The sequence below is a fragment of the Polyodon spathula genome, chromosome 5 (genome assembly GCF_017654505.1).
Source record: "Polyodon spathula isolate WHYD16114869_AA chromosome 5, ASM1765450v1, whole genome shotgun sequence".
NCBI lineage: Eukaryota > Metazoa > Chordata > Actinopteri > Acipenseriformes > Polyodontidae > Polyodon > Polyodon spathula.
In genome coordinates this window covers 71540215-71684393 of record NC_054538.1, presented here as the reverse complement: position 1 = coordinate 71684393, position 144179 = coordinate 71540215, and the positions used below count along the sequence as shown (strand labels likewise).

The window sequence follows — 144179 nt, the reverse complement described above, 5'->3', positions numbered from 1 at the left end:
CGTCTGCTTCCAGGAAGTGACTGCCGGAGAGCTTACGAGTGATGTGGTCACAGATCTGTCGCTGACGAGGGGAAGGAGAGAGGGTTGTGTGGAGAGGGACCTACCTCCTTCCAGTGCTTGTGTTATTATTATTATTATTATTATTATTTATTATTATTATTATTATTATTATTATTATTATTTACTATCCACACCACTCTGTGGACAACCCTTGTCTGAACTCTGGCAGCAGTTGAATTTGTGTGGGCATCTGTCAGTTGCTTGATCAGAGCTGATAGCAGCAGAGCAAGAAAAAGTGGCACGGGCATTCATAAAATGCTTTACCGTGTGTCTGAAGCAGAGTGAATAAATGTGCCTGAATAAAACATGCTGATTCATGAGGTTATAAATAAAAACAGGAGAAACTATGACTTTAGAAGCTCTAAATATGGTGCCTTTCAGCTCCATGTTTACAAAAAAAAGAGAGGCTACCCCCATGTCAAAGGGAGGCTACTTATAGTAAAGTAGAAAACAAGGTTTATGGAACAATTTAGATGAGCTGCAAACTCTTGTCAATGGCAAATGGTTTTGAGTTCTATCTGTCTATTGTGATGTGTTTTGTCTTTTCTCCTACTGCAGGCATTAGTCAGGTCAGGTGGTTTTATTGATAGGTGGGTGTTTCTTTTACTTTCAGACAGGATGTTGCTGTAAACAACTGACTTGGCAATTTTGTAATAACTTTAAACCCTATTTGTACCGCAGAGTGAAACGTTCAGCTCACTGGCGCAGTTCCCTTTGGGGACTACTGCTTTAAGATTAGGCTAGGGTTATTTTTGGGCACACACCCACACTTTAGTTTAAACTCCTGATTGGCATACATAGTACCCGTCTTCTCAAAGGGTAGTGAAGGAGTGGGAATCCACGCTGTGCTAGGATCTGATCAGGCTGTGTGCTGAAGAGGCAAGGACAGCAGAGGAAGTAAGGCATTTGGCATCTTTTGTAATAAGAAGCAGGAATGAAGATCCATGCTCTCAACAGTAAACAAGTGGGAGTATTGTGTCCCTTCATCACAGGATATGCTTCCTTGGTCTGCGAAAGGTCAGGTAGAAAGGAAAGGTTGATGGCTCTCTGAAAACATGGAGTGTTTTGGGGATTAATTCATTGGGGGCTCAAGGGAGTGTTTTGTTGAAGCAAACCCGGTAATCCCTCCAATGGTATTTATTTATTTATTTATATATTTATTTAAACAATATTCAAAGGTATAGTTTTTGTGTAGTGTAATTGTATTATTCTTTTATTCTGAAATTGGGGGGATGGAATACAAAATAAAAGTTGTGGAATTGTTTTAATAGAATGAAATAAAAAGCAGTGATTGCATGCCAATTGCAGCTATTGAGAGAGAGAGAGAGAGAGAGAGAGAGAGAGAGAGAGAGAGAGAGAGAGAGAGAGAGAGAGAGAGAGAGAGAAACTACAGCGTGAAAATATTTCACAATGTCGCGCGTTCATCAATTGCTGTGAAAGCAACAGTATCGTTTTCCTGAGGGAGTGGGAATACAGTTTGTAGCTCCTCCCCTTGTAGGCAGGCACTGGCTCAGACACAGGCTCAGGTTCAGAAGTCAGTCAGAACAAGGGAAGGAATAAGACGCACCGCACAGCAGCAGCCCTCCAGTGTTAAGAGAGAGGCATGCAGCACAGCACCTGTCTAGAGAACAGAGTGGTGAACACAAACTATTCAGCTCTATGTGTGGCTCAGCTCAGCGTTTCCCAGTAAGTACCTACTGCTAAAGAAGAGTGTGTTTTAAGTTTAAATTAAGGAACCTTTTAATAAGGTTTGTTTTTGTAATAGGAGGGCTTTTCAGTTTACTTTAAAAAAAAAAAAAAAAAAAAAAAAAAAAAAACTAAAATGTGAAATTAACTTTTATGCCTTTTTAAATTTCTGAGTATTAAATACTGAAATTTAAAGTTGTCCTTGTAACCCTTCTGTGCTTCATATTGGTATGTCTCGGTAGCTTACTAGACCCAGTGTGTTAGGCATGCTGGAGAAAGAACTGTATTCATATATTTCTTTAAACAAATGTACAAGTTTGCCTTTTTTTTTTTTTTTTTTTTTTTTTTTTTAATCTTTGTATTTTCTCATAATTGCTGATCACACTTTTAAATGACCGTTCGAGTTTTTTGTTGTTTTTATTGTAATGATATGTTTTAGTTGTATGTCTTTTCAAATTTTGGGAAAGTCGTCCAAAGTATTAATTTTAAGATTTAAAATAAATAAATAAATAAATGCCGTTTGTTGTTTTTTTTTAAATGTTCGTAAGAGGGTATTTTGGCTTTGAAACGCATTGCTTACATTTGTGTGTGTATATATTTAGAGTTCTTTTAATGATGATTACAAATTGGCCGGAGCTGTGTGAAGGAAGTTTTTGTGATTTACAGACTTTGGAATTGCAGGTTTCCTTCTGAATGTTGGTTGTCATAGTGACGCAGGCAGGAACTGTTGCTGCTGTTGTTGCTGTCCTCGGCCCCATCCACTCTGGAGAGGCCATCGGGCAGGGCACAGGTTGTTTGTGTACCTTGTTTGTGCCTCTAGAGCCGGTGGGGAAGTGTAGGCACCCCCTCCCTTCTCTGGAAAGCATGCCGGTTCCGCATCTGCAGCACGCTGCTTCCAATTTTAGCTCCATTCAGACGTAGACTGTATTTCCTTCCCGTGTTTGTGACGCTACTTTTTTCTTTTTTGAGGCAACTTTTCCACAATCTGAATAGCCCCTCAGTGACCATGACCTGCAGTGCCATTGGTTGTTTTTGAAACGAGACGGGGAAACAAAAAGTTTTGAAAGGTGACAATAGTTCCTGGGACTGGGTTTCAAGCAGTTGGATAATACAGATAATACAAAAAAAAAAAAAAAAAAAAAAAAAAAAAGTTATATAGTAAAATAAAAAACAGCCAAGTTGATAACTGTGGCAGTCTGGAATTTTACTCATGTAAACACCTAGTCTCATGTTTTTTTTTTTTCCTCTGGTCATTCAGTGGGGCTATATAGTTGTGGCAGTCCTCCAGACAAAATTAGGGTAGCTTGGACAACCCTCTTTCTCAGCCTGCAGCTGGTATCAACTGTTCTGCATGCGCCCTGAAGTGCAACAGACTGGCCTATTAGTCACCACGTCTCAGAGGAAAACCACAGGCTGAGGGACAATGCAGATTAAAGCCTTTCTCTTTTTGCTTTTTTTTCAGGCTGCCTCACAGCATAGCTTGGATATTTTAAGCGCTGAGAGATCACTCAACAGGAGAGAGCACCATGAAATTGAACATGGAGGGTGCTGACATGACAAAGTGGACCGAAGCAGAATTTGAGGAGAAGTGTACGTATATTGTCAATGACTATACCTGGGAGCCCAGCACAGACGGTGGAAACTGTGTTAAGGCTGAAGCCTCACTTCCAAGAAACTTGACGTTCAAGCACGCACCGAACTCCAAAGAGGTAGGAATCTTGCATAATGTTTGAGATTGGTCTTTGTGTGTGGTTTTTTTTTTTTTTTTTTTTTTTTTAAGTAGAAGAAACTTGAGCTTAAAGATGAACTACAACCTATTGCTGCCTACAATTGTTTACAATTATTATGCACTGAGTACTGCATTTAAACTTACCACACAAGGGCTGATTTTAAAGTCACATTTCTTCTGTTATTTATGATAAAAAAAATAAAAATAAAGATGAGCAGTGAATTTCTCAGAGTTTAACTAAACAGTTCTGCGCTCTGTGTGGTCAGTAAGTGCATAGTGTCATTAGTCTTTGTCAGGCGTAATGCATTATAATGCAAAACTGATAAAAAAAAATAAATAAATAAAAAAGATAGCAGTGATTTAAAAGCAGTAGGGTTTTGTGACAAGACTATGATTTGACACCTATCTTACATTTTCCTTGTGAGCAAGTTTAAACTAATAACCTATTGTTTCAGGAGCGTGTATGTTGTCATATGACAAATATACAATTAATCTTCTGTATCACTGCTGCTGACAGTGCTTTTAACAAGCTTGCAATAAAATAACAAATATTGAACCTTTTGGCCCTTTTGCAAAAAAATAAATAAATAAACAAACCTTTTCATTAAATACAGAAACTGAAACAATACTGGTAGAATTGAGAAACAGTAGGTTTCATAGAACAGTGTGTGTTGCAACTACAATGCTGTAATTAAACTATTATCAGTTTTAATACTACTACAACTACTACGACTAATAATAATAATAATAATAATAATAATAATAATAATAATAAAACTTCCCATATTATCCTGCTAAAAGATTACGTTTTTTTTTTTTTTTTTTTTTTTTCTGTTTTTTTTCTAATTCTAATGCAGTAACTAAACAGTGAAGGATGCTGTTCGGTGTGAAAAGAACAAAGCAAAATAGAAGTTTGTTAGTTTAACAGCCCTGTTAATAGTGTAGGTTATTTCATGAGTTATTTGGTAATACAGGAGCACAGTTAGCTGCCTAATTTTTTTTTTTCTTTTTTCTGTTCACACCATGTGTCATCTCTTTATATAAACATTATTTTTTTTTTGCACTGTCAAGGTAAAAATAATTAGTTTTATAGAAATTATTTTTCTAAACTATAAAAGAACCCATTGATGGACTTTATAAAAAAAAAAAAAAAAAAAAAAAAAAAAAAACTTTTTGTCTATTTTTCAAAAGATTTAATGTTGTCACTAATTAACGAAAATTATCTTTTAACTGACATGTTCTATTAATTCTTACGGGAAATTCCTCCCCCTGTCCTCCTCTCTTTTAAGCGTGGGTTGAAATGCTAATAGAAAGGACTTTCAGAAGTTCGAAACAGAGCAAAGAAATGATTGCTCAGTCCTCTATTCTGTTTTATCAAGAGAGAGGTGTGTACTTTGAAGAGATTATAGAAATGACAGAAATCGACACTTTTTTAATCATTTTAAATCACAAGCATATGGTTTGTTTATTAGAGACATAGTCTTAATACTGCATCGACTAAATAAAGAGGGAGAAAATAAATGTCCTTATTTGAGCTAGAGTATTAAAACTAAAAACCTGTTCCTGGCTCACCTTGGTTTGTTTAGCATGTGAATTAGCAGTAAACATACTGGAATTCCTATTTAAAATAGCCAGGTTGTGTAACACACACTTTAGTTTGACTGAAGACAGAAATGCACAGGGCAAAGTGGAGTGGGACTCAGGGGTGAGGGAGGGAGTGGTTCTAGATCACTGACAGAGACGGATGTCCCTTGGTGATTAAGAGGCGAGATAACCAGCCTTCTACCTGTGCTCGGGGACTTGTTTCCACTAGAGGGCCAGTAGGGATTCGATAGCTACCTGGTCAGTGAGAGCAGCTCCCTCTTGACTAGCTTGACTTTTAAACAGTCATGGTTAGTGTTATACCTCAGCTCACTTTAAACCACGAGGCAGGGTAAATCCACGATTATAAATACACCAGACCCAGTGGCTACACTTTATACACACACACACACACACACACACACACATAAAAGGTCGTAGGATTTTAAGTAGTTTTAAATATGTTGCATTTAAAAGACCCACATACCAGCCCGGTTAACATTTGCTTTTAAAGTGTTCTTTATGTCTTGGCACAGTTGTGATAGAAGCCTCCCAAAGTTCTGCTATTGTTTTTGTCTTTATTCAGATCCAATTCCAGTACTGAAAGTGCCTTTAAATCTTTAATTAGACACTGCAATTAATGCAGATGAACAAGCTGTTGAAAAATGTATTTGTGTAATAAGGTGTTGCACCCAGTTACAACATCTGCATCTGCAATCCTCTTAGAGCATAATTGGATGTAAATGAAGACTGGGGGGGGGGGGGGGGGGTGTGTCTTTGAAGCACATCTGCCTTTTTCATGTTTGTGACGTAAATAAAACCGAGCATTTTCAGAATAGTTTAAATTTAGAACAATTTCTAGAAAACCTTATCACTTGCATACTACTACATTTTCTCACTTTGTCCACTTTTAAAAGTATATTTTTGTACAACAATGTAAAGTATATTGTACACTATTATATATATATATATATCTATATATATATATTATATATATGATATATATTATATCTTTATATATATATATATATCTATATATATATATATATAGATCTAGATATAACACAATAATGAACATTAAAACTTGTAAGAGCAGATGTGAAATGTGCAAATATATTTGTAAAAAGTAACAGTTAAATCACAAATAGAGAGATGGCAGAAATGTAACAAAATACAATATGTAGCAGAGACAGTTACAGCATTGTATAATGTAGTAGACAATCAACACAAACACAACATGAATGACGTAACATTTGTAGTTTTAGAAAAAATACAATTAGAGAATATACAGTATAGAAAAATAAAGGAAAATAAATGGATAAATAGACTCAATACTCCGATGCCTGAAGGGTTAAATAGACAGGATTATACTATCACACTACATTATTAACTATGTAGTATAATACATGTCTATTTAAGCAATATTAAATGACAAATTTCATTTTGTTAAAAATCTTTTTTTTTTTTTTTTTTTTTTTTTTTAAATCTCATTAGCTGAGAGCCCATCAGGCCTGAATTTAAGCGAAGCGCCGGAGGTATTACTTCCTCTTCACAAACAGCAGATGTCCGTTTATGTCGAATAATAAAAAGTCCCTCTTTACCACAAACTGGTTGGAACACTTGACATGTAGGCTGTTCTTGTGAATATTAATTAATTGTTTCCTGTTTGTGGTTCTTAATAAGATCCCTGCTGTCAGGTAGGAGGAAATTAGAAAGATGTACATCAGAGTTAATTAAAAAAAAAAAAAAGTAAACAAAAGAGACAAAGGGGGAAGTTATTTTTGTTCTTGAGTATAAAACGAGTTGAAATTGATAACAATAGTAATTTTACAGTCACAGTTCTCAGTGATTGGTCCTACATTTGCACTGTTTTGTACAATGCAATGAATTGTATTCAGTTGGATTATTTTTTCTTTTAGGTTATTGGCGTCTTAAGTAGGGAGTACATCCCCAAGGGAACTCGCTTTGGGCCACTGGTAGGAGAGGCCTACACAGCTGACACAGTTCCCAAGAATGCAAACAGAAAGTACTTCTGGCGGGTAAGTAAAAATAAAAGCTCCCTGTTGCTACAGGAACCGATTCTCCAGATGAGTTGATGCTTAGAAAAAAAATGGTCACTTCCTTTTTGAGATCAGTATATATATGGGGTGGAGGTGGGTTCCTGTGTGACACACCACATACAGACTGATGCATGTTCAAAGAAACCACCAGTTCCAGGTTATGAGCTAACATGATAAATTAGCTGAGTAAACGTCTAGTCCTTTTGGGAACTGGCTCACGGTTGTTGTAAAGTGACGAAGGTACAGCAGGGGTTATTCCTGTTCATGTATGTTGCAAACAAGCCTTGAAGCCTCCAAAAAGGAAACTGTCTACTGACTTACTTGCAGGAAGTTTTGGTTTGCTTTTCTGGAAGGAACAGCAGTGATAATTCAGGTTTGTAGTTCCTTGTAAGTGTGCTGATGTAACTCGGCTGTTTTGCATTTTTCTTAAGCAGATATAACCTTAGAAGTCACTGAGGACCTTTTTGCAGGTGTTTTTAGTCTTATTCCTCCTAGCCACAAAAATACAGTTGTGTCATTTCATGACTTAAACAATATCCACAGTCTGATGAAAAACATTACACTCTTTTCCTTTACAGCATCCTAATGACGTAGTGGTTACAATGGGTGCTTTACGATTGCGGGGTTGTAGGTTATCTCCAGTTCAGGTTGACTCAGCATGGAAGTCAATGTAAAATGAGTACTGTGGGGGCTGGCTGGATGCTGCCCAGGTGGTGGAAGAAACTGTGAATAGTAACAGTATATTAATAATGATCAGCATAGTGGGCAGTAGGGAGAGTATATCCCTTTTTGAAGTCACAGCTAGAATTGACCACTGCGGGCTTCCTGAGTGGCGCATCCAGTAAAGGCTCTCCACGTGGACTGCAGGATGCGCCCTTTAGTCTGGACGTCACCCGTGTGGTCTGGCCGGGCGCCTGCAGGCTTGCCTGTAAGCTGCCCAGGGCTGCATTGTCCTCTGACGCTGCACCTCTGAGGTGGCTGCATGGTGAGTCTGCAGTGTGTAAAGAAGCGGGTGTTCTTCGCTTCTCCCAATTCAGCGCAGGGGTGGTAGCGGTGGGCTGAGCTTAAAAATAATTGGACATTACTATATTGGGGAGAAAACAATAAAAATAATTGTCGACCACAAAATTAAAAATAAAAAAATAAAAGAATTGACCACTGCATTTGTTTTCTAATTTCTCAGTATATAATCTTTCCATTTAGTTTGCATGTAAACCATATGTAAGAGGAAATCATGTGTTTACAGGTTGTAATCACAGGTTTTTGATCTTTTAATTTAAATGTAAGTGTGTGTGTGTGACATCATATGTTCCTTCCCACATTATGCTGCGACGTCCAGTAACAGTGGCACACAACAGAAAAGTACAGTAAATGGTACCGTGGAAAGGTAACAGGGGCTTTCTGAGTAACTTTTTAGAGAGCATCTTCCTCTTAGATACAGTCTGCACTGAAATGGAACAGCTGTTCTTGGAAATGCGAGATTCACAGTAAACAAAAAATAATAAAATATGAACAAGCCCCCACCTCCCCAGTCACACTGACTTTTTACTTTTCCATTTTCTCATGACAAAAACATGCGCTGCAGAAGAAAGTCTCACAGTGATCTCTTTTTGAAGCGGCCACATATATTTCCTCCTTCTCGGTTTACAGGAAGTTACCTAAAAAAAATGTAGAAAAGAAAGTAGTTCAGAAATATCTGACCCTTTTGTTAAGTCTAATCAGCACTTCATAAGCTTGATACAGTGGGATTTTTCATATGTCCCAATCCCAAATATTGTATTTATTATTATTATTATTATTATTATTATTATTATTATTATTATTATTATTATTATTATTATTAATATCTCTGGATGAGAAATAATTTTGGGGAATGGGGCCACCTTATTATTAAGATAATTCCACTTACTATTAAGATAATTTTGTCAGGTGAGCTTCTATGTGCCAGATAAAGTTTATTGAGCTCAGTATTCCCAGTATGTAGATGAACAAGTCAGTGCTTACTCTGCACAGAGTTCTTTAGCTTTGCAGAACCCAGGGGGTGCAACAGGAAGCTGCAAGCCAGCAGGCTGCTGGAACAGAAAACGAGCCTAGCTATAACCTCACTGAGTCTTATGACGTCAAGCTAAGGCTTTACGCAGCTGACTCACGGGTTTATAAGTATAATCAGAACTAAAGCAGTAGTAACACCCAGTTTGTCAGTTGGTGTGGAGAGAACAAGGTGCAGAGGAAGCGTTGAAAACAGCACATCTCCGCCCTGTACACACATAGGGTAGGCTTCTCGTCACAATGCAACAGTGAGTTGTAATGATGGAGAAGGTAATAGATCAGTTTGTATGGGTTTCTTTTTTTTTTTTTTTTTTTTTTTTTTTGTGGCATGCCAAAAGGCTTGTAATGCAAAAGCATTGTGCATAATGTATATATTGCAAGAAGATCCTAACTTTTTGTTTTTTTACCTAACTGCATCAGATAATTTTAATAATCTAATTTTTGTTTTAAATTGAAAGCAGGGTTATTTAAAAAATCTAAAAAATGTTTTTTAAATAGGAACAGATAAAAAGGGATGACAAATGAACACATGTTGAAGTATTTTCATCGTACTTTAGCTTAATAATAATAATAGAAGGAATAATGTACACACAACTGTGCATAATAAGGCTGTAATTCTTCCAAGGGTTTCTGTTGACAAATGTCTCAATGTCAGCCAGAAACATTAGAGAATTACAGCTGTATATGTACAGTTTTGATGTAGATTATTTGTTGCAATACATGATGACAAAACAGACAAATTGTAGAATTATCAGCGTATATTAACAGTAGAAAAAGTGTTGAGAAAAACGTTGAAATACAGACCTTAAACAAAAAAAAAAGTTAAAGAAGCTTATTTTTTAACAATTCGTTTTACATTTCATTATTATCAATGTACACTGCCTAACTTCCCATGGTAATTTCCTAATAAATGTTTGTAATGTATTGTTGTTTTAAGAGTACTAGCATTATTCTACTCTTCTACAAATTCCTCCTGTCCTGCAGATTCAACTTTAAATCTGCAGCCCATTGTTGCTTGTTTTGGGCTTGACAGTGTTTTGTTGTATTCATGTACTGGTGGTAGTGTTTGTTTTTTAAAACTGAATATAGCAGTTTTATCACCAGCCTATTATACCGCATGTGTATAATTAATAATAATAATAATAATAATAATAATAATAATAATAATAATAATAATAATGTATTCAATTGCAGATCTATTCCAATGGTGAGTTCCACCACTTCATTGACGGCTTCAACGAGGAGAAGAGTAACTGGATGCGTTACGTGAACCCAGCACACTCGCAGCAAGAGCAGAACCTTGCTGCCTGTCAGAACGGAACAAACATTTACTTCTACACGGTCAAGCCCATCCCAGCCAATCAGGAGCTGCTGGTGTGGTACTGCCCAGAATTCGCCGAACGGCTACACTACCCTCCTTCTGGGGAACTCATGATGATGAAACTCAGTAAGTACTTTCTGCCTTGTAATGACCAAGAATTTGTTTAGTTCTTTGTTTTCTGAGTAGAACTCATTCAGTAACTCAATCTGGATTCCGATAATTTCATCATATTTCCTGTAGTGTATGATGTGGCAGCAAGACGAGAATGTTTATAAGACTTGTTTTTATTAGCCAGATTATAGGAAATTAGGAAACTGCAGACTTCAGTTTCCATCATTTTCCTGTAAACAGTAGCAAACCTCTTAAAGTCCTGAAAAAAATGTAATCATAATAGCCATTTGGGGTGGTTTGGTAATGGTATTTAGTTGCACAGCACGATTTTGTGTAATCCTAAAATCATTGACAGTTAAAATGTTCTGTCCCAAATAGATTACCAAACATTCTTTCTGTTGTTACCTAAGCTGTAATAAATCCCACTTTCAAAGGTTTGTGTGATAGTCAAAGAGATCATTTAGGTGTGGTGTGACTGCCAAACTCCTTGTCATCATCATAGTGTCTGCCAAAATAGCTTTAATTGTTGCATGCTTTGTGATGACTACGTTTCCAAATCGGGCTAAGGAATTTTACTCAACTGTGTTAATCTATATACATGTTCTACAGCTGCCTTTATATCAGTGTGTCAAATCCTAATCACTTGAGGAAGTGTTTTTTTTTTTTTTTTTTTTTTTTTTTTTTTTTTTTTATATATATATATATATATATATAATGTTGGTATGTAAGTAAATCCTTTGAAGAGGTTCTCTCTGCGGGGGTCTTAACACAAAAACCAAGGCGAAAGTCTGTACAAAACTCAGTTATGTCTGTTTCCGCTTTCAGACATGTTTGAGTCAATACAGACATGTACTGGAGGTTATTTTATACGTGAATTGGCAAAAAAAAAAAAAAAAAAAAAGCACAGTCACAGAGGTGTCTCCAGTATAGGGTGAAAATGACTGTCGACTATCTTCTTTCACGATCAAACAAAAAAAAAAAAAAACTATCCCCAAATATGCTAATCAGGCCACAATGTGTTTAGTAAGAGAAGATACAAAAAATAAATTTAATAAGTGATAGAAATTGTGCTACTTTTTTAAAAAACTTTTTTTCTTTTTTACTCTGCACCAAAAGGATATGTACAGAATGATTACAATAAAATAACATATGGTCAGTAACTTACTGTATAGTAAGATATGTTTTAAGCTGTGATAGCTAGACAGCAGCAGAACAGTTAGATCTGATTGCACTGCAGCACTTTCTTAACTAACTAGGAGCGCTGTAGTGCTGCTAAGGTTGCATTGCACCCCCTTAACCACACAAAGGACTTTTTTAGCTCAGTCCCATTCGGCTATCTCCATTGACTCAAACACAACTGTATGAATGTGTGGTGGGAATGACTCGATGGAGGTGGTGTTGATAGTTGTTGGGAACAGCTATCTTTCTTATTTGGTATTTTAAAAGGAAGAAAAAGGTTAATTGATGACGACTTGAACTTCCTGCCTGGCTAGCTGTACTGACAGATGGAAAACTCTCTGATAAGCCCCTGTTTGTTTTGTGTCTAGTTCTCTTAGGAGCTGCAAGCCCACTATCATTCCCCCAATCTCTACCTTCCTGATAGTGGCACTTACTGTGTTTGTTCACTGCTGCTGGCTCAGTGGGAGGCATTGATAGCGAGGCAGGGCCACATGCTGGCTAAGGACTAAGAGTGGGTCTTGCCCCTACATGAACTAGCAAAGTTTTGAAGTGTTAAAATAGTAAAAGGCTCTGAAGATCTATGACGATGCTATTAAAAAGCATGCTTTGTTATGAGAATACTATGTCCTATTCATACAGTATATAGCTTTAGTAGATTTAAAAGAAAAAGGGAAAACAAGGGAGGTAACATGCTTTCAGTAGCAACCAGCCACCAACGTGGAGTATAAAGATTAAAGGTTCCCACACTACTTTGTAGACTTGAAGAGATTTTGAAGTCTAAAAGTATTCAGCAGAGGGAAAGTTGCTGCAATATTTTTTCACTCTTTTGGTTATAATATATTAAGAATTTGAATGGGTGTTTAATGTAAAGAAAGGATTCTAATTCTTTTTCACACTAATGGTAAGATAATCTTTTGGTTATATAAAGTGCGGCACCTTCGTTGAAGGAAATTCCTACATGTTTATCCACTTTTTCGCATACAATTGAAAACTCGAAGTGCAAAGGTTCTGCATTGAGGCTTGTTTGGTTTTTTTTCCCGCCTAGTGCTAAATGCCTGATGGGTATTTATTATTATTATTATTATTATTATTATTATTATTATTATTATTATTATTATTATTACTATTTAATGTCTCTGTAAAGCCTGCCTTCTCATTTAGAGTTCCACAACTTGAAACACTTGTACAGAGGCCTTCTTCCTGAGGTACTGTGACCTGACAGCTATCGAGTGATCCTTCAGCCTGCCAACTGATTTAAAAAAAAAATTTAAAAAAAAAACCTTTTAAAAGTTGGTGACAGGATCAGTTATTGATGAGACTTCGGGTATGACCATAACCTCCAGACAAAAGGTGCCGCAGGATTAGCCGCTGTGTTGCCACTTGGCCTAGGTGTTTATCAAAACAAAATGGAGTGAAGTATGAAAGATAACCTGGTGTTGGAAAAGGCCAATCAAATTGATATTTTTGTGCAGGCCTTTGATTTGATGTTATCTGCCTGCAAACCTAATTTTCTTATTCCTGAGTAAACTGCAAGCCCACCGTTACCTAATACTGTCTTTCCTTTTTGCTCTTTGGTAAAAGCCAACTCTTATTTGTTATAGTGTTTTTTTTTTTTGTTTTTTTTTAATGATTTGTGTAAAATTTACACTAATTAGGCTGGGTAATTGTTTGTTCAGTTCCTAAAGTGATGAAAAAAGGCTAATTTGAACCTGCTGCCTTTTTTACTCTGTTTTAAGTCAGATAAATATTTTAATGTGCCAGTGTCAGGGCATGGGAGGAAGAATCAGGTTTTAAGTCCAGTTGGCAAAAGAATCAGGTTTTAAGTCCAGTTGGCAAAAGAATCAGGTTTTAAGTCCACTTCAGCCACTTACTTGTCAAGTATGCCCTGCAGATCATTACCTTTGCTTCAGTGGAAAAGTGACAAAGAGGGTTACAAGGCTGATGGAGTGCAATTTTCAGCTGGAATATCCAGTGCAAATATTATTGGGGGAAAAAAAACAAAAAAAACAAAACAAACATCTGATGTAGATTTTAATGTAAACAAAAAGATAAAAAAATGTTGCCAAGTCTCTTGTGCAAGAGCCAAGCAGCGTTCACCCATGCTGTGCTCTGCTCCACAGCAGCTGACTTCCCGATCAACACTCCGTCACACTCCACAGCCATCCCTTGTTTTCATTGCTAACTGGTTGAACTGGATGGTGAGCCTCCCACTGTGGTTTGGCATATGCTGGCTCACCATGCCTGTCTCTTCCAGTGAACCCTGTCTAGTGTGTACTTGAGAGTGAAAGTACATTTGATTTTTTTTTTTTTTTTTTTGCAGAGTTTGTGGTTGCTTCCTGATAGTGATGAAATATTGCTCTATCTGGCTGTTTGAACATGTCTTTCTGTATTTCTGTTGATTTTATTGGTCAAGGGGACTTTTAAAACCAATAATAAGCTTTGGTTTGAAGCAAAGAACAGAAACTGGTTAACTTAAAGTAACTTCTATCAGTGTCTCAAAACAGGATAAAATTATAATTCTGTTTTTGATTGGAATATCCAGTAATGTTTTTGCAAACAAAAAATTAAAAAAATAAAAATACAGGAAGATAGTGACTAAAATCTCTTGAAAGGATTACAGAGAAAGGTACAGATTTCCAAACAAAATTGTGTTTATTGCATTTAAGTCTCTTTGACAGCAGTTGGAAGCAAGTGTACTGTGGAGATGTAACTGATACATTATTTTTAAAAGACGATTTTGACTAATTGGTTGCTTATCTTTCTAATGTAGAGCAAAGCTTTATGGATGCAAAGCAGCATGTGACAGAGCCAGACGGAGTCAGTCAGAAAGGCACAGGAAAGAAGGAGCACAGTGTGAGGGAAATCCTCCGGATGACCAGCAAGGAGCCCAGTGAACCCCAAACGACTCCCACAAAGAGTTTGGAAGACTCCCCCAGGAAGCCCAGTCCAGAACGGCTCTTCTTTCCCCGGGTGGTGTACCCGGTCCGCCCCCACATCAACGAAGACTACTTGAAGGCCAATGCCATTTACGGCTTAGACCACCCCAACCACATGACCCGCTCCCCCATCCAGTCTTCAGCCACCCCCAGCCCCTCGGCCCGCAGCAGCTCGGACAACAGCCCTCGCAGCAGCCCAGGAATCATTCACTCCCCTCCCATCCCCTCATCTGAGGAATACAAAGAGGGCTTCCCTTACACAAACGGACTCTACACCAGAGACAGCTACGCAGGATACACCCCACCCAGCCACCTTTCCCCGGCTTTCTTGCCTCCATACAACCCCCATCCTTATTCCAGATTCCTGCTACCTCACTACCCGGTCGGCTGTAGCAGCCTGAATGGGTTGGGTGCTGGTCCTGCTGGTGGCACTGGCGCTGGTGTGAACGGATTGAACAGTTTCAACCGCTTTCCAAGGATGTACCCCCTGTACAACAACCTGCTGGCAGGGGGCAGTCTCTCGCAGCACATGTTGAACCCATCAGCCCTGCCTGGCATGATCCCTTCCGAGGCCGCCCGGCGGCTCTTGCTCTCCTCTGAGCCTCACAGGGACCTTCTCATCCCAGCGCCCAACAGTGCCTTTTCTGCCACCGGCCACCAGGACAAGCTGTCCAGCCCAAGCAGCAGCAGCTCCCCCACCACCAGCACAGCTGTCACCTCCTCGGAACACTGCATGCCCACCAAATCTACCTCGGCCATGCTAGAAAGGAATGAAGAAGCAGCCATGAACCTGAGCAAGATGAAGCGCAACATGACCGGCTACAAGACCCTTCCCTACCCCTTGAAGAAACAGAACGGCAAGATCAAGTACGAGTGCAACGTCTGCAGCAAGACCTTTGGGCAGCTATCAAACCTAAAAGTAAATCTTTTTCAATGGTTTACTTTGGCTTAATTTTTCAAATGATCTTTCAATAAAAATAAAATAGATTGAGACATGGATTAATATGTCGTCTTGCATCTTAACATCCAAAATGGAATTGCTCTCCTGTAGTAAAACTAAGGATTGTCTGCATGTATTAATTGTGATGCTTCAGACCCTGTTGTTAACCGTTGATTTATTTTCCTCAGGTCCACCTTCGAGTACACAGTGGAGAAAGGCCCTTTAAGTGCCAGACCTGCAACAAAGGATTCACACAGTTAGCACATCTACAGAAGCACTACCTGGTCCACACTGGAGAGAAACCACATGAATGTCAGGTAAGAAAACTGAAAAAAAGAAAACAAAGTGTAGCAGCAATAGCAGTTGGGCAACCATTAGGATTTATATGCTAACGTGACTAAGCCCGAATTTTGCTTGACTGTCATAAAAGAGGCATTGTATTCTTATTTAAGTACCACCCCTGCTTGTGCTGGCACAGCAGAGTTTATATGTGAGAGTTGTGAATTAATGTACACTGCTTCTTCTCCGCCAGGTTTGTCACAAGCGTTTCAGCAGCACCAGCAATTTAAAGACACATCTTCGGCTCCACTCTGGAGAGAAGCCTTACCAGTGCAAGCTGTGCCCGGCCAAGTTCACCCAGTTCGTCCACCTGAAGCTGCACAAGCGTCTGCACACCCGTGAGCGCCCCCACAAGTGCTTGCACTGCCACAAGACCTACATCCACCTCTGCAGCCTTCAGGTCCACCTGAAGGGCCACTGTCTGGCCGCTCCCGGCCCCGGCGTGCGATCCCTGGAGGAACTGAACCTTGTCAATGAGGAGATAGACAAGTTCGACCTCAGTGACAATGCAGACCGACTGGAGGAAGTAGAGAGCATGGACGTGGAGAGTGTGGTTGAGAAGCAGATCCTTAACCTGCTCTGGAGGGAGGTGGACATCAAGGCCTCCTTCCACAAGAGCATCGGAAACGGACTGCTCTCATCCAGCAGTGGCCTTTATGAGCCCACTAACAAGACGTCGGTCATAAAGTTGCCTCACAGTAGCCCACAGCCACTTTTACCTGTAAAGGTCAAACGAGAAACGATAGAACCCATGGAACATTAAGACTGACTGAAGAAAATATGAAAGATATTTATAACGTTTATGAGAGTTAAAGTGCCTGTAGCAGTTGTACATAATCTTCTCCCTTGCTGCATAACAGACTTGGCTTACTCTGTCAGTGGACTTCTATTCTCAGGGCTTTGGCACAAACTGTTTATAGTCTCTTTTTCACTTATGTTAAAGACAATCTTGTACACATGATTTATTATTTTTTTGTTTGATTTTTGTATATAAATATATTATCTTCCTTAATTTATTATGCAATTTATCATAAAAAGCAATAATTGGAAATAATGTTTACAATGACTGGATGATTCATTGTAACGGAATATATATATTATATGTTTTATTTTTTACTTTCTTTGTGTCCATTCTTTGTAGATTTCTGCTCTTTGTCACATTACGAAGAACCTAAGACTATTAAATGTATAATAGACAGAGAGAACAGTATTCAGGGTTTTGCAAAAAAAAAAAAAAAAAAAAAAAAAAAATTGTATTGCCAAAGGTGGACATTTGAAGTGTTGAACTATGGGATCATTTCTGTAAACATCGTGTAGTGTTCTGGTTAGCATTTTCCTTGTGACTTTTCTTTCCCTCAGTATTTGTGTAGAGTTGTGGTTAATTTAATTAAAAACAAATGGGCATTTTGTAAAGTTTCAACAACAGTTACCTCATTGTGTGTGTCCAGAGGTGATGGGGAGGGGCTGTAATATTTATTGCTTTGCTGCTTGAAGAGGAAAACCAGATATTCAGAATTCCCACTTTCAGCTTGGCCTAAAGAATGGGAGCAGCCCTTTTTAGATGTAGCAAGTCGGCTGCAAAGCTGGGAAACTATTATTTATTATTTAGAAGCAATGATTGATTCCTTGGAACTAAAGCAATATCAAAATGAGAAAGTTTGAATTCTGGTTTTATTAGGAGTCAAAGCTGGTTACCAAAGTTCACTTTCTTTCATAAACCAAAAAAGAAGGTGGCAGTACTGTTCAGTGTATATAAAGTGTGAGTGAGGTTCTTGGGTGTAACCTGTAGTGTAAAATTGTCATCTTTGTTTTAATTTAAGTTCCCTGTTGCTCGCATGTATAGCGCAGACCAAAACATCACTACTCTATCAATGGACACACTAGATGTTTGTAGTGCTTTCAGCATTTGATATGAATTCACAAAGACTTATTGCAATATCTTTAAGGCAACTGCAGACTACATTTATCAAGAGGACTCAGCACCACTGAGTGGAGCTGCCACAGCATTTAAATGCTTTTCTTGATCTATGACCAAAGTTTCCACCGTCTTGTGCTTAAATAAATTGAGGGGAAAAAAAAAAAACTGTTTCTTATGTTTACATACTGGTTTACATTGTTATTTATGTGCAACTTGTCAAAAAAAAAATGTAAATTATGGTATAAATGTTCATTGCTCTATCAATGCTTTGTCTTGGTGTTTTTTCAATGAGATTCATTCTTCACTTCTATCATGTGTGTTCGTATGAGACATATTTTGTGTTTATAGTATAAAGCCTGAAAAGAAACCATCCACGTTGACATTTTTTTCCTTTTATTAATTATTATAATACAAATATTATAACCCATAAAGTAAATTTCAAAAAGTTCTAATTGTATAGCAGCACAAATATGCTAAATAATCCAAAAAAATAAAATAAAAAAATATATTACATAGCAGAACGCATAAACAACACAAAAATAGAGTAAAGAGACTAAAGACTACCAAACACAGGAAAGAGTGAGATTGAAAAATAAAATCCAGACACCAGAAAAGAGTGAGATTGAAAAATACATTCTGCATTCAGGTTCAACCTTTAACCCATAAAAGCTATAGCCAACTGCACTAATACTGATGCTTTAAGAACATAAGGAAGTTTACAAATGAGAGAAGGCCATTCTAAGCTCATCCAGTTCCTAGTAGCTGATTGATCTCAGAACTTTGTCAAGTTAGGTGTTAAAAGATCCAAGTGATTCTGCCTCAGTAACATGACCAGGTAACACATTCCATACCCCCCCCCCCACACACACACACACTGTGAAGAAGGGTCTTTCCATTTGTCTATCTCAACTTGCAACTGTATCCTCTAGTCCTGGTGTCTGTACTGCATGTAAAGTATTTGTTCAGGTTAGCTGAGCTAAATCAGTCCAGTGTGTTTAATTATGTGATAAAATGGTCAGCCTGAAAAATTCCTCACACAAGACAAAAGGACAGATCAGAAGAGTCACCTTCAACCTGGCAGAAGCAGGATAACTAAAATATTTTAGTAGAAGACAGACATTCTTTTAAAATTGCCTTTTATTAACCATTCTATGACTTTTTTTTTTTTTTACCTTTTCCATCCGTTTTATTCTAATAGATCTAAATACAGTAAATACCACCTCACTTTCATAGCAGAACCTTCAAATAATTACCGTTGCAGCTCTTTTTGTATATCTAATTTGAAAAGGTACAAGCATTGTTTAGTTAAGTAGATATTTTCAGTTTAGTTTTGTCTTTTTTTTTGTATTTCTTGTCCATTATTGTGCTTTGGCCTGAGCATAAATCAACTGCTTCTACTATTATTGCCTTTTTTTATTAAAGGATTTTTTAAATAGTAGATTTTCAATGGCCTAATGGGTCTTCCAATTATTGTGTATATTGTTGTAAATTACTATATGCTTTCTACTATATGCTTTACTATACTGCTTTCACAGACCCTGATTAGTACTCAGCTTGGACTGCCTTACCAGTCCAGTGGTAACATTAGGTAATTAACCCTAATCAGGATCTGTGGAACCAGCCGACTATCTGGTACCAGCTGTCAATGTCTGTTTGAGTATGTTATTTACTTTGTTTCTTTTTAATGGATATTTTTATTTTATGTAATACTTATAAGTCTGGTAGTACTAAATATAAGTTTAATTATAATAATCATAATCTTTTCACAAACCTTGCCCTCTCTCTGTTAGATGGTTGGCAATTTGCTTTGTTCAGATGAAGCCAACACAAATAAATGTAGGGCTCCCAAGTAACAAGTTGAAGTGACTCACTCTTTCAGCCAGGACAAGAACAGACTCTGCGACCTAGAGGTGAAGGCCTTGATATCCCATTGACAGACCTATGATCAAACCCGGTCCCACCAAATGAAATGCTAATTTGATGGTCTTTTAGTTTTGATTGTTTATACGGCATTGTTTGGTGTAGGTCAGATAGCTTGATTCCAGCTTGACCATTGGAGTGAAACTGAGCTATAGCACAGGAAGTGGTCCGCAGTGTGTAAAGCAGCTGTAATTCCTACATCGCAGTCTTTATCTTTTATTCCAAATTAAACAAGGAAATAACTATAAGATCTTCAACAAGAGAAAGGAGAACCAGTAATAATATTGATGATAAGAGGTAACAAATAGTTTTTAGTTATTGACCATTTGTGGTGATGCTAGAATATTCATGCTCATCGTTTGGTACCTCGCTGCTGTAAGGAGTACTGATAAAGAGAATGAAATGTGAAGCCACTAAATAGACTGCAGATTAGTGACGGGAAGAAGAAGGCTTGTGGCTATGGTTTGATCATACTCTTTTATTTGACAACCACATTGAAGCCATCATTAAAAATGTAGATATGAAACTAAATAGGCTGTTTGACGCACGCTAAACTAGTGCAAGAAATGTTGCTTCCAGTAATTGAGTATGGTGATGTGATCTATAGTTACACTATGCTAAACCAATTGGATATACTATACCAGAAATTTATTAGATGTGTTACTCAAGACAATACCTTAACACATCACTCTAAGATTAATTGGTACAAAATTTGACCTATAAGTGTTTGACTGTAAAATCAGTACTTTACAGATAATTCTTCCATATTGAAAATGGTTATGCACACAGACCCAGTGATACACTCATTATTAAATGCGGAAAGATTAAAGGGGATATTGTAATACAAAGGACCATACAAATGGAATTGACTGCCCAGTGACATTAAAGATGTCGCAAGTCTTAATCATTTAAAAAACATAATGAAATATTTCCAACTTGTAACATACAGTAAATATAATATCTATGATGACGTTCATTTAAATGGAAAGATTGTATTTTATTAACCTGACTGTCCCGGCCAAAAACAAAAAAATACCAAAAACAACAAATTGGACCAGGAAGTGGGTTGTCTGGATAACACCTTAACAGTTAAATCAAATGTCTGAATGAACAGAGGCAACGGGGAGTTACAGACTACAAATAACTGAAGGTGTAATTGATGTCCCTTCTCTGAAACTCCTACACAGATCTTAATTTAAGGCCCCCGACATGGTTCCCATTCTGTGAAAACTAATGCAGAGGTTTTTTTTTTTTTTAATTTAGACTATTTTAAATACCCCCATTAACTGCACCTTGAATTGCTGCCACAGTGAAACAGAGCTGACAACTGCAGGCTTACAAGCCAAATATTGTGATCGGAAGCTTTAACAACATAATTGCCATATGGGCCTAGTGATATGACTGTGTGCGTTTCAAAGCTAAGAACGGTAAATGACAAGTCAGTACTTGTACTAAACCCCTTCATTGAAAGCTTGAGGCATTTGGACTAATCTGGTTTTGACAAATACCGTATATGAAGAGCAGTTTTCATTTTACATTTGCAAGGGAGTTCTCTGAAACATCTGTCAGTTCCTTTTAATGTGCAACAGTACAATCTTATATTGACACAACAACAGTTCCACAAGCTTTCGTCACTTTTTAGTTTGCTTTGTGATAACCAAAAACAAGTGGGTGAAAATCTGAGCAAATGGGATAGCCCAGGAGGTACTTCAGTCAAATAAGAACCACGATGAAGGGGCTGTGTCCTACACTTTGATCGCCCTAGACAAACCCAACAACCAGTTTGACACCCACACAAATAAAGACTTTACTGAATCCTAACCTTTCAAATATTTCAGGTAATTAGATGACTATTTTGAGTTCTGCTAATTCTGCCCTCGTCCTACAAGAGGCAATGTAATGTAAATCTGTGTCTTCAGGGCATGGGAGAGTTCTGGGTCTGTACATGGCATCAAAAGGGGGATTTGTCTTCAGAGAGATTTTTAAACGGTTTGGTTTTTAAACAACGTGAAAGATAGTCCAAATGTAATTAACCCTTTGCGGTCCTCTGTTGGACCAGGTCCGACATTACAATTTTCCCTTTCCAGTCCGATTTCGGACCCTGTCTGACATCATCAAAAAGGCAGGTATCTAGTCGTTTTTTTTTCTAGAAAAAACAGAAAACCTTTCAATGGCCTAGTGAGAACGATAGGAGCCGAATGAAGCCAAAAAAAAGGGGCGTATCTGAACAATACACATAGCCCCTGCACCACAGAGATAATACAGACACAAACAAAGAAGATAGCTGTTCTGCATCCAGTGCTCAAAGAATATCACAGACATTTGCAGAGCATTTTGAGATGTTATAGTAATAAAATAATGGCATTATTGAGGAGTTTGGTGATAAAACGTGTGATCAGGAGAAGATTTATCAGTATGCACATCTATAAAGAGGTATGTGAAAAATACAGCGAACAAGGGGTGGGGCTTGGCTGGAGATGCAGTACTGATGTCCTTTTGCCATACACTGCCTTTTAAACCTGTTTTACTCCGAAAAAAAAAAAAGTGTGTGTGAAAATAAATTGGACCTGACCACCTGACAAGCGCTGAATAAATGGACCGCTAAGGGTAAAATATGTTGGGTTCTAGTATATTGCACATGAACAGTTGGAAAACCTGAACTGCCTCTTATTGTAAAGTCTTGCCATTCATCCTAATTACCAAATCACCTTCAATATGTACAAGGCAGTACTGGGACACAGGGTCAGTTTAACAAAAAATGGGCTGAGATGAGTAAGCCTGGGCACAAACAGCTTCATCAACAGCTAAGAAGGAGAGAGAGAGAATCCAGAAATTAGTATAGGGAAAGCGCACAAGCTGCAACAGAATAGAAAGTGTGGCCGGGGGTCCCCTCTGGCCCAACGCAGAATCTCCAGCTCAAAGGGCGTAGTCCAGGGAGGCTGGGGAAAGTGAGCCTCACTAATCCCCCAAAAATGGCCCCCCCGGCCTCCCGCAGAACCACACCTGTGAGGATAGAAAAGACTGCAGCCACTGCACGACATACTTGTGCTAAACATCACTAGTGTTTTCATTCACAGACCCTACAGGAAACAATGACAATGAATGTTATTTCCCAACAAGATCAAAATGTGAAAGATAATTGTTTAAGTTGATAATATATGTTTAGCTGCCTTGGCTAGGGGCTCTTCAGATTGTCACTTAAAGATCTCAGTTGTAGGGAAATTCCTGGTAAGTGAGCAAGACGTTTCTTTCAGTCCCCCGTCCCCAACACCCCCCCACCCCTCCCCTGCTGTGGAGTGGAAAGCAGGTGGGCACACCCTGCCCATGCTCACTGGAAATGGAGCCTTGCATCTCCAGTGATCAAGTGAAACTGTAGAAAACGTATGGTTTGGTCTGTGTTTTAATAACCATTTTCTTTGTCAAATTGCATTACTTAGTGACAACATGTTAGAAAAGGCTATCCTATACAACATTGCTTTGGGTTTCAACAAAAATTGAAAATAAGCTGACCTCTACAAGGAGTCGTCTTAACATTTTTAAAGTGTTCAAATTCCTTGATTTTATTTTGCTCACTAGCACAGTAATACCAGCTGGCTTTGTGCTCTGGTTTCGTGGCATTCCTGTAACAATTATCTAATAATATGACAAATGTAAGCTAAAGCTTAAAAGTTATTTACATTAATATTATTAACACATATTAAAAATAAGATTTTTATAATTGTTGTCTCTGATCGTTTTTTTTTTCCCCTTTCCAATACAGCACTATACATTCCTCACCACGATCCTGTCTTGTACAGTACAATTGATGCTGCATAAATAACTGCTTTCTAAATTTACTGTAGGGTGACACCCAGATACTCTTTTCTGCAGAGTATACAGTAAGCAATAAAATGGAACAGCTATTTCGTGGTTTCAGTGGGATTAAAGTCCCTACTTGTGAAGGGGAGATTCGGCATTTTTGACTGGAGATCACGCCTAGGGAATCCAATCCTGGAGACAGTTTTCAATCCCTGGATTGAATTCCCTAGTCATGCCTCCAATGTTTGTCTTAATGTATTATTGTTATTATTTTTTTTATCTCTCTGCTAACTGTTACATACAGAATTCCATTTACACGATGTAGAGTGGAAACACAAAGTATGCATACTGTACAATAGTTTTTTTTTTTTTTTTTTTTTGCAGGGGTCTATGCAAAACTGGAGCCGCTCACAGAAATACAAGAAACTCATTACTTTTTCCACTGCGGTTTGGAAAAAGTTCTAAAAAATGAATCAGTGCAGCAGTTTAGTGCACCACAGGGCAGGATAACTAAACCCAATGCTGTATTTATTGACTGTCTCCTCAAATCGACTGAGGTAAGGCCATTTATTGCTTACGATTTAGTTACGAATTGTATTACTGAAAAAATATAAAAATTTAGTCAAAAACACCTTAAAGGGGATGATGAGATCCAGGAGTTTGGTGCAATTAGACAATACGCTGAATACAGATTGTTTACATAATCTATGGTCCAAACTTGTGGCCTGTGAGTAAATTGTGGCAGTCCCTGAAAAACTCCCTAAATTAGGTTAGTCCACTACCCAGATACGGTTTTATTGAATGTTTTGTTAAATGCTGTGTTTTAGTTCTAGTTCTGTTAGTGGAAAGGAGAATAATAATCACACATCATACTTGTCCTCACTTTGGAAATGACTGGGAACAGCATCTTCTTCTACTTCCCTCTATAGGGATACTTTATATCATCTATGTAATTAATTTTGTACATGTTTAGTATCTTGTATTTTGCATGATTCTCCATTGTTTCTAGGTATTCAATTTTATTCCAACAAGAACATAACAATAATGGTTTTACACAATCGAATCAAACTATATATGCAAACCTATGTTAAAGTAAGTTACTGAACAAAGACTAAAATTGAAAAGAAAGGCAAATAGTAATTTTGCTTCCAATAAGTTAAATTCTTCAAATCTTTTGGATCCAGAGGTGCCCCTGCTTCTTATTTTAAATAGTAATTGTTGGTCTTTCTACAGAATAGGCATTTGATCAAATCCACAACATCATGGAGTTTTTTACAGTCTGTTCTTGACAAGGCCGGTCAGTTCCACTCCTATTGAGAAATGGAAAGCAAGTGGGATGGACCACCCCATTCACACTGGAAAAGAAGCCTTGCATCATTGTGCTGCTTTACACCAAAGATTTCATAAAGAAAACACATTTATGATGACCGCAAACTCATTGGAACTTTGCTAAAATTGTAGGTTGTGTTTTAATAGCAATGCTATCTGCCAAAGCTCCCAAACGAAATACTGATGAAACGTTTGTTTTCCTTTTAGTTGCACTCAGCATTTCTAGCTTAGTGTCAGCCTCAAGCCTGTATAAAAGTTTAATGTTCAAAAACAACCATTATATTTTTTACTGGTGACTACAGTGTCTGTGAGGGAAAGCCATTTAATAAGACACATTGATAAAAGAGCATGGAGGGGATTCCTTACTAACTGCAAAGAATAATTTCATATACATAGGTTTCTTCTTAGAAGAGAAACACCCCAGTGAATGTTACAATACATGTTCTGATGTTGACGTACATGTTCTCATATTACAAATTCTCTACAAGGTCCCAGCAAAATACTGCTGTTGCTTATTATAAATTACTTCTTACAATGCAAATTCATCTACCATGAATTTCCTATTAGTGTAGATTATTTTGGAGCCCTCCCAGGGAAGACAAATTTGAATAAAACTAAATGCTCTATTTTAGAATGGATATTGGGAAATGTATTTACAGATCCTATGATGCATTTTGAGTTGCCATAGTGCTCAGGCAAAAACTTGCACTGCAGATGAAAGCGAAAGTGTTGAAAGCAATAGATAATGCACCACTGTACAAGAAAGATGTTGCTATGGATTTCAAAACACTACCGCAAACACTCTAAAATACCGGAATACAATAAGGCAGGCTTATGAACAGCAAACTGTGGATGCAAGTCATCAATGTTCCTCATTTGCTCAATACCCTGATGTTGAGGATGCCTTGCTTTTGTGCTTTAAAATGTGATTTGAGTGTTACTGTAACTTCAACAAAAACTGCCAGTATGCACTTGGCTTTAGATTCCTAATAATACGAATTACTGATAGACATTTTTTTTTACTGGCCGCTTGAAATTTGTATTATCAAGAATTGGTTGTATTTTCACCAAGACTAAAAACAAAAATAAAACAAAAATAAAATGCACATCTTCAAAGACCTGCCTTCGGCTCATTACAGAGAGACACACTCAGTGATCTTGGATGCTGACAAATAAATAGTTCAATATCTCTTAGACAAGAGCATCTACCGAAAGACATGTTCATCTAGCAAGTATGCTACCACAGGTCATATTTATGCTATCAAAAAGTTATTATTATTTTTTTTTTTTGTGTGATGTTTCTTTATGATTTGTTTTCTGGATGGCATTGAAACTAATCAGCACATACAGTAAAAGTTTCAAGATTGACAATCTCCAAGATCCTGTACTGTAAAGTCAGCTCTACTCGGAAAATGATTTTAACCTACATGTAGGTCTATGCTTGCTCCCAAGAAAATTGTTTCTTTTTTGTCATCAATTGTCAACGTGAATAAAATCAAGCAAACTATCTCCCTGAGCATAGTTTGCCTTTCTCAACAGGTAGATCCTATCAAAACAGCCGGGTGGTATATACCTGTACAGCATAATTGCTGCAGTTTAATCAGAAAAGGCTGTATTGATTTCCGAGAGTATAATGGTTCTGCATAGCATTAGTTCACCTGTGGTTATCTTCTGTTATTTTTACATTACCTCAATTAACCATTGTTTCTGGTTATAATAATGTGAAATGATTAATATTAAAGCTTGGCTGTGGTTCAGTGAGTGTATGCTATTTACACCTGCAGATCTTACCTGTCTTTGGTTTCATGTGAACCCCTGCCTCCCCACCTCCATCATCACCATGCAACAATCCCCTTTCCATAGGAGGAGAGACTTCCCTTCTTGCAGCCGGTTAAGCTTTGCTTCGGCCGGGAGCTCAGCATTAGGGGGGTAGATCAAATCTCCCAGGAAGAAAGAATCAAGGCCAAAGTGTCTGGGCTAGGCACATTTCAAATCTTAAATCTGACATCCCTATTTTCTCCTTTATATTCTCGATTTCAATTGTTTGACGGTATAGAATAAAAAACATAATCTTTTGCTTTGTCACTGTGCCTCTTTGAGAACAGGCATTCCTAAATTAAATCTTAATAAAATAAAGTTTGTAAAGCTTAAAACATATTGATTGATATCCAGTCTTGGGTTATTAATAGCTAAGCTTGTGATGGGGTGGGAGGTTGGGCTAAAATAGTCTGAAAACATTCTGGAAGTGATAGGAAGAAAACAGAATCAGTAAAGAAAAAAAAGAAAAAACAGAAAAGGAGCAGGAAGGTAGACAAGCTCAAATAGTTTGGTGGAGAAATGGAACAAAAGATAAATGAGGAGAGGAAATCAAAGAAAAGGCAGCGAGGAGGAAACAAAAGAGACATAGGTGAATTAACGTATTACAGATGTCACCATGACACACACTTTCATAAATGTCCAATTTATTTGTTTTTTTGAACTCACATTATGACAGTGACATGAAGGTATTTATTGTTGTAAGTGGCATTAATATAAATGGAATTTGCAAGCTCAGGGCTATGAACCGAGTATCAAACCAGAGAAAACCAGCCAGTGCATATATCATCCTAAATGTCTCTGAGAACATTTTGATTGCAAGCCACTGGAGAGAAATAGTATGTTACCTGTTACTGGCACCAAGCGTTTTGTTAAATTTGTCACTACTGGCAACTGATGGCTAATAAAATTACAAAACACTTAAACATATTATAAATTATGAAAAGCTTACATAAACATATTAAATCTCTGTTTATCCAGTTTCTGCTGTAATTTAAACATTTAAAATTCCTTATCATTGACACTCGAGTGAGAAATCAGGGACATTAAGTGTAATTAATGCTGATAGGTTCCAATGCAGATGTGACTTATACAGTTGCAAACACAGTCATCTCTAAATACATCTTACCCAATCTATGAAACTAAGACTTACACTAAATCCTACTTATGTTTACATGTTTCCCTCATACACCAGAATCCCTTACCTGGTTAGTTTTCCTTCAATCTAAACATCCTCTATATACCATCTATTCTTGCTCTTGCAATATAAGTCCACATTGCACTGTATAGCACTGTATTACAGTACAGTACACTATACACTGTTGTAGCCTGGATTTGTATAGTTTTTTTTTTTTTTTACAGAAGTGATTCACAGTTAACAGGATGACATTTGAATGACACATTGAGAAGCTGGGATGAATGTCTGGATAGGAATGTAAGACAATAGATTGCTCTGCAAATTAAATAAGACATAAATATCTTGATGCTTGAGCCAGAAGACCTGTAAAACTGTACTGAGTAGATTACAAGTATGATGAACACAATTTGTAGATTTTTACTAAATATTAATAAAAAAATACATCATCACAATCAATGATTTGATTGATCACTTGAGCAAAAAAGAAATGATACAAAATACAGCTATGGCCAAAACTTTTGCATCATCCTACTGAGTTAACTCATTTTGCTTCACAAAGCTGAACGAAACCTGCTGAAAACATGTTGAATTACATAACGCTTTGTAGTTTTCCATTTACTTAACGAAAAACTGACAAAAATGTTAAAATGTGAGATTTCTAAATCTAACATGAAATACTGTACAACTATTATGGCTTCTGGTAGACTTCTGCCATATCATTGTGTAGTTTCTTTGATTACAGGATGTTAAATGAAAGATTTAAATTGTGTTCATATTGTTCTTCTTCTTCTTCTTCTTCTTCTTCTTCTTCTTCTTCTTCTTCTTCTTCTTCTTCTTCTTCTTCTTCTTCTTCTTCTTAATAATATTATTTTGTCTCAAACCTAAATTTTGAAGTAATGCTAATCTTTTTGCCTATAGCTGTAGAGGTAAGGATGTTTACAATTCGTTGGTGTTTTTTCAGGTTAGTTTCATTAACACAATCGCAGCTGACAGATCATTAGCAAAAAGAAGGAACGAGAATTATTTTGAAATCCCCATCCGCTGTACACCCACCAACTGTTCTTGTTAACTATAACATACACCCATATATAGTATACACCCACTTTCTAAGAGAAATTGTAACACAAATTGTTTGTTTTACCGAAAGAATGTATACAGTATAACCACATAATTAAATTAGGTGTTTAAAATAGAATATGTTATGGGAAATTGCTGAACTGAAAATAATATTTTACAGTGAATTGGCTACATTGGTGTGAGGTGTTTTTTCAAATCTCTCAATATTCTTAATGTGTTACCACTTACCCCACCACTCTTTACTCTGCCTTGAAATTTCTGGAACAAATGAATGAATGCCCATATATTTTATTATGTGAAACTTCTTGCTATTTATTAAAAGCTGTACTGCCAATTAACCAAACACAAGCACTTTGAACACAAAACTGGTTCTCAGTCAATATTAAATGACAAAAAAAAAGAAATTCGTAAACCTTTTAATTTTAAAAAGTGTTATGTTATTAAATCTGGTCCGTTTGATGAAAATAAATAAATAAATAAAACAGGGCCCTGCCTTGTATTGCAATTAACAAAACATAAAATTAAACTGGCAAACTAGGGTTGTATTCTATAGAGAATTCTATACTGTACTAACCTATGCTTTGCACAACTGTAAGACCAAATAAAGGTTTATTCAAATAAAATAAAATGCGTAGGTAATTTAAGGTGTTAGTTTTCATGTATTGAGGTGTACAGATACACTTAATCTGGTACTGCAGTTTGTGTTCAGCAAAGGAAGTATTTGGATGTTTAATTTTGTTGGTTTCCAATGATTTGACTTTATATATCACTGCTGATTCTGGGTATTGCATTCTGAGTATATGTCATGCACATTATAGATCTGACAACAATAACATTTTGCTTGCTGCTTCTTGAAAATTAGATCTGATGGAAAATTATTTGTTTAAGTCTGGTCTTAAGGTGTCGCTGTATTACAGACTATGTGATGACTATTGTTTGAAGGGTACAAGTGGCTGTAGATGGAAAATAAATACAGTAATGATGGGTTTGTTTTTTTTCCCCTCAGTATTAGTTTGTTATATTTCAGTACATGATATAAAAACTTCAGTCATTGAAGCTTATTAATACAGCTTTAGAAAGGGACATATGTTACTATAGCAGCTGACTGACATATAACAGGACATAAATGTGAGGTGTTAACCCATCTACATTGCAATAAAGGCACATTGATGTCCAGTACAAAAGGACTTTGAGCAAAGTGAGCCCAAGGATTCTATGTGAAAGTGGAATCATGTGTTTATAAAAACATATAATTTCACTCAATTGACATGGCTGTTTTTATTTTTATTTAAAAGCAATGCAACTCAACAGCCCTGTTATTCAGCTGTGCATTTTGCGCTTCAGTGTTCCGCAGCTTTAAGAGCTCCGGGAATGTTTCCAATACCAACACTCCATTGTTCATTGAAATCTCAAATGCAGATTGTTGGGAAATGCAGATTATTATTCAGCTTACCTTCTATATTCAGTGGGGGGTCCTCATTGTGCCCAGCTTTATTGTCGGGTGGGACTGAGAGACAGTAAGGTAAGGCCCCAAGGCCAGGTAAAGCAGCAGCAGCACAGATGCCCAGAGGGAGGTATTCCAGATCAGTATCTACTTCTCCCCACATCTCTGCTCTAACCCTATGGCAACACTAATGCTTTCTATTTTTAAAAGTTCTGACCAAACAACAGCAACCAAGCAAGGGTTTGGTATTGGTATAAGACCCACTCTGTGCCAGCAGCAATGAGTTTATTTTAAAACAGAAAGCACCAGATGCACTACCAGTATCAATTAACATGCTACATCTGTATTCTCCCCCTTTTAACCCCTTAAGGTTCACACAGAATTGAGCGCTTTTTTTTCTTCTTAAAATACATTTGAGTGAGTCCAGCATCATGAGGAAACAGACAATTTGAATGAGCAGAGCCAACCTGTCAGTGCATTTTAAACCCTGTTTCGTGCTCTGAATTGCAATAATAAGAAAGTTATTTTATTGGTTATAAAGTCATTTTATTGGTGGGACACATTTGTGTCCCTTGTACCTTAAAGGTTAACAGTTTCCCATAGTAAAACAATAGGAAAATGTAATAAACCAGAGTAAACAATGGTGAATGCATAGTATATTCATGGGAAAAGCATATTAAAAGTGCAAAAATACCATGGAAAACTTTTATAAGGGTCTGTTCAGATAGCTTGAGTCATGCCAATTGAAGATTACTGCCATAGTTTCAATATTCTGTTTATTAATATTTTGTTGTTTATTAAACATGGCTACAGTAGAAGGAAGTGGCATTTCAGATACAATCTCTTTCTGGTTGTCAATTCTAATTGACATTATTTCATTCAGCTGAAAACGTGTGGTTTTGCCAAAAAACACGACGAACTGCAGATTCATAAAAGAAACGGTTCACTGACCATTCTACCTCATCAGCTTAAAATCAGTCTCAGGCATTGTGCAGTTTCTTTTTCAGAAATGCCCTGAATGAGTTTCCTTTGAGCTATATTAGAGACGTTTTAAGAAGCATAAACAACTTTTTTTCAGAATAAAACTGAAGGCAGTTGTGTGGAACTCTGGCCACACCTCTCTGTGGTATACCAAGAGTCAGAGATACAGGCACCTGTTGAAATCTGTGTTATCCAGGTCCGATTTGACATAAACATGAATAGAAATTGTTATTAACCTGCTAAAAGCTGTGTCTAGTTCTTCTGCCCCATGTCCTTACTATTGTACAGTAACAATGGGGTGTCATTACATAACGTTATTCTGTATTTTTTATTCTTTTTAATAACTATAACCAATTACAGTCTTAGCCCCTTGCAGCCAAACAGGAGCCTCTGTCAAACAATTAGGTCATGCTAGCCTTTCATTCACAGGTAGTGAAACTGATAATCTGTACTATTAGCAAGAATTACCGGTGTGTTACAGTTTCCAGCTGTCTTTCTTGTCAAGTTAAGAGTTGAGGGGGGTGGGAAGGTGGAAAATCATTATGCTAGTTGAATAGGGCAAAGAAGAAAAAAAAAGGCGTGGTGGGAAATAGGTGACCAGTAGAGTGGTATTAGTCATCCTCACCCATGACTGATCACAATACATCTGAAGCCTTCACAACTGAAACTTGCAATTTGTAGCCTTGTCTAATAACAGGTTTAACTTCCCTGGCTGGGTCTCAGGCGCTTTGCACAAATTAGAAGGCACTGCAGGGAAGAGAGAGTTTTGTTGTTCCTTAGACAACAAATTCCAATAATACCAGGTGTACACCGTGTGAAGGTGGAGTTTAGTAAAGGACCGAGTGGAGTAGCCAAGTCTGGCTGCAGGACGCTTTTCAAAGAGAAAGTTACTTGCTTCACGAAAGCTTGTATTACTTCATAGGATTTGTGACATGCAAGGAACAGGCTTTCCACTCTGGCTCTGTAAAAGCTGTATATCTTATTATAACCAATTCTCATTGTGCAATACAATACTATATATATAACACCAACAGTTGGCAGTTTGAAATGTTTTGGGAGGCCTGTGTGTGTGTGTGTGTATATACTTATGTGAAAAAACAGTTGTGTTCTCCATGTAGTGTGACAGAGACAGACTACATTTGAATGAGAACCCAAAGAAAGATAACAGTCCCTTTTTTAATTAAAAGATACTGCATTGTTAAAATAATCATATTTCCTCTTACAGACACATTTCTATTATGTAATTAATACAATTAGTTACCGTACAGAGTATTCACACAGTACACATTATCAGTCTTGCCCATAGTTGTACAGTAAAGCTGAGTGATTCAAGGATGCACTGCCTACAAGTATGCAAGTAATACTACGGAGCACTATGAATTGTAAATAATAAAGCCAGACTTAAAACGTTTTACACAGTTTAACCCCCTTCTTTAGACAGAAACCCCTCTGTGCTTCTCATATTAACACAATCTCATATGTGCAGACTCATATTAAATATTTACAACAATTATGTGGCTGTGAATTAGGAGCATGGGTTCAAGGAAAGAGAAAACATGTCTTCTATTTTGTTGTAAACACAATTCATCTCCCTGGACTGCTTCAAAAGACAAAGACTATAGGTTAATATTCACAAGGCATGCTTGAACCAGGCAATGCAAGACCTTAGCTGCAAGAAGCATGGACTGTAAAACAGTTTAGAGTTCTTTATTTATTCATGTATTATTTGAAAACTCGCCATGACGATACACAAATTCAGTAAACGGTGATGCAAGTATTGTTTATGTTATTTAGTTTTGCATTCAAAAGCCTAGCTAAACATTGGTTACTTACAAAAATGCAGAGTTAAAGTCTGTGTCACCGAGACCTTAACGCTCTTTCAGGTTAAAAATGTACTAAAAAACAAGACCTGGGGATCCCAACAGTGTCCCATGACAAAGATCAAATCTAGCTTTGTTTTCCGGGGCCAGAGAGCCAGACTTTCATTTGATTTATAAGGGAATCACGTAATGGAACTTTTCCATGACAAATCTTTATTTAATTAACTTGTTTCAGAACTCTTGCTTTGATGTGTAGTCTCAGACTGTAGTGTCATCCCTTCTTCTTCCTCTATTTGTTTTCAAGGAACCACCCTCTAGCCACAGTGGCTGGACCAAGCTCTCTGGAAGACGCTTATTGTTTCAAACTGACTGTAACACAATACTGCAATTTTCCAGTCCACCTTACCAGAAGTGAATTTTACATCATCCTACATACTGAGAGAAGGTCTCTTCCCAGCGAGACAATGGGCTGGATATTTTGCTGCACCATCATAATGCTTTGCTAATCGCTTTATTTAGAATAAGCTGCAAGATGACTTCTATAATGGACTAAAGGGCTGTTCTGTGTGTGCATACCGATGATAAACAGCCTGCTCACATATTTTATAATATTTTGCAAGATATTTAATCTCGAATACAAAAATCTCTGGGTATAAATGTATAGTGCAAACAAGCAGAGATTTCTGTTGATTTGTACTATGAATAGGGGGAACAGCAGAGACATTTAAGGGGAGAGAACAAAAAAATCAGAGATTTCTGTTGATTTGTACTATGAATAGGGGGAATAGCAGAGACACTCAAGGGGAGAGAACAACAAAAAGTGCGCCCACACTGGTGCTGTCACAATAAAACCACAAATGATGCGGCAGACAACATACAGTACATATTTATTAGTACAGAGTATATTGCCTGAAGAAGATAATCGATGAGTCTAGCACACATACAAAGATGGAGTTACTTGCTTCCTGAAACTTTGTAACATGACGTGGTTGGCATGTTAAGACTGTGTTCGAGTTTGTCTACTGTGTGGCATGTATGTGTAAAAAGATTACATTTTGAAGCAAATGAAGTATGTAATGATTCAACAAATGCAATAGCTTTCTGCTAATGCATACTGTTGGGAAATGTCTAAATCCTGTACACTTCTGACAAGTGGTTCAGTAATGCTCGATCAGTCCATGAAACATCGCTGACGAGAGTAGGAAGTTATAGTCACCGTTTCCTATAAATAAATGATTCTTGTCAGCTGCTTTTCGTGCATGATTACAGAGTAGTTTGTCTGTTGGGAAACTTTCCAAATCATCTTCTCCGCTAATAAAACCAACCGAATGTTTTCTTTCAAAAGTCACAATTGATATTGGGGTCAGTCAATTAAAGAGCACTGTTTTATAGGTACAATGCTGGTACTACTGTGATGCAAACCCCTAAGAACATCAACACTGTGTTGCTGTTGAGCAAGTCCAAAACCTGCAATAATCTGTAAGGCCAGGAGTTTTCAGATTTAATGTGAAGAATGTACTTATTTTTACACATTTCGTGCCTATATTTTTGGACTACTGCACTATAATAAAAATAATTAAATAAATAATACACAAGCACTGACTGTTTGGCTAATATCTATGCAGGTATCAGATGGAATCCAAACAGCATAAGGGACACCTCTCTATGTACCACAGTGAGAAAGTGGATATCAATAAAGTGTGGTTACAGTACTTTACTGTTAAAGCGTATGACCAAAGTATCAAGAATGAGCCCACAACTCACTTAGATATGCTACATGTTAGTATTATTAATTCTCAGATTGGTATTGAAACATCTGCTGCTGTCTTTATGTGATACATGGGGTAAAACCGTGAAATTAAAAACCTAACAGAAATACTTGGCACCCATCTGACCACACTTTCTCCTAATATACCTTGGCCAGAGAATTACCAAGCAGCTAACAATTCTACAATGACACAAATCCTTACTCAACCTATCCCAGCACTCAAGTTCACTGAGCACATTAACACACAAATGTATGGTCAAAATACAACATTTCTGAGAATAGATAATACAGACAATATATTTTAATTGAACAAAAACAAAACTTCACTCACTTTTATCAAGACTGTAGGTGTATTATAAGTAAAATCAATATAATGTACGGACCATGAAACATGTTGCTTTTCTGTTTGTTAGGAATAAACAGCCTATAGCGAATAGGAGTACAAAGAAAACTGGCGGAAGTACAAAAATGTGAAAACAAAACATGAATGTTTAAACTCTTCTGTCAAGCGATTATACCAAAACATTTATATACAGAACCTCCACCCCCTCCCCTCAAATATGGACTGTTAACTATTACACTAATTATCTGTTGCAGATTAAACAGGGTTCAGAAAAGTAAGAAGACACTTCATGGTCTAATTAAGGGAGCACATACTGGCTTCTTGTAATTTGCTGTAAAGGAAGAAAAGATCTGAGAAGAATCGCCAATAAAAAATCTTTGCTTGCATGTGTTACTGAGAAAAACAGGTTTCCAGAGGCAGCTGTAAGAACTTGGAAAGTGTAAACCTGTCTTTCCACTGGCTAAGTTTTTACAGCTCAACGTGTGGCCACTTTAGGAAATACCCCTATTTGCTTGTTTTCTAATCAGAGGTGCAAATCAAAATGAACCATCTTTCCACTGGCTCGCCGGTCTCAAAAGTTTTTCACCTCTCTCCACTTCTATGTCTCCTCTTTTACCAGAATACAGCCGCAGGGGTCCTGTGAAGTTCTTTGATGTCGCAATTGAGGTTTGATGACGACAGCAGAGAAAGGCAGCGGCAATGCAAAGGCTGACTTTATCTAGTGATGAGATCTCTCATCTCGTTGTCTGGCTTACTGCAGTGAGGTTTTTTTGGTCAGATTGCTTCCGAAAGAATTTGAAAGAAGCAGAGGGCAGGAGAGTTCTGGCAAAGAGTTTGTTCTGGAGGGTGGCAAGCAGTCTCTTATTAATTTTCTTTTTTTAATTTATTTATTTTTATAAAGAACAGCCCAGTTCTTCAGTCTGTTGGCATGGGAATGACACTGATGTGGAGGAAATTGTCTGGGTAGCTGAGATGTTCGCTCAGCCACTGGAGTGGCGTCTCAAGCATTGGCTCAATCCCATGAATCACCACTTGATACTTCTTCTCACCGTCTACAGAAAAGATACACAAAGGGCGATTAGTGACAATATGCATGACAGTAGTTTTACAAAGCCTGTATTGCCACAAATCTTTGGGATAAGTGAATCATATTTTCCTTGAAATACAAACTACTCACATGGAAATTCACCTAAAGTTTTTGACACTACTTGTACAAAACACCAACAACACGCAGATGTTTAGTCTGATGAAACACAAGACTATATGATTTAATACACTTCTATTTGGTTTCCCAGACCCCATAGATTGGCACTAATTAGTAAAATGAATTGAACAGAGCCCCTTGCATTCACAATATACGTCCCTATATCCACTTTAAGACCTGGCAACTTTTAATTTCAAGCTTTCCCTAATTTACAACACATGGCCATGTCTACTGTAACTTGGTGCCATCATAGTAGAATACATACCAGGTTGCATTTTTTGCATTGCCCCAAAGCTATTTAAATAGACAAATATTTAATATTTTACAGACTACCAAAAAAATCTTGTCAAAAAATTTATCTAAAGTACTGTACTGAACATAAAATGATTGATTGTTATAGATGACACCTAAAAAATAACTAATACCAATTACAGGTACAAATAATTGTTTTAAAAAAAAAAAAGAGTGAAAGAGTGAAAGGGACATTTGTTGCATCATATGCAAATGTGCACACACTTTACATTTCATCTACAATACTTTATAGAAAAAACAAACAAAAAATACATTTTAATTGTATCTGTTATACAATGTTTGATGTTTTTAATTGCATTTTAAGAGCAATATATGGGTAAATCATTAGGGGGTTTAGGAACAAAGTTTTTTCTCAATTCAACAATATAGCATAATTTGTTGAAAATGTCATATATATCTCCAGTTACCAGTGACTTATGTATCTTATTTTTCTTGGCAGTGATACACTGTTATCAAACCTTCCATAAGTGTTTCTAAACAGCTTGGATCAGCTGTTAAATCCTAGTTCTCGGGGGGTCTGGAGTAAATTGTAATGTATTTTACTGCCAAACAGCCAACCCTGCAAGAAAATTCCTGGAACAAAATTTTATTATTTTGGTGCTGCTGTACACATCATACAAACAAGCTAATGTTAGAATTGTTAAGCTTTTAATTAATACAAAATAAGCCAATGTTTTAAAATGCTTTTGCACCCTCCCAATTTCTACTATTTTTTGTTGCATTAGCTTAATATGTGTTTGTTTCCTTTCAATGTATCAAGTCCAGTGGTCTTAACCATTAGCACAACTCCCACCCCCCACCCCCAATATTCTCTTACATACAAATTCCAAACTGTTGTAACAAACAGTGTGCTCATTAAAGAAATAGTTGTCATTCAGAAGGCATTTTTATAGCGTGCTTTATAGAACCGCATAAGTCAAATTTGTGGGCTGATTTTAAGCTGCTGTACATTAACTTCAATCCAATACATGTTTCTTTAGTCGGATGTAGATAAGTGCAAAGGATAAATTCATCTTTAATCCTCATTTTTCAACAACCATTTTCAGCGTGACCTGTTTACCTTTTGCTAACTAAACTGAAAAACCAAGACTGCTTTTCAGCAGCACAACAGCTGTATTGTATTTCTACACACACACACACACACACACACACACACACACACACACAAAGGGCCAAATTAAAAGCAGGTTAAATAGTGATGAACTGCTGGACTGACCCGACAGCGTCTGGACAATGCTTGTGCTCAGCATCTGACAAATTCTTTAACCTCTCCGGTGTTGATCAGCAAACATCCACCTAATTGAATCCATGGAAAAGAAAAACCACAGCCTGCCATCTTTGGTACATACATCATGCTGAAGGATTTGTGTCTGTGCTACGGGGGCAAAGCTGGGAGAGGTCAGGTCAGGAGGAGGGTTACGTAGAGTCCAGGATGCTGGCCCGAAGGATCACATCAAAAGTTCATTTTAAAAGGTTGATTACTCTTTTGAAGAAATCATGTTGCCCTATTGCTTCCTGTTGCAGGATATCTCACAATCACGACACATAAAACAAGAGTTACCTAAAGTTCAGAAGAATTCCTCCAGTGAGGACCAACAGAAAGGTATTAATGGTACGAAACATGCACATATGTAAGATTAACCTGCAGAACTCATAAACACATACAGCAGTGGTCAGCAATTACATTTGACGGCGGGCCAAATGACCTGCGGGGAGCTGCAGAGTGGGCGACTTGCAACGCCCCCAGCCCGCCCGCCAGCCAGCCCAGAAAATGTGCTGCACCATGGCACAAGGCATAACGGCTCGTCAATAAAAAAAAAAAAAAAAAAAAAAAAAAAACCAAAATGAAAAAAAGAAGTAACAATTGTGATACTATGTCTTTGTAACCTCCAAATAAATTAGTAACATAATATAGCATATGTGTTGTATCTATTAAGAGAAACATTAGTTTAGTTTAACATTCAGATATGTTGTAAATGAACTCAAAATGACTCCTAACGATGACAGACTTTATTGTACAGCTGAAAGACAATTTTCAGTGCTCACTTTGCATTCCCAGGTACATATCGTTTTGGTCCGAGGGGAATTTCTCATCCCATGCAAAGTAAGTGCTTCCTGCAATTGACGAAGCAGCAACTAGAACTAGTAGTGTATCTACAGGCATCGTCGTTGCTGAAAATTGAATTCTTTAACAAAGCAAATCTGGACTCATTCTGGTCTGCCTATATATGTCCAGGCAACTACCGCTGGCTCTGTTTGTGCTCTCCATGTTTGAATCTACTTACACATGCAAAGTGGCTTATTCCACAATGAATGCAATACTAAAAACAGATGGCTGACACGAGAATCTTTGGAGGACTGCCTATGTATTGCTGTAACGTCTATCACACCTGGTGTTCTAAAGCCGATCGGAGAACAAATGTGTCATTTTACTAACTGAATTTGTCATAACGACATGAAGCATTTAAAAAAAAAAAAAGTATGCTACTTTTGAATTGAGTTTTATGTTATTCTGCATTCCTGTCTATCATATGAGGATTCCAGTACCATAACGAGACATAAGTGAATCATCACAATCAGCAAGTACTGTACTCTGGAATCGATATTGCAAAACACTTCTGCTTACTCGCAAGAAATATATGAAGGTCATACGGGGAATCCTCCATGACAGCCCCCTTTCGGTAATATTAAACTTAAATTGCTTGATGCAGCCCTGCCAGGAAGTATGCGCAGGCTAGGCGACACCATGGGCCAGATTTGGGCTGCAGACTGCCATTTGCCAACCACTGATGTACAGTATTTGACAGCATTATTTAAAATGGAAACATTTACTATATTTTCAGGGGCAGAAAGAGGTATCAGAAAGAGGTCTTGTGCTAGATGATGAACCTTGAGAATCAGCAAAAACACAATAGCATCCACAAGGGTGTTTTAGACTTTGCAACAAATAAATAAATAAATAAATCATTTAACCAGAGACATAAAGAAATGTTTACCAAAGCAGCCTCAGACCAGATCCTCCAAGTACATATTATTGCAATGTTAGTAATAATTATCTTTTTTTTTTTTTTTTACTGTACTGAACTTTTGGGATCAAATCGGCAAGCTCCGATGGGTCAGTGGGTACATTTGCTTGTGTTCTTCTAAAATGTTACCAAGGTGCCACCAAGAACAGTGTCATGAGATAAGCCCCAGTTTCAGTCTCTGACACTCAAACTCTAGGGTTACTGTTTCTAAAACCCCTTGACACTTGTTCATTAAAGCTATACAGAAATTACCTGGAGCTATGTAGGCAAGCTGGGTAATTCAATAGCCCTTCACCTCTCTGGAGACATTGATTTGAATTTGACAACTAGGTATGAACATGGCTCCGGTGAAATGAGTTTGGTGGCCTGAATCACCTTTCATGGGCCAATAAATGCACAAGCACAAAAAATAAAAAGTAGACAGCCAAACAAATAAATTACATATTTATGAAAACCAAAAATAATTTGCCAGCTAATCCTATTTAAAAAAAAAAAAAAAAAAAAAAAAAAAAAAAAAGCTAGCTTTTGTACCTGGGTCGTTTTGTATAAAACTGTATTTTGGAATGCTGATAAAACTGTAATAAAAGTAGGAAACTGGTAGATTTAGTATTCCTACTTAAGTACCAAATAAGACCTATAACCCATTGCTTAGACAAGGCTTTGGAGGTGCACCCAAATGGAAATGAATGATGTAACCAGAGGGATTTGGCTCACCCCTACATAGTTACCACACACAGGGCCCTACTCATAAAAGCATTTGCCAACTGCTGTAATAAAAATAATTGTTTAAAACTAATGAAAGTCGTCCAAATTACTATTCATAAAATGATCTGAGCAAACGGGTGACTGTCGCAAATTATTTTATAAATGGATATACAGTTGTTCAAGAATGTAAATCCTCCTCTTTGATGACATGATCAGCATTATTAATGTTTCCTGGGAGGCACTGGTAGGTGTTGCAAAAAGAAAACCGGAATTCACCGACAGTAGCCTACTACCGAAAGCAGGCAGTCACGTGCAGTTTGCCAAACCTGATTCTGATGCCCCTATCACGTCTGCCAAAATTTCAGGACATGTCATAATTTAGAAAAAAAAAGTATTTTTTGAATAAATACTTTGTATTTTTGCCAACATTTGGCAACGTTGGTAAACACATTTCCACACGCACACATGAGATTTCCATTCTTAACTGCAGGACCCCAAAAGAACTCCCCGGGGTTAAAAAAAACTAAACAAAAAGCACTGTAGGAGGACGTTTGAATAATAATAATAATAATAATAATAATAATAATAATAATAATAATAATAATAATAATAATCATTTTGAAAACTTTAAATGTTAATCTTACAAATTCATTATTATTATTATTTATTATTATTATTATTATTATTATTATTATTAATAATAATAATAATAATAATAATAAATAATAATAATAATAATAATAATAATAATAATAATACTTGTTTAAAGCATGGGATCAATCAAAGGCAAGTTTATGTTTATGAATCAGTGATAGTTTCACACTGCATTGCACATAAAAAAAAAAAAAAAAAAAAAAAAAGAGAGACTTCCTTTGTAATACAAAGCAAGCCCAAATTTCCCACCGGCTGCATCAGCAGCACTGGTATACTGTATATTGTAAAGCTCCATGAAAATAAACAGGCTCACACGGGCAGTGTTCGTCCAAACTGTTTACTGTGAACACAGGTAAAAGAAATAAAAAGAAAAGGACCGCTGTCCGTTGCGGATCACGGCAAAGAAATAATAATAAAATAACTGTCTATTCTCAGTCTCTATTCTCTAATTCTACTCTCAGTTCACTAAGTCTATTCTCAGTCTCTCACTTGCTCTCTGCTTCACAGTGCTGTTTGAAAATGATTTTTTTTTTTTTTCCCCCCCCAAAGTTGGCAGTTTTATCATGGGTATGTCAAACTGTATAACAGAGCAAGTGTGGTAATAAAATGTGTCTTTAAAAAAATAATCTGCCGAGGCTGTCGTTAGTTTAGACTTGACTGTAGAAAGCGTTCAATAGCTCCTGGTTATCGACAGCATTTTGCTGTCGTTCACTCTTATGAATAGCAGGTTGATGCTCAGGACCGATGAAAACTTTATGCTAATGAGGTCATCGTTAACCTTTCTCTCAATTTGTTACAAACATGCCTTCATAGATGAAAATCGTTTAAGCTTAACAATGCATCTGAATGATCTCTTATGAATAGCAACTGCTGTTAAATAGGTGGCTGTGGACAAAATCCGATCATGTACTCGTTTTCTCATTTCGACATGTGTTAACCCTTTATGAATAAACTCCACAGTGCTTTTCTACAACTGTCTGCAAACCTGCAGTTAAGGTATTTAAATCAAGTTTCAAAATGTCACTTTGCATTGTGTTACCAGTGGAAGACTCTTTCCTGGCCGCCTTAATTAGCGATGCATTATTGCAACCCTTCAGACCAGCGTGTTTCCTTTCAAACAGGCCGTTTGTCATGCCGGCAAGCTGTGATTAACATATGGAAGCAGGGAGCCCTTGGACAGGGTCAGGGGAGGGGGACGGGCAGACAGACTTGTCATTTGCTCCTCGGGTAATCTAGATGGCCTGCTAATGAAAAGCATTTTGAAGTCAACTCTTCATCATTTTCTTGTTTATATAGCCCCTATGATGACAAATACTGCAGGATTACAGTGTCATGCCCTTGTACATTACAGGGATAACACTTACCGAGTGCTCCGCCTGCTTTAACTCCACACAAGTGACATTTCTGGCACACGGTGAAAGCCTAGGCTAACTGCATTAAAAGGGGAGATTCTTGAGTGATCTTGTAACTGAAAGTCTAGTTAATTTCAAGCTAACCATTATCAAATTCCACCTAACTTATTCCTGGAGGTGACTTTGTCATTGCATCATCTCAGAGATGGGCACAGCTCCAACTTCCTAGTATTGTTTTTGTTTTAATTAAAACTGGACATTCGCTCTTTGGTCGGTGGTTACCCTTCTGCTTTTTCAAAAATGTGCCTCTTTCTCAGTCACCAGTACGTACTGTATTTAAAGTAAATCTATGTTCCATTTCTCAGTTACCTATCTTTTAAAATAAATGTTCTACTCTACCTTCAGCCAAAAAGAGAGTAAACACTCTTTTTTTTTTAACCACTCAAAGTGACATAACTTATACCTTACATAGGACTCAGTTCAGCTTACTAAATTGGTTTCTGCCTGTGAAGATATTATGAGAATGGCAGCTAAATACACAGTTTACACTACAGTGAAGCCTTTATCAGGAAACACCTGTATTGTAAATCGAACTGGGGGATATGTACATAGAATCTGTGAAGATAAAACCAATTAGTCTAGTTTCCAATTTGTTAGAACCGATTTTGTGACCTGTACTGAAATGTATCCAGCGTTTACTCTGCCTTTCTTCACCATAATGCAATGGGATTTTGACTTGTGCTGTTTTGTGTAAAAACTACACCAGAATACATCACACACAATTGCTTTCTACCACTCCAATCTTCTGATAAGTTCTATGAAAGTAATGATACAATGCTGATATTAGCCAGGGGGTAACCTCATCCAAGAAGTATGTGGTCTCAAAATAATGAATGGGTTTTCTAACCATAAGTAACTGGCATCTTGACACTGTACATCAGTTGCCTGTAAGGTTCAAAGAGTATATATTTGTAATTTTTTTTTTTTAAAGCTCTTTATCCTCCTGAGTTTATGCAAGAGAAATTAACTATATTTACAGAATAGTGCTGAATAGTTTCAATCTCTAATCCTGGCGACACAACAATCTACAGGTAGTCTTTCTCATGGAAGAATGGTGCAGCATTCCTCCTGCAGAATTCCAGAGGCTGGCAGACTCTATGCCACGGCGCATACAGGCCGTACCGGCCGCACATGGTGGCCCAACGCCCTATTAAGTGGCTTTACATTGGTGTTTCCATTGTTTTGTCCACTACCTGTACATGGTAATAATAATATACTTACATTGTAGGTTGCTCAGTTACTACTTTATCAAATGACAGACAGTTGCTGTAGCTTTACATGATACGCTGGTTAAGTCAGAGGTGTCATATTATTCATATACATTTAACAATACAGAGTACTGTATCTTGATTTACATCACTGATTTAAATTTGATAATTAAACGAGAGAATCACCACATAAAGTCAGAATTCTAGATTATGAATTATTAAAGTTTGCAGACAATACTGTAATAACAATTACAGCTATTAGGATCGGTATTAAAAACTCACTGTGATCTACATTCACTGTACATAGATATAAAAATGTGTTTTTGATAGACTCAATAACTTGTGGTAAAGAATGCTGTAACATTTATCACAATTCAATTAGCAGTATACTTGACCTAATTAATAATGTAAACATGAAGACAGACAGACTCTTCGGATATACTTTCACTAACTTTCAAAAAACAACTGATCTTATTTTTAACGCCCCATCACTACCCTGTTCAGGGATTAACTGCACATCATGGCAAATAGTACTTTATATTTGGAAGCAACATGAGGGCATTGTAGCTTTTTAATTATTGGGAATTTCTTCAGTACTTGGGATTCCTGAAGTTATTCAGCTACATTAATGTAAGGGACTAAGTCATAGCCTGAAAACTCCCTGCCTGTCTTTAGACCCTCTGAAATCCTATTTCCTGCTTATTGACTAACCAGCTGATGCTCAGCGACTGGCATACTGTAATTGGGAGACAGTCACTTATAGCCATATTTAAAAGCTGCTGATACTCATTAAAGTTAATGGTTGTTCATATTAAGAACGCACACTTTACATTTCTGAATATTGCTGTGAGGCTTTTCACCACAAGGTGGACAACGTATTAGCCTTTGGAACAGGGGCATGGAGGAAGAAATCAAAGTCTGAAAAGGCTGTCCTCATCTTGATTCTAAATATCATCATGTTGTAAAATCAAAATACATCATGTGTGAATGGCAAGATTTAAAAAAAAAAAACATTATTAGTTTAGCGGTTTTTAACCAGCATCTTTTCTATATATTATATATTTTCTATAAGAGTGTGTTTTTCATGTTCCAACATGAGGAAGGAGAATTACAATCCATCATTACTTCAGCAAGACAGCGTTAGATGAAAAGATGCAATTCTTTTTTGTGTTCAAAACTTGCAGTTTTGAGATGAGAGGGCAAAGTCTTGTGAAAGGCAAGTTTATGCCAACTGAGCCCTTGATGGTTCAGGAAGGAGAGCCTGACTGCCTTAAATAAAAGTATCTTGGTAAACCTCTCACACTTTCAATTTGTGCAAACATAGAATGTCTTGGCTCGCTGCGATGACTAAGAGAAACATTTTTGATCCCCACGTAACAGAAAATAGAAAAAAAAGACTGAAAACAAAAATTAAATATAATGAAACGCCTACCTGCACCAGTATTGTGAAAAAGGTCAACATGTAACTGCATGCATAGATCTGTTGTGTGACCTACTTCGCAGTATGGGCATTGGACTTCCATAGTGTTCATAAACACATTGTTATACGTATTGCCTATTATTTTCCCCTATGGGCAAACCACCCCCCCCCCACTGAAAATACACTGCAACCTGTTAACTGCATTTGCTCAATTTAGTATTGTGAACTTAGTTCTACTGTCCCTAGAACTAGGATCACAATGCTGTTATTTCTGATAATTATATATGATAAAAAACCTTATCATTATCGTTTTAAATATGGTTTTAAAAAAGAAATGCATCTAACAGGTACTTTTTAACTGAAAAAATCCAACTAGCATATATATACATTTTTGAGAAATAGAAACGTATCACTTATATTTGGATAAAATTCACAAGATGTGATCGAAAAATGACAATCTTTGTTTTAGAGCAGGTGCAGTGACTTTTTATTGTGCTTATTAACAACTGACATCACAAAGATGCTGCAAAATGATCTGTCGATCTCAGGCAGGTGGTGTGACTCTTGGTCTCCCAGTTCGTGGCCTGTCATTGACGTAGTGTGTCTGGTTATACCGTCTCGCCAGGTTTGAAATTGCTGGCTGTGAGCGCACAAGATGGTAAGCCACAGTATGCTGCCCCAGTCCAGCCTCCAACGTGCCAAATGCACGAAGACGCTACTCTTGATAGACGTGGCATTTCTTTCCTTTTTTTTTTTTTTTTTTTTTTTTACAGTGATTTTCTTTATTGCTTTTATTCAAGCTTGCAATTTAACAGCTGAAATCACTCCACATCCAGGGTCCAATCAACTGTCTCACTAATTAGGTGATTAAGTGCATATGCTTCAGTCATAGTCAATCAAGCGTGCCATGGTCAAGGATGAATTATCAAGTGATTAAAAAAACCCAAAACATTTCCTCAATGTACATCATTTATATACCTTTTTTTTTTTTTTTAAATAAATGTGTTATAAATAGTGATAAGTTTCTTCTGATGCTCGGTATACAAACAGAAACCCGATAAAACACCATAGCACCACAAAACATAAACTGAATTTTGCAAGCACTAATTATGAAAATGATGAACATCTGCTATGCAAGGGCTTTTGGTTATACCTGCCATAGCATGTGATGACTGTTCTTACTCATCTTTTTGTATTTCTTTTGAACAGCGGCTGTCAATTCCTTGAGTATATATAAAAAAAAGAATTCTAAAATTAAACATGAATGGTAATATTAGAATACACAAATAAAAAACAAAACAACAAACTGAAATATAGAAGTTCAGTGTTCTGTTTTTATATTGTATTGTTTTCTAATGTATAAAAGCTCATACCTTTACTTGTTTTTCCAAAAAGGATTGTGAACATTGGTTAAGCAAGAAGGAATCGACAGAACATTTTGGGATTCAAAAGTGTTTAACCATCCTTTTAAGATTTCCACTTGGAAAGAAGAAACAGGCTTTTTGGATATAACTCCTAAAATCTAATCCCATGAATATAAACAATATTGAATGTGTTATACTGTTTTAAATGATATATGTATTCTCTAGAATTATTTTATTTACTACCTTTACTTTGGGCAGTCCAGAGGCCTGTTTGTACAACACCAAAATAAAATGCCATAATTTGCAAAACCAATTTAAAGCTTTAAGGAAGGAGACACTGTGTGCCTGCAACCAAAACTACCATAGGTGTGTAAACAAGCCAAAGACTAAGAAAAAAAGCAGAGAGCCGAGAAGACAAGCCATTCTTTACTCTGACCTCAAGCTTCAGCCTCCATGAACTGGAACACCCCAATTCCAGCTGATCCCTATACCAATTATCGTATTTACTCAAATTAAATAGACGCTGAAGTCGCATCCCCAAATTGGAAGACCAAATAAATAAATAAATAAATATTGAATGCAAGTCGCATTTAACTTTTTATGAAAAAAATAACCCCCCCAAAAACCAAAAATACACAATAATTAATAGTGAAATGACCTTTTATATTTCTAGGTGCCAGCATGGAACACTGTATTACCGTACATTAAAGCATCAGAGTAAGTTACCAACTCTATTTTTTATTTTACTTATTTGGCCGGTATTATAAATAGGATACGAAAATACAGTACCACCCCATTATAATGCAACCTGTTATAGTGCGGAACCGGTTATAACACAGTGAGGTCGTGGCTCCCGTTTCCCCCATAATGCAATTTGACTCGCAAACGCTGGGTGAATGTTCCAGATACTTCAAGTGATCCTGGCAATGTTATCGTGAGTTATGTTCGGATAAACTGTAATAGAAACAAACAAAAAAGAAAACCTACAACACTGTGATTTTGTATTATTGCTGTTTTTACATTACCGTATTTAAACACATTTCAGTTAAAACTAGGACATATAGTATAAAGCTCCCGTGCTTGCACTGTATTTTTGGTTTTCTTCAAAAATTTAAAACAAACTGTTAATGTTACAAAACAAGTACAAAACTATACAAGTGTGTATAATCGTCTTTGGATTCTGTGTTATTTATTTACAGTTTACAAGAGTCATAATAAAAAAATATACAATTTAAACATGAGTGATGTATACTTTACACTGGTGGAACAGCAGTTTCTATTACACTGTGCATATTGTAACGACCCGGGACTTATACTGTTGCAGGACTGTTCTACCGACCCTGTTTTTTTGTGTGTGTTTTTTAGCAGGGAAATGGTAAGCTTGCCTCAGCCAAGATTGGTGGGTGATGTCCGGGGAGGCAGGGACATGAAAACACATAGGGAATGTGCTGCTGTGAGAGTGCAAGATTGTTTGTTGTTTTTGGTGTTGCCCAGGCTAACAGGGTCTGGGAATAACCATCCCAATAAACCATGGATTCGAGTACCTGCAAACTGTGTGCGTCTCCTTCCTTCAATTTCCACTGTACGCTACAATATTAATTATTCGGCTTGTGGGCATTGTAAATCATTTCAGGAACTAAAAATTCCAATATTTGTTATAAGGCAAAATACAAATAACGCCATCTCCTAATTATGGACCCTGACAACCCTATTATGCAGTTTACGGTAAAAGGGTACGTTTAACTTTATTTCAGTCAGTTTTATTGTTCCCCCTTTGTTTAATTTGGCCAACGTTACTTCACGTTTGCCAGGAAAAATAACCTATCGAATCCATCTTCTGACACATATCTCAGATGCCCCAAATTCACATTTCTTTAGCAAACAAAATTACTTTTCTTTTAAAAGCTGCATCTTAATTGTCCTTAGCCGTTTTTATATGCCAGTACTGTATCAAGAGTAATTGCTGTAGTGGGCATTACAGTGTACAGTAGCTCTTGTTCAAGCACGTCAGAATAATTTACATGCAAATTGACATATAAATTGGTCCCCTAACCGATAAACCCTGAATCCAAGTCGCTCCCGCCAATTTCCTTTTTTTTTTTTTTCAGTTAAAAAAGTGCGGCTTAAATGTGAGTAAATATGGTAAGCTGCAGTGTCCGTCGACAAGGCTCTACCGCACTGTAATTGAAGTAAAGAATTGTGTTTTGGACAGCAGTACAGCACAACCAGACTGAAGCTTACAGTACAATAGTTGCTGCGTTTATTCTATTCAACGATGGTGCTCTGATAACGTTATGCAAAATATAAATTAAACATCCCTTGTGTTCCATTACATCCCCGTTTATTACAGTTTTATTTTAAGCTAGCATTAGTAATAAGGTGTAATTGTTTTGTTGTTATAATGACTTTATGGGTGGATGTGAATCTAGAGATAGACGTATGATTCATTTGCCACACTAACCTAGTGGGAATGGTGGGGGGGGACAAAAAAAACAAAAAACTGGCCTACAGTAAAACATAGTGTTCTGCATTTTCGGTTTTTACCATAACCATAACCGTTTTTACCGTAAATATCAAATAAATAAATGAAATTGGTAAAAATATGTTTCCTACTGAAACATCTGTAAAAACTGAAAAATAAAATTCTCAGTATACCCACTTTAAATGAGGATTATGATGCGAAGCAGTTCTGGTTTCTGATTAAGTTTAATGTCCCTGGGATGTATGATGAGGCAGAATCTGTGCAAATCGTGGCCACATTTTCCTCAAGTTACCTGGTACTTTGTGAACGTTTGGGCAATCGCTGTGCCAACAGAGCTAGAAACTGCAGAAGGTATGAACTTGACATCAGCACAAAACAAGCCAGGTTTATTCGCCTTGAAATCATAAGAAAAGAAAACTGACAGAACTGAACGGTGCATTCCATAGGTTTACCAAGTACCAACTAAAGCATCAAATATTTAGGATTAAGAATGTTGGCGTTAGGCAGTGTTTAGCTGATGGACAGCACTGTCGCACAATGTCATCAACACATACCCCTCCGCAATTGTCCAGCAAAGCAAAGAGGAATGACAAACTCATTAACAGTCATTTTATTAAAGCATGTGTAAAAGCCACAGAAATGGATTGCTTGTCTCTCAGTTCACTTTCTTGTTTTAGTTTAAATGTGTTGCATTCTTTCATGCTCTTTTACTCTGTCAACGCGATGTATCTCAATGCAACAGTAGTTGCAATGCTATGCATCTGCCCACTTCTGTTAACTGGCTTTTTGTATACTTCAAAATATATTCTTTTCTTTTCAATACTCAAAAACTGATTTATGTTTTCTCCCCCATTCCTCATCCAAAATATTATATTTGTGAATTTTAGTTTAGTTTTTGATCAAGCTTGTTACTATGCCCTTGCCACAATAATCGGATTGGCCAACAGAAAGGTGATAATGTGTTTGTGAAGCAACAGAAAAGCAATCACGTTCAGTGTTTGAACGTTATTTGATTTTCTGTCTAAACGTACGTGCTGTATCCGAGGATACAAAGTAGAGCTGCTTATTACAATGTCAAAATAAAACAGCATTTTAATAGAAAATATTGTGGATTTCTTAAAAATAGTAGCAGGAAAATACTGAATAGCACAATAAAATTGGGTATAAACCGAGGTTCAGTTATTTAAAAAAAAAAACAAACAAACAAAAAAAACAACTTCAGAGTAAACCGGAAATGCGGAACACTAAGTAAACAGTATGTTCAAGAAACATGTGGAAGAAGCCCAAATGTATAGCCATAGTTTTCATTTTGTTGACTTGAGGCAATTCTACAAGAAAGGAAGATTACTTTTATTACTAGATGTACAGCTCTGCTTCAGTCATTATCAAGCCTGTGTGATCTTTTGATAAATCTGTTAAAAGGAGAAATTCCAACTAGCAATTTAGCTTGAGTGAATGTAATTTATTCTGCTGCATTTGTATTTCCAACAATGCAGGATTATTATCCATGAATTTTAATAAAAGCGCATGCCATGTCAGTGATCTTGACAGCTAGCTAAAACACAATCCTTGGAAGAGTGGAGAGAAGCCGATATGTCATCCTACACACCCTGACTTTAATACTGGTTTCTACCTCTTTCACTGCAGGTCTGACACATGAGACAGTGGGACGATCGGTAGAGCTCTTGCAAGTCACACATGTGGGCTGCTCCTAGGATTAGTAACAGGTGGGGGATTTTTTGGTTTATTTATTTATTTTAAATTATGTTGTGTTTCTTATAATACTGGAGAGAGTAACTGAAAACTGAACGTTCAAATATCAAATAGAAGACGCCGTCCGAAAATCTTATATGAGCGATTTCATTCTTTACAGATAATTTTTTTTTTTTGCATGAGAAGTAATGTATAGAACATAAAATCCTCGAACTGCCGTCTCTATGAAATTCAAGTGAGTCTAAAGCATTAAGAGCCTGTGGCACCATGAGTTTCAAGCACTGCCAACATTGTACACATACCAACAAAACAAATGCAGTTACACATGCAATAATGTGTTTAAATCCGTATCAGTGGGGATTCACAACATGCCAACACATGACTAAGCAACAGGTGTAGCCTGGACTTGCTTATTGTTTGTTTATAAATGTGTTCACAGGACATTAACAAGTCCCACTTGGTTTAAGCTGGAAATGCCTGTTTATGTAACCGCTCTCCATCAATGCATTCACCGTGAAGGCTCGTATTTCAAACCCAATCTGGATGGGATGAGAGTTTTTATTTTTTTGTCTTTTTAAAACCGACTCAACGTTCTAGGAATTCTTATGCGGCTCATCAGAGTTATTTTCCATGGAAACATACAAGATGTTTTACAACTGCATGGAAAATATCTTCTTTGTTTTGTATCAAGCGCTGTTGGTTTTATCTGACTGAGTTGCCAGGACCTACTGGTAAATTCAATATGTATATAAAAGATTAACTGAATTGAACTTTGTTGTAAAGTGTGCTTTGGAAATTTTCATGTGAAAAATGTGTCACAAATAATAATACAATATATGAACAAATAAAAAAATAAAACAATTTAGGGTAATTGCTTTTCTGCCCTGTACATATGTTTGTAAATATCTTGCACGTTAATTGCTCTTTTGATATAGTTATAGTTGGTATAGTAAGTGAATAGTTATCGTGATATCAATACTGCACTATGAATACTGTTCTGGCGCTAAGTTCCTAAGAACGCAATCTGGTTACGTTTTATAAGCAGACTCAAAATTGAGAAGAATGTAATTCTTGACTTGCTGCAACAACCACATTTAAAATAATGTCATGAGGATTCTATAGTAAGTAAACAGTTTTTCTGAATCAACATCTACATGCATTGTTATACCACACAATAAAAAAAGCCTCACTCTGCTCCACACATTACTGTACTTGTGTTGTGTCACTTTGAGACGGGATGTTTTTCACGATGACAGAATACTAACTTAAATGATCAGTTTTATGGTTGTAGTGATCGTAATCTGTAAAATGTCACAATTGTCACAATTTATATTTAATTTTAAAAAGCAATAATGAGCCTTGGGGAAACAGGGAATACAGATACACACAGTAATAGATGTATTTTGTAAAATGCATTTATTTTTAAGTTACTTTCAAATGATGGCTTTTATTGCACTATGTACTATAAGAATGGACGTCTGATTTTCAGGTGAAATTTTTTCAAAATTGGGGTGAATTTTTTTTTTTTTAAATCCAGTAGAATTATTTAATGAACAAAATCGAGTGAAATCAGGGGATTTTTTTTTAGATATAAAAATCAAGAAAAAAAAGAAAAAAATCGGGTAGAAATTGTGTTTTATTTAGAAAGAACTAAACAAATGCTTAAACACAAAGTGTTGACAACAAAGTTGTCGTAAACACTTTAAATCATATGTATATTTTCACAAATTGGGGTATGCTAACTTTCGATGACATCTATCACTCTCCCCTCTCTCTCTTACTCTCTCACACACACAGAAACACACACACACACACACACACACACACACACACACAAATTGTATATGGAGGCATTTCTCTGTTCCAATCAAGTTTTATTTTGTAGTGGAGTTGCAAGTATAACTGCACACAGAACATACAGGAAAACTAAACAACTTTACTCCATGTTGTTTTACAAAGAGAAATGATCGACTGTTACATCTAAATGCTAGTCTTAAATACACACTCATAAAACAAGTAATTTTTAACATTTTTCTACAGGTAAATCAGCTTACTCTCATCTGCACCAGTTCTGCTCTGTTGCATCTGAATTAGCTGTACATGCGTTTATTCATATATGCCTATTCAGGGAGTTCTCAGGTTTAACCCTAATGCAGAAAAAAATTAGCATTCAAGCGGGAGAAATCGGGTTAAAATTGGGTAAAACCCAAAAATCTGGACACCCTAACTATAAACAAATGAAACTATTTTCAGCAATACATACATTTACATTAGTGCAAATTCAGTTGCCAAAGCTGCTGTCCATGTGCATTAAATTATGATAGCCATGTTCGGATTACAGGTCAATTCGGAATACAAATCTGTATTAGCGAGAGATTACTACAGTAAAAATTCAAAAATGGTTTGGCACTACTTTCTCGCATAAAATACAAATTCCATTTCAATCCCACTACACTTTATTGTCAACAGAGGCCTTGTTATTCCAGCCTTGTGTGGAAGATATGCCCTCTGCAGTGTTGTTCAGAATAACACCTGCATACATTTGTTTTTACAGATACAATGCCAATACCCCAATACATAAAAATCAATATCAATTAAATGCAAACAAATAAACCCTTGTCAACATCTGATAATATATGATTTAAAAAAAAAAATGCAGAACTGCATGCAGTAATGGCGAGCCACAAGTGTCTTTTTGTCCATACAGGTCCTGTAAGATTGGCTTGACTCAAAAGGAAAAGCTGTAGGCTATAAATGAGTTGTTCAACGTGTGCTCATTTGAGTTCCTCTCAAGAACCTACTAATTAAGCCTCTGCTAATAAAACTGTTTTGAAGTCTGCTGAGTCCATTTCCTGTGTCTGGTCATCTTTCTTTCCAGGCTGCAAACATTGCTTGACAGGAAGCCTTGCTGTCTACATCCTCCCCTCTGACACACGTACACACATACAGTTCTGCCATATGACCTGCTGGTCTCTACACGTACATAAACCTCAATCAAATACAACGTTTCCCCAACAACTTTCCTCTACTTTATTGTTGTGTGAATTCCAGGACACTGACACAACACTATGCCATAAAGATGAGCAAAACCAGAGGTGACTTGTTAACTTATTTGTAAATGAGGTGGTTTCTAAAGATACTGGGCATATTTGGTAACAGTAACGAATAAGCTGAACACACACTTCAGAGAAACCAAGGGTTTCTGGTACAATAACAGTGGCATTAAAAGAAAAAACCTTCCCGCACACACACAAGGAATATCATGATCATAAAAGGTTAAAAAAAATAAAATAAATTTGGAAAGCACTAAACAAAGCAGACAACAAAGAGGGGCCTGCTGCCAAGAAGTCAAACAATCTGATATTATTTAGATCTAGCAAGATTTCACCAACAAAAAAAAAAAACATGAGACACAAAGAGACTTTCTCCTTCATCTAGCCAGACAGACAAGGAAAAAAGCCCGCACAAGCAGATCTTCAAAGAGAAATTTGCGATGGAGGCTTTTCCACATTCATGCGGCCGCAGGTTCCCTGTCCGACAGCCTCATTGTTTTCTTCATGAATTTCCCTTGACGAGCCCGACACACTGTTTTGGCTGATTTTTGCAGTGCTACTTATTATCAAGTGTGGCTCTGAAGTTCAGGTGTTTTTTTTTTTTTTTTAAATCGGTTGCTGCTGTTAGTGTTAAAAAAATCCTGTGTAATACGTATATTATATTACAACATGGGTAGAAACATTTGAAAATACACGTAAGGGGCCACCCGAGTGGTTCATACAGTTAAAGCACTGGCGCTGGGAGCGCATAATGAGCAATACAGCTTGAATGTGGCCGGTTCGCGTCCAGGCTGTACAAAGAGGCCGAACTTTGCTGGGGACTCTGAAGGGGGCATCACATTGGCTCAGATGCTCCTGGGGTGGGGGATGGGAAACTGGAAGCAACTTTTTCTCCTCATTGCACAATAGCAAACCCTGCTGGCCAATCACCGAGCATATTCTGAGTGGGTAAAAAGCAGGGCTGATCTCTGTTCTCCATGATTGGTAGCCCGCCCACATCTGCTCTGGATTGCTCTGCATAAAAGTGATTCTGGCTTCAGGCTTGGGAGACCAGAAGATGCTCAGAACATCTGTGCTGTGTAGGGACTCGCTGTGGTGAGGAGAAAAAACATACTTGGACATTCCAAACTGGGCGAAAAATAAATAAAAATAATAATTGGTCACTCTAAAAACAGGTAAAGCCATATGCATTTGCTTGAGTCCAAATGGTTTATGCATATAGTAGGACCTTGCCTTTTGTATCACCAGATAGAAACACTCTTCATGACACTCTCTCTGAAAAGACAATGCAATTTACTTGGCTGTGCACAGGTTTTCCTTTCCAGGTAAAATTGATATTGGTAACTTAACATAATACAACACACTGCATGCACATAGAACATGTGAAGTCTATAGCACAGTATGTCAAACTGCCCACTAAAGTCAGATATGTGCATGTATCAGGGGGAGATCTGTGCTGACTCTGCTGGCGTGTTCACGGTGCTACAGGAAGAGGGCGGCAGTCATCCAACAACCGCCTGTGAGTCATGGCAGTGACACGGGGAGGTGGGAAAGTGGGTGTGTGGACTTTCCCCCTCTCTGAATGGCTGAGAGGCGAGTCTTGGGGAGATTGTTAGCCCTATAAGTTAAAGCTCTGTTGTTTCCTCAGGTCTGCCCATTTAGACGCGCCGAGAGTGCGGAAGCTCTGGTCCAGGACCGAGAACACTGTAACAATTTTTTTTTTTTTTTTTGTTCCTGGGTAGTAAGTGTTATTTCCTAATTGCTTATGCCTCAAAAGTATAGAAAATGGCTATTATTCCCCACAAACTTTGCTTTTGTGACCAGGACAGTGATATTTCAAAATATCACTACTACCAATGGGAAAACGGGTAAATCTGTGTCTTTTCATTCACATAAAGTCAGAAAAAAACAACATATGAATCCAAATTAACATGTATTTATACTAAAGTAATACAAAAATGACTACAAAAGATTTAGAAGCGAGTAGTTTTTTGGGATTTACGATTATACTGTAAATACAGTATACAATACTACTCACTTCTAAATCTTTTAATAATAGCCATTTTAATTAGGAAATAATATTCGCTACCCAGGAACAAAAATTCTGTTACATAGTGGAATCAGCCGGGAGAAAAAATAAACAGTTTCACAGCCAGACAGTGAGAGCGGGGAACCCTTGGGCAGACTCCAGAGTATTGTAACGAAGCAGGCTAGTTAGCCGGCAGTGTAGGGCAGTGATCCGGGTTGCACTGGTAGCGGGCTAAAAGAAAAAGAGCACCCCAAAATCCAGTGTCAGTGAATTACCCACCACCCTTCCACAGTGCAATACATAAAACTGTTTCAGCTTTATATATCAACCTACCATCAGGAGTTACCGCAGCAGGAAACATTTCCTTCAGTAAATCGCCCAGGGTGTGTGCCTGCCCCTCTGCAGTGACTGGTCGAAACAGCTTCTGAATGAAAGGACGGTCGCTCGTCGTCTGTGTGAAGAAAAGAATGAGGGAACGCTAAGAGAGAAGGTAGTTCAACATTTTGGGGGTGATAAAGTAAATACTCCCAACATAGTAGAATTGTTTTAAGGAGCTATTCCTGACAATAAACCAGTTGCACATTTTAGACCTGATATGGTGGGGAGAGATAGAAACCTGATGGCAAGTTGTTGGTAACTTGCAAGTTATTTAAGGCTAAAATCAGAGGCGGATTAAGACTTCTTGGCACTCCCTGGGGCACAACCCCCCCCCCATTAAAACAGCAGCAAAATGCATGAATAGGCCTGTAGAACATTTACCTGCTGCATTAATATAAAGCAAATCATATCAATATAAATATAACAATATATTACGCTTAAATGAAACTGCTTGCTTTTGTCGCATACAAAAAACTAAATAAAATACCTATATCTGCTTTCGGAAAAACATGACCGATTATAAACCCACATTCGTTAGCCCGCTGCCCTATACTACACCGTCCTCCTCACCAAAACATAAATAACAATCATTGCACTTAAAAAATTGTTTCTTTTATCTGCAGAACCATAATACCTCCAAACAACGTATATCATTATTAAAGAAAACAACCTCAGCAACCTCCTTTAATGGAATATTTTACCAGAAAACACTCAACCTGCTGCCGAATAAAAGTTGTTCAAGGGAAAAAAAAGTGATAAAATAAGACACATGTATATAACATGATATAATATATGACCTGTGAAACGATTAAAAAAATTTAACAAAATGTGTAGCTAATTGAAAAATGAACTATAGTTAACTACATTTCAAGTTTTACATTAGGATGTGTTTTGTCTGTAAACTAGTGAATAACACAATGTTCTTTAAATACTGGGACAGCAGCGCTACTGCTTCAGATATTTAAAAAATCCCAGCAGTTTATAGTCAGACTAAATAGTTACATCCATGACTCCATGTACTCAAGTCAAATATCTTAGCAAGTAACTGTATTGTTTAGTGAGTCCACACATCTAACTCGTAGCATCTAACCAATCACACATCACTTATTTGCATATTAGATGCCCGAGGTGCGCATGTGAGCTTGTGTGTGTGTGGAAAACGTGTAATACTGTATTTGATTTGATAGCAGAGAGGTCTTTCAGAGACAACATTCTGATATAACACCCGCCCACACGAGGTTTAATTTGGTCTGTAGCGGGTAAATTTCACATGCTTGTACGCCACAGTGGCGAGTACGTTTTTGTACACTTAACACTTTGAATGCCATCGGCTCTGTGCAAGTGGTGCGAACTTGCGACAGACCTCTGTACCTTTAAACAGAAGCTGTTGGCTAAAACAACAACAAACTTGAAAAAATTATGTCACCCCAACAAGCACCACGACTTCTGCTTTAGATTGGTCTATTATTTAACATATGCTGTCATTCAAGTTGTTTTTAGCAAATCACATGAAAGTGATGTTGCTGACAACCAAACAAAACAGAGATGGAGGTGGTGGCGGTGCTTGTGCTGTGAAGTGTTAGGACTAGTTTTTGTTACAGTCCGTCAGCATCTTTCTCTCGTTTAAGAATTGAGGTTAGTTTCTGATATTTACTTAATTAAATCTAAAATGATTTTTATAACCAGCTTCTGTTAATAAGATAGTATAAATATTATTGTATGTCATTCTTTTACTGCTAAGAATGCTTGCTGCTAAATCATTTGAAGCAATGTTTACATGTTTTTCTAACTGACTTACAATAAAGTCAAATATTATTTTAATATGTGTGGAAAATATTTTGCTGGATAACTGATCAAAAAAATAATTTTGTACGTTTTCAGTGTCTCTGTGTGAAGGGCATAGCAGGCATGTGAGTGCCGCGGGAAACCGACACAAACCCTCTCAAAGACGTCTTGGGCGGTACTGCCATTCTCTCCGCGATTACTTTTTAGAAATAAAAATGCTACCACAGAACAGCAAAAACAGTTCAGAAAAACTTGAAAATGCTGAAAATTGTTTTTGCTGATGAAAATAAGTTCACCCTGGCAGTGCCTTCTATTCATGTCTTGAATTACTCCTCTGGCTTATTTTTTATTTTAGAATGGCAAAAAAAAAAAAAAAAAAAAAAAAAAACTCTACACTGCAGGCTGTTGGTCTTCTATTTGAGGCAGATTGTTTCAGACCCTGTTGAGGCTGCTCATAAATGTTGCTTTTATTTTATTTTCTTTTGTCGTCATCGTCCCCGAGAACGATGTCGGCAGGTAAAATATCTTCGTGTAGGTGGATTTTTCCATCCACTAGCCATGGTCGCTAGTGCGTGGAAAAGTTAATTTCAAGCCCTGTACATATTCATACATTCGAATTTTGATCATACTGGGCAATCAAACATCCCCCACAAGTTGTTTTGTGAAACAACTTTTCATTATTTGAAGCACACACAATTACACCAAAGTAAACATGCAACCAGCAGTGACTAATCCTCAGTTTACCTCATTAAATTCACAGTATGGTTGAGTCGAATAGAAAAAGAGGTTGTAAGGCTGACAGGAATGCATTAAAATTTATCGATGTCTTTTCACCGAAGACCAAATATTATGATACATGGGGGGGGGGGGGATTCTCGGTAACCAGTTTTTACAGAGTTTATTCTCCTTACTTGACAGCATCATATATTTTCCAAATACTTAAAATGCTTACATCAAAATGCTCAGCTATCATTTCCTCTTTCACACTATCGTCTGGTGAGGTTTATTAGATTCCCAGTAAGGCCACATTAGTTAAATACTTTAAGCCACCCCCCACATACCGCTTGACTGTACAGTACATGAGTCACAAAAAGGCTGCTGAATAAACAAAAACAACACTTTTTAAAGCAGGGACTTTGCTTGGTGAGTGTGGCAGAAAGAGTAGGTTACATTATCTAATGCATTTTAACCAATTAGGACACAGAATTCCCCTCCTCAAAGAGGTCAACATATTTCTTAACACAACTTACCAGGCACTAAGGCAATGCAACATGCCCATAATAATCTTTCAAAAACAATTACTCACCGATCAAAGAAAAAGTTACTCACTCATCAACACTGATAGAATTTAACTCAAATAAATGCTTAATTAACAAATGTCTCTTTTGAGCATGTATTTTAAAGTTTAATAAACCTGTGTATTTGTTTTAAATCTGCCAAATTAGAACACTAGAGTTGTATAACTATTTTGAGTCAATAAATGAGATAAATCAAAGTAAAACCTGTTTTTAAATTGGGGATGAGAGATAGACAACCATCTACAATGCTGCTATATTTGATTTTAAAGACTTCATGAAAATAATTTCTACACCACTCACAAGCGAACAATTCACAGGCGTCGAGTACCACTAGTCTTGGACTACTTAAATTAACATTGATTGTTTCATACTGAATGTGCTCAAAGACAAATATTGACGGCTTCATTTTAACCATTTATAAAATGACAATTCTATGATACGACACACAGCGCCATGACAACTAGGGAACTGAGCAATGAGAACAGCTTCAGTGAACGTGGCATGTAGTTCATTCATGTTGCGGTAATTTTTTGTAAAGTGTTGAACTATTGATTAACTTTTTTTATTTCTTATGTTTGATAGGTTATTCTGTATTTTATAAAATGCTGTACCTGCCTCTTACATATTTTATTCTGATACTTTTTTCGAAAAAAAAACATGTCAAACAAGGAAGGTTGATAGTTTTGCATGACGAGTTTCTTGTGACTGAATATCTATTTTCTCCATTTGCAATTTCACTTATTTTTGCAAATATATTTCTACACTTTACATGTGCTCTTTTAGGTTTTAATGCCCTTGAATGTGTCTATGAATGGTTTGTTTACTGTGGACCAAAACGTCAGCTAAATTTCCATCCCTTGTAAAGCCACTACCGGCGATTTTGGGGATATTTTTTTCATAAATTATGAAGTAATGCTTCCAAACTAATTTTGAAATGTTGGGTAATAACTTAGAATATGAATATTAAGGCTGGAGAATAGCATTCTGTTCTGTTTTATTATGCTCAAGTAGTTCATTTCTATTGAGTTTCTCGACTGTTTAATTCTCTCTGAATAATCTGTTCTTTTTAGCAGCATCTTTTAGTTATTTTCAATTCCTTTCCTATTTTACTGTAATTTTCATCTGAACAGATTGATACGATACACTTATTAAATGAATAGGATGCTCATGCATGTTTGAAATTACCACTTTAATCCACTCAAAGAGACACTGTAAAGACCACACAACATATGAGATATCGTAGTTGTAAAAACAATACAGTAATAACCAATGTTGAATGGATACATATGTTTGATTATGTTCCTACTTTTGTTCTATAGTAACCATTAATCTATATACACTCTGTAAGGAGTTATAAGCTAGTTTTACATTTTAACTTAAGGAGAGGTCAAAGATAGTAGGCAAGGTCATTTTTGGATAGAGCACATATGGTTTCCCTATATGTGTTCCATAGTAACCATTAACCTATCTGCACTTTGTAAGGAATTATAAACTAGTTTTACATTTGATCAAAGATTTTGAAAGGTTTTTAAAGAAATACGTCAGGTGGCCATATTGGTTTACCCACAAACATAATTTTTTTAAAAAGTCAGTTGTATTGACACAGGGATAATGCTTGGCAACTTTGGAGTTAATTAAATAAACTTTTTTCACAGAAGCCGTTTTAAATTTAAGAAGAAAATGTAAATCTAGCGGCCATCTTGTTTTACAAAAGAACCACTTTTTTTCCCTATTTGAATTCCACTGTCCCCAGGATGATGTCTACCAAGTTAGTTGTTTAAACGGTTTTAGTGGGTTAAAAGGTTTTTCCAAAAAAATGCGTCAGGCCGTCATCTTTGTTGACGCAGGAGCGCAACATTTTTGCATCTGAACTGTAATCTACACGGGGTTATACCTGCCAAGTTTCATGTTGTTTGGTTACACCATGTCCAAACAAGAGCAGTTTAAAATTTTGGGAAGAAAAACTACAATATAAATAATAATAAAAATAATAATCTTTATAACAACAATAGGCTTCCAAAGCCAACAAAGAAGCCTAATAAAAAGGAGCACTTCATTAATATTTAATTGCTAACATTGCATTTCTAAATGGAAGTCAATGGACACCCTTGATGTAATGGTTATTGACCAGGGACACAGAGAGAACATATCAGCTAGTTGAGGAAACAACTTAAAGGGATGCGGGTGTTTTGTTTGGTAAAGCGAAGCAGTTAATCTTCTCAGAGGTTTCTGCTACTTTCTAAATGACTAAGGACTGTGCTTCTACAGTAGATATTAGATATATAATCCCAAGCAGCGTCCACATCTAACTCTTTAGACAAAAGAAAAAGAAAAATGCAAAAAGCAAAATGGTGATCTCTTTTCTACCCAGTAATTAAATTATCACTACTTAACAGCACATTGTGCTGCAAATTGCTTTACAGATCTCTACGGAAAGATTTGTCTCTTAAATTGATTAAAACTGGGCTTGCAGATAGGAGTTTAAAAATCATTTGATATATTTTTTCAGTATCATGGGAATCTTTACCACAAAGTCAAAGTGAACTTGTGAACTTTAGGAAAGACCTTTAGTACCACTGTCTGTTTAAAATATTATTGTTTAACACATTTCTTGATAATAAAAAAAAAAAAAAATAATTAGTTCTGACAAATATTCGAACGAATATCTTTTGACATGTATTTGGATACAAAAATCAGATGTTCGTATTTGTTACAAATAACAAAAATACCTTGCAAGTATTTAGGATCAACACAGCAGCTCTTGAGCCTCTATTAAACCTTTGGACAGTAAAAAGTAAACAAACCAGATTATGTGTGTGCACTAAATTTGCACTGATGAAACGGAAATGCATAGATGACAGATATGGTTGCATTCTTGTAGAAATACATTTTGACAAGGAATTACATTAGTTCCATTACTTAGTTTAACACAAGGTGGTATCAATAAATACTTTCTGATTTAAATACAGGCCTATTATGTGATAGTTTGGGTTATTCAGTCTATTTAAAACAGTAGGTAGGTGTTAATTTTTAGAATTATTTTTATATATAATTATTAGTTGAATAAACCGCTGCCGAATAAGACCATTTTGCTACGAATAAGACCATTTTGCTACCAACTTTCCAAAAAAATTCACTTCTAGTCCTGATCTTGTATATTTTTTGTTGCGACTTTCTGTTATGTGGAACTGTCGCAAAGACGGTTGTAGTGGGTGACGTCAGACTAGAAACAGGAACCAGGAAATAAACAACAAAGAGGTGGAGTTGGGTGGAGCTGAGCGATTGGTTTCGCTCAGCTTTTAATGAATGAACAGAACAGTAAATAAAAAGGCTGTAACAAACAAAAACACAGGACACAGCACTTTCACCAAATTAAAGAGATAAACAAAACAGACTACACAGACAAACACGGTGAGCTGATAGTGTAACTATTAACTATTATTATTATTATAACCTCAATCTCCAATCCCGTTCTCCAATCACCGAACACACAACCCCGAGATAGTGAAATCATGCTGCTTTTAAGCAGCTGTACCGAGACTCAATTACTAATCAATCATTCAATTGGAGTCGCGGTACAACTGCACGTGAATTAATAAAGTGCAATTCCCCATGCTCACATATTATTACATTTTACTTGCACGTGAAGTGCTGTGCAATCCTCGTGCCTAAATACAAATATACATTTTAAACACAGACCCGTTTATATCCCGTGTACTATACACCAACATTAACACACAACATACAACACAAAATACACACAGGGGCGGGGCACTTTGCCATAGGAACGTAATAAACGAGAAGCAAAACAATGAGTTTCTTACACTTTCACGTTTGTTTTATTTTAAGTGTTTACGTTTAATTTCAGTTTTCGTTTGCTTGTTCAGCTACAAAAAGGCACAAGTAAACCTTGTTATTACTTTATGAAAAACGTGTCTATGGCCACTGTTTGCTGTGAAGAAATGGCAAAGGCAAGGAATGAAAAAAAACAAATACATGCTGTGTCAACTTTATGTACTCTTTATTTTGGGAATAAACAAAACAATGTTTAACTTGAACTTTTATTTGGCATCCTTTGTTTTGCAGTTAATTCACTCGGGTAAAGTAAGTCCTACACAACTTATTCTTTACTCCTGGGATATTTTTCTATTTTAATATGTTACATATTGTAAGGTTTTGCTGTAAAATAAAGGCACACACACAGGGGCCACACCTCGCTGCTCCTGCTGCTATGCTGTCTCTGCCTGCATTCCGAGCAATATAATGGCTCATTTCTTTTTGTAGGAAACAGGACAACTGGTAACTGCATTTTTATAAGCTCCACTAATAAGAAACAACTAATTGAGTCAGAAACAGATCTAGACTGAATTGCTTAATTTTTACCGACATAAAAAAGGGCAATATTTTGTACTGGTGCATTGGAGGAATGTTTAAAAATTCCAGGGTGTTCCAGGGATTCTTGTAAAACCAAAGTACAGTAATGAGGGTGAGTCTCTATGTCCTCGATGACCCTGGGTACAGAGAGAGGGTGCTTACCAGCTTGACAACAGATCGGAGAACAAACAACATCGGGTTACAAGAGAGGCGGTGACTGCTGGCAAAGAGCCCAGTCACTTGTGTAGTATTACATACACAAACTGTCAGACTATCAAAGTGGGATGCAAGGCCCACGTTCAGAGGTGTCAGATGCGTCCAGTGCTACACAATAGAAACTAATCAGGATCTAATGAAAAGGAAGCTAGGTACACACGGTTTTAGATCGCAAGCCTGTAACCAACACTGCCACAGTGAAGGAAGACAAGGTGTTTGTTTTGAGGTACACTAACCTATTGAGTTACCAGAAAAACTGACTCACTGGCAGGATGTAAAGGATTTCACGGAATTAGCTGTAGAGACAGAGGAGAGAGAGAGTGCATTAAGTGACAGCTGCTTCAATGCATTTTTAAAGACTACAATTAATTATTGACTCTGTCACAATACAAAGAGGTCCATTAATCCAGATGAGTTGCATGATACGCTCGGCGTGGACACTTTCTATTCAACTTGGGCCCCGCAAAATAACTGGAAGTCCAGCAAGCTGATCGCATCAGCAAATGAGCAAGAAATCCTGCCTGTCACGGCTCTCTCCTAAGGTAGCAGTCCACTCTTCTGCTTATTTCTGTTTTAGTCCCCCATGTAGACGTGAATGCAATAATCAACCCTATTGTACTTGTTGTAGGAAATGTTTAACTGGTCCATCACACATTCAATTGCAAATGTGAACTGACAAACAAAACAGAGCATAAATAAATAAATAAATAAATACACAACAAAGAAGAAACAAACCAGATGTCCCGCTTAAAAGGAAATCCAACAGTCAAAATGTCAAAATATCTTCAACACAATATGTTGAATTTGTTAAAACACACCTCATGCATGATATATTCATGTACAATGTAAACTTGTGAAATGATTTCCATCAAAATTCACAAGAACAGATATAGCCAATACTTCCACTGGCCAGTGTGGGTGGTGTTCCACACTGGGTGTCACTTGTTGCATGTCTTTTGTGGGGATGGGGGGCACAAATCGAAGCACAAGCACAGATAAAAATAAAACAAATAAAATGTAAACTATGCCCAGTCAAAATGATAAAATTATAAAATACTATCAATGGAACATTTTAGATAGCATTGAATATTTAATTTGTTGTATTCTATTCCCCCCTGAATTTAATTATTTTTCTATAGGTGCATTATTTTCTTTCATATTGGGGGGGTGGTCTATAAATTCAAGGTATTCATCAATATTCATCAAAATATATCCTTAGAACTTAAAAAAGGTGTTTTAAATACAATCATCATCTACAGTATAACTACTAAAGACTCTGTAGTGCTCAACTTAGAAACACTAAAAGAAACTTTATAAAACGGATGGGCTTTGCCTTCTGGGAACAATGTACTGGATTTCTGATAGTAGGCTATAATCCATTAATTATTTCTGAACTGAGACTCATGGTTTAAAAATTCTGTTTGACTACGCCTCATAAAAATTGTTCCTGATTAGCCCAACTTCAATGCTCCACTATGGGGGATAAACAAACTCAGGGAAATAATGGGTGCGTTCACTAAGTGAGCCGCTCAGAACAGCTCAGTGAAAGAACCCACTTAACGATACACTCAGTTCCGCTTCCCCTGAGCAGCTCAGAGCTGCAGAGCAGATTTCATTAGTGATCAGACTGGGTGGAAAATTTTTTGCTCCAAGCCGGTCAGTTACTTAACTCACCCAATTTTGGTTTATATTTTTAGTTTAAAAAAAAAAAAAAGACCTATGATCTTATCACAGAACAAATCCCAAAATAATTTTTGTAATATGTGGCTAACCCTATTTGAAATCTGGATCATGGGGAGAAATGCATTTTACTCAATTCTGGTTCATTGTTATTTTAAACTAATATGTTTTTGTATACTACTACTACTACTACTACTACTACTACTCAACACTATAATATGTAGAATCAGTGTGCTATGAAACAATGGATTATAGGATGAATATGGATTCTGGTACTTAAGTTATAAAATTAATCAAGCACCAAAAACAATGGAAAGAAAAGGTCTGTTTAATACTACTGTATATAAATCCCCCAGCATGTTCAAAAGTGCATCTGAAACTTTAACCCCAGTTCTGAAGATCACGTAGTGGGAGTTTGCAGAGGTTAATTAGTTTTAAACAGTTCTGTACAAAGTACTTTTAGAATGGCATAAAATATATTGGTCTTTGAAGTGTACTTTTTCTTTTTCCTTTTCCTTTTTAAAATCAGCAAACTAAAACCAGATAAGGCAGGACTTCCTATATCATTAAATACCCTCATACCTACAGCGCATTGATTCTACACATGTCTTTTACCTACAGTGCATTGATGCTACGCATGTCTTTTCTTTTTGGGGCTTGTTTAGACCATGTTGTGAACAACTTTCATTACTGTCCTTTGCTACCACTTTATTATCGACTTAGAGAAAATTCCTGGGTTTTACAAAAGTGATTCTGAAGATTCAAATCGCTGCACTTGATACATATACCACCCAAAGACCCAAACTCAACCTGCACTAGCAGACTGGTCTGTGTCCTGCCTATACCCAAGGTAATCCCTGCCAGCTTTTGTTGTTACGCACCGACCACTTGCTCAGTGTGTTATCTTGTGCATTGGGTTTCTAAATATATACAAGCTGCAAATTGTTCAGTACAACTTGTTGGCTTCACAAATTAAAACACTGGAGTCTCAGAAAGCCCTTCCACCACCCTGTAACGAATTATTAGACCTGAGAAGAGCACCGACAGAGTCCCTGACGGAAGTCTGCAACTGGAAAGGGGTCTGTCATTTTGGGTAAATATTATCATTAAGTCAACGTCTGTATCAGATGGTATTATTTACACTAAAGACCACAAATACTTTTTCGGGGGGGGGGGGGGGGGGTTGGGAGGTGCTTTGTGGTTAGAACACATCCTTCAGGATGTTTTATACATCCGGGCTGAGTTTAATTTTTGTTTGTTTGTTTATTTGTTTTTTTTTTTATAGAACTTCACAATACAGCTGTGTCTAGACTGATGATTCCTGATTGCATTTGGTGCACCAGTGGTTAATCATATGTAACCAACAAGTCATGTCCCCAATGTGTCTTTTCTTTCAGTTAATCTCAGAGTTTGTAAAGAAGTATGTTGATGTTACCTGCTGCTACCACATGGAAAAGACAAAGAGTTTGAAGCGGTATGCTATTTATACTTTACGATCTCAGGAAGTCCAAGGAGAAAAGAACTTGCAATGAACCGCAGCTGAGAACGCATCTTGGTCGAGGCAAAATAAGTCAAAATAAACAAGATAAGACTAGTTAAATGAGACAATAGTCCAGTTTCATGATTAATAATCCTTTTCTTTAGTTAGTTTAAAATGTTCTACGTTTCAGGAAATCTTTAGAAAAGAGGAAAAGATTATTTAGGGGCTGACTGAGCAACAAACAGATTTATAAACAGATTCAACAGAAGTATTGCTGCTTGCACAAAATTCTTGGTAAAGATGCTCCGGTGAGCAATTACACATGGATACACTTTGTGTGGTTTTCAAATAAATATGGTACATTCTGCAATCGGTATCATTAAATAGAGACATCGCTTCAAGTGGAGACCATTTACTATTTAAATTGAAAAGATGCTCCTACACAAACATTTCAGCAAAATCTACTGGTAAATAGGTCAGTAATATAACTGTATATAATTGCATAAACATCAACATTTTTAATACAGTTATAAATTAATTAATAAACCACTGTAGTATTTTATCCTAACTTAAACTTAACACATCCTTCTCAAAAAATGTTTATATATTAAATTTCCATTTCAAACCTATTGGAAACATTTGTCATTTAATTTATTAAGTTCCTTTTATTAAAGCTAAAATTTGAGCTTTACACACCACCTTGTATGTATACCCCAAAACAGTTCGTTTGACATAGACAGAAAGATGTATTCACGTACCACCTCCCACCCCCAGACTCAGCTGCACTCTAGATCAAAACATATGCACGCATCACCAACAGGTGATAATACATCTTTCTGAACATGAATCTCCAGGTTTAAAAATAAAGCCAGGTGACCCAGCCAGGTGACCAGACGCATAGCTTTGAAAACATATGTAACGGAAAGACAATGGGAGTACCGTAATCTCCACATTGTTAATCCTCCAAAAAAACCAAAAAAAACAATGAACACAATTCTGGCAGTTACAGTAACATTTGGTTCATTTGAAATCATTCCTTATATCATTATAGAACACAAGGCCCATGCATTATTGCATTATAATTCAGCAGCAATATTCCACAATGTTGAACAGCAGTACACTTTCCAAAACCTCAAGAGTCAGTCTTGAGTTTTTTTTGTCTTAATCATGATCATTTCACAGAAGGGTTCCCTAAACCCTATTTGATTTACCACCCACTAACATAATCACCGACACAATAACCATATTTTATTTTGGTATAATGCAGGTGGAAAGAGCGGCCTAATTGAACAGGAATTAAGTAATTTTCATAAAAAGAAAACAGAGGGTATTTACATCATATCACTGCGCTGTTTCAGTTACCCATAATGCCTTGTGCGCATCAGGTTTCTGTTCTGAAGTACTGTAGTTATGTGCAAAATACAGAAGCTATCATGTTTTTGCAAGGGGTATTTAAGGTGGGTAAAGAAAAGAAAATGCTGAACTTGATTGAAACACACTTCATAAATTTACAGACTGGGATATTAAAATCAGCACTCAATGGGGCAAGCTCTGAGTCTAGAATTTACCTTTGCAGTCCATTATATACATATTATATGCCGTATAATTAAATCTGTTAAAAAGATGAATACTTGTATATAAACCAATACCAAATTTAAGCTTTAAAAAGAAAAAAGTAGCTGTGTGTATGGATTCATTTTATTACGAACCATTATTTGATTGTTTGTTAATAGGATCACCTAACTAGCTAAATAGAATATACTGTATGCACTGAAAAGTTAAGCATGTCTGCAACATTTATTCCCAACCACAATCAGACAGACAGCCTGCCTATATCTACCTCCATAATCTGACAATAAATGCAAAATAATTTCCTTAGCAAGGTTCATCAACATTTGATAATCATATATGTAAAAATGTAAGACAGTCAGACAAACAGGCAGCCTCCACAAACCCACCAGATTAAGGGCTTAAAAAAACAACCTTAGCAAGTTTCATCCCAATTGTATATGTGATTCTCCTACTGTACATGTCTAGTAAATAGAAGTTTAACCATTTTCTTAACATATAAGCCAAAAAAAATTAATAAACTGCTGCACAACAAATGTAACCTGTAACTTACTATTGTATGCAAGAACCAGGAAAAATCTAAACTAGCCACCATACACTATTTAACACTGTGAAAATCCCTTTTTAGCATAAGCAGTACTATAGCACCAACCTACATTAGTTTGTTCTAAATATGTCTCTGTAACTGCGTGGTGAGTACATTATACACAATCTCTGCTTAGCAAAGCTACTGAAAGCCCTTTTTTCTTTTCTACTCATACAAAATCTGTCACTGGACATGGAAGAACTTCAACCCATAACAATACAAGGGACAAGTCAAGAATCCCTGTATTGACCCATTCAGTGTTACAAAATAACCTGTCCCAACATTTCACTGTTTGCCAGTAACCCTAGCAAAGACTGGAGGAGACCTAATCTCGTTGGGCAAGCAGTACCAGTATAGATGGAACACCACATACATGGGAGGAAGCTCGAAGGGATCAGTTGCAGGTTAACAATGTTGGTAGACTGCAATCGAACATTTACTTCTTATTGTGGAACGTTTACTTCTTACTGGGGAAAAAAAAAATGGGGAAACTAATTCACAAGCTTTCTGGAACAAATAGGATGCCTTGATAAGGTGTAAAATGGTCATTAAAAAAAAAAAAAAGTTTCTAGAGAACAGCTGGCTATACTAGATCAAGCTGATTCATAACAAATGTAAAATAAATAGGCCAACACCTCAAAATACGTAATTTTACTGAAATTATACGAGTTTGACAAAAACAGAAAACAGGAAAAAAGCGATCAGCTGTATCAAACCTGACATTTTTTACTTCCAGCAGGTATGACTGCTGTTTGGTTTCTCCTACATACTGTTGTGCCTGTCTAGGTTCCTCTGACACTTTCAAATATGCAGTTGCAAGAGCCAATGCTGTTGATTGTATCAGGTTTAACTTTCAATAAAGTGTTTTGACAAGGCTTTGTCAAAAATTTCACAAGTAAGAAATGTTTGCTAATTTCGCGTTTATTAAAACCGCAAAATGAATGTGCCGTGAAATACATTATTCATACATGTGCCGTACATTAAAAGAAAAAGCAGCGCAAACATTTACTGCAGCAAAAATGAACCGTGAAGGCCATTAGCAAAAAATAATCATGTTTTACAGTAAGCAAATGACTTTGTTGGCAACTGTTTGTACTAACCACCTACCTTCCTGCTACCTAAGCTTTCAAATGTTGTATAAAAATGAACTGAGGTCAATACTTGTTTACGGTTTCAAAACTATGTTTATTTTTTCAAAACCTTTAATTATAACATAATTTGTGCATTATCTAAATGACAGAGGAGTGATTTAGCAAACAGTGTAATTCCAAAGCTAAGCGAATTCTAGCCTGGTGTTTTGGAAAACTATACTTGTTGCTTCTTTCCAAGAAATGAAATACAAGGGTTATTCTCTTGATCAATAGCACCCTCCACTGGACAGTGCAGAACTTGTTTTTTTTCCCATAACTGTCCTTGGGAGATAATTGACCTAAAATACAAAATATCTGGATGTTTTATCAATAGTAGTTTCAAAAGTTTTTTTTTGTTTTTGTTTTTACTATTCCCTTTAGTTTTTGCTTACAATTCTGCTTCAGTGGGACCAGCAGAGTTTTCCCCTTGTTATTCAACTACTACTCTATAGGCTTAGATAATGCCAGGTGGATTCTGATATGAGGAAAATGAATATGATTTTATATTGGAGCAACAGAACTCAGAACTGCTCAGAGTTTTTTAAAGCCACTGTTAAAGCAACTTAATTTTAACTACAAATCATGTATTTGCCAGGGTTTTTTTTTTTTTTTGCCCTCACTTAGGTAACATTATGTTGTACCATCTGTCCAACATTCATAAATAAACATACACCTCACCTCCTGAAACTGTGAACAGTTTCACTTTGACTTCTAGATACCAGATTTATTCTAAAATATGTACTTTCTGTGTTCTCAGATCATTCATTAACCTTCACATCTGGTTTAAAAAAAAAAAAAGTGTTACCACAATAGAAGTCCCTTTACCTTACAGTGACCTTATTCAAAATGTTTGTTGGATGATTTTATACAGAAAAAGTAAAAAAAAAAAATTAAACATTTCACAGGGCAAGACAATGACTCTGTGGTCTGCAGCTAAACTTAAAACATCCCAAGAGTTGCTGATATCCAGATTATAAGAAAGAAAAAGACTTCACTGGTCACTGACAGAATGTTGTCTTTTGTGTACCAGTGATATATGTCTACAATTCACTTCAAGTCATTCCAAGTGAAGATTATTTTTTTTCCCCCATAGTGATCAAGGTATTTCAGAGAGTTGGTATTTAATTAGCTAGTATTTATGTATTTAACAGACATTAAAATGATAAATAAAAGCAATTAAAAGGTGTTCATTACCATACACCTGATTAGATTCAACTGCACAATGGCAAAACCAATTAATTTAAAAGGTCACAGAGTCAAAACTTTTAGAAACATTGTTCATATATGTGCTCTTTCTTTACATGCAAAAAACCTCCATGCATTTACTGTATTTACAGTGCTGTCAAATTACTGTCCCCTAGTGCTTTGGGGAGTGGGTCACATATCATGTGAAATCTGCAGATGCAAGTCCCTTTCATTGAACTCTTCTGTGCATTTTAAATACATAGACTATGTTTCTACATGATCCATTCAAACCAGTCAAGGCAAAGACGCTGCAATATATAACCAAATGGAAAATAAAAACAATCCTTTCTGAGTTGCGTTAAGACACTGTGTTATTGGAAGAGTAGCTAAACAGCTACTGAAAAAAGAAAATTCAGTCAGCGCAGGCCTGATGTGTCATTGCAGACTACAGGGACCAACCCTGTTCATTGAACTGATTTTAATGATTTTACTGATTTTAAAACAGCACCCACACGACTACTGTCATCAGACACGCATCAAAACACACAATAAATGGTATGTACAATTTCAAAGCAACCAGAAAGTACAGTATTACTATACTTTCTCCTTCCACCTTCGTTTTGAACTAACCCAACATGTTTACAGTACTTAACTATTACCATTTGCTAAAGTGTCATTAGCACGGGACAAAAAAAGAAAAAAAAAAAAAAGGATATACTCCGAGATGCTGTATGTGAAAACAATGAGGTGGTGTTTGAACCTAGAAATATATTAGTAATTAAAGTACCTCTTGCTTGTTCTGTACATTTAGGCGGCACACATGCTCACCTAATAAGCCTGGAAAGCCCCAGCTCCCTAAATCCCTGAAATACTTTTTTTTTTAACCAAACGTCCTGTGACACTGACATGGCCTGTCTGGATTGGATTAAATTACCCCAGGATATCAGAGTTTGGAATTTATCAGATGGCTAGCTATAAGAACATAAGAACGTTTACAAACGAGAGGAGGCCATTCGGCCAATCTTGCTCGTTTGGTTGTTAGTAGCTTATTGATCCCAGAATCTCATCAAGCAGCTTCTTGAAGGATCCCAGGGTGTCGGCTTCAACAACATTACTGGGGAATTGGTTCCACACTCCCATAACTTTGTGTAAAAAAAGTGCCACCTATTTTCTGCTCTGAATGCCCCTTTATCTAATCTCCATTTGTGACCCTTAGTCCTTGTTTCCTTTTTCAGGTTGAAAATGTTCCTTGGGTCAACACGGTCAATATCTTTTAGAATTTTGGATGTTTGAATCAGATTTATGCATAATCTTTGTTTAAGATTCAATTATTTTAGCCTGTCTGCAACTGAAATGCCTTTTAAACCAGGAATAACTCTGGTCAATCTTCTTTGCACTCTTTTTAGAGCAGCAATATCCTTTTTATAGCAAGGTGACCAAAACCGAACACAATATTCTAGATGAGGTCTTACTAATGCTTTGTAAAGTTTTAACATTCCTTCCCATGATTTAAATTCAACTTTTCAGTATATATTTGAGCATTTTCTTGTTTGTTTTTTTTTTTTACAGCTTCCCCACATCGTCTAGATGAAGACATTTCCAAGTCAAAATAAACTCCTAGATCTTTTTCATAGACTCCTTTTTCAATTTCATCTCCCATATGGTATCTATAATTGCCTGCGTGCAGTACCTTACACTTTTCTATATTAAATGTAATTTGCTATGTGTCTGCCCAGTTCTGGATGCTGTCTAGATACTTTTGAATGGCCTTTAGTGCTGCAACGGTGTTTGCCATTCCTCCTATTTTTATTTAACAAGTTTGCTTACTATACCAGAATCTAAGTCATTAATGTAGATTAGGAAGAGCAGAGGACCTAATACCTAATACCCTGTGGTACTCCACTGGCTACCTCGCACCGTTTTGAGGTTTTTCCTCTAATCAGTACTTTCTGTTTTCTACATGTTAACCACTCCCTAATCCATGTGCATGCACTTCCTTGGATCCCTACTGCATTTAGTATGAGAACTAATATTTTATGCAGGACTTTGTCAAAAGTTTTCTGGAAATCTAAACAAACCACATCATATTCTTTGAAATTATCAATTGTCGATGTTGCATCCTCAAAAAAACTGAACAGGTTAGTTAGAAACGATCTCCCTTTCCTAAAACCATGTTGATTGTCTCCCAGGATACTGTTACCATATAGGTAATTTTCCATTTTGGATCCTATTATAGTTTCCATAAGTTTACATGTCCAGTCTGTCGGTACAACCCCTGTCTGAAGAGACTGTTGCATGATCTTGGTTAGCGGTTTGTAAATAAGTTTTTTCATTTCTTTGAGTACTATTGGGAGGATCTCATCAGGCCCAGGAGTTTTGTTTATTTTAAGAGCTTCTCATTCCTTTAACACTTCTGCCTCTGTTATGCTAAAGTTATTTAAAACTGAATAGGAACAGGTCGACATGTGGAGCACATTGTCTGTATCTTCCTTTGTGAAAACTTGTGAAAAGTAATAATTTAATATATTTGCTATTTTTTTCTCTTCATCTATGATTTTGCCATTTGTAACTCTGTCCTTGAATGTTCTTTTGCTGTTATAATATTGGGAAAAACTTTTTGGAATTGGTTTAGCCCTTGGCAGTGTTAATTTCCATCTCTCTCTTGGCCTTTATAACTTCGTTTTTGACTTACATTTGCAGTTCCAAGTACTCTTTCTGTGAACTTTGTTCTTGGTCCCTTTTAAAACACGCTGTAAAGTGCCTTTTTTCTCTTAATATTTTTTTTGAAATTGATCTATTAAACCATTTTGGCCATTTTGATTTGTCTACTTTTAGGATGTAATTGTTTTACCTTTTTTGTGGATGTTTTCTCTATTTTATTCGAATTTACTTCTGTTAGTCTCTGTTTCATTCCTTCATAATTTGCCTTTTTAAAATTGTTAACCTCAGCTTTAATCGTTACTTCGGGGGTTTAAAAAGCAATCCAAATACAACCATGTTGTGATCCGAGTATGTCATATTGATTGTGTGTTGTTTTTTTTCTTCCAGACTTAACATCTGGGCTTCAGGACTGTTTCTGATGTATAGCGCTACCCCTCCGTTTCTTCTGTCCTGCCTGTCTTTCCTATGCAGTGTATACCCACTAATATTATATTCGTCTCCATCACTCTCGGATAACCAAGTTTCTGTAACACCTATCTCATCATAGTTACTTGTTAGTGCAGTAGCTTCAAGTTCTAACATTTTGTTTTTGAGACTTCTAGCATTTAGATAAATACATTTAATGGCTATCTTGCTACCCTTGTTTTGATGTAGTATCCCTCTGTTTTTTTGTTAAATTTTCCCCCCTTCCTTTCTAGTTTAAATGCTTCTGGAGTCTCCTATCATTAGTTAAACTCTAACGGAATGTGAAGTACAGAAATTGAGAAAACTGAGCCACACCTTCAGACATTGTACTGTTCTTTCCTACAAGGCACAATTGTAAAAATGTGAGCCTTTAGCAAAACGATTTCAGAAACCACTCAAAAATATTACAGCAGGGGTGGACAAAGCTGTTCCTTCCACTCCGGGTCTCTGTCCCAGCCCTGTGGTAAATTATTAAATTGAACCAATTAAACCTCCATCCAGACCCTTAAGTAGTTAATTATATCATCTTACCTGTTAATCCTGGAGTGGAATGGCCCTCCAGGACTGTGACTGGACATTACATTTGTGATTCTGCATTGCAAATGTATATTTACAATGACAGCAATGCACTGATGGTGTCAAGCCATTGTAACGAACAATGGAACCGACAACAGCAACAATAGCACATGTTCATTAGCTGTAAGAGGGACTGCCATTAAACGTGAATACCATCCACGATCTCCAATGACGAAGCCCAACAAAGAGGCATTACACATTTGTTGTTTTCCCTACTTTGCTACTCATACTCAGTCAAGTCCTTCACTCCCGAGCAGTGACGTCTGATGGTAAAGGCACTAGTCATTCATTGCGTTCAGCAGCTCACTATCTGGTTCACATTGCTCTCCCCACAGCCCCATGGGGAGATGATTCACTGGATTCACATAAGGAGATAGCTTCTAGATCTTCAATGTGTGAACTCACCACAACCCCAGGCTCGCTTTTCATACATATTCCAACCCGACCAGTGACAGAAAGATCTCTGTTCTGGTCACCACATTACCAAAAGGACATGGTGGCCTTAGAGAGATAGCAACGAACAGCAGCCAGACTAACCAGGGTTAAAAATGCAAACACAACTTGAGAATAGCCAAGCCATATTGGTATTCACACAGTGAGCCAAGTCCAGGAAATACATACTGATCTGTGCATAAGACCTCCTCCGGGAACAAACAGAAATGGGTTACCTTGCCAAGTTATTAACTCTTTGTTATTAACTCTTTGTGGTACATTACAATTTTTCCTTTCTGGTTCAATCATCAAAAAGACGTCAAGCAAAGGTCCCTAGTCGTTTTTTCCCCCAGAAAAAAAAAAGAAAAAAACTTTCAATGGCCGAGTGAGGCCGATAGAAGCCGGGAAAATAAAAAAAAAAAAGAACACAGATCTTAGCAATACGCATAGTCCCTTCAGCACAGACATAACATGGACATAAACAAACAAAACAGCTGCTTCCGTATCCACTGCTCAAAGAATATCACAGACATTTGCCAAGCTTTTTGAGATGTTACAGTAATACAATAATGACTTGGATAGCATTATTGTGGAGTTTGGTGATAAAACGAGTGATCAGGAGAGGATTTATCAGTATGCACTACTATGAAGAGATATGTGATGAATACAGCGAACAAGGTGTGGAGCAGGGCTGGGGATGCAGTACTAAGTGTCCTGTTGATATGCAGTACCTTTTAAACCTGTTTTACTATGAATAAAATTACTTTTAAACAGTGTGTGTAAAATAAACAGAGGTATGCAAATAAATCGGACCTGATGCACCTGACAGGCGCTGAAAAAATGGACCGCAAAGGGTTAATGATTAATCAGTGAAGTCACAACTTGACAAAATTGAGTTCAACAATCTATTAGGAACCAGACAAGCATTGATGGGGCGACTGGCCTCCACTAAATTCTCTTATGATCTTATTTTCTAACCTTCATAGCATTAAGTGCTAAATGTTTCTCCTATTTTTTTTTAAAAATAAACTTCTTTAAAATACACTACACCCTGCCATACTGATCTAATTATCACTATCCTATTTTCCATATCTGTTTGTTTATTTTGTTGCATAATTAATTTACAGGGTAAAAGGCATAGTGTGGAGTGACTACTGAAAAATAACCATACAAAGTTTATTCGATTCTGAAAAGCCAGTCCCAAGATATAGATTACAATAGTGATACATTTAAAAAAAAAAAAAACGTATTTATTCAGGCGTTTGGGGTAAGCAGTTGAATTACACCGCAATATACACCAAGACAGGCATGTTCTAAACACCAAGTTTTACAACAATTGTAGGAGCTGTTGTCAAGGCCAAGCTAAAGATGCAAGTATGACACATAGGAAAAAGGACAGATGGCTACATTATACAATATAATTATATTTATTCACTAAAAATGAAAGATAATCCATCCAGACTTTTTGGAGCAACTACATAAAAGCCACTGTAGGTTTCCTCTCTGTTAGGGATTGTGGTGTGAGCATACAGTAGTCATTTCTGCACTCACCTGATATAGCCTGAATGGAATGTACCGGAATCCACCTTCTTCTACCGAGTATTCCATCAGCTTTCTATTGATAGCCCAGAATTGGTCAAATTTGTCTAAAGGAGGAAAAAAAAGAATACATATAAAAAATAAACACCACCACACTGAGTTTTATTTCTTTTAAAAAATGTAAACAATAAAATAATGTAGTGGATTTTAAGACAAATTTTGCGCCAAGGGGTCTTTATACTATATACCATGGCAATTACGTTGAAAAAGATATTACAAATATATGTACAGTGCAGCAGGCAGCAATGATACATAATGTCTTCTGCTGTAGAACAGATAAATATAACGACTTCCAATTAGACACAACTCATAATTGTTCCAGCTGTCGAACATTTTAGAAAAATGGAATGAAGATGCTTGAACTTGCATGCTGTTTAATTTGAAAAGCATATTTGGCAGATACTCTTATTGACATGCCCTGCACAGAAGTTCAGTTGAACACCACAAAACGATGTACTGTACAAGGCTGTACTGTGAACAACAGTAAAACGAAGCCAGCAAGAACAGCAGCAGGGAATAAAGTTCACAAACACTACTTCAAAGCATACTTCATATTTTTTTACATGCATTACAAGAAAGTTCTGCATCTACATTTGAGTTAAAAACTACTGCATTTAAAAATACAGTCAAACTTGAAAATAGCCAAGCCATATTGGTAATCACGTATGTCCGGGAAAAGCATACTGATCTGCATATAGGACTTTACAGGAATAACTGTTTAAATAAACAAAGTCAAACACATTTTCAAACAAAAAACCTCTATTTGGATTCACAAAAACAGCCAGGAGTGTGAACATTATGAAACACATACCGATTTTATAATTTTACACAAAGTTGTGCCAGTAAGTGTTGATTTAAGATACTGGTAACATCAGTTAGATTTTTAGTATACTGTATTTAGTTTCATCCCTCGAGTGTTTCTTGAAGTACCGAGTAGGGTTGTGCTGATACTTGTATTTTCCGAGGAATTGATTTTAAGAAGTATTTGTCGGCAAGTATTAAATAAAACACATTTGTGATTATTTCATAATAAGAAACAATGTCCTTTCCTCATCTCTAAAATTGAAACCAATGAGAATCCAGCCTCAAGCAAAACTGCTTCAGCCAATAACCATGCAACTTACTAGAAACAGTGTTTCAAATTACCTCAGAAAACTGTGTAGAGTAGTTTGGTGATAAATCGAGTGATCAGGAGATGATTTATCAGTATGCACTACTATAAAGAGATATGTAAATATGTGACAAATATAGCGTCGAAGGAGTGGGGCGGGGGTGGAGATGCAGTACCGAGTGTCCTGTTGATATGCAGTGCCCTTTAAACCTGTTTTACTGTGAATAAAATAACTTTTAAACAGCGCATGTAAAATAAACAGCTTGTGTGAAAATAAATTTGACCTGACATGCCTGACAGGCGTTAAATAAATAGACCGCAAAAGGGTTAACCATAGAGAACATCTTGCCCAGGACTACAATCTCACAATTCACTGCAGAGATACAAGGATAAAAGGTTAGACAAGATAAATAATTGCTTATAAAATATAAATGCGTTTTTGTTTGTCTGATTATGACAAACTGTACATTGAATAACACTGTCAGATAGTTACTGAATGATATTCAACAATTGTGTAAACAAGGAAAACCGAGGGACCACATTGTTTGTGTGAGTAATTTACACAATTTATTACATTTAATTAATATCGAACTACTTCACGTTTCTTAAAAGCAATTCCTTGGAAAATTATAGGCACACTCCTATTGCCAAGAAACACACAAAACAATACATATAATCTCTTAATAACTCTGCAGTGAACGTCACCTTGGTTTTGAATGGTGTCAGTAGGTGCACCTATTAAAGTCTGTGGAGACTGCACCTTCAACGTCACCAAGTGAAACACGACTTCTGTCTGATTGTTTTCCTCCTTTCTGTACTGTCTGGAAATCAATGTCTGTCAATTTAATCTGCAACAATATCAGACCTTAAAGTAAGATGTGTATACAATACTTTTGTACAATTATACCTTCATCAGTATAGCCAGATTCAAAGCCCAGAGTTTGCCCAAGTCTGCTATTCAGATTTAAGTTTTAGTCTTGTGATCTGGTCATCCAATACGAGTCAAGAGACTATTGCCCTGTTCCCTTGCAATTCCAGTAAACTAAAGCAGCGTGTGTAAATATGAGTTTTCCAGCCAACAACAGTGGGAAGTGAACTTGCCCATCATTTACGCATTTTTGCTCAGTTTACAGGAAAACAGAACTGAGATCCAAACCAGACTTGAACTAATTTGTAATTCCTCTCACACCACTTCAGCACAATGAAAAATGTTATGAAACACTTAAAATAAAAATTAAAAAATAAGGTCCCAACAGATATACAAGAATACACTGGATCAATAGTCAAGTACATAATTGTATTCTACGTTGATTTTTGTTAAAAAAAAAAAAAAAAAAAAAAAATACATTACATTTAGGAAAGAGCTAGCTTTCATTGACCCAAACCAATTACAAGCCAAAATTCACTATTATGTGTTTGAAGTCCTCATGGACTTGTCCTAAGGATTGGTCATACAAGTTTGACAAGTCATACATTACACTATGTAACACAATTTTTGTTCCTGGGTATTAAGTGTTATTTCGTGTTAAGTGTTAAGTGTTAAGTATTAAGTGTTAGTGAGTAGTTTTTCGAGATTTACGATTATACTGTAAATACAACTACTCACTTCTAAATCTTTTGTAGTCATTTTTGTATTACTTTAGTATAAATACATGTTAATTTGGATTCATATGTTGTTTTTTTCTGACTTTATGTGAATGAAAAGACACACATTTGCCCGTTTTCCCATTGGAAATAGTGATATTTTGAAATATCACTGTCCTGGTCACAAAAGCAAAGTTTGTGGGGAATAATAGCCATTTGCTATACTTTTGAGGCATAAGCAATTAGGAAATAACACTTACTACCCAGGAACAAAAAAAAATTGTTACACGGTGTTATCCATCAAAATGAAATAACTAACATTTTATTCTGTACATCTTAAGACGCACCAGGGAAATTGAAGTATAATATAATAACACTGCTGTGTTGTGTTACTGTGTAACATTAGCAGCATAACAACAACACTGACCTCTTGGTGTTGCTTCTGAATTAATTTCACTACAAAAACAAGTTTTTCAGTTATTGTACTAATAACAAGAAACAGACACCTCAATGATATGCTGGCCAACTACAAACAGGATGGTTCAGAAGTAACATTAACATGGGGACAAGTCAAAACAGAAACTCTCTCGTTTTCCTCCAATATTGATTTCTTTGAAATTACTGATTCTGTGCAACAGGAACTAGTGGCTTCCCACTCAGTGCTGATGAGAGCACCCCACTGTAGAGATCAAAGTGCTGCAAACCAAGTCTAGCAGTGTAGAGATACTGTAAAGAGATGCAAGTTTCTACATTACTAGAAGGGCGAGGACAGTCATTTTATTTTTAGCAAAATGTGTTACAAATTTTTTTTTTTTTTTTTATTATCTTTGTCATTGTTAAGATTGTATCTTTGAACTGTATCATGCATTGACAGAAAGCTGCAATGCCCAGACATTCAAAGCAAACTGTTTTGAAGTTGCAGCTGAGAGAGAAACACCTCCCTTCTGTCAGGCTGTTCACATGTATACAGCTATATGCAAATTCTGTTTTATCACATTATTTATCAGGGATTGTACATGTCCTTAGTTTAATTTTTTATCCAATCTAAGGGGAAATTATTCAAATATATTTTGAAATAGGATTACATCTTTATAGACTTTTTTTTAGATAATTATAGCTTACCAGGCTTAAGTGTTTCAATGCAATAGTCAGGAAGATTAAGAGTTTAAAGCCAATGTATTCAGATAACAGGGTTCAAAGCTCTTTACTTTTATTCTACATTTTTATTTCACAATTTAACATTAAACATGAACAAAAAGTCACATTATGATGAGATCAGTTATATATAAAAAAAAAAAGATATTTACCCAACACAAGTTATTTACTGTTGTTGTACATGTAAAACGTTTTGGTGAGATGCAGATGACAAGATGGAACTGTTATTTGAAATTCCCCATTTTCTCTACGCCGAATTCATTTATCTAATCTTTTTACCGCCAAAAAACAAAACAAAATAAATAAATAATCTTCATCTCTGGACAAATCTTTAAAACTTGCAAACTCATATTATTGTAGATCTACAGGTGTTCTGGATTCATTACTCACAATGATATATTACTAGGCTTACACAGTGGACACAGTCTGAACTGTTGCTTTGCTGTTGAATGCACAGGATAATAGAAAGTTTTGGGAATTAGACTAGGTATGCATCACACTATTTGGTGACATTCGTATCAATTCCTATGGTAGTTTGGAACGGATATTAATATTTGTTGATATGTGTTTAATAGCGATGAATTGTAGTTTACAGAACAGCATACACAATAAGGCTGCAGTCATTTTCACTAGGGTTAGGGTTTACACATTAACCACTGCAAATACTACTACTAATAATAATCTTTATACAAGTCCTATAACATAGGATTGCATAACCCATTTATTTATATATTCTTCAATATAAGACACCACAAACTATTTCACTGATTATCTTATGAAGATAGTCTTTCTGTAAAGATTCTTCTTAATGACAGCTGTTCATTTTTGCTGTGGTGGGTAAGGGAAAGAACCATGGACAACTGCTGATAGCAAACATCATGGCAAAGACATGACTTTATTCTATAACTAACATACTTCGATCATCATATTTTATGGATATCATACAAGGTAGGGTTAAAAATATGCGTTATAAAAGTATGATTAATTATTTAGTATAAAAAAAATGTTAACTACTTTTTAGTGTTCCAAATTATTATAATTTTTTTTTATTACTACTGTAACATTATTTGTCATTTATGTTGTGTTTCTGTTAACTGAAACCGAACAGGCAAGTTTGCATGATCACTATTGAGATGTGTTTCACAGAAGCAGATGCAGTAACTGGCAGTTAACACAAATGCTACTTTCTTTTTTCTCTTTGTGGTCATTCAAGATGGTTAACAAGGCGGCAAAGACTGAGATGGCTTTACAAGAAACCTATATAAAAAAAAAAAAAAAAAAAAAACACACTGAAAGATGGTAGCACATTCTAAAACAGATCAATCTTGGTTTCAGAAGATGTTCTTGTTTCTCCTTTGCAGCTACTGCTGTTAATAAATTTAGTATTTGAAAGTTTCCATAATAAACTGTGGTTAAGTGTTTTTGTTTTTCTTTCTCACACATGTTCTCTCTTGTGACCCAACAAAATATGGCCTTAAAAACAGTTAAGGACAAATTTGTAATCGACCATTTACTAGTACTGGATTACAAAGCGCAACTAATTAAATAGCAATAGGTACATTTTTAAGTTTACTTTGATTATTTTATTTTGAGATTTAAGATATGGATGAACTTCACTCCATGTTTTGGGCAAAGGCTTATATTTAGAAATTCTCAAATAATTTCTCGTGAAGTGGCCTCAAGCAACAAAAAGTTGAGAATTAAATGCCCGTCCCCACATGCTAGGGTGACTTTCAGTTATTGTACAGTGGATCCTGGTATTGTTATGTGTTTCGTTATTTCAACTTCCATAAAAAAAAAAAAATCTGTTAAATAAAAATGTATGAGGTTATAATGCTAATTACTCTGTGACTGTGTTACACAACCTGCTGCAATGCTTCACTGTGATTACCCGTAAATGAAAAAAAAAACTAAAAAAAAAAATCAAGCAGAGTGCCTGCCACTTCTTTCAAGTTATGTAAACTGATGAAACAGGAGATGTTGGCAAATAAACGCCAATACATTTCGCTATGACCGTCCTCACACATCTTAAAGTAGCACACTAATCTCAGTGCACCATACAAATGTTACATGCATCCCTAATCCAGTGCATTTCTGCAGCAAAAAGTTATTATTTATTTATTTTTTTTAAAAAGCACCTTATCTAAGTGTGAAAGAAATCTCTCCTTTTTAGAGAAAGGGTGTTTATAATATCTACGTTGTGTAAGTGCAACAGATAGTCCAAGTGATATCAACAATTCTTTAAAAAAAAGCATATAAAAGCATATATTTTATTTGACACACACACACCCCAGGAAAACTTCACAAAAACAAACAAACTTGACATCAAAAGGAAACCAGCTATTATTGTTATTGGTAAAGGAAGCTGCATTACTTTCATATATATTAAAAAAAAAAAAAAAAAAAAAAAAAAGCCAACATGTGTTTCTTTAAACCTGCAATCAAAAACTCACTGAACACAACAACAGAAAGGGACCATACAGGTATTAACCTAAAATCCTCACACTGCCTACCTGTGTGAAGCACTCTTTCGTACAAGAAGTGCACTCATTGTGACCCTAGCAGTTTCACCACTGTTTTAAGAAGTTCACAGGATACAAAAAGATCACTGTGCTCCCAGACAAAGACAAATCATTGATCACCAGAGGATGCAAGTTCCCTTCGTCACTGTAATTTCAGGGTTATCGTTTAGATGTTCAAATGCACATGAAGGGAGATCACGAAGTCAGGAGCACCCTACAACTATTGTTAAAAGAGGCCATCACCCGGAACCTTAAACATCAGTCAATGACTGTTCAAAATCATACATACACACACACACACACACACACACACATATATATATATATATATATATATATATATATATATATATATATATATATATATATATATATATATATATATTAGCTCAAAGAGCCAGCTGCCCAACGTTTTATGTTGTACATCTTTGTCAAGGGACGGACGGACGGACGCACGAGTTTATATCATGTAGTTGTACACACAGAGTTCTCTCTAAACTCTGCACACAGTCCAGGGTTTTAGAACTCCCTTTGTTTAGGTACATGACTAAACCGACTACAAACCAATATTATGATCAGCCAGGCCCTTCCTGAATCTGCTCTCAACTGATCACTTACCACATCATGAATAAAGTCTCGCCCGAGTCTGTAGGTTTACTATTAGGAATTGCTCATGTTGCTATATGGGGCGGAGCAATTTATTAAACAAGGGTCTGGTTCCCGATAATTTGAGTAATATACTTGGCAGAGTTCTGAAATAACAAGTTACATTAGAATCTCACCGTTCTGCAAGCCCATCCACAGCTGCTTGTGATCCTTCCTTTGCATCTCATTGATGACTTGTCCTTTGTGCTTTAAGGCATCCGCTTCTTTAATGCAAGACATGAAGTGGGCTTCTATTACATAATTAGAAGTGCAGTGCAAGAGGTCCTTCTCGGGGAAGTTCTGTAACACAGCAGATTAAAGAGAGTAAATTAAATAGAAAATTAAACTCTCATATTATTAACTTGAACATTCTTAGGATTTTGGAAGTCAGAAGGAACAACTAAGAATAGTAAAGAAGGCTGGATATAACAAAGATAAGTCTGTTCCCTGGTTGTCATTTATAGTTACCCCTATACTCCTATAACATATACTGTAGTAGATACTGGTATAAATGTAATACAGCCATCTGGAGTTTGTGGAAGTTGTCGCCAACCTAAAAAAACTGCAAACCAAATGACTGAAAAAGAAATCCTGAAAGATTTTACTATGGTCAAATGAGGAAAGGAAAAAATAAAAATGCAAACACACTGCACAGAAAACCTTTGTGGAGTGGAAAGCAGCTTGTCTTGTACCATATAAATTAGGGCTTGAAGTTTTCAGATTTTATTTTTGATCACATGATGTCCCTCTAAAAACTTATTTTGAGCCGACTGTTTCCTAATTAAACTCAGAAAAAGATGTTCATTACAAAACAATGTCACTTGTTTTTACCTTCATATCCTGACTGCGCTTGATTCTGTTTCACTTCATTTTTATTTCAAAACAGACGTTGATCGCTCTTCGCTGATCCTAACTGCATCTCACTCTTGCAGTAGCCTGGTTTTTATCATTGTGCTTTATAATGTAACTGTAATTTAACAGTTTCTTTTCAGCATAAAATACCCAATATGGTGTGTGCACTGATAGCAAATCCACCACTTAAAAAATATACCTTAAACCCAGTCTTTAAATTAGTAGTTTGGTTTGTTAGGATGCAGAGACAGCTTAACGACTAATTAACATTTAAAGGACGGTAGACATCTGGAAAATAAAAAAACGAAAAGTTCAAGCCATATACATATACTATATTCCACATACAAATAGATTAATACAGCCAACTACCAACCATTGTGTTCCTTCCATCTGTTCCCACGTAAAAACTTACATGTATAAGCAAATACAATGGCATTTGGCAATAGTAGAGTTTAACATACTGTAGGAATTAAATGCTAACTCCACAGCTGTACTGATCTTAACTCAGTTTATAACTGAATCAGTAAATGTCTTTTGTGAAACCAACTGCTAAATTCTGGCAGTCATGAGGTTTGATGAACACATGGTTTTATTTTTTCTTTCTCTGTTCTCTTATTAAGAGCAATACAGATGTTGGAGGACATATGTTTCAATATGATAAACAAACTATGTGCAAGTTCTCAAAGTAACACACTAAATGACTTTACAGAAAATAGTATCGTTTCTTGTAATGAAAAATAAGTAAATAAATCTATATATAAATGCACAGTACATATGTGTTTCTTGGACACAAGTTTCAGTGGATGTATCCTTCCCATACTACTAGAGAGACTTGTATACCAATATACCAATCAGCAGTGCTAAAAGAGGGTTTATGTTAAAAGTCCACCTAAATACTACATACACTTTTACAATGTATATGGTTTGTAATATTAAAAAATGTAAATGTATTATGAAGAAATAGGGGATAGGTACAACATTAAAACAGGTGTACATGCAGTTTGCAAATAGTCAAAGCCATATTTTTTGATTTCTAGTCTATTGAATTCTAATGGAAATATATTTATCATGTAAAAATCACCTGCATCTAACAATGATGAGGGGTTACAGCCCACATGTCAAAAATAAAACACTGAATGATTCATAAAAAGTGTGTGGGTGACAGTAAGTGAGATTGGTGCAAGTTATGCTTGCTAGGTTTAAGTGTACAATCATTCCAGCCAAACATAAAGCACCATCTAGTGGCACTGCTAAAGAACAGCAATTAATACTTGACATTTTAAAAAACTTGTTCTAATAAATATATACTTATGCACATTTTAATACAACACATTGCATACTGAATTGATGTCAGAATGTCAGTGAATCAGGACCAAGTCTCACACTTAAATTCCATGCTAAGCTCAAATAACGTGTTTTTGATTTTAATTATATTATTGAGGCTGTGTGTGAAGGATACCATTCAATATTGAACATATGCATATTCAGTCTTGCTACTGTAAGTTGAAATATTTCAGAGCTTAAAGGGATTTTCAAGTCTGTAAGTTAGAATACCCTATATATGGTATTGTTTATCTGGTGAGAATACAGAACTGGCAAAAAGATCAGTGAATTAAAACTATATATATATATATATATATATATATATATATATATATAATATATATATATATATATATCATATATATAAGTATCAGTATATACATATAATAGAAAGTCTATACCCCCTTGAACTTTTTTTCACATTTTGTTGTGGCAGTGCCTCAGTTTCATACATTTAAATGAGGATTTTTTCCCACTTATCTACACACCATATTCCAAACTGTTAAGGGGAAAAAATGTTTTAATTGAGAAAAAAATTATATATTAAAAATACAAAACTGAAAAAGATCATAATTGGATCTCCACCCCCCTGATTTAATACTTGGGGAAGCACCTTTGGCAGCAATTACAGCTGTGAGTCTGTTGGGATAGGTCTCTACCAACTTTGCACACCTAGATTTGGCAATATTTGACCATTCTTCTTTACAAAACTGTTCAAGCTCTGTCAAGTTCCTTGGGGAGCGTTGATGGACAACAATCTTCAAGACATGCCACAAATTTTGGATTGGATTTAGGTTGGGACTCTGACTGGACCACTCAAGGACATTTACCTTTTTGTTCCTTAGCCAGTCCAGTGTAGCTTTGGCTGTGTGTTTTGGGTCGTTGTCATGCTGAAAGGTGAACTTCCGTCCCAGTTTCAGCTTACTTGCAGAGGACAGCAGGTTTTCCTCAAGCACACAATTTTTGCTCCATTCATTTTCGCCTTCTATCCTGACAAGTGCCCCAGTCCCTGCTGATGAGAAACATCCCCATAACATGATGCTGCCACCACCATGCTTCACAGTAGGGATGGTGTTCTTTGGGCGAATGTGCTGTGTTGGGTTTGCACCAAACATAATACTTTGCATTTAGGCCAAAAAGTTCCATTTTAGTTTCGTCAGACCACAAAACTTTTTGCCACATGGCTACAGAATCTCCTGTTTTTTCTTTACATACTTCGAATGGGATTCAAGGTGGACTTTCTTGAGTAATGGCTTCCTTCTTGCCACCCTACCATACAGGCCAGATTTGTGGAGTGCTTGGGATAGTGTTGTCACACGCACACTTTGACCAGTCTTGGCCATAAAGCCTCTAGCTCTTGCAAAGTTGCCACTGGCCTCTTGGTAGCCTCTCTGATCAGTCTCCTTCTTGCTCGGTCATGCAGTTTGGAGGGACGGCCTGATCTAGGCAGGGTCTTGGTGTGTCACACACCTTCCATTTCTTAATAATTGTCTTGACCGTGCTCCAAGGGGTATTCAAGGCCTTTGATATTTTTATATACCCATCCTCTGATTTGTGCCTTTCAACAACTTTGTCCCGGAGTTCTTTTGAAAGCGCCTTGGTGCTCATGGTTGAGTCTTTGCCTTGAAATGCACTACCCAGCAGATGGAACCTACAGGAACTGCTGAATTTATCCTGAAATCATGTGAATCACTACAATTTAACACAGGTGGAGGCCTGTGCCATATGTGCCTAACCATGAGATGTGATCAAATTAAAATTAAAAAACAGCTTTTATTGGCTGTACATGTCATTGCACTTGATCAAGTACTGTGTTACATGTAGTCAGTTTGCCCTGAAATTATTCTTATAAAAGTGGATTGCATGAGTCTTATAAGCAGAGTATTTTACATTGGTTAGTATAGTAATTATTTTGTCCCAGTGGTTTTGATCACTATGTGCGGTTGATTCTTATAAGCGGAGTGCACTGTATAAATATATTTAAAAAAAAAAAAAAAAAAAGTTTATAAAAACAACCTAAAAAGGAGTCCCTGCATTTAAAAGAAACCGTGAGTGTTCTGTTAGTCTGTCCTGTAAACGCTGTTTGTTTGTTTCGTCTGTTTTCAAGATTACTAGCATGATGCGGAGCTGCAGCCTCAGGCCAGCATTAAACCCGGACACCAGCACTTCACTTTCCACTTGGAACTGTCTTTTCTCCACAAGCACTTAATTCACGTACTATAGGAACTGTGTCTGTGTCTTTGTGTTTTGTATGGGTGATAAAACTGGACTTTTGATAGCGGGTCAAACCCATGGGATTATACAAACTGTACCGCTGTATCGCTTCCATCATTTATTATTTACAGGTATTTGCCATGGACATTGTAAACCCTTTCAATAAACACCCTTGAACCTGTTAGTAATTGTCTGTGTAATTTGTACCTGCACTGCACTCGCCTGTATCTACTCACCACTTTGCCACAAGAAGTGATGCATGTAATTGTATAAACAGCAAAAAACATTGGTGGAACATAGAGTACAAAATGTGAACAGAAGATCACACAAGAGACAAAAGACCTCATAAGGAAAAGAAGGGAAATGAAAGAAACAGGGTTTGAAAATGAACCTGTAGACTACTCAAGTCGTGTTCATTAAACATACCACTCCACAGGCAATTAAAGTCAATGGGATCAAACTTGAAGAAGTAAATAACTACTTAGGACAGTTAGTTTCTGCAATGGAGAAACCACTGGAGAAGCAAAAGTGGGCTGGAGTGCCTTTGGAAGAATAAGCATGGTTCTGAAAGGGAAACTACCCTTATGCCTCATGAGAAAAGTCTTCGACCAATGCGTGCTACCAGTGCTAATTTACGGATGGAAAACCTGGACCCTCAATGCAAAAATGACAAAAAAAATTACAAACAACAACGGAGTATGCTGGGAATAACAGGAAGAGACAAGAAAAGGAAGGAATGGATAAGAGCACAAACAAAAGTATGTGATGTTATTATATGACTGAAAAAACTGAAATGGCAGTGTAGCAAGAAGACATGTAGCAAGAAGAGCCCATCGCTGGATCCATGGATGAGAGACGCAGCAGACAGGTTTTTGTGGAAGAATCTGGGTGAGGTCTTCATATATATATATAACACACACACACACACACACACACACACACTGTATCGCCTTTGAATTTAAGTCACACTTTTAAAATTGTTTCTTCTCAAAAATGGCCTGCTTCGTAAATTTGAGTACAGTGGTGCGTGTATTCAAAATTGCCAACAAAAGAAGTGACTGCCCGAATACACAAACAGGAATGTGACTGACTGCCCGAGAACAGACGAAAAAAAATATTACTGCCTGATCTTGAATCATCCATGATATACAGGCAGCCACTTTCAAAGAAGTGAGAGTCATTGTTTGGGAGATGTCAAGTATTAAAGAGGACTCCTCCAACTCAGAGGATTATGGCTAGGAGAGATTTATTGTTGTTACAAGCAGGCATGTAAATTTACCAATATACAATAAAATATATGCATTTGTGGCATTTCATTAAGAAATTGAGTATTCCTTTGTATAAAATGGCTCATATATGCGTCATTTAGGTTGTATTTTGTAAATGCATCTTTTTTTTTTCCTCAAATTGAGGGCATCTTAAATTCGAAGGAATACAGTATATGCTTTTTACACAACTAATATCTAACAAAAAACGGATGCTTTCTTCACTACTCTTTTGTAAACAACCATGTTCAGAATGTAGAGGTAAACTATTTTTCATTCTTTAAAAATAAAGGAGGTTCCTGTATGTAAGAATTACTAAAAGAGATGAAAGGATTAAAGGAACACAGTGTTACCTGAAAATGCACAGTGATGTTCCATGGCAGGGCTGTATTGGAGGCATGGAGGTCAAACAGTAAACCGATTGGGTAATGCCTGAAAAAAAAAAAAAAAAAAATTATATATATGAATTTGACACACAATTATTCTTTCTGAATAAAACATGGTAATTCAGGGTTAGAAACTCATCATATTACCAAGCAAAGTTCATCTAAAAGACCAACATCCAGTTCAAATCATAAAGCAATGTGAGAAAAACCACCACCAGCTGGGAAATGCTGCAGTGTGCCATATAATGCTGTTAAGCCAGTTTGTACGTAGTAATATCAAACCATGATGTGGGGATATGCAGTCAGTTTTACAACCAACATTTGCCCAGGGTATTTTCAGCTCAACGGCACACATTTCCTCTGTCATTGAGGCTTTCATTGATTGCTGCTCCCTTATTAACTTGCTATTTGACTGAAACACATTTAAAAAAAAAAAAACTGAAATATCAAAGGCAGTGAATTAGTAAAGGGTGCATGCACAGTAATGCATATTACACACAATTAAACAATTTACTCAAAGCCTCCAATAGTGTTTTCTACTATTATAACAGCCTTGACTTGCATAAAAGGAAAAACATTGAGTGACATAACTCGCATCACTCGATTTTCAAGGTGTGTTATCCGAAGCATAATTAACAAGTACAGAGAAACATCATCTGTAATTAACAAACCCAGACCCGAATTGGCACGTTTTCTTTGTTTTGACTCGGTACTAATAAAATAAATTATTGGATGGGACAAATAACATGACAATGAATCTGCTGCATATATTGTCTTTATTAAGGTATGCCAGATGCTCTTGGGTAACCGAGTTTTGGGACTGTTTCTAATTGATTTCCACATCTGTATAACTTGGCAAAGCTTTGCATTACACTTCCAACCAAGTCACTAGATGCAGAATGTGCAGACTCAATGTATGGGCAAGTCCATTCCAGACAGAGAATGTTGGCAGCACCTGCTGGGTGATGTTCCATGCTTGCCTTCAACAAATGACAGCGCTCTGTTTTAGTAAGAAAGCAAGTACCACTATTTTTAGGCTTTTATAGTGCTCTGAAATATTGTCTGTTTAGGTTTGTTTAATTTTTAAATACGTCAGCGAAATCCTACTTTTATTCCATAACCTACCCGCGAAAAATACGGAAATTTACCGTGATTTAAGCAGACTCATAATGCATCAGAGTAGAAAACATGGAACATGTCTAAGACTTTTGCACAGCAGTGTATGTAAAAAGTAACCAAAGTTATGTCTCCATCTCACACCAGACCACTGTCACAGGTAATGTAGTTTGTTTGCATGGGTCAAATCTGACACATTAAAAATCCACACAAGCTGTGGCTACCTAGCGATGCAGAGTGAATTGTCATTGCTAGCATAGCACCAGCATAGCCCAAAACAGTTTCATGCTAGCCCTGTAAATCAAGCAACATCTCAGAACCTGTACCCCATTTTAACTCAGTCATGTTACACAGGGAGGCCTTAGAAATGTTTTATAAACTATTATATACTGTACAGACTGAAGAAAAAAAATGGCTGGTGGACTACATATTACAAGACTACTGTAATTCAACCTAGACTGTACCAAAAAATGAAGGGATTTTTTTAAACATTAACTTACCATTTCAATGAAGTCCCTTCATATTCAAGCCACATCTCACCCATATCTTCCTGTTTCATAACCTTCTGAAAGTGTTTTTTCACTTTGTCCGTAACCAGCGTCAAATAACTTACTCTTGGCAGCAACAACTGGAAAGAGATTGCATGTTGGAAATAGAAGTGTCTTTACAAAGCATCTCATATTCTGATACCTTGACAAGCAAGTAACAATCCTCTGCCACGGCTCTCTCTGTGTGTGTGTGTGTGAGTTTGTGGGGGGACAATGACAACGACTTGGTATTATTCTTTAAAGATACTTACATAATAGGGGTCTGCCTCCCTCTCTGTGATCTCATCCTGATACAAAGTGAAGCTGGTTGGTATTCGCCCAAACCAAACATCTCGCAGCACATCTTTGTCATCTGCCATTCTTCCAGGATGTGAAGTGGCACATAAATAACTGTTTCTATTCAACTACCTGAAAACAGAAAAAAAACAATTTTTTAACAAGTGGTGGAGAACATTTTTCTCAGTACACTCGCACGACAACAGATCTTTTTAGCCTCCTCACAATATGATTATTTTATGCCATTTTATAAGCACAAGCGAACCAGAAACGACCGAATTTTTAGAGGGTCTAAGGGCACGTTGCTGCACTCTGTACCTCACTGAGGCGCTGGCTGTCTCAGTTCAAATCCTCCCACCTTGGTGTGTGTTATTGTTTATTGTTTCCCTGGGTGTTAAGATCGTATTACTGTAATTACGTCAAAACTTCAATTATTTACTGCAATTGGGCAAAAATGATTATTCTGCGTTAAATAAAATACAATTTAGCAGCTGTCAAACTTCTGACTCTTGTTCACGTATAAACAATGGTTTTCCTAGTCATTGGAAATGCGCAGGAATGACAGCCTAGTTACGTATTATGTTGCAAGTTTGCTACTTCCATTTACAGTAATATCTTATTCGGTGATGATCAAACCTCTGTGTGTAAATATGATTGAACAATTAGTACAAAAATATTGATTATTGGTCTTAGTTTTGTATTTGTTTACGTAGTTTTAAAATCCCCAGTAAGTTACCGGTACTGCTTTTGATACCAGACAAAAAGAAGAAACAAAAAATGACAAGACGTTTGAAACCGAAAGACACACTGTACATTGTGAATATTTCATATTTTTAGATCAAAATCTTGACATTTAACTTTCTTCACAATTAGTGACAAATTAGTCTGTTATGTATTTAAAAACACACTTCACAAGGGCCATATCTTTATATTTTATTTCACTATATAAATACGTTTAAAAAAACTTCCTGATATTCAAAAGAGGAGTGGCAACACAATGTACCATCACAGCGTGATACACTGAATCCACAACAGGCAACTTAACCGTATCCCCACAAAAGCAGTGCATTACCTGACAGTGCGCTGATGAACTTGCGTAAAGTAACGAGAAATACCTCTTTATGAATGTCTTTATCTGTCAGTCTAATATTAACATTAAGCCACCTGGAGCTCTTCCTTTCCAGTGAAACTATCTCAGCAGACGTCGCCAACGGTACGAAGAGGCCCTACTGTTGTCATTGGCTCTTTCGCTCTCTACACGCACAACACAGAGGAAAAATATAGAAAACAGAGACGAGTATCAAACGACCACAAAACAGTCGGTAGTGACATCTAGTGGAGAATCATTTGTTACCAAAAATAAATAAAAAATACGCCCACACATTTTCACTAATTATATTTCGCTGTCTATTTTACTTTTTTTAATTGAATCGGCTAAAACAAAAACACGTCACTGGATTTGAAGCACGGTAACCAACTGTACATTTTTTAATTGAAAAAACAAGTGTTAGTTTGTTTTGCTAAAAGTTCCTTTCTTACATGCGTTTTAAAACAGTAAATATGTTACTTACTGTATAATAAAAATGATATATAAGCATTTTATAAGTTAAATAAAAATACTGGGTAGTTATATGCGTTTAAAATGTGTGATGCTATAGCATATATTTTAAATGCATTACATCTTACAAAAGATGTATTCCCTGACCGGGAATCGAACCCGGGCCGCGGCGGTGAGAGCGCCGAATCCTAACCACTAGACCACCAGGGAACCTATAAAGGCAATGCCTCAATCAAACTTTAAATGGCAAGACCTTGCAAACAATTCTAAATCAGTAAATGTTTCCATTAATATTTTGGCAAAAAAGGCAGAATATGTACCATATTTTACAATGTACAGTGCTTTTGACTTTAAAAATTGTTCCATACACAGAAAGTTTTCATTCAACCTGATATTCTTGAGATTTGTGGGCAATAGCGTTGATTGACGGGCTACACCGCGAATGACTATCGCTCGTCGAAGAAATCCCAGAACAGCAGTCTGTGTTTCACAAAACGTCACAATGTCTTAGGAGGAGCCGGAGAAAGGTGGTCTGTTTTGGAAACTGCTGCTGGACAAGCGAGGAAAATGTGAAAAAAAAAAAAAACAGTCTACCGTGTGGAACAAAAAATAAATATATAAAATAAAATAACAGTGTAACTATTTCAGTGCTTCATGGATTGAACGGTTCTGTGTGAGGAGGAATGTGGAGGCGGTCTGGACCCTGCCCCTGAGTTTTTCTTCTCTATGCTGGTCTGTACCTTTGTTTTGTTGGGTGCTTTGGCATTTTAATCTTGCAGTCATCTGACTGAGGCTGGTACATGATAAGGATGTGCTTTCTGGACTAAGCGCTGCATTGGAAACAAGATAATAAACCCTCGTTTAACCCAAAATGAAGTAAATGTACATAGGTCGGATATATATATATATATATATATATATATATATATATATATATATATATATATATATATATATATATATATATATCATATATATATAACAAATTTTATAATTATACGTTATTGCGCAAACGCGGCATACTGACCAAGCTTAAGTAACCCTACCGCTTGTTTATGTTGCTGCATGGCACGAGGAGTATCACAACCTGGAGAATGCTTTGGAAATTCTTGGATTTTTTAATTTAATTTTTATTTATTTTTTTAACAGTTTTCTGAAGGGTAATATTTATGTATGGAGTAAATTATATATGTTTGTAGCCAACAAGGTGCTGTCGTTGTCAAGTAAGAATGCACGGGTAATAATATTCCCTGCAGTGGATTTGAAAGCTACTGTAACTGTCTTGTATAGCTTACACAAAAGGCGTTAAAATTCAGTGTAACCTTGCACCCCGTAAGTTTTGTCATTCTAATTTAAATATATGAAAGACTCTAAGCTATCGGAAAAATACAAATACAATCAAATATATTTTTTACAGACGAAAACATAATTTATTATTATTATTATTATTATTATTATTATTATTATTATTATTATTATTATTATTATTATAAATCATGTTACCTTATTTGCATTGCATATTTTGTTAACAATTTATTAATGTTACAGTGACATATAACAGCTGTACAGTTATAGTGGGTAAGTAGTCAAAATTTCTGTACATCGTCATTCATATAATTTGATGTATTTCTATACAAGTATTACAACTAGAATATGCAGTGGAGAAAAATCGACATCAAATCTCTCACTGGCGATTGACTAAAAGCATGTGTTTTTTTTTTTTTTTTTAAAACCATCAATTTAATCTAACGAGTATTAAGAGTCGCTTTTGGGTGTACGAACCCAACAATTTGGGTAACATTGTGACATCTATATAGATTATTTGACCCCATGCACCGGATAAATTAAGGTGCCTCTCTTAATTATTTGTCCAAATGAGACCCAGTAAATTGTTGATAGATTAATGAATCACTAATAAAAAGATTGGAACATTATGGAAACTAAGCTTGGGGGAGAGAAATCGGCAATAAACATTACCTCATTACATCCGATTAAAACTTAGACCATTCAAGAACATCTTTATCAGTTTTTACTTAAGTCTTGTGATAAAAATTCAGGCCCATTTTGCTTGGCATGCACAAGATTTATCAGGTTATTACTCAGTCTCTGTCCTTCGCAGAGAACCAGTAACACACATTCATTAAATGTGTTTATGTGTAAGTGTATTCTGGTGCTTTGTTTTGAGGAGCTACATGCTGTGTAAACAGCAGGCAAAAGTAAAACTAAACTCACATGAGCCTATAAACTTGTATCGCTGTCTGACAGAGGGTATGCAGACAGTTCTAACGAGATACCACCGGCTTGGAGGCTGATGCAGGAATGACTTAAATCTGTGTTTATTTATTTTTTTATAGGGAATGAAAATGAAGACCTATGTGTGAAAAGTGACGTGTCAACCTAAAACAGGGATAAAAAAAAAACACAAAAAAAACCTTGGAAGTGACAGCCTTCACCATGGAAAAGAAAGAAAGGAAACCAAGTTATTTTGCGAGGTAAAGTGTAGATCCCATCATTTGCACGTTTGGTAGCTTTTAATTATGTACTTTCACGTGTGAGGATTTGTGCAAATTAACCAATCAGCAGTATGGATTTGTCCAGTACATCTTTTCCTATGTCAGCAACTCCATCTTTTATGTTTAAAAGTAGCTCCTGGGTATCTTTCTGTGATTCGCAATAAGTCAATATGCTGTGCAGGTGTTTCTTATTATAAAGTACATCATGTCATATTACAAAGTTTGCAGTGAAATCAATACTGCATCTACGAGAGGTACTATACAAAAAGAGATTTGGGGATTACACTTTAAAGTAGGCACAGGTACTTCACACTTATTATACTGTAAGTCACGTGATCCATTCTAGACATTACATCACCTTACTTCAGGAATGTAATGATAATGGCTATTCACTGTTGATCCTGATTGGCATCTTCTTGCAAGCTACACAACAGTATGTGAGCCGCCCTGTTGCAAATACAAAGTGGTACAATTAAATGGTTCTAGGGAGCTCCGACTGCCATATAGTCCAAAATCAAATATTTATATATTCTTTGACTGTTCCTCAATTTGAATCCTAATCTATAAAATCTCAAATGTTCTGTATTTGTGCTATTTCATTCCAATTCAATTCAATTTTAACTCCCAGAATTGCTATTGCAACTTGTATCTCATCAGTAACCAATCACTGCCTTGTCTGTGATTCTTCAGCATCTAGCTGTGTTTGCATTCTACTGTTAAGGACTTCTGTCCCAGTGAAACCTTGTAAACCAGATGGATGAATCTTGCCTTGCCAATTGTGATCAATTATTTTCTTACTCAGTTACCAATTATGATGTTACCAAATTATTTTTTATTTTTTTTAAACCAATGAAATGTGTACTAGAAAAGTCTGATTTCTGCTGCAGAGCTGGTTAAAATGTGTCCTCTCAAAATAAACTTCTCCCATGTTTAGGATACAAACAGGATTATTTGACAGAGAAGAACCCTTGCGTGTTCGTCCAGTATTTGTTTACTGTACTGTATGCCCTATTTAAAATCAGGTGATCTGGTGGTGCTTTTGTAGCCAAGTTTGATGAATTCCAGCCTGTATTGTTCTGTACACATTACACAATATTTTTTATAGGTTTCAGTTGATAATCTCTTCCATTACCCATGCAGAGCTCTGGACAGTAGTACCAGGTTTTGAGTTCTGTCTGTTATGATGTGCCAATGAGTGTCCTCTTGCCTAGTGTGGCAAAGTGCCCCGCCCCTGTGCTATTTATTTGTGTTTCATGTTGTATGTAGTGTGTTAATGTTGGTACACGGGATGTGTGTTAATGTTGGTACACAGGATATAAATGGGTCTGTGTAACACAAGTGATTTAAGATATATTTGTATTTAGGCACAAGGATTGCACTTCACTCCTCGTGCAGATTAAAAAGTATATAGTGTGTGGACAGGGGAGTGCACTAATTGAATTCATGTGCAGTGTACCGAGATTCCAATTGAATGACTGAGTCCAAGTGAATCGAGTCTCGGTACAGCTGCATAAAAGCATGCATGTTTTACTCACTTGGGGTTGTGTGTTCAGTGAGTGGAGAACGGGATTGGACACAGAGGTAATAGCCATTAATAGTAAATCATACTAACAGCCCACCGTGTTTGTCTGTGTAGTCTGTTTTGTTTGTCTCTTTGTTTTGGCTACCAGTGCCGTGTCCTATGTTGTGTTTGTCTTTCAACCTTTTATTTTCCGTTTGTTCATTTATTAAATGCTGAGCGCAAGCAAGCGCTCAGCTTCACCAAACTCCCTTTCTCTGTATCTGTTCTGTGTTGGTCCTTGTTTCTGGTCTGACATCACCCTCAACAGCCATCTTTGTGACGTTAGCTTTTACAGTTTGACTAGGATGTGAAGTAACAATTTTGACCTTGTTTTATGTGTGCTAGTTTTATGAGAACTGGCCAGCCAAAAAGGAGATTAAATACTTTTTAATTTTTTTTTTTTTTAAATGATTTATATTTATTTTTTGTCTAAAGTAAAGAACATAGTATAGGGAAAGCTAGGGGGAAGTGCCCTATAAATACTTATTATTATTATTATTATTATTATTATTATTATTATTATTATTATTATTATTATTATTATTATTATTATTTTCAAATTGAAACACTTTTCTATTATATAAGTGAATAAATCAACAAATAAACAAATTAATCAATCAATTTTGTGCCTCTTCTACCCATAATTGAGCGTGATGCGTTCAGGAGGTTGGGCAAAGGAAAGACAAATTGATTAGCTCAGTGAAAGCTTCCCAGAAGCCCAGAGACTGTTCCAGTGAAGGTTTAAAATGTTCAGTCTGGACAGGCTATGTGAGGGGCTCCACAATTATGCTGCGAATAACAGCCTCTACTGGTGAGTAACCCTACTTTATTTCATGTGATTTACAACTTGATTGCTTTCAAATCTAATTCAGATGATACAGAAACGTCTAATATATATGCTCCGTTTTATATCAATGTACAATATTAAAGAGAACTGTGTGATGACTCTGAAGAAAATAAAAGGGTTAAGCTGACTGCTGTTTGCTACCTACGAAATGTTAGATCTAAGATATTTGTGTTTTGCACTCTGATTTTTTATGTATGACTTATACCGTAAGTGTTTTAAAGGTGTTGGTCCTCCCCCAAGTTCAGAATAATTGACTGCATTGCTTTCTCTCCAAGCCAAGACTGCAGTGTGCAGCACACACATATCTTGCTCAGTCCTGTTTCTCCAAATTTTGATAATCTGGCACTAGAGCGCTTGGTGGCTATTGTATTAAAATTGAAATTCCAAGATATAAAACTGTTTTATCATTCTCATTATCACTGCAGATTTTTTTCCAAGAAATCCAATTTGGAAATGTGCTAGTTTGGTACATTCATTGGTCCGATTTCTAGTTAATGACTGTTTTGGTGTTGTTTTTTTTAACCAAGAGATGCAGTACTATTCAGTTGATAACTGTAAAATAGCTCTCTTTACATAAGTGTGCACTTCAGTGGCATTGGGGAATATTGTCTGTTGTTTGCATGTGATATCAATTTAGGCCAAAGGTCTGGTTTCTAATTGGAAATTACCTTTGGAAGAATAAAGGGATCGCTAAATTGACGTCATTGGAAAATTATTTATATTTGGCATTTCATGGAAATTTTCTACCATTGTCTGTGGTGCGTATACTGAAAATCATGTGTGGGGGGGGGGGGGGGGGGGGGGGGGGGGGGGGTGCGATTGCAGCACAATTTTTAGCAGTTTTGATGACTTGCAAAGACTGAGCATGTTTTGTTTTTACTAAAAAGATGCCTAAAGCAGCTCAATACTTGGTCCCAACTGCAACCTATTAGCCATATACTGTTCTACTGTAGTGTTACGGTTTTATAAACCTAATACGTAGAATGAGAATAATACAATTATAGCCCTAATTTCCATGCATTGTCCCCTGCAAGGATGCATATCCTTGATGAATGGGATACAGTGAAAACTTTCCTCTGTATGTCACACATTTTTTATATGTCCTGTATCTAGAGAACTAATCATCCGAATGTGATGAAACCTGCTGTGGACCTTTATTAGCAGAACTTCAGTTCTGATGAAGACACACATGAAGGCACTTGTTGAAATGTTTGTCTACTTAGTTATATATATATATATATATATATATATATATATATATATATATATATATATATATATATATATATATAACCTTCATCCATGTATTATATACACAGTACCTTGAAAAAGTATTTGCCTCCTGTCTGATTTTCTGCATTTTTGCATATTTTTGACACTGAATGTTATCAGCTCTTCAACGAAAATCTAATATTAGATAAAAGGAATCCTGAGTGAACAAATGACACAAAATTTTGGTACTTATTTCATTTATTTATTAAAGAAAGCTATGCAACACCCAGTGCTCCTGTGTGAAAAAGTAATCGACCCCTTAGACTCAATAGCTGGTTACGCCACCCTTAGCAGCAATAACTGCAACCAAATGCTTCCTGTAGTTATCGATCAGTCTCTCACAGCACCATGGAGGAATTTTGGTCCACTCCTTCATGCAGAACTGCTTAAACTCAGTGAGATTTGTGGGTTTTCGAGCATAAACTGCTTGTTTCAGGTCCTGCCCCAAAATCTCAATGGGGTTTAGGTCTGACTTTGACTAGGCCATTCCAAAACTTTAAATTTCTTGTTCTTCAACCATTGTGATGTAGACTTGCTTGTGTGTTTTGGATCACTGTCGTGTTTTACTGTGGAATGCAGATTTTGGTTTTTGCCAGACATAACAGTGCCCATGTTGGCCAAAAATTTCCACTTTTGACTCGTCTGTCAATAGAACATTGTTCCAGAACTCATGTGGATCATCCAGGTGCTTTTTGGCAAACTTGAGATGAGCATTTATGTTCTTCTTAGTGAGCAGTGGTTTCCGCCTTGCTTCTCTGTGTGCCACGAATCCCATTTTTGCCCAGTGTCTTTCTTATGGTGGAATCATGAACACTGACCTTAGCCGAGGCTAGAGAGGCCTGCAGATCCCTGCATGTTGTTCTAGGGTTCTTTGTGACTTGCTGGACGATTTTACGCCTTCCTCGTGGAGAGATTTTGGCAGGATGGCCACTCCTAGGAAGATTCACTACTGTTCCAAACTTTCTCCTTTTGGAAAATATGGCTCTGACTGTGGTTTGGTGGAGCCCCAGAGCCTTAGAAATGGCATTGTAACCCTTTCTAGACTGGTAGGCATCAACAACTCTTTTCTGGAGGTCTTCAGGAATTTCTTTTGATCGTGGCATGATGTGCCTCTAGAACCTGTGTTTCTGTGACAGTTTATGAATTACTTGACTTTCGGTCTCGTAATTGATGACGTTACAGATGGAATTAGCTTCCCTTGTCAGCTGTATCCAGCTCTATATCTTCCAAGGTAAACAGGATGCTGGAGACACCCGGCCAAGGCTTCTAAGAAATTAAAGAGAAAAATACCCCTAGTCTGCGAGAGCAGGGACAGAAGATGACTTAATGTTGGATAACACGGTTAACTTCTTAGTAACGGAAACAGATATGAGAATGGATAGTATTTCACAAAAGACTAGTACAAGACATGGAACTCCAGGTTTGTGTCTGGCTGGAGCAAGGCGACAACGGTCAGGGGTTTGAAGATTCATCAAGGGAGAATGAAATGGTTGAGGGAGAAGGGACAAGGGCCTCACATTGATCAGTACTTCTTACGAAGTCAGACAAGCCAGTCGAATGAAATCCAGCGACAGGAAGCAAACCACAGTTTGCAGGATATCAGCAACCCTGTAATAGACATGAGGAGGACTTGCGTGGATAAACAACTAGCGATGAACCTAATGATCCTTACGAACCCGGTCAGATGAACCAGCGTAAGAGAGAAAAGAACCTCAACGGGCACAAGCCTGGAGTTAAATGGCCAAAAGCTTGTTAGAAAACTGCGTGGGACACAGTAAACACGGATCTCTGTTTTACTTTGGAAAGGTTAATTGGAACAGTTGAAAATAAGCTGGATAAATTTGGGGACGTCATCTACGCCAGGGTTCCCAAAGTTTTGGTGATGGATTACCAATTTCCGGAGGTTGCATGGGATGGAGGGCCACACAAGAAAATGTACCACTCAAGAAACCAAAATATGTCCCAAATCATACCTTTTTGTATTTCCTATACATTTTTGTATTTACATTAGGAATGTATATTACTACCACTGCAACACCAGCAGCTTTGAAATGTATTTGTCCTGTGTCTTGGTGTCACAACAGGCTTAGGTTTGAGCACCAATATCATGCTGTCACATCTTACATTGTCCTGGTCACAACAATTAATGATTATTAATTCTATATATGATAATTAATCATCATATTAAGAAACGTATTACGTAACGTATAATCATATTAATGATAATTAATTCTGAAATAGATACTCTTTAAACTACACCAATTAAATTATTTTCTTCAGTAGTGAGGCAGAATGCATCACTAAGAGCTGAATGTATGTACAGTGAACGCCACTTAATTCGAATTTCTGGGGACCATAAAAATAGATTGAGTTTTGCAAAGTCGAATTACACAAATTATGTAAATTGCCCAATGGTGTGGACATTTAGAGCTATTTCCATAGTAAATTTGTAGAAATAAAAACAGACGTTACTGTATTTTACCTTGAGGTTTTTATTTATTTTTTCTTTCTGAATACAACGAAATAATCACAAATTTCTATTTAAAGTGCAGCATTATTTATAAACTATCTGCCATTACATTGGCGCTTTTTATGCAATTAACAATTGCTACATTTCATCCTACTAGCTACTGTACTGTAGCCTAACGGTAGTCTTATTCAGAAACACTACAAAAAAGAAATGTAACAGTAACAGTTTTAAACTGTAGCCGGGTACTGTTACTACAGTAGTACTTTCCCTAACAAAAGTTGAACACCAAAACTACAATACTGTACAAAGAGCATTTTCCCGATGTAGTTGAAGGTGAATACAGTTATGTTCTTAAAATAATAAAATAAAATCTACAACAGAAAAAGTGCCTGTATCCTGAACCGTAACTTTTCTTCAGTCGCTCTGTTAACATTACAGAAGCTAGCTAGCTACTTCAGCTTCAGCTGCATAAAGTAATCTAACATTGTTTAGATGGTACCTTCACGTCTTGATAGTACAGTCATTCAGCATCTTCCCCCGTGGAAAATAATAATTTAAGAAAAGTAGAAGCGCTTTTTCTTTTGTTAGGAGTTTCCGTGTTTTTAAAGGGACAGTGCACATATAATGACCGTAACAACTTAATTAATAAAATTGGCTTGAGAGGGTCCAGATTTGATCCAAAACATGTAAAAAATGGATATTAGGGAATTTTTATGAACTTTGATTGTTGTGTATTATTAATTTCCCCAAATTACATACGCATTTTTTAATGAAAATTTTTAGAAAATGTAAAAATAAAGTTCTACGTAAATCTACGTATATGGATGCGAGTTAAAAAGGAGTTAAAAAAAGGAAGGAAAAAGTACAGACTATTCCTGGAAAGTCTAGACAGCAGCAGGAGATTGAGAAAGGAGGAAGCAATGGTTAAAAGCAGAACAAAGTCTGGATGGACTCAATCTGTTACAAACGGTCATAAAAGATAAGCTTGCAACATTGCGCAGAGCTGAGTGCCTATGGAAACGCTACAAAAAGGAGAAGCGTGCGAGAACTAACTTTTATAAAGAAAATATTCACCAGTGAGAAAAATGGCACACTAAAAGCATCTAGGTTTGAGCTGGAGAGATATTTGGAGGAAACACATCCAGATTCAAAAAGGCAGGAGCCTATGTCAATTCCTTCAGACATTCCACCTATCAATCCACCAGAATACCAAATGGAGGACTGTGCACCTAAGTGGAAAGAAGTAGAGCAAGCGGTGAAAAAAACAAGGGCGTCATCATCTCCAGGGCCTGATGGAGTTCCGTACAGAGTGTACAAGAGTGCTTCTTGAGTTCTACAAATCCTGTGGAAATTGATAAAAATGGTATGGGTACCAACATCTCCACTTGCTTTTACTATGGCAATGGAAATAATTATTGGGGCATGTGAGGCGTGTGAGTACAAATGGATTTTCCAGACAGTGATTTACGTGTAACAATTAAAATTTTATTTAATATTACACGAGAAAAAAAAAAGAAAAATAATAAAGAAGGATGTGAGGGAGGGAGTGCGGGAGTAATCAAAAATAAAGGAACGGAAGCCTCTTAGTCCTCTTCGCGTTCTGCTTCAATCCAGAAATAAAACAAAAAGGAATAAAAACAGAAAAGAACCAAGTTAGTAAGGCCTCCGTTCGTGACACAGTCCAACCTCCCAAGTACTTCCCTCCAGCCTTTTTTTTTCCCCGCCTCTATTCCTTAGGACCAACCCCGAACACAGTAGCACGTTTCCTTTAGTATGCAAACCCCGCCCCGGTAGTCAGTGGATCACCAATCCCAAACTGACAGGTATCCTTAATTTCACTTGACTCCAGTGGCTGGAATTTACATACTCGTACTTCCGCCCCTCACCAAGGTGCCGCCCCTCAAAAAGATGACTTTTGTCATGGTCACAAGACCTTGGTAAGGGAAATCCCGAGTTGGTTTGATGCCTTCTACTGTTGGGAGGCTGAATTGCAGACCGAAACCCCTTTGACTCATCATAGGGCATTAAAATGGGTAGTGGGAGGAGAGCATTTGGCTTCTGGAATGTGACTACCACCAATTCGACATACATACATACATAGATGACATGACAACAATGACTACAACAGTAGCCTGCACTAATCGGTTATTGGGCAAATTAACTAATAACATTGAATGGGCACGAATGCAATTCAAGCCCACTAAATCAAGGAGCATCTCTATAATTAAAGGTAAAGTAGTAGATAAAAGGTTCTACATTAATGGTGAGGCAATACCAGCAGTGTCCAAGAAGCCAGTGAAAATTCTAGGGAGATGGTACGACGGGGATCTAAAGGACACAGTTCCTGTGTGAGAAGTTAGACAACGATCAGTGGAAGGGTTGAAGAGCATAGACAGCAGCGCTTTACTGGGCAAACTGAAACGCTGGTGCTTTCAGTTTGGTCTACTGCCAAGACTGCTGTGGCCACTGACTGTATGAGATTTCCTTGAAAACAGTTCATACGTCAGGAAATGGTTGGGAGTTTCACGCTGCCTCAGCAGGGTGGGACTTTATGGTAAAGGAATGCTGCAGCTACCAGTCTCTGCTCGGCAAAGTCCGACTGGAAATGATATTAATAGATTCACGCAACAAATGCGTAAGGGAGGCAGCACCTGTGTTGAAAACTGGAAGAAAATGGGTGGCAAAGAAAGCTGTGGATGATGCTAAGGCTGCCCTTCGAATTGGTGATATTATGGGGCAAGTTCATCATGGAAGAGGGGGTCTTGGTCTCAGTTCAGCTACATGGCACAAGGCAACCCCACCTCAACGGAGGAAGCTGGTAGTCAGCGAGGTGCAAAAACAGGAGAGGATCAGGTGTGTAAAGGCCGTTTCCCAGGCCAAGCAGAGAGAATGGATTAGATGGGAGAGTGTGGAACAGTGCAAGATCGGCTGGCAAGACCTATGGACAGTGGAACAGAGCAGGATTAGTTTCCTCAACAGATCAACATATGATGTTCTCCCATCACCACAGAACCTAAACCTCTGGGTGGGTGAGGATCCCTCATGTCCTTTGTGTTCTTCAACTGCAACATTAAGGCACATTTTGACAGGATGTAAGGTGGGTCTTAGCCAAGGACATTTACTTGGCGCCATGACCAGGTGCTGTGATGTTTGGCCTTAGCATTGGAAGACGAGCGTAACCTGAGCAATAAGTTGCCACTAGTTCCATCAAAGCATTACACACAAAAGACAATATTCCTCCATCCAAGAGAGCAACCACCAAGAAAAGGTATTAAAACCAAGTCTTGCCCAGGACAACTGGAAGCTGCTTGAGACTGGAAGATGCTGGCAGATGTTGGCCAATGGATTATTTTTCCAACTGAGATTGCCACCACTAACCTTCCACCAGACATTGTCTTGTGGTCTGGATCAGCACGCCTTGTTCATCTGGTAGAGTTAACAATGCCATGGGAGGATGCTGTGGATGGGGCGTATGAGAGGAAGAAACTTCGGTATGCTCAACTAGCTGCTGAAGCGGAACAGCGAGGATGGAGAGTCCGAGTTTACCCAGTGGAGGTGGGTTGTCAAGGATTTGTGGCACACTCTACAACCTGGTTTCTCAGAGATGTCGTGTTCAGTGGCCAAGAGTTGCGTCGCACAGTGAAGAACTTATCTGTAGCACCAGAAAGGAGCAGCAACTGGCTGTGGTTGAGATGGAAAGATCTCAAGCACAATATAAAGAAAGCAGCACTGATGTATGGGTAAGTAAGCTTGGCTGAGTTGAGTGGGGGACGGAGGAGTGTGATGCTGGGACGCCAGAGTCACTGTTGAGCCCTCTTGAGGTGTCGTGGGCTAGTCAACGAAACACAGAGGACAGAAGGTGCCCGCTTGAAGACCCCAAAGATGTACCCTATTTAGCTCAATCCAGACGGTTGTCATGCTGATGTGCTGGGGAGACCGCACTGTGGTTGATCCCCGAAGCCAGCATCACAGCCATTGTGTGTGCTGCTACGCTGGGGAGGCAAAAAAAGCTGATCCCTGGAGCCAGCATTACACTTCAGCCATCAACACCAGGCAGAAGGATATCTACATTAACAGATGGAAAGACGCAGATGGATGGAGATGCAGATGGATCACATTAGTTTACTGTAAAGTTACGTCTTAGTTGGTGCTTATCTTAGCTAGAGCCTAGTTCAAATCAGCATGAAGTTTTTAACATCTACATGTAATGGAAATCACAATCCTGTAGCTCACTGAAAAGGCCATTGTGAGGCGAGGGTGTATTAAATGGAATGTCCAGACAGTAATTTATGTGTACGGAAATAAAATAATTTATTTTTATTATCTATACACAACAAAATAATTAAATAACAAAAGAAAACAAAATGGTGTGAGGGAAGGAGTGCAGGGGTGAAATCCAAAACAGATTGTGAGAACTTGTCTTTAATCGTCTTCGTGGCGAACCATACATAAACAAAAAAAAGACAAAAGAAATGTTAGTGTTTTCAGTTTTAAAAATCCCGCTGCACCAAACTAGTCTCTCCCTCCACCCGTTACTCCGCCTATTTTACTTTTGGACCAACCCCGAACACAGTAGTACGTTCCCTTTAGTATGTAATGTCCCGCCTCTGTAGTCAGTGGAACACCAATCCCCAACTGACAAGTGTCCTTATCCTTCACTTGACTCCAGTGGCTGGAATTTACATACTCGTACTTCCGCCCCTCACCAAGGTGCCGCCCCTCAAAAAGATGACTTTTGCCATGGTCACGAGATCTTGGTAAGGGAAGTCCCGAGTTGGTTTGATGCCATCTACTGTCGGGAGGCTGAATCACAGACCGAAATCCCTTTGACTCATCACAGCCATCTATATATAAAATGGTACTGCAGTACACACTTGTTTAAAATGATTTTGTCTTACTGTACATAGGCCTGTACTTGTATATTTTAATGTAAAGTATGATTGCAATCAACATTTGTAATCCAAATAACCACGAGTCAGAGCTAACTAATTCTAAGGTACTGTAAAACTATATATAGGGTTATTTGGCTTAAGAAAATATACAAGTACAGGCCTATGTACAGTAAGACAGAATCATTTTAAACAAGTGTGTACTGCAGTACCATTTTATATAAGACATCCTGAGGCACCAGCTATTGTTTTTGTGGTATTTAGAGAGCCTTCCTTTTAAAATATTACAGTATCTAAAATGATGGTATTTTACTAGGACTTGTTTGTGTATTTCTTCCTTTTGGGCAAACTGGTGGTAACAAAAGACAGTTTTCCTTGGTATACTACGTGTTTTGCTTTTGTGATACTGTATACTGCAAAATGAGATAGCAAAGAAAAAAAAGCTGCTTCATTATAACAACTTGTTTCAATTTACTAGTTGGAAAATCGTACAACAAACAGTTTTTTGCCTTGATGCTTTTCTCTTTTTGTATTAAACATAATTTATATGTGTACCAAAAACATTAAAAAAACAACAAAAAAAAACACTTGTGAAGTAAGTCTGTCTGATATAACCATGTCATTTGGTATAGTAAAGGGTTCAGTTTTATTACTTGCATTTTCATAAAGAATATTCAAATATTTGAGAAATCCATGTTCATCCTGCTTCAAGATAGATGGTGTTAGATGTCACTTTTATGGCAAAATTAAATAAAAAATACCAGACATTGGAGGAAATTCTGCAAACACGCCACTGCAGTATACAGCTGTAGGGCATTTCTTTTTAAAACAGTTGCATTGCCTGTGGGTTATTTGATTGTATGTCACCATGGAACAGAATAATAGCCCTCCTGAGTGATGTGTCAGTAGGGAAAGCAATACTCTGGTCTTTTGATTAATTTGTGTTGAAACTAAAACTGTAGCTGTGCACTGTCATTCTGTATTGTGACCCCTGTTGTTAAAAGCTTTACAGTATAACTGCTTGCACGGGTGAACCTGGCTATCTGTGCAGGTTAGTTGCTGGTTCATGACCAGACATGAAACTCTACTTGATTTCCCCAGTAGGTTTGTTGTAAATACTGTAATTATTTACTGTTTTTTTTTTTTATTTGTTTAGTTTTTTCTGTTCCTGTATAAACGGTCTAAACTAGGGCAATGGTGAAATCTTCTTGGCAGCAGTTTTTCCTGTTTTAGTCGTTAGTTTAACTCCTTCATGTAGTGAATGAATTCAAACCTTTTTCGCATTTATTCTATGATATTTTCATAGTTGTTATTTGTGGGCTGAACTGTATCCAAGCATGTTGTAGAAGTCCAAAAAACACGAAATCACAAAAAGCATTTTATTGTTTATGAATTTGGGGGCGGGGGAGGACGAACATGTAAAGTTAAATTACAATACTTTTTTCTTGCAGTGAGAATGTCTTAACCATGCTAACCGTTGAAAATTAAGCGTAACTTTTTGCATTGTGCCTGGTTTCCAGTAGTGTGCAACCTGCAAGATTTTAGGAATATCAACATTGGTTTGACATACCTGTTTTTGTACCAGATCAAATAAGATTACACATTAAGGTTTATTTAATTATTTAATACAGTTGATCTGTAATTGATTAATAATTAAAACTGTTGGCATTATATATTAGGTGCTCCCTTTTAGATGACTACTTGCAAGCAAAAGACTTATTGATGATCCAACTTTTAGACCAGTCAGTAAAAACAAATCCTTATGCAGGGTTACCCTTATTTGTAATGTAGTCTAATCCCAGCAATCATGGAGCCTTGAAGCTTTGTTTCCACAGCCTAATGTTAATAGTAATCTTTATTTTTATATAGCACCTTTCATAGTGAATCACCATCACAAAGCACTTCACAAAATATGAGACTAGGGTGTGTGTTCTGGCGGAAATGGTCTTCCATACTTGTCATAATCCACATACAATCTTGCAAAGAGAACAAGTTTAGTGCATGTCACATCACCATATGTTTCAAAACAATCAATGTATGTAAAAATGACTGATAACCAAATTCCCAATATATTACATTTACTATGGACTTTGACAGTAAATTACTATTTTACGACAAAAAAGATTAAAGCTGTCAGTTCAGCAGTTGTCTTACCTTCAGTCACATGGTCATGCCAGCTGGGATTCTTCCCCAGTGCCTTCATGATTCCCTTCTCAAAAGACAGAATCGCCACGTTCTTTAATCATTCTTGTCCCATTGTGTTTCTGGTGTAACTTTTGTCTCTTGAGACACGAGATGCTCCTTTCCACACCAGCTGAAGTTACACCTGTTGTCATTACTAAAGGAATGAGCTTGTAAAGCTGGTGCATAGCTTTGTCAAGACCATGATCTTTGTAGTACCAAAGCAGATCTGCAATGTTGCCACTCTTGCCTTGCACCTCCCTGCCCGAATAAAAAAAAAAAACTTGCAGCTCTGTTTTTAAGCGATCCTTATCAAAGAGTCGTACATTGGTATGCTCCTTTGAGTTGGCGTGTTGTTTCACTGTGCGATCCAAGTTGTTAAAATCAGCATATCTGTATTTTATTCATGTATGTGTAGATGAAGCAATATTAAAAAGTAAATACGACCAAACAATACAGCCAATTTGTAACAGCGCTGCCAGTAAGCCAGTCTACTCTGTCATACAGTTACATTGAAATAACCTACTCTTTCCAGAATCTTCTCGTACTGCGTTTAGTTTAGGCTGAGGCCTACCTCACCTTTATGGAAACCTTCTCCATGTACTCCAGCGTTCTAAATGGATTCTCTAACAGTCGGTCTACCACATTCTCCATTTTACTTTAAATAACAGTTATCAGTAACACTGTATCTAAATACTGTATTTCACTATTGGCTTCTTACAGAAGTTCTACAGTAGGGTGGGATGTTGTCTGATGCACTAGCTTTCCCATGACTTTCGCACATGCTCATCAAATTGATTTCCATGCTCTTAAGCCTGATATTTGTTATTAGCTGTTGTGTCTTTTCTACTTCTGATTTTTCATTATCTTATTCTCATGATTCTATATGATATACACATACTGTTGTGTCTTTGCTACTTCTGATTTTTCTCTGCATCTTCTTATGATTCTATATGACATATGCATCTGGAATATTTTAGAATTTTCACATCCTAGCATTTAATGTATAATGCATTGTTTTTTACTGTATCTTGTAAAGCACTTTGTGATGGTTGTCCATTATGAAGTGTGCTATATAAAATTGTTTGCTTGATCATTACATCACAGTACACCGGCTATAGTGTAGCTTTGCTCCTATACACAGATATACATGTGTATAACCCATATAATTAAGCAAAGAATACAATAACCATAAGAAATCCTTGAGCGATTAAATAATGAAAAAACTTTTGAATATGGCGTGCCTGGGCTAGAACAACAAGTGTGAATAATGTAGAGAGGTGAAGGGAACCGACATTAACGCTGAGCTGAGGTATCAGCGTTTTACACTTAGATGTAATAATTGGAACAGTTCTTATTTTTAGACTCATATAGTAGAAATAATGTACATAAAATAAGCTGAACATTTATTTAAAAGATAAAACTGAATCGCAACAAACAAATAAAGGGTACCTGTGGCCTTACACATCTTTTTTTGCAAACCGACGCACTTCTGTTTCAAAACTTCAGTCTTTCAGTGAGAAGATGATTCTAGACCAAACCATTCAATATACGAGAAGGGGGAGTGGGGGAGTATTATGCATAGGATTAATAATAATAATGACCGCATGTTAATTGTGTGTATTAGCGTATGCAACTGGTTGTGAAAATATGTACAGTATTTATTTATTTATATATTTATTTATTTACCTTTAATATAAGTAGCTGTAAGTCTAGTTGCTTTACAATAATTCCTCAATATCTGAGTGTCTGAATTTGTAATCAATTGGTACACTTATTAGCCCTTTCATATACCATTACTTAGCGGAAGGAAAGCTTTGGCACTTCCAATCCATTCCATTTCAGGACTTTGTTCCAGCCAGGTCCTAAATTATTGAATTGACCCTGTTGGAGGTCAATTAAATAATTAAGGTGCCATTTAGAACAAAGTCCTGCAATGGAATGGATTGGAAGTGCCAAAGGTTGCCTACCTCTGCTGTAACTACTAGTGATAAACTGTGACTCTGTTGAGGGTATGAGGGAAATTGGGCCTGAGGCAGCATGGTAGGGTTGAGAGAGAGAGCACGAGGGGTAGGTAGATAATAGCGACCCCTCACTTCTAAATATAGCACTACACCACTGCCTCCAGGACCTCTTACTGTAGCTGCCTGAAGAAATACTAATATTTGGCTATTGCTAGAGAACATGTGCTTAAAGAATCTACCAAATTCCGTTGTTTAAAATTAAATTAAAACCTGTTTTAAATGGTCACTTTAAGCTACAGCAGAAGTCATTGCAGTTTGAGCTTTTAGAGGATCAATCAATGCTTTTTGATTTCTATGCTGTATGTGGAAAATGACTTGACAACCCCCATTACCCCATCAGCCCAAAAACAGAATCTTCGAGGCCAGTAATAATGATATCTGCTACTGACTGCCTTGAAATCTCTACAAGGTTACTTCCAGTTGCTACGGAAACTATTCCCAGGAGCAACATAAGAGGGCAGAGTGCCTCACGTACAGACTTTGTTTATCTATTGCAGCATGCATGTTTTATAAAATGTGTTTGTATATTTCTTTTTATTTAAAGTGCTCTGTGATTCCTACATGAAGACACTCTAAAATGTAAGCTTATATTGGAGTGTACTGTATTTGCAAATGTAAGCCATACAGAAGCCATATATATATATCTATATATATATATATATATTATATATATAGGGGGGGAGGGGATATAATATTATATATATTATATATATATTTTTAATAGTTTAGGGGGTTTGGTGGGGGTGCGTTAATCATTATTATTTTTCATTCGTCGTTTGGCGGCCTCGTCTTTGGGGGCGGGGGATTATAGCCACTTCGTAGCCGCGGCACTAGGATGCCTGTAACTGTTCGTGTTTTTCTAGCCAGCCTTATGCAGGTATCCTTTGCACACCCACGGACGAGGCCTCTGGCCTAATTTATTGTTCACTTGGGCCCTGAGTGTCCGTCACAGTTCATCAAACCATCTACAATAAATCTCATCCATGGCAGATTCTCCGTGCTGAAATGTCTGATACTTTCATTTTCCCAACATCATTCTTGAATTAAAAAGAATAAAAATATATTATCAAGATATTTAATACATTTTTAATACACCAAAATTGGCCCCTTTTCTAGACATGAAAAATGTTAGCTATATGGTAAATGTAATGTTTTATGTATTTAAAATATATAAATGTGTAATATATTTTTAATGCTTTTAAAATATAAAGTAAATATATTGAACTATAAAATTCATTTGAGAAGGATATTATGTATACATTTGAAATATGATGCTTAATATACAGTATGTATTTGTGTATGGCATGTAATAAAAATCAAACAATATTGTACACAAGCAAGTCACTTACAATCACCTTCACAGATTTAAAGGAAACAACTGGACTCTTTTTATAACAGCTGATATATTATTTGGCAGAGCCAGGCAACAGCAGTGACTCACTGCTCACTGCTCACTGCTCACTGCTCACTACTCACTAGCGCAAATAGGCACACAGGCACCTCCCCACTCCTGTGGATACACACACCTCGGGGACTAATAACAAAACAGAAATACTCTCAAATGAACCATTAACATGTAAAACAATAACTTGAAAAATTATCACAAAAACACTAATAATCAAATATTTACAATAATCAACAAATAATCACAGTTTCCACACAAAAGTTCCAACCCCCAGCATCCTTTGCAAGCAACTAGTTTACATGAGTCTGCTCCAGCAATATTCATATATGACAAATACATATATAAAACGAGCAAGATGGGCTGAATGTCCTCCTTTCATTTGTAACCTTTCTGATGTTCTTATGTTCTCATGCTTTGTATAATAAATATATTGATTAATATTACATTTAAAAAGATAAATACATGTTTCAATAGAATTACATATATAATTTAATATGAATACATACATGTGTGTACATACACCCATATATATATACTGATATATATATATATATATATATATATATATATATATATATATATATATATATAGATAGATAGATAGATAGATATATATATTTTTAGTCAGATTACAGTGTCTAGTGTATAATCGTACTATTATTGAAATAAATTTCATGGAAAGTTATATATGTAGTTTAAAGTCAGTTTTAAAATGTTTACACCAATTTGTTGTATAAATATATTGTAATATATTTAAACAAAATCCATAAAAAATTTTTACATACTTTTAAAAATGTATGACAAATGTAAGACAAAAAACATAAATATTTTTTTATTTATTTTTTTTGCAAATATATATTGATAACAATATATTGTAAAATATATTTTTAGTCAGTTAAATAAAATTAAATATTAATGTATAAAAAATACATAAAAATAAAATTACATAAAAATATCGGGTGCATTTGGAATATATTTTAAATATAATTTAATCTGTGAGCCATGTATTTATATGTTGAAAATATATGGTAAGGTTATAAATATATTATTCATATATTTAACATGTTTCCCATTCATATAAAATATATATTTAAAAAAAAAAAATGCTTTCCGTATGGGAAGCAAATAAAAAAAGCAATTATTTAGTTATATGTTACTATGTTTCTACACAGTTAACCATTCTGTAGGCTGTATTTATCAGAAACCCATAATGTTGTTTTTCTAGCTACAGTAAATTCCTTAATTTGTGATTTCAGATTTTTAGCTGCAGGTATATAAGGTCCCTCCCTTCGTGAAACCTTCTTGCATCTCTGTGACCTGAACAAGCATGCTTCAGGAAAAAAACATTGTAAACCATGGAGGGGTGCATTTTCAAACCTGACATATCGGACAACAACCTTCTTAAATATGTTAAAACTATTAATATTATTATTCGGGACACTGCACTTTATAAAATACCCAATAGTAGTGTGTAATATGTCTCAGTGCTACAGCTGTTTTAAAGCCAGCTAACTGCTGTGTACTGTTTTTTTTTTTTTTAAATTTCTAGGCTAAAAAGGAGAAAGCAGATCAAACAGTGTTCAGAAACAACCGTGGCAGATCCCTCCGACGGTTCCAAACATGCAGGTCGAGAGAATCAGGACAAGCCCCCTGCGTCGGACAAGGGCACGAAACTGGCTTCGGATCCAGCAAAGACATCTGCCAACAACAAGTCGAACGCTTCTGATGAAGACAAGAAAAAAAAGAAAAGTGTGAAAGAGAATAAATGTACAGATCTTACAAAATATAATGCAATTGGTAAGTGACTTTATTGTTTTAATGCTAAGGGGTCTCCCACCAGTTCATACCAGTAGATGTTTGTTTGTTTGTTTGTTTGTTTGTTTGTCTTTCATTACAAATCTAAGTAGTATATTAATTTAAGTTAGAGTCTATCCCAGACAATACGGGTAATGGGTCACGATATAAGCAATTCGCAATCATTTTTTTAACGCCATCTGCAGGATTTATTGGGATTAACCCTAAGTTATAAAATTCAGAACCCTTGGTCATGTAATACAGTTTACATTTTCTACAGTACCATGGAAAAATATTTGCCCCCTTTCTGATTTTCTGCATTTTTGCATATTTTTGACACTGAATGTTATCAGATCTTCAACCAAAATATAATAGTAGATAAAAGGGACCCTGAGTGAACAAATAACACAAAATGTTGATACTTATTTCATTTATTTTTTAAAGAAAGTTATGCAACACCCAATGCCCCCGTGTGAAAAAATAATCGCCCCTTAGACTCAATAACTGGTTACGCCACTTTTAGCAGCAATAACTGCAACCAAATGCTTCCTGTAATTATTGATCAGTCTCTCACAACACCGTGGAGGAATTTTGGCCCACGCCTTCATGCAGAACTACCGGGGGTTTTTGAGCATAAACTGCTAGTTCAGGTCCACATCTCAATGGGGTTTAGGTCTGGACTTTGACTAGGCCATTCCAAAACTTTAAATTCCCTGTTCTTCAACAATTCTGATGTAGACTTGTGTGTTTCGGATCATTGTCTTGCTGCATGACTCAGCTGCGCTTCAGCTTCAGCTCACGGATGGCTGGCCTGACATTCTCCTGTAGAATTCTCTAATACAGAGCAGAATTCATGGTTCCTTCAATGATGGCAAGTCGTCCAGGTCCTGATGCAGCAAAGCATCCCCAAATAATGACACTACCAGCACCATGCTTGACCGTTGGTATGAGGTTCTTACTATGGATTGCAGTGTTTGGTTTTCACTAGACATAACATGTTGGCCAGAAAGTTCCACTTTTGACTCATCTGTCCATAGAACATTGTTCCAGAACTCTTGAGGATCATCCAGGTGCTTTTTGCAAACTTGAGATGAGCATTCATGTTCTTCTTAGTGAGCAGTGGTTTCCGTCTTGCTACTCTGCCATGAGTGACCTTAGCCAAGGTGAGAGGCCTGCAGATCCCTGGATGTTGTTCTAGGGTTCTTTGTGACTCCCTCGACGATTTTACACCTTGTCTTGGAGAGATTGTGGCAGGACGTCAACTCCCAAACTTTCACCATTTGGACAATATGGCTCTGACTCTGGTTTGGTGGAGCCACAGAGCCTTAGAAATGGCTTTGTAACCCTTTCCAGACATCAACAACACTTTTTTCCGGAGGTCTTCAGGAATTTCTTTTGATCAAGGCATGATGTGCCCCTAGAACCTGTGTGCTGATAATTTCACTCTGATGGTAAGGGCCAAAGTTAGTCAGATTTATATTGGGCAGGGCTGGCCCAAATCAGGCCTGATTGTTAACCAAAGTATTCAAACAGCTTACCCTAACTGTCTCTTTTATTGGGTTGAGTTAACTAGGGGGGCAATAACTTTTTCGCACCTGAAGATTGCATGTTTGATTGCCTTGCACACCAAACAAATGAAAGAAGCACCAAACTTTGGTGTCATTTTTTCGATCAGGCTCCCTCTGTATACTACTACAACCCACAAAATGGTCTGACCAAATTCAACATGAAAAATGTGCAAAAATGCAGAAAAAATGCAGGGTGCAAATACTTTTTCACGGCACTGTATCTCCTTAACAATATAATGTAAGGCTACAGAATACACAATTAAAATCATGTTTGCCCCTAATTAATAATGCATAAGAAAGAAGAGACAAGGAAGACACAAGCTATTGATCTAAGCTCCATGGCCAAATACTAGAAAGCATTTCAGTCCAAGCCCTAGCATCAGGCAAATCTAATTTAAATTAGCATGAATGGGGGTGCCATCAGTATAAATTCTCTTCAAAACAATAGTTTAATCCTTTAATGCAGTCTTTAATGCATGTCTTTAAAACAACACTCAATCATGTCATTTGCAGAAATACTGAAAATGAATTGATAAACATCTATTTGGGATTTGGGGGAAAATTCCAAGGAAATGGTAAACCTTCAGACACTGGCTTTGGTTTGGAATTATTATTATTATTATTATTGTTATTATTATTATTTTTTAACCAAATTTGAATATATTGTCAGTAAAGCTATGGCTATTAAAATACAGTACTGTAACTATATGGTAACACCCACTGAGAAAATGCATGCAATACTAAGCCATCACCAGCAGGTGGTGCATTAAGTACCAACAGAAAGGACTAACCAGCAGAAAGGACTAGGCCAGGCGATTTAGTCCTATCTGTTGGTATCTGCTGCCTCTCGGATACACTGATTAGTGATTTCAAGCCAAAATTAAACCCAGAGTGTTTATTTTTTTTTTACACACACATTTAAATGATTGTCCAGACTTTTAAAAAGAATATTAAATAACAGGTGATAGTTAGCTGTTATTTCTTTTATAGCAATATAAAAAATAATTAAAAAAAAAAAAAAAAAAAAAACTGCTGCTGCATGAATTTACTGATAAATAATCATACTCAAGTTTAAGTTTCTCATAATTATATATAAATTAGAAGCGTTTGAAAGTGTGTCCCAAGTTCCCAGGTGTGTGCTTGTGTTTTTGATGGGCTCCATCCGTAACAAAAATAACCTAGCAATCTTGTCTTCCTGTGTGTGTTTTAACATTAAATGCTGTGATGTTGGTGAACTGTAGCAAATGACATTTTCAAGGTCATTTTCTTTTCCATTATGTCAGTGCTGTCCTGTGAAGAGCATTTCAGTGTTTGTCTGAGGCTAAGACTGAAATATTACCACCTCAGGGGAAAGGTTAACAATTGAAAGATTTCAAATGAAATAGAAATATTGAAAAAATTGAGACAGTATGGTTTCTCTCAGAAATTAGAAAGTTCTCAGGGTAATCCCCTTTGCATATACATTTATTAAAAAAAGGTTCAATTAAAGTATATCGGCATTTAAAAAAAAAAAAAAAAAAGTCTGAAAATGGTCCTTGTGTCCAGTGGGTTTTCTTATATTTTTATTTACAGCATGTATTATTTGAGAAGAGCATTAATTAGAATAAGGTTATGTATCTTAAGTCTCTTACCTGCAAATAGGGTGAAACTGCATTTTTGTCTGTTTTCAGATTAAGGGAAAAGGTGAATGCCCAAAGGGAAATACATAAAATGCTGAAAGGGCAAACCTGAATCTCTTATAATCAGGCAGATATAAAGATGCTAATAGACCCTTCTTGCCCTTCTTACATTAACATGTGCTTGAAACTGGAAAAAAGGTGAAATGGGTACTTCCTGTTTGCAAAATCCTTAGACCAGCATGACAGCCTCTATCAGGAGAGTTCTGATACTTGTTAGACACACTTTTCAACAAAGGATAGTTTAGTTGTATTGCCATGTTTTCAAAGAGATATTGTGTTAATGCAATTTTTTTATTTGAATATTAAGATTACAGATATATCGTAAGCAGAGGAATGATGCAGCAAGGTTGTTTTCAGTTGCATATAAACTATATTTTTATAGAATAAGAAACTTTTTTGTGATCATTAACCTCAAGCAAAATTCTCTCTTAAAAAAATAAAATAATAATAATAACAACATTGTAGTTTCAACATTTTGCACAAATGCAAAAAGGGTAAAACAAAAAACAAACAAAAAAAAAAAACAATTAACTCTGGATTGTCTTTTTCCTTGGATTGCATCATAATGCCCTGTAAAATGTGTAAGAAATTATATTTGTAAGATGGGCATTCTTTCTTTCTTTTTTCTTTCTTTCTTTTTTTGAGTTTCTCTTTGATCAAATTCCTCTTTTTGTTTTATTGTTGATGATAGTGAATGGAACTAAAAGGTATGCTGACTGGGTCTGACAGGCAGTGAGATCACTGGTGTATGTTTGTATACTGAAAATAATTCCTCCAACTGGTCATATCTCAGATACTGACTTCTCATTTTCAGTTTATGGAAATGCTGTCCAAAAACAGTACTCTTCAGTTTGACATGTGTCCCAGTATGGCAGCAGTATTGTGAACATGTGACCACCTTTTTTGTTTGTTTTTGATTGACCAGCTCTTTCAGATATTCATTTAATGTATTCTATTTTTTATAAAGCATGCAATTACCTGAGAAATAAGATATTCTTTACTGAATTAAAACTCTTAAGTAGCTAAATAGAAATTTGATCTAAAATCAAGAATCTATTGTAAGGTGGTTAAACTGTGGTTTAATTGATATTTTTATTTCTTTGATGTTTCTCTTCTAAAAAATATATTTCTATTTCACTTGATATGCTGTCATGGTCAAGGAGCTGTCAGAAGCCACCTTTGCAATCTGCTTTACAGACCATATTGTAAGTGGTTAAACCCTGTTTTTTCTGATTTTCATCTGCAATTAATTTGGATTTCCTCACAGTATATAGCTACCAGCATTTGTTTTTAATTTATTTGTCTTTCTTCTAAAGTTGTTTGGAGCGTAATCTGAGTTATTTATGTGTGTTAAGAGTGGGTCACCAAGTAAAAACTCAGTGGGGCTACTGTAGTTCCCCATCATGATACAACGTAGCTGGACAGGCGCCCAGCGAATATTCCTAGTCAGGCCCTCCTGTCCAGGGTTCAGTAGCTTGTTAACATCTGTTGCTTAGGGCATACATGAAAACAGTTTTTGTTATCTTACTAATTGTCAATGTAATTTAGCTGTTTAGCGGTTACTCCCATTCAAGTGCAATGACCATTAATCAATCACTTTTGCAAGGTTACTGTGGTTAATTCTTTACTGTCTTTCATTCCATACATGTCTGCACTTGCTTTATCTCTCCAATCATTTTAACCCTACGTTCTAATTATGATCAGTACATTTTACTCTGGTATGATTCCAAACATATTTGCATCCTGTAAGGCTTGTGGGCACAGCAGTAAAGGACACATTTTACTTCTTGTTCATTTTTTTTAAAAACATTTTTGGTTGGAAAACTTTGTTGTTTTTTTTGTTTAATTTGTTGTGTGGGGTCATCTTGTGTGGACAAGAGGCATGTTGCTTGCAGGCAAAATTCTACAATCCCTGCTGTGACCATTTAAAAAAAATAGACCTAAAGAGTTATTTTCTGCCTTGTACTGTAAGTATACTAAATTCAAATTTAGCTGGTTATAAATACTGATTGTTGATGAAACTTTATGTAACCGGTTTTTAGCCAGCCATGAGCTACACCCGCCATTATTACTGTTGTTGTTTCAGTAGTCATAGATATGCAATTTAAAAATATTTGAAACATGTTTTACACAGCAATCAAAATAATTGCTTCCTTTTGTTGAATGCTGATAATTATAGTATAAATGCTTTGTTGGTTTTTATATTTATTTATTTATTTATTTATTTTTTTTTTTGGGGGGGGGGGGGGACACACGACATAGACACGATACAACTATGGACGTTTCGGGCAAAAGCCCTGTTTTGAGAAAGAGAAGGAAACACGGTGTTGTAGACTTGTTATCGTCAGTAATTGTGTGGATGATGTTATGATTGTCAGAACAGTATTGTTCAGATGCAGTATGTGGCACTAGTCTTAACAGAGATGGGCAACTGATTCACCGATGATCGTGGATATATTGGAGGCTTACTCAAGTCTAGTAGTTTATGACGTTACATAAACTCTCGATTGAATTATTTTCCTGTAAATCACTGAAGCTATCTGTTATTATATATTTATGCCAGTATTGCATTGAAACTACTGCAAACAGAAGCTAAGGTATTTAAGGTTGATATAAAGCCACTTTGAGGATTAGCCAGTCTGAAACAATGGAATAGACCACAATTCGTAATAAGGCTTTTTAACAATGTGAACATGGAATGTGTTTTAATTAAAATAAGCGATATACGTTTGTTTTGTTTGAAGATGTCACATTCTGGCTCGCATATAGACAAGTTACTGAACTAAGTCAGACTTAAATTATGGAAACGAAAAGCGATTGTCACATTCATATAGAATTGCACCTCGGCTCCTTGACGTTCTTCTGTAGGCTGTTTATCCCTTTACCTTACACATTTGTTAATGGTATGTTGCTCACTGCATTTACTTGAGGTGTTTAAAAGGAGCATTTAACTGGTCCATACAAAACACATCACAATATCTACCAAATGTATGCCACCTGTAAAGTTGCAGCGATTGCTACCATGCATGGTGTACTGCGCAGTGCTGCAAATTTAAATGGTTTATTTTTTCATCTTCAAACTACCGTCTAGAAAGTTGTTGTAAAAAAAATGTATTTTGTACATACTATATATTATTTATGTCTGTTGCCGTAATATGGTTGGTATAATTCCATTGCTGTGTTTTTACTAAATTATTATCAAATTAACAAAATAGATATGGAGTTTATAAACTATCAATTTACATGTGAAAATCAATGGTCTTATTATGGGCAAAATGTATGCAGATAATATTGTTGAACAGTGCTTTTTCTGGCGTTTTTGCATAGTTTTTACATTAAGTCTTTCACACTTCACCCCCTCCCCCGTAATTATGCTTTATTTTGAATGATGCCTGTGATTGACAGGCGCTACGTGCAGTACGTGAGATCTGTGAGCTGTGAACTCGAGAAGGCGTGCTATACTGTTGTTTACTTGACCTCTTGCTGGTATCTAAGGCCAGTAGTGTAGAGGTGGAACTGGACAGTGTCAGTACTGCCAGATACAGCCAAAACCACGAGATTATTCTACATACGGAGACGCAAGTAGATTGTACTGAACACTCGTCATTTTTGCCACATTGCTTCAACTGTTTTCTTGCGGGACGATAAAGAACACATCAGTTTGATGTGCGCAATATTTTAACAACGATTTTGCAAATGGAAACTATCATGGGAAAAATTACTTTCTGAATTATTTTTGCGGTTTTTAATAGGACGGCCCTCTGGTTTTCATGATGTTTGCAGCGGAGTGGTTGGTGATACAGGACCACGTCGAACTCTGTAGGTGTGAACCCTATAAAGAAAATCAAGGCCCTGTACCAAGGACGGGTTTTGTTTGTGGTGTAACGAGCTCTCAGCCGCCTGATTACAGTTCTATTGTGGGGAGTTTGGATTCCGTGAATGATGAGACTCTGTTAAATAAACCGTTTCATTTTTGTGCTTCATCTCCGAAACCAATTTTAAATGCACGACCCGTCAAACCAATTAAACCATATTGTTGGTCAGTAGATTGTATGCAGCTTTCTCTTGGATCAGGTAGGAAACGTAGTTGCATTTTTTTTTTTTAAATATATATATATTAGTCGTATCTGTATCAACAGTTTTTGTAAAGATCATTTTGTTTCTCATTCAATTCATAATGTTTTTTTGGATTTTGTTGAACATTTTTATAAGTTATTTTCTCCTTGATAGATTTTGTTACAAAGGTGAGTCGAACAAAAACCAGAAATAATGTGTAGCCTAATGTGCAATATATATATAACGCACAGCCCAACAGGGAGTCAACGTGTTCCTTAATATAACGCCACAGTTAGCTTATTTATTAAACTGGTTCTTCAGTCAAGCTCAGATGGGATCTTACAAAATCCAACGTAAGAGGCAAATTAGTGCACTAGCTCATTATAAATAGGTAACTAGGTCATAGTGGAGTTTCTTTGCTTTGCTGCCTTCACCCTTCGTTGATCATTGGTATAGTTGTGCCCAATCACAATGGATGCAACCATGTTGTATACATGTGCAAGAATGTATACAACAAAATCCAGCCTTTACTTCACGAAAAACACACTAATGGTGGGATTCATAATTGTCTCCAGAAAACTGACTTTAATCCCAGCAATTTTATAGTCATTATTCTGCAATCAGTTGTAATTGGTTATATAAAGATTTACTGTCAGTGGCCTTGCTGTAATCTGACCAGGAAAAACAAAGTTCTACAGAAGATGCATTTTGAATTTGTACACTTACAGTGCAGTCCTAAGGAGCTGGCGGTGTGAAAAATATACTTTTTATTTGGTGTTTGGCTAGATCTGTTTGTAATCCTTTCTGCTTTTCAGATGACAATAGAGACAAAACCCATGAAAAGAAAGAGAAGAAAATGGTGGTCCAGAAACCAAACGGCACAGTGGAATATATCGTAAGCACCGGGCTTGGAAAAGCCAAAAGAACATTAACATTATAATTCATTATGTTATAGTTGTTTTAATGTTAGCATGTACTCAGTTCTGAAATAAATATGTTTCCCAACGCTGGTTGAGCGAACATTCTTGGAAAATGAGGTCAGTGTGCTTATCCTGCAGATATTCTAACACATTTAATTAATGCACATCCCCCACCAAATTGCATACGTCAGTACTGTCATGTAAAATAATCTTGACTTGCATCTACAGCTGGTAAAATGTGGTCAAAGATGAATCTAAAGTGTAAAATAATTAAGTGACCCTCTATTAATAGCATATGTGATACTGTTGCAGCTTCAAAACACATTTTGCAAAACCATTAGAACGATGTGGCATAATAAATTGAATAATAATTGCACAGTGTAGTGTCAATTTTTTTTTTCTAGTTCAAATTATGTGACAGTGACAGCTGTACGGATGGCTAGTCATTATATGAGGATATAATATTTGACCAGTTTTGTTTTCTACATGTTCGGAGGTCATACACCCCCAACATGTTTTGTAATCTGTTATTCCTTTTGAGTGCACGCTCCTTGTTGAAGCTACATTAGCACAGAATCTTTCAGTGATTCATGTTTTTCCCATAATCCAATTAGACACGTCAGTAATCTTTACACCCTCACTTTCTGTTTCGTGCAGGCTAAATCCCAGGACACTCTCAGCTGCATTGCCTTGAAGTTTAACATCACCCCAAATAAACTAGTAGAAATCAACAGGCTCTTCTCACATACCATCGTCACAGGGCAGGTAAAAACTCACCTTATGTCAAGTATACCATTCACCACGTGTGTATGTGTGTGTGTGCTCTATATGTGTTTTTCTGATTGATCGATAACCTTTTTTTTTGTTTTTGTTTTTTTTGGTCCTTGCAGAAACTTTATGTGCCTGTTATGGACCATGATTCCAACAGAGCCCGTTCGCTCAGCTCAGACAGCCCTGCTTCCCCAGTATCCTCCTCCGATGCAGAATATGATAAACTACTGGTAAGAACACTGCAGCCTTACTGTGCTTGGGTGTTCAAAGAGGAGGAAGCTGGTGAAAACCAAAGTGTATGCCAACTGTACAGAAAATATTGTATAACTGTTTAACAGAAAGAGATAACATTGGCAGAGCAATAGTAATAATATTTAGTTTTCTGAAATATTGTGGTATTATGCCCTGCTGGAGATGCATAACTGGTTTCACAAATACTTTAAATTTGAGACATCCTCTATATATATATTCATTTTTCTACACATCCTACCCCACAGCTTCCAAGTGAAAAAAATATTCTAGAAATGTGTGGAAAATTTAAAAATGAAAAACTGAAATAGCTTGGTTGGATAAGTGTCCCGACCTAAATCAAATCGAAAATTTGTAGCATGACTTGAAGATTGCTGTCCATCAACGCTTCCCAATGAACTTGACAGAGTTTTGTAAAGAAGAATGGTCAAATATTGCCAAATGTAGGTGTGCAATCCCAACAGACTCACAGTTGTAATTACTGCCAAAGGTGCTTCCACCAAGTATTAACTGGGGGGGGGGGGGGCCTTATCCAATTTTGATCTTTCAGTTTTGTATTTTTAATATACATATTTTTTTCTCAATAAAACCTTTTTCTCCTTAACAGTGTGGCGTATGGTGTGTAGATAAGTGGAAAAAATCCTTATTTAAATGCATGAAACTCTGAGGCACTGACACAACAAAATGTGAAAAAAAGTTCAAGGGGGTGTAGACTTTCTATAGGCACTGTGTGTGTGTATATATATATATATATATATATATATATATATATATATATTAATGTATGCATGCACACAAAAGGTTTAAATGATTTAAAAAATGTATACCTCGGAACGTTTCGGACAAAAGTCCTGTTTTGAGCTGTGTAGAAAGAAAAGGAAACTCGATGTTGTAAACTTGTTATTGTTCAGTAATTGTGTGGATGATGTTAAGATTGTCAGAACAGTATTGTTTAGATGCAGTATGTGCCACGAGTATTAACCAATTCTGATCTTTCAGGTGTGTGTGTGTGTGTGTGTGTGTGTGTGTGTGTGTGTGTGTGTGTGTGGTGTGTTAAAAAATTAAATTACACAGGTGCACTCCACTTAGAATGGACTCCAAGGGGCAATGGAAAAAACTGCTGTGACTCATACTTGCACAAAATAGTTAAAAAAAACTAACTAATAAAACAGTACTGTATGTATTCAACTGTATATATTAAACACAAAACTTCTGCCTGTGGAACAGAAACTGTACATTTTAAAAAATGGTATTTGAACAACATTTAGATCTTTTTAACATCATGTAATCAAAGAAACTACAAAATGATACTGCAAAAGTCTACTGGAAGCCGTAGTAGTACAGTATTTCATGTTAGATTTCAAAATGTCACATTTTACGATTCTGTTCAGTTATTCATTAAGTGTATGAAAAACTACAAAGCGGTATGTAATTCAGTATGTTAATGTAACATTATTCAGCAGGTTTCATTCGACTCTATGAAGCAAAATTAGTTAATTGTATAGGGTGATGAAAAACTTTTGGCCATAGCTGTATGTCTCACTTGCAGATTTGTTTACATATATCTAGAGAAATGATTATCAAATTGTGATAAAACTTGCAAAAGACACTCTGTATCACTCATTTTGGATTCTATCAGGTTATATTGAGACCTGTCTGTCAAACCTTTTATATTTTTACACATGCATACATACAGTGGAATTTGGCTATTGTGTATAACTTCCATGGCCGGCGGATGTACAGTATGTCACTTGCATAATTTGCAGTTATTCACATGAAAAAAATATTGATAATAATTTCAGGACGCAGACCTAGCCAGAAACTCATCAAAGCCCATCCAGAGAGTCCTATCGTCAGCTTCTGAAGAAGAGGAGCTGGTGACTGTCAAGTTTTTAAAAATGAGCTGCAGATATATCACAGACGGAAAGGTGTGTGCCAGTCTGTTTGCTTTAAAACCCTAAATCTGCTCTCCTGATTTTATTGCTTTCACTCCAGCAAAATCTAGTGCTTCTGGGGTTTTGTACAGCATGTTTATTGCAGGGCTGACTGTTTCTTTGTTTTAAGGGAGTGGTCGGTGGAGTTATGATCGTCACTCCAAACAGCATTATGTTCGACCCTCATAAATCGGACCCGCTGGTGATCGAGAATGGCTGTGAAGAGTATGGTCTCATTTGCCCCATGGAGGAGGTGCTCTCTATTGCCTTGTACAGTGACATCTCACACATGAAGATCAAAGATGCTCTACCATCGTAAGCACTTTGTTTTCAAACTAAATCTTTTTATTATCTACTACAAAAGGGGGGCATACAGTTAGTTTACCTCATGTTATAAACTGTTCCATGGTTTATAGTTACAGAGTTAATTTGAGAGAGCCTTTATAAGGGATAATAGATTAGTAGGAACTGTTCGCTAACTGTCTGGTTTTGCATTAAGGGGTCATCAAAAATTACCTCAAAAATGTACATAAAAAAGATCGCAGGCCCTAGGTTTACAAAATATAATTACTCACCCTTTTAATATTTTTCTTTCTATGGTTCGTAAGAGGATCATTATCTGTAACGTAATTGGATCATGGATTTCCAAAGTGGTAAAAACTTTATTTTTCTGTATGTTTTAATAATAATAATAATAATAATAATAATAATAATAATAATAATTGGTGATCATTGTCCGGGTGTGGGACGCAGGTATTGCTTAGCTTTACATATTCATAGATTTCCATTTACTGAGAGAGGCAGCTCAGTTATATTTTATTTCAAGTCCTCCAGCATGTTGGTGTGTTTACTGTATAGAGAGAAAAATACATATCCGTGTCATACAGGATTGTATTTTGTTGCCTTAATTTGTCAAGAGGTTATATTTTAGCAACTACATTGCAGAAATAATAATCCGATTTCGCAATGAAATAGTATTGCGTGACCTGCAAGATTTTTCAATCTAGCTGTATTTTTTATTTGTTTTTAGTTTAAATGAGCTTTTTTTGTGTGGTGTGGTATAATTGTGTAGCACTGACCTTTCTAACCACACTGCATCAGAAAGGAAACTGACAGGCCCACGAGAAGAAGAAGAAACAAGCAGGCAGGTTATCTGGGATTTACGTACCTGTTTTTAACCATTCACAATTCTTCTGGGCACCACTGTACAATTGGGCTTTGCTCATGTGAATGAAAATTCATGCTCCGTTGGCTAAAAGGATCTTGAGCATGCTATTCGGGTCACTAGTTGGATCATTTTAGCAGCATCTATTTTGGCCTTGTATTTGCTTGTTAGTAAAACTTGTTGATGTTACCCTTTCTTAAATTTACTAATTATTAAGTGTAAAATGAATACATTTTGCTTTAAACCTTGCTGCACAACAGTTCTGCTACCCTTGTCCAATATGTTAATTGTAGGGTTAACTCTGTTCCTTTACGGTTGGTGGAGTCACTCCAAAAAATATAATGTTCGACCCTCCTGTTTTTACTAAGAGTGTGCTATTTTATTTATCATCAAACATATTTTTGTTTCAGTCAAAACAATAAAATAAAAAATAAACAAAAAAAAGCACAGCCTATTTGTTTGTCAACATCCAGGCTATTATTTTTGTGTGTGTGTGTGTGTGTGTGTGTTTCACTATTTGAGTTTTGTTGCTGTTTTGTTTTATTTTGTTGTTATACAGTAGTTGTTTTTTTTTTCCATGTTCTTTTATTTTTTCCATTTTTTTTTTTTTTTTTTTTTTTTTAATTTTCCATGCACATTCGTCACTTCTCTTCGAACAGCGACCTACCAAAGGATCTTTGTCCCCTGTACAGGCCTGGAGAGTGGGAAGACCTTTCTTGTGATCAGGATATCAATCCTTTTAGCCGATTCCAGGCCAAGAATAAAAAGAAACGTCGGGCACACCTTAGTGAGACCGTCACCCCTGTCTTGGACAGTGCAGAGAAGTCTCACTCAGATGAAGGCTTTACTGAACTAGAACCACCTTCCTCCCCAGCCACAGGTACATCACATAGTGGGAAAGAAACCAATGGCATTCCTGTTGGTATCATTAATGGGATTGATGCAAATAAAATTACAGTGAAGCTGGAACCTTTTGCAATAGAAAAAGATCAGTCCGTTACATCATTAGCATCAGTTCAGGAATCCTCTGTAAACCCTGCAGCTGCAGGGGAGGTAGAATTGAGAGATGACACTAGTTTAGTAAGTGGACACTCTAAGAATGTTACTCCAGAACCACCCATTCATAAACCTTTCACAGACATTCCCAAAGAGGACGAGCAGACTTCACTGAAGGGAAATGAATTGCCTGGGCAAGGGAAGCAAGCCCAGGGTTCTCCTCCCATGAGAAAAACCTCCAAAGTTGACTTCATTGACACAGAGATGCTTGGCAGTGGTAATAACAACGCATATTCAGATACATTTGCAAAGGAAACCACTGTGGCAGAGGGCACAGGGGCACACCAGAATTCCTTGTCTGATGCACTGAATGGAAAGGGACCACTGTTAAAATCCTCAGAAGAAGGAAATCAGCAGAAAAACAGTGAAGCAGAATTGAAATCCTGGCTACTTAAAAAGATAGAGGGACCAATTGAGGGTAAGTTGTCCTTTTTTCATCCCAGTCTTTTTTTTTTCATAAACAGTACGTGAACTGCTTTAAAATCAACAAAAAAGAAATAGGAGATATATTTACATAAGTGTGGTAGTCGTTAAAATGAGTAGTGAACCAGTATAGGATCCCTGATTTAAGATTAAGCAGCACCCAAATCAGCAATGGTTGTTCACATTTCAAGGTTATACAGTAAATCGACAACAACAATAACACCATTCAGATCTCAATGACAGGTTAAAATAGTACTCAGCTAGATTCCTTTTATTTTTGGGGGAAAATGTTCCCAAAGAAACAGGGCGATTTGATGTGCAGCGATCAATGTATTTTTTCAACAATCAAGTAAAAGTCAAGTGTTCAGTGGCATGTTGATTTATTTTTAAAAATCAAAGACAGGTAATGCATGCTCTTTTATAATTATCTAGCTGCATCCTTTCTCTTGTTAGATATGCTGCCATCAAAAGAAGAGAAAAGCAAGACGCCCCCAATGTTCTTGTCCATCAAGGTGGGCAAACCTATGAGGAAGACCTTTGCAGATAAGAGCATGGCTCCAATACAGCATTATGCAAGGAGAGGGAAGCAGCCTGAGTATTGGTTTGCTGTTCCCCAGGAAAGGTGAGTCCCCTTGAACACATTCTCTGTTTAGGGATGTATTGTACCTGTGGGTAAGCATATCCTTGATGGCAAAACAGCAAGGCTACATTATACTGAAGAAGTTATTCCTCATAATGGGATGGTTCACAGTGACCTACTTTTCACACTACTGACACCTGTTTGGCTCAGGTATTAAGGGCAACATCTTTTGAAATGCTAGCTCAAATTAGATTTTGAGTTTGATCAGACTATGCCTGGGCATTTGGTGTGAGATACGATTATGCTTTATGTGTTTTTATATGTTCTGGTTGATGTTTATCTACCTTTTATCTGTGTTTATTTGTGAACCAGTGAGCTGCTTCTCACTGAACTGTTTTTTTTTTTTTTTCTAAATGTTAAAAAGGGAAGAAGCATTTCAGTACTTTGTAAATAATGTAAATTACGTTTTACATAGAGAATGTCTGGAGAACCACGTATCCAGTTGTGAGGGTGCTTAGTACATTCTGTAGCAAGTTATTGAGAGAATCAGAATGGATATAATGGGGTGCTTCTCAATCTGCCCTTACTGTACATACATATATGTCACAAATGATTTCACATATAATTAGAGAATATCTTCTGCAGTTGTGATTACAATGTTTACCCCAGATTATTGAGAATCCAGGGATGTATGTAGAAACCTGTTTCTGTCTATGGATCATGGTGTCTCATGATACTGAGGGAATCTCTTTTACTAATATAGCCTACTTGCTTCAGGGGTTACCGAATGGGTGATTTTTTGTACAACATTAAAAAATGGAGAGAAGTAAAATATACTTTCAGGATTCTTTTGAGATACAAATTAAAGTTATATTTGAGTGTAATGCAAGCATGTTGAACCAGGGTTAAAAGTAGAATTGACAGTCTTTTTTTGTTTATTGGAAAAATGTAAAAATAGGCCTCTCCTTTTGAGTGATTTTTTTTGTTTTTTTGTTTTGTTTAATTAAATAAATTTAATAATTTAGGGAAGAGTGCATTACTTTTTATTTTATTTGTTTATTTATTTTAAATCTTAGTTTTCATTAGCAATGTATTAAAAAGTAATCGTTAAAAATGGTTTTTCTACCACATGTGTGATAGTGTGACTGCACAGAAGACTGAGGTGTAGCACCCACCACCCACCCACCCCCCCACACACACACCCACCCACCCACCCACACACACACCCACCACCCACACACACACGCACACACCCACATCCACATCCACACACAAACAGACACACACGGTCGAATTGGGTAATGTGCTGTGAGTTATCTTAAGCCTTTAAGGACCGTGATGGTGTAAACATGATCACACTGAAGTGTCATTCTGAGCCCGTGATCAGTAAACACAATTAAAAACACAGTTCATTTCTTTGTCTAGCCGGGCACAATACTTGCTAATATATTAATGTAATTGTCACTGTGGTGGAATGTCAGGAATCATACGTTATTTCAGTTCCGAGCCCTCGGGGTAAAACATTTTTCTTCCTCTATCTGTATTTCACAAACTGAAGTAAAACAGGTCAAGGCATGATTAACCGTGAAAAAGGCTGGTTTTGAAGAACAAAAAAGCAAACAAAAAAAAAAGGATTTCTCAACTGCTGTTTCCATGAATACAACCCCAGAACGTAAACCCTAAGGGACAGAGCTGAATGTCAGATTGAAGTACATGTAACACAAAACATGTAAGGGACACTAAACTTGTAAAATCACAGCATGTTGGAAAATCCATAAGTGAACACACACTATCGTCTTAGCAATATTTGCTGCTTGTTTAAACTAAAAATGATGTAGATCTATCCATGCATGCACAACATACAAGTTAAGTGGTGCATTTGGTTCAGTTCTAACATATCTAGGCAACTGAAGTATGTGCATGGGATCGGACAAACAAAATGCTGAAGACTTTGTCAGTGCCAGTTAACTGAAGTTAATAATCAGCTGAAAAAAAAAACACCTTTTGTATTTTTCAAATGGCTTTTATTCTATGTCTTAGAGACCTTTGATCATTTTAAACAAAGATATTATCTTGGCTGAAAAGTTGCAGCAAGTCACTGCCCAAATGTAACTGGTGCTCCAGACTTATAACCTTTGTGCTTACAGTAAGGAAGCCTTCAGTAGCTCTGCAGAAAAATGGGTGATACTTACATGCTTTACAATACGTTTCTATATATTGTGACCAAGCCCCCAGCTCGGCCTTGTCTGCACCTTTTACAATACTGACCCAGACACAGAACTGTGAGTTTTAGCGCGGTTGCACACTTTTATTAAACACAAAACAAAATAAAACAAACAAAAATCTAACTCCCCGCGGTGTACCAAATAAACTTCTAGTTTTCTTAACTAAAGGGTTTGGGGCAGTTAAGCCAACAAACCACTCTTTTTAATTTAACCAGACTGGGCAATTCTTCACTGGTTTTCTTCTCTGGTTTAACTCCCAGCACTTCGTGTCTTACCGGCTCCCTGGCAGTCCCCTCCTAATAGAGCTTCAGGTTCTCTTGTTATAGGACGTGAGTGTTCCCTATTGGCGCCAAGAGCAGCCACATTCTCACATGTATTTAGGTAGGCTGGGGATTAACCCCATCCTTGCCAACCACCATCAAAATACACACATTAATTAGAGACCCTTGTGCCAGACAGTATCTGTCTGCATGCGAAACTATATGGTGCCTGACTTAATATTAATGTCACGTCTGCTGCGTTTTGCAGATTTTCACGTACTCTTTTTATTCGGTCTTATTTATTTTCTGTTTACTCTGCACACACTCTTAACTCAGGGGAGACATTAGGAGGACAGAGATGTTATATACTCCTAGTGGTTTATGTTCGAGCACTGGACGAGCTGTAAGTAAGTCCATATAACCTTTATTTAATCGAAAAGAAAGACACTCAAGACTCATTCATTTTAAGTTTTAAGAATCAGAGCAATGCTCCTTCGGTTTATTAAAATGCTTTTAATATTTGGAAAAAGGTAGGTTGATCAGACCTCCAAATTCCAACACAAGCAGTTTATAAGCACCCACTTCTATATTTCAGTTTCATTCAATATGACACTCTCTTAAAACCAAAACATAGCTTCAAAACCTTATAGCAATGCAACCAATACATGTAGGATATAATAATGTTAGTAATATGCTTACCTCCTATTATAAGGAAAAGTAGCTTGAACAAAGGAATCAGTCTGGTGGAGATCTGCAAGTGATGGACCACTTCACCCTGTCAAGCAAAGGTCTTGAATGTGGTACCCTTTTGCGAAAAGTGTGAGTTTTTATAGGATTTAGAGGAAAAATTTAGAGCCTTGTGCCAACAATTAATAAAAATATAACACCTGGTCTACACATCCAATCATGATCTCACCCGCTCATTTATCGACCCTTCCTCTATCTAAAAAGCTAGGTGAAACAAAGAAAATAATATTATTTTGAATATATGAGTGTTGTCTGAAATACATACAACACTATTAGTTATGATTATATTGATTATATGTATTAATGTCTAATAATGTATTCCCTCATGCCATTCTATTCTTCAAATTAGTTTTCCTTCTCTCTTTACAGGTGTGTGCTTAACAGATATTATAGGGAACTTCCATCTTATGTTTTTCCCAATGTAGAGTTTCTCTTCATGGATAATCTATTTGTTTTTTATTTAAGTGTAAGATTGTAATGTCTCTGTCCTATGAGTTTCCTAACAGCACGAATTCAGCTGAACTGCGGACAACCTCCTATTTTTTTCAGCTGCACAAAAACCAGCTAAAACCAGTTTTCTAGTTGTGCGCTTAGCTTTCCAATTTCCAGCGATAATCAAGGTTTTTTCCAATGTTTCTATGGCGAGAAGACACTCTAACCTTGACGCTGTTAGATACGAGAACTTCGCTCTTCATGTCAACTATCCCTCCACTTTCTGGCACGACTTCAAGACAGGCTCACAGCAAGTTATAAAGTTTTTACTTTCTTAAAACCCATCTTCTATTCTTTTTCTTAAAATTACTTTTTAAGCTTCTTATTTTATATTTCAAACAACATCTCTTTATGTTGCATCATCTTTTAACTCAGAGTCAAACTAGACAGTTTACTCCCTATAGAACACGATTATTAACTATTTTAAATGCGAACCTATCTTGATGAGAAACAATTTTATGTATATTATTATAACAGGCAGTGTTAAGCATACGGTCTTACATGCACAAATAGTTTATAGTAAAAAGCAAGCATATTAAACCTTATTTCAACATTTAACAACATTTTCTTAGGCTAAAAGGGTGCTGCAGAAACTTGCATTCAATTCTGGGAATCAAGCCCATTTTGATAAGAAACTGCCTAAAAACTGGCCACTTGTATCAAACTATACCAGCTTCTACTGCATGATTTTATATAAAGAAAATACATAAGTTTCACAATTAAGAATTAAAACAGCATTACGCATTACTTTTGATGACACACTTACACAATTTTCCAAACTAAAGATTATACAAACAATACAAAGGATTATAACACATATTATTGCATTAATACATTTCATTTTAAATTCTCCAATCCATGTCCGGGGTTTCAGCTCACTCCCAGCAAGACTCCACTTCGGTCTCAGGTTCCACTCGGGTAGGCTTATTGAACACAATAATAGGCTCTCGAATCCATCGTCTCGCATCACAGGTGTGAGTCGCCATGGCCTTGACTTTGTACCTACAAGACACTTGTACACACTTAGTAGGGACACCTTCCTCACATTCTAATTTTCCCAGATGCGCCCATTTTACTAAGTGACCCTTTCACAACTCATGCATTCAATCCTGTTAATATCTTTTTGGGTTTACATTTAAATGAGAGAAAGAAATACCTACAGAATCATTGCATTCAAACAAAATTCTACAGTGTTTAGCCAAATGACTGCATTTTACAGAGCATTAAAAAAGGACCAAAAAGAAAGTACGCAGAAAGAGTACACAGAACTGCAAACGCAAGTCAAAAAGGAAGTTAGAAAGGCCAAGAGAGAAATAGAAATGAACATTGCTAAGGGAGCTAAAACCAATTCCAAAATGTTTTTCCAATATTACAACAGCAAGAGAACATTCAAAGAGGAGATTAAATGTTTAAGAGATACAAATGGCAAAATCGTAGAGGAAGAAAAAAAAATAGCAAATATGTTAAATGATTACTTTTCACAAGTTTTTACAAAGGAAGATACTGACAACATGCCCCACATGTCATCCAGTTCCTATCCAGTTTTAAATAACTTTAGCATAACTGAGGCAGAAGTGTTAAAGGGACTAGGAGCTCTTAAAATAAACAAATCCCCTGGGCCGGATGAGATCCTCCCAATAGTACTCAAAGAAATGAAAGAAGTAATTTACAAACCGCTAACCAAGATCATGCAGCAGTCTCTTGACACAGGGGTGGTACCGACAGACTGGAAAATTGCAAACGTAATACCGATCCACAAAAAGGGAAACAAAACTGAACCAGGTAACTACAGACCAGTAAGCCTGACTTCTATTATATGCAAACTTATGGAAACTATAATAAGATCCAAAATGGAAAATTACCTATATGGTAACAGGGTACTGGGAGACAGTCAACATGGTTTTAGGAAAGGGAGATCGTGCCTAACTAACTTGCTTGATTTTTTTGAGGATGCAACATCGATAATGGATAATTGCAAAGCATATGACATGGTTTATTTAGATTTCCAGAAAGCTTTTGACAAAGTCCCGCACAAAGATTAATTCTCAAACTGAACGCAGTTGGGATTCAAGGAAACGCATGTACATGGATTAGGGAGTGGTTAACATGTAGAAAACAGAAAGTACTGATTAGAGGAAAAACCTCAGAATGGAGTGTGGTAACCAGTGGTGTACCACAGGGATCAGTATTAGGTCCTCTGCTATTCCTAATCTACATTAATGATTTAGATTCTGGTATAGTAAGCAAACTTGTTAAATTTGCAGACGACACAAAAGTAGGAGGAGTGGCAAACACTGTTGCAGCAGCAAAGGTCATTCAAAATGATCTAGACAAGATTCAGAACTGGGCAGACACATGGCAAATGACATTTAATAGAGAAAAGTGTAAGGTACTGCACGCAGGAAATAAAAATGTACATTATAAATATCATATGGGAGATATTGAAATTGGAGAAGGAATCTATGAAAAAGACCTAGGAGTTTTTGTTGACTCAGAAATGTCTTCATCTAGGCAATGTGGGGAAGCTATAAAAAAGGCTAACAAGATGCTCGGATACATTGTGAAAAGTGTTGAATTTAAATCAAGGGAAGTAATGTTAAAAACTGTACAATGCACTAGTAAGACCTCATCTTGAATATTGTGTGCAGTTCTGGTCACCTCGCTATAAAAAAGATATTGCTGCTCTAGAAAGAGTGCAAAGAAGAGCGACCAGAATTATTCCGGGCTTAAAAGGCATGTCATATGCAGACAGGCTAAAAGAATTGAATCTGTTCAGTCTTGAACAAAGAAGACTACGTGGCGACCTAATTCAAGCATTCAAAATTCTAAAAGGTATTGACAGTGTCGACCCAAGGGACTTTTTCAGCCTGAAAAAAGAAACAAGGGCCAGGGGTCACAAATGGAGTTTAGAAAAAGGGGCATTCAGAACAGAAAATAGGAGACACTTTTTTACACAGAGAATTGTGAGGGTCTGGAATCAACTCCCCAGTAATGTTGTTGAAGCTGACACCCTGGGATCCTTCAAGAAGCTGCTTGATGAGATTTTGGGATCAATAAGCTACTAACAACCAAACGAGCAAGATGGGCCGAATGGCCTCCTCTCGTTTGTAAACTTTCTTATGTTCTTATGCCGGACAAAGTCTGAGCCCAGTCACTGATGACTTGCTTTGGCACATATTACATGCACAATTAACAAGAGGCTTATGTTTTAATTTATGTGTCAGGGTTACTTCTGCACCATGTACAATAGTTCTGGATCTGTACACATTGTTACTATACACTTCTTTCTGCTCACACAAGGTCACTTTAGAAGGGATGCCATTCATCCAGAATACAGTAGGGGGCCAAAACTTACTGTTTTTCGTATCAGCAGGCACCTAACTTATAGTTTGTTTATCATCATTAGTGGGCAAACTCAATACAACTGAATCTGAATCAGTTGATGAACCATGAGCCTTAGCTACTGATACTCTCCATACAAAAGGATTCAATGTTTTACTAACCAGCCTAGCTGATTCAGCGTTATTTGCGACATTGCACTGCTGGTAGGGCAGGGACGTGTTTGCCATTTATAGTGGGTCAGTAAACAATATAAGGATAGTGCTTTCATTTAGACATTTTGGCTTTACTTGTATATAGTAGTTAACTATATTTATAGTAATTCACAGGGTTCACTGTCTAATTGCCTCCCAGGGTGGATCACCTGTATGCCTTCTTTGTACAATGGTCACCAGAGGTCTATGGAAAAGATGCTAAGGAACATGGCTTCGTCGTGGTGGAGAAGGAAGAGCTTGACATGATTGACAACTTCTTCAGTGATACAGTTCCCAAAAGCTGGGAGGTGAGCTTTTCCCCATACTGAATGACTGTCTGGACTTTAAAACCTGTTGTGCGTTCAATAGGGAGAAGGGTATAGGATGTGCAGAGTCAGGTTGCTAAGTGTAAAATGCAAGGAGTGTATTAGGGGATGTAATAAAACAGTGTTTTATGGGTCATGAACAGACCTGTTTAGTTAAGGAATGCTAAATCCACTCAAAACTGCAAATCGCTCGTATGGTAAAGAACAGAAAACTCCAATAAACTGATACAGCAATATGTGTATACCTGTTTTTGTTTAATTTTCAGTATCTGTCAATGAAAATATTGAATTAGTTATCCTAGGGCTAATAAAAAGCATAATATTGAACAATTTTGATCAACATAACTTCTTTGGCATTTTATGCAATGTTGGCATTAACATAGTTGCACACAGCTATTGTTTTTAGGTTAAGCATAGACCATTCCATTTAAAAATAGTTCATAAATGGGTCAGTCTCCAATACTTGGTACCAAAAGTAGGAACATACAGTCAAAATGTAAAAATGACTGTGCAAGGTATAAGACTATATATAGTCTTAAGATAAAAAAAATGCCATTTTCAATTCACTCCCAGTTTTATTCAATGACCACCCTACTATTCACCATCTTTACTTTAGTGAAAGTGATATTTCAAGCATACCAACATAACAATGTTGGAAACCCATGTGAAAAATGCTTGGGTAAAACAGATTCCCACTTAGAGAAAAGACTGAAGACGCAATAAAAATAAAATAAAGTCTGTTGATTTGTGGTAAAACACTGGATTACAGTAATTCTGAAAAGTATGTGCATGTTCACTGCTGCTCGTATGTTACATATCCTGATATTGACTGCAATGTGGAGTAGGTCATTTAAAATATTCTTATTTTGGATTTGAATATGTTATATTTGAAGAATAAAAAGCTTATGTTGTGATATAATAATATTGAAAAGCAAATGTAAAATTCTGCACTGTCTATACATTAAGAAGAGGAATGAATGGCACTCTCTGGGAGGACCTGGGTGTAATAATCAGTTTAAGAGCTAGAGGAAGCAGTTTGCTGTACATACCATATTTGGCTAGGCTACTTCCTGTTGCATTCACTTTCTGTTTTGAAAGAAATAAAATCTCCTGAGCCAATCAGATTAACTGTGTCAGAAATCAAACACCGACATGTGCTCAAGACTAGGATTATAAAGTGTGTGCCTTAGAGAGTGTAAGTGATAAACGCACGTGGAAGTCAGGTTACAGTAGCAACTGAAACTTAACCATTAGCAATGAGGGCTCCTCCAGTGCCGCTGAATATCAAAATTGTGTACTTTGCCAAAGATAATGAAGAGCCTTATGTGGAGGTTAGTAAAGGCAGTTTATTATTATTGTTGTTGTTGTTATTATTATTATTATTATTATTATTATTATTATTATTATTATTATTATTAAGAAAGTGGTGTTGGGTTATTCCATGTAGTTTTCTGTAAATTTAAGTTTTACTTACATTTTATTATAAACTAAAACTGTTTTTAAACAGTGGATTAAACTGATTGAGAAACCTGAAATACATAATAATAGTAATATTTGTAAAGGTTTAGTTTAGTTTTGTGCCTGTGTGTGTGTGTGTGTGTGTGTGTGTGTGTATATATATATATATATAAAATGTGTGTGTGTTTTCAGAGCACCATGTTTTCACAGTTTAAAGAAGCAACAGTGTAATTTGAGAGTTGATGTTTACTGTAAGGACAGTTTCATATTAGTATTTATGTTAACTGATATGATTAGCCTCATAAACAAGCAACATTGTTACATTTATATACATTTACAGTACAGCAGTGCAAAGAAGCAAAAAAAAAAGTCACATTTTACAGTACAATATATTCAAAATTCTACATCTGACATATATGCCCATCTGTTGTGAGGCAAATTGTTAGAGTCTTTGGGGAGGGGGGGGAAATTGCATAGAAACAGTGTGAAATACTGTTGGTTTTATGAATAAACATTCGTTTTTAAAACTGTAACCCTCCATGTATTTGAGGGTGAAACTGTTATGTTTCGGATCTTTAACTGGCAGGCAATGTTTTAACATTTTTTTAATGGGGTTTACAGATATTGTGATGTTTTGGTTAATCTACAATACATAGGTGCATGTTCAGTATGGGAACTAGAACTGGAATTGTTTTTGTACAGATCATCAATGTCAATGAGGCAAGAAGACAGCAGAGCTTTAGCAGTTTTGAGGATGAAGTGGTGGAAGACCTGCTACCAGTCCTGAAGGATCACAGTGTGCTCTTAGAAGAGCCACACATCCAAAAGGTAAACCCAGTTCAGCGTGTAAACTGTTCTGTAATGTTGTGCTCTGTCAGCCAAAAGACGTCTTTTGTATTTCTGTAAATTATTTAACTAATATAGTACACTAATTGTGTAGTTCATCGGCAACTTTGTTGAAGGATACATACAAAAGCTAAATAAATACAGTTAAAATAAATAAGAATTGTGTAATATTATTTTTATGAATAAAAAAGTAATGTATGTACAGAGTTAAATAGTTAACAGCAGTAAAAAATCAACTGTATACTTTGCACGTAGAGACGAAGTTGGTTGTATGCTCAAAATCACACTGAGTCTGTTTCAATCACACGGAGTCTGTTTCAAACGGACTCGGTCTGGTTAGTTTAGTTTGAAAAAATATGTCAATCTGCTTGCTGTTCACATTTGTCTGCAAACAAAGGGACCGAGTTAGTTTCGATGTTAGCTGAAGTTGTTGTTTTTTTGGTCCGTTTTCATTTTTTTCAGGCCCGAGTTAGTTAGTGTTAATTTGTGTTAAATTTGTTTGGATCTGTTTAATTGTAGCAGAATTTTGTATATTTCTTTTGTAAAGTGCCCAGGAAAACTTGAATGAAAAGCACCATAGAAGTGATATTTGTATTGTATTGTTTTATTATTATTATTATTATTATTATTATTTGTATATAAAAAAACTTATTGTCCTATTTCTAGATTCATATTGTTGCCTCTTACAATTTTATATCGATTTACACAGAACTATACAGAAAAATTCCAGCATTTGCTGTTAAATTGTTTGAACCGCTAAATCACAATGGAGCAGTTTGTTACTCATCTTAATGCATTTCAAATTCTACTGTATATTTTCTTATCAGTTTCCTTTAAAAGGGTATCCTTTTTGTTGTTTTTTATTGCTGTTTAAAAAACTAAAAAGTATTCTTTTTTTATTGATAACTTAAAATTGTCTAAATAAAACAAGGCATTCATTAAGTAACAGTTGTATTCCCCTTAATTGTAAATACAGTAGTCCCTCACGTATCCAACTGCGATGGGATCAGAGTAAGGGCAGATATGTAAAATGTTGATGAATGAATCCTGCTTTAAATACTATTATACACAGCTGTAACAATTATTATATTCACACAATTATTGTTTTGAGATCCAGCTTTTATTAGGGAGCTCCCTTAAAGATACTTTATATTAATGCTTGTGACAGGGTAGCCGTCTGCCGTGTGGATGCGTGCATTCACTGCTGAGTGACAGGCAGGAGCTCGAGATGGAGGTTGAAGTTGATATGCCCCGCAGGCGAACAGGATTTATTTACATATCAACACACTGAACACCTCAAGTGACACTACCAGCAATGGCAGCGTACGAAGCACATACAACACAGTGTACAAAAACTTTGGTAGGATCTACAATCTCTGAACTAATCTTTTCTGTTCAATAATGAACTAACTCGGGCTATTCACCCAGCTGTCGACTTGCTTATCTCTCTCTCTCTCTCTCTCTCTCTCTCTCTCTCTCTCTCTCTCTCTCTCTCTCTCTCTCTCTCACTCACTCATACACTGCTGAAGAGCTTGGTCATGACACATATAAATGGTTAGGGCGGATATGTGATTGGCAGATACACACAGATTACTGCACTATTATTTATTTATATATATAGCCTGATTCATGGGCCATGATCCTGCTAAGCCTGATCCATTACTAAAAGTGTACTGTGTCGAAACTGACGGGTTTCATTTGGTATGGTTTGCTAGAAAGTGTATTTTGAGAAGTGAAAGAGTGTTTAGCATGCAGGTGGTGCTTCAGATTATATGTAGCCTATGTCTGTGATATTGAAAGTGATACTTTCAATTTCACAGTCAATACGTCAAAGTTTTTTTTTTTTTTTGTTTAAACAAAATTCCCATTCACAATGAGTCTTTCACTTTTAGTAGTTTGCTCCATAATGCAGTTATATGACTAACTTTCTGTGCAAATGCCAACTGCACTCATTGCGTTGCATGTGCTCGAGTATGTTAAAATAGTGACGCAGGGAATGAGTTACCATATGCTATATATATATATATAATTAGTAGGTATGGACTGGAGAAGAGGGCTATGGTGGAAAATTATTGACCCAAGGGAAGACTGTTGTTACCGACACCAACAGGGCTTTAATGCTTGAAGCCGCAGGCACTCTGGAGGTAACAATAGTCTTCCTGATATACTCGTAAAAACGTGTCAATCTCTAAAGTGAGGTGTGTTTTTTTTCCCAGTTGGCACAGTGTCTGCCTGCCAGGACTCAGGGGTATCCGTGGAGACTGGTATACAGTACAGCAGTGCATGGAACCAGCTTGAAAACCTTGTACCGCAACATGACAGATCTGGACAGTCCTGTGCTTCTGGTTATTAAAGATATGGACAATCAGGTGAGGCCTTCAGAAGGATATATCCATATGGTTTTAACAGTTGGCCAGCTTGTTTACAAATGTGTCCAGGGAGTCTGCAAGACAGCGGTCATAAAGCAGCTGCAGTACATTCACACATTGCCATACATAGCCTCAGTTTAAAATACAACAAATCAAAACTAAGGGCATCTGCATTAAACACTTATTGTTAGGGGTAATCTGGTGATAATCTATGGTTGAGATCACTGATTTAAAATTTCATTTTTGTTTTCATGTTCGGTGCAGGTCTTTGGGGCATTAACATCACATCCTTTTAAAGTTAGTGATCACTGTTATGGCACAGGAGAGACCTTTTTCTACTCTTTTAATCCTGACTTTAAGGTGAGCAGGTTAAACTTTGGCTTTAAACGTAAAATACTGGGTTGTCAGCTCAAGATGATCAGATTCTTATTAGGGAATGTTATATATTTTTTTTATTTTCCCAGATCTTCACGTGGAGTGGACAAAATTATTACTTCATTAAAGGAAATATAGATTCTCTACAACTGGGAGGTGGAAGGTGAGTGTGAAAACGAATTGTGATTTCACCTTCAAACTATTTAACAAAAACTGTTAAGTAATTAGACAGAAGTTTCACTGATGGGCTCCCGAGTGGCGCATCCAGTAAAGGCACTCAGCGTGGAGTGCAGAATGGGCCCTATAGCCTGGAGATCACCAATTAGAGCCCAGGGTATTCTACTGCCAACCGTGGATGGGAGTTCCCAGGGGGCAGCGCACAATTGGCCGAGCACTGCCCGGTTGGGGAGCGCTTATGTTGGCTAGGGTGTCCTCGCCTCAGTGCGCACCAGCGACGCTGTAGCTCTGAGGTGGCTAGTCGTCTCTCCCGTGTCAGGGCAACGGTGAGGGTTGAAATAAAAAAAATAATTGGGCTTGGGAGCAAACGAGAAAAACACATTGCTGCACTCGAACACATGATTTTAAGGCTTTGATTTTCTTTGAAATGTGATGAAATCCATGACCTAATGTGTGTGTAGTACTGCAGAAAATTGCATAATTACTACATTTCTTGTTTTTCCCATATAAGATCATTCTATAATAATTTGTCTTTTTTCAGAGGACATTTTGGTTTGTGGCTGGACTCAGACTTGTATCATGGCTCCAGCTACCCTTGTGAAACCTTCTGCAATGAAACTCTGTCAAAGAAAGAGGACTTCATTGTCCAGGACATTGAAGTGTGGACCTTTCAGTAAACAAGCAAAGAAAACCACTGAATGGACTGCCTTAGCTGTGTACATGGTTTCCATGCCAGGGGCCACTCTGCATTTGAGTGTACTGGTTGGTTATAATCCCCAATGCTGGCTGCCTTAGACCCCAAACACAGTGCTTGTAAGCCTTGTCTGCCACAGCATGCTGGCAAACATGAGCCGCTTTACAAAAGCAGAACCACAAAGATAGTGAGGGACACAAAACAAAGAAATAAGAGATATTTGCTTCCTAGTTTCTTCCTTTTACCTTTGTTCAAGTGTGAACACATTTACGCTCATGAGGAACCCATTAGTAATGCCAGTCATTACATGGGTTAGCTTTGTGAGTAAAGGGTAGATAAAGAAGACCTACTTTAAAATCTGTTCAGGTTACGCCCTATAAGACCTTACAACACTTGTAATATTACTGATACTGTCATACACAACAACTACATTATCAAGGGAGTTTTAGAACATAGTTGTAGTCAACAGTCATAGGCAACAGGTACACATTAGTGTACCAATTAAATCACAACTTGTGATTAGGTAGGTTTTTATCATATGCTTGTCACCTACCTCCCCTTGTTTTTGTGAGGGATTCATCTTGGATTTTTTTTTTATTTTTTATTTATATTTTTATTTTTAAAAGCAGACCTGATTTGATTCTCTCTCAGGACATTTCACAAAAAACACACAAAACCACTAAAAAATCATAAGTGGAAAGCTTCAAAGACATTTAAATGTATAGCGTAACTATTTCTGAGGAAATGGACTGTGCAAGTTAATTTTGGATCCAGGTGCTTTTTACATTTTGACATTCAATTTATAAATTGCCTGTTGTCTGTCTGTTTGCATGTTCTAGACTTATTTCTCTCCTCTACTGATTTATGGATTGAAAATACACCAAAAAGGGAAGATACTGACCATCATAAAATACTGAAAACATAAGATGTAGCCTTTTTTTTTTTTTTTTGTTTTGTTATTTATTATTATTATTATTATTATTATTATTATTATTATTATTATTATTATTATTATTATTCAAAATGTTTATATATGTTATATATATATATATATATATATATATATATATATATATATATATAATACTTTTGTTCATATATATATTATATATATCTTTTTTGTTGTTTTTAAAAAATGTACTAAGTTTTCCCTAATTATAGGGATTTTTATTTTTTATATATCAGTGCTGGCACTGAATATTCAATAAGCAACTTTTTTTGTGATGATTATGTATTTTCCGGTTATTACAGACATTTTAAATTTGTACACTGTAGAGAATGCAGTGCCAAAAGTAACGGTTTAACTACACAAGACTCTGGGTTGTCTACTTTCACAAAGCTAGTTCGAGCCAATGCTTTGTTGTGGTATGTTTGCTGCATTGCCTGTGAAAAATTATTAGGTGTAATGTTATCCACAGTCAAAATAA

General features: G+C 36.5%; 3 protein-coding genes and 1 non-coding gene across 15 annotated transcripts; 2 read left to right on the top strand and 2 right to left on the bottom strand.

Annotated features, from left to right (window-relative positions):
- Positions 1-1602: 1602 nt before the first annotated feature.
- Positions 1603-18170, top strand: LOC121316274 (PR domain zinc finger protein 1-like). The gene is given in 8 exon segments (XM_041251254.1): positions 1603-1746; positions 3209-3246; positions 3248-3455; positions 6976-7095; positions 10360-10612; positions 14547-15631; positions 15841-15969; positions 16185-18170. Coding segments are annotated over 8 exon segments (2430 nt in total). The 5' UTR covers positions 1603-1719; the 3' UTR covers positions 16755-18170.
- A 14440-nt stretch (positions 18171-32610) lies between these two features.
- LOC121316273 (autophagy protein 5) lies at positions 32611-93573 on the bottom strand. 4 transcript variants are annotated; one of them, XM_041251249.1, is made up of 8 exons: positions 93408-93571; positions 92311-92467; positions 92012-92139; positions 90363-90441; positions 84493-84655; positions 77291-77385; positions 56258-56375; positions 32611-36394 (listed from the first exon to the last, which is right to left on the bottom strand). In XM_041251249.1, exons 2-8 carry the CDS (start codon positions 92416-92418, stop codon positions 36258-36260), a joined length of 828 nt encoding a protein of 275 aa, XP_041107183.1. In that variant the 5' UTR covers positions 92419-92467; positions 93408-93571; the 3' UTR covers positions 32611-36257. The 4 variants fall into 4 exon arrangements, with proteins under 4 accessions (XP_041107183.1, XP_041107185.1, XP_041107186.1 ...); XM_041251251.1 differs by having other exon boundaries at positions 93451-93571; XM_041251252.1 differs by lacking the exon at positions 32611-36394 and adding an exon at positions 52810-54985 and having other exon boundaries at positions 93408-93573.
- Positions 93574-94031: 458 nt separating this feature from the next.
- trnae-cuc lies at positions 94032-94103 on the bottom strand. Its single transcript has one exon. It is a non-coding gene; the product is annotated as a tRNA-Glu (tRNA).
- A 312-nt stretch (positions 94104-94415) lies between these two features.
- Positions 94416-143680, top strand: LOC121316271 (nuclear receptor coactivator 7-like). 9 transcript variants are annotated; one of them, XM_041251247.1, is made up of 19 exons: positions 94416-94625; positions 96248-96385; positions 98617-98778; positions 114605-114852; positions 119257-119301; positions 122968-123047; positions 123730-123837; positions 123963-124073; positions 125895-126020; positions 126157-126341; positions 127851-128071; positions 128330-128665; positions 129124-129292; positions 136668-136815; positions 138994-139119; positions 141354-141506; positions 141771-141866; positions 141971-142044; positions 142600-143680. In XM_041251247.1, the coding sequence occupies exons 3-19, from the start codon at positions 98714-98716 to the stop codon at positions 142733-142735; spliced, it is 2427 nt and encodes an 808-aa protein (XP_041107181.1). In that variant the 5' UTR covers positions 94416-94625; positions 96248-96385; positions 98617-98713; the 3' UTR covers positions 142736-143680. The 9 variants fall into 9 exon arrangements, with proteins under 9 accessions (XP_041107181.1, XP_041107175.1, XP_041107177.1 ...); XM_041251241.1 differs by having other exon boundaries at positions 98631-98778; positions 127851-128665; XM_041251243.1 differs by having other exon boundaries at positions 127884-128665.
- Positions 143681-144179: the final 499 nt, after the last annotated feature.

Excerpts from the sequence above, each read along its gene's own strand:
- LOC121316273 (XM_041251249.1), bottom strand. The coding sequence starts at position 92,418 with ATGGCAGATGACAAAGATGTGCTGCGAGATGTTTGGTTTGGGCGAATA. Across the intron at positions 90,442-92,011 it reads GAAGGGACTTCATTGAAATG|GCATTACCCAATCGGTTTAC; the intron begins GTAAGTTAATGT and ends TTTTTTTTTCAG. Across the intron at positions 56,376-77,290 it reads TTCCATTCAGGCTATATCAG|ACGACGAGCGACCGTCCTTT; the intron begins GTGAGTGCAGAA and ends TTCTTCACACAG.
- LOC121316271 (XM_041251241.1), top strand. The coding sequence starts at position 98,714 with ATGTTCAGTCTGGACAGGCTATGTGAGGGGCTCCACAATTATGCTGCG. Across the intron at positions 126,021-126,156 it reads GATATATCACAGACGGAAAG|GGAGTGGTCGGTGGAGTTAT; the intron begins GTGTGTGCCAGT and ends CTTTGTTTTAAG. Across the intron at positions 142,045-142,599 it reads CTACAACTGGGAGGTGGAAG|AGGACATTTTGGTTTGTGGC; the intron begins GTGAGTGTGAAA and ends GTCTTTTTTCAG.